This window comes from Trichomycterus rosablanca, chromosome 18 (genome assembly GCF_030014385.1).
Source record: "Trichomycterus rosablanca isolate fTriRos1 chromosome 18, fTriRos1.hap1, whole genome shotgun sequence".
Taxonomy (NCBI): domain Eukaryota; kingdom Metazoa; phylum Chordata; class Actinopteri; order Siluriformes; family Trichomycteridae; genus Trichomycterus; species Trichomycterus rosablanca.
Genome location: NC_086005.1, coordinates 17,818,443 through 17,962,621, shown reverse-complemented (window position 1 = coordinate 17,962,621; position 144,179 = coordinate 17,818,443). Strand labels below are relative to the sequence as shown.

The 144,179-nt window shown below is 40.4% G+C and overlaps 1 protein-coding gene and 1 long non-coding RNA gene across 2 annotated transcripts in view; both read right to left on the bottom strand.

Moving 5' to 3' along the window:
• Window positions 1-617, bottom strand: part of LOC134332637 (uncharacterized) — an 8,486-nt gene extending 7,869 nt beyond the window's left edge. The window contains exon 1 of the long non-coding RNA XR_010015271.1: window positions 274-617. This is a non-coding gene — a long non-coding RNA (uncharacterized LOC134332637). The remainder of the gene's footprint in view (window positions 1-273) is intronic.
• Window positions 618-53,167: 52,550 nt separating this feature from the next.
• Window positions 53,168-142,662, bottom strand: xrcc4 (X-ray repair complementing defective repair in Chinese hamster cells 4). The gene is made up of 7 exons (XM_063014604.1): window positions 142,488-142,662; window positions 142,208-142,398; window positions 117,002-117,168; window positions 101,522-101,668; window positions 92,251-92,390; window positions 60,111-60,249; window positions 53,168-53,437 (listed from the first exon to the last, which is right to left on the bottom strand). Exons 1-7 carry the CDS (start codon window positions 142,627-142,629, stop codon window positions 53,332-53,334), a joined length of 1,032 nt encoding a protein of 343 aa, XP_062870674.1. The 5' UTR covers window positions 142,630-142,662; the 3' UTR covers window positions 53,168-53,331.
• Between the last annotated feature and the right edge of the window lie 1,517 nt (window positions 142,663-144,179).

Here is a 144,179-nt window from a genome sequence, read left to right as displayed (position 1 = left end):
TCTATTTCTTTTTTTTTTTTTCTTTTTTTTTTATCAGACAATTTCATCACCTGTTGGATATTAGCTGACTATGGAGTGTGTTGGATAATTTTAAAAGATGCAAGTGCTGGTACGTTTGTTTACTGCAGCTCTATCTTCATAATACTTTTTTTTTTATTAAGCTTTTTGGGTGAACGCTGGCGCGTGTGGCTGCCCTGCTATCCTCTACCGCCACTACTACTAGATTGAGATATTCACTGGATGAATTATACCGGCTCCGGACACACTGCGCACCTCTGCAAGAACTTCAGTTCCATGAAGATGTTCCTCTCCGGCGTCCAAAGTACATTCACCGTGGATCTCGTCGTAATCTCAGGTTTAGTGGCGGTGATACTGGGACTATCTCTACTTTCTGGTCTGCAGGTTCACGGGGCTCAAAGAGCTCCGTCAGATGTGTAGACCACAGTGTGCTAATTCCACTGGCTAAATTCCATGTAAACATGCACACGTCTTCTCACAAATTTGGTCTTTTCAACATCAGATCCATTACTAACAAGGCTTCTATGGTTAATGACTTCATCATAGATCATAAACTGGATTTTTTTATGTCTTACGGAAACTTGGCAGCCACAGAAGGACTTTCTACACCTAAACTCCGCAGTTCCACCAGGATTTGTTTACATATGCAAATCGCGTTCCTCCGGTAAGTGCGGTGGTCTCGCGCTGATTTATCGCGAGGGTATAAAACTAACGCCACTCTCGTTACCTGATCAGACGTCATTTGAACTGTTGGCTGTAAAGCTCTGTGGATCCACACCCACCATCATTGCTGTTCTGTACAGACCCCCCAAGTCATCATCAAGTAGTTTCATTAATGAACTATCAACACTTTTAAGCACTCTTAGTGCAATGTCTCCTAATATCATTTTAATGGGAGACTTTAATGTTCATTTTGATAACTCTGAAAACATGTTCACAAAAGATTTTAAAGCAGTATTAGACTGCTTTGATCTTTCCCAAAGTGTGAATTTTGTAACACACAGTAAGGGCCATATCCTTGATTTAGTTTGCTGCTCTGGCAAATGATATTTCCTTATGAAATACCTTATGATATTTCTTCAGTTGAGTTACCCATCTCAGATCATAAAGCTGTGTTATTTAATGCTAATTTACAACTTGGTAAATCAAAGGTGCATCGTATGATGTCATATCGAAACATTAGACATGTTAATCCAGAGGATTTTGCCAGGTTAATCACGTCTAGTCCGATCTCAGCCTCAGTTTCCTCTTCCATGGATCTGGTCGAATATTACAATAATAATTTATCCTCAGCGCTTGATTCCTTGGCCCCACTAAAAATACGCGCTGTCTCATTTGCCCATACTGCCCCCTGGTATACACCTGAATTACGCGAACTTAAGGTGGTTGGCCGGCGCTTGGAGCGGCTCTACACTAGGACTGGACTGACTGTGCATAAACAAATGTACCTTGATCATATGCTGCACTATAAAGATGTCCTCTCAGCAGTGAAAACTTCTCACTATGCAAATATCATCAATGCTGGTGAAGGGAATACTAAGTGTCTCTTTTCAACAGTGAAAAGACTACTCCAGCCACCTGCACACGACATGAACAGTAGCAGCACTAAGGAACAATGCTCAGCTTTTTTAAAGTTTTTCAATTCCAAAATTTGCACAATTAATGAGCAGCTGTCCTCTGAAATAACTGTGCAGTCTGACTCACTGTCAGCAAGCATCACAGATCTGTTCTCACCCTCTGTTTTTAGTGACTTTAGTCTTCCAACTGAAAGTCATATTTTTGAACTCGTTTCCAAGTCCAGTACATCTACTTGTTTTTTGGACCCAATTCCTACATCCCTACTAAAATTGTGTTTCCCTTCGATCATTTCCATCATATGTAGAATTATTAACTCTTCCTTGACCACTGGTGTAGTTCCCTCTTCACTAAAAGTTGCCATAATCCGACCAACTCTGAAGAAACCTGGTTTAGACCCCTCTGATTTAAATAACTATCGGCCAATTTCAAATTTACCATTTACCAAGGTGGTTGCAGCTCAACTTCAGCTTCACCTTCATAATAATAATCTTTTTGAAAGATTCCAATCCGGTTTCCGCCCTAAACACAGCACAGAAACTGCACTGGTTAAGTTGACTAATGACCTCCTTAGAGCAGCTGATTCTGGCTTACTTTCTATTCTTATTCTCCTTGACCTCAGTGCTGCCTTTGACACCATATCCCATCAGCTCCTCATGGATCGCCTGGCTAGCATTGGGGTCTGTGGCACTGTGAATCAGTGGTTTGCCTCCTACCTCGCTGACAGAACACAGTTTGTACAGATCCAGAATCACAGGTCAGAGTGTCTCACCGTCTGTAATGGAGTTCCATAGGGTTCAGTGCTGGGACCGCTCCTGTTCAGCATTTATCTCCTTCCGCTTGGCAATATTTTTCGGCATTATGGCATTCATTTTCATTTATGTATCCACTAAGCCAACTTCTACTACTCCTCCGATTACTCTTACTGCTTGTCTCCGTGATGTACATACATGGATGACAAACAACTATTTAAAACTAAATAGTAGTAAAACCGAGATACTTCTTATTGGATCTAAGGCCGCACTTTCGAAAAATAATATTAGTTCATTTTCCATTGCTGAGGATATCATACCTGTGTCCACCCATGTTAAGAGCCTTGGTGTTATCTTGGATAGTACCCTTTCTTTTTCAGCTCACATAAATAATGTTTCCCGGATTGCTTTTTTCCACCTGCGAAATATCTCAAGACTGAGGCCTGTCTTATCACAGCACTCCACGGAAGTCTTAGTCAATGCATTAGTCACATCACGGATTGACTACTGCAATGCAATCCTGGCTGGCATTCCCAAAAAACGTATTCAAAGACTTCAACATATCCAGAACTCAGTAGCACGAATAATTACATGCACCAAGTCCACTGAGCGTGTCACACCACTGCTGATCCAACTGCATTGGCTCCCAGTATCACAACGGATCAATTTTAAAATTTTATTACTGACATTCAAGGCACTTCATAATTTATCCCCTGCATATCTCACAGACCTTCTACAGTTTTACACTCCTTCCCGCTCGTTGCGATCTTCCTCAGCAGGCTTTTTGGCAGAACCAGCCATTAACCTTAGTACAATGGGTGCCAGGGCTTTCTCCTATGTTGCACCTAAACTCTGGAACACACTCCCCACCCATATTCGAACATTGCAATCCATCGCAGAATTCAAAACGGCTCTTAAAACTCATCTTTTTAAACTGGCTTATTCACTTTAACATATCTTGTACTTTTTGTTTTATGCTTGTGTGTTGTGATAATTTGTTTGTTGTAGTTGTAATAACTTATTGTATGTTTTAATTATTGTTTTAGTTAATGTAAGGTGACCTTGAGTGTCATGAAAGGTGCCAACAAATAAAATGTATTATTATTATTATTATTAGTATTACCACAATAACAGAACGCCCTTCAGGGATAGCCTTCACACTTGCAGTAAAGGGTACAATTTGTCAATCAGTATGGCTGCCCCTCTAGCCCTTGAGCAGAATTTAGAATGTTATTAAAATATCTGTCCTGTCCAGATTCTAATCGGAAATGGTCTGCTGCACGCAGATGCGTCTCCTTATGAAATGCAATATCTACATTAAGATTTTTTAGATGCATGCGCTTTAATGGGTGATTAAGCGATTTAACATTCTAACCAACTTAAAAAATTAACGAGCAGCCCTCACACCCTCTATATAATGCCTATATGAACAAGAACAGAGTTACCATGGTACCTATCCAAAACAAATCCAATATTTTGTGCTTATAATAACAAACTTAGCACCCCTCCCCCCACCACCACCAATCCTCCTGAAAGAGAATATCAACTAGTGCATTATAAAATAATAATATATATCTTAGAGTTCAACTGCACAATTAAATAACACAGGACAGGTCAAAGCAATATAAAGAGTGACACTTCCACTTAAACTACCTTTTAAAAAACATGTGGACTTGTGCTTACATTTATACACACGTGCATACACACGTACACACACACCAACATGGGAACACACACAGGACTTGAGGCTGTGCCGGGCCTAGCACCAGTTGGCCCAGTGTATTTATATTTGCGTAGATTTGTCGCCATTAACTTACATATAAATTATCATCTTATTTTAAAAAATTTTCAACAGTGGATTGCAAAGCACTAGTTTTTTTTATTAAATTAGAGGCTCGGCGGGAGCTTTAACTAAACACATCCTACGTCATTGTGAGTTCTGAACTGCCAGAACTGGATAGGCTGGTACTGCTTTCAGTTGTAGTGCTTTCAGAAACCACTGGTACTGATGTACTTTCTTCTGTGGCATTCCTGTTCATCATTGTGGAAATCATTTAAGGAAAACAACAAAGAAAACTAATTTTAGGTAAAACATTTTATTTTATGAATAATATGTTTTTTCTCATTTAATGTACTCGCATGTTATGGCATTATCTCAGCAGCAAACTGCTCTCCACATATTGGACAGGTATCCTGGATTGGGAAATGTACAGAATTATGTCAACTATATATTAGACCAGTGGTTCTCAACCCTGGACCTGAAGGACACCCTTGCCTTGCACATTTTAGTGTTTCCCCTGCTCTCAACACCTGATACAACTAATCAGCCCATTGACAAGCCTTTCACAACTTAAAGTGGGTGTGTTAGAGCACAAATACTATAATGTACAGGACAGTGGGTACTCCAAGATAAAAGACTGGGAACCTGTGAAATTACCCACAGCCATAGTTCTAGTTTAACAAACTAAAAACCTGTATTTGTTGGAATTTTTTTTATAAAAGTGTAGTGCAGCAAATAAATGAATAGGGCAAGATGTTCTGGAATCATGATACAGACAGAAGATCAAGCTGCATCTGATTGCACACAGTGATATTAACACAAGCACTCAAATTTAGATAGATAGATATATAGATAGAGAGAGAGAGAGAGACTTTTTTTTTTTTACTTTTAACAATCCTTTATTATGTCTCAGTCAGTTTTGCATTTTATTAACTTTCATAATAGTTCAATAAAAAAAAAAAAAAAAAATGAGAATAAAAGCAAGTAGGCCAGCCACTGTAGTCCTTTAAAATAAAGTCATACTTCTCATATAAACTCAGGTGCGAAAAAGAGTTCACCTTCCTCCACCGAGCACACCACATCTCCATCACACCACACCATCCGGAAAGAGTCCAGGTCATGCATACTTTTGTGAAAGAAAAATCTTCACCCTCGCTTTGACCAGTTTGGAGAAGATTACAGTAACCTCTTGGTTTGTATTGTGTGTTATTTTATTCCTTCTGCTTATGTAAATCGCCATTTTTGCTTGGCCAAGAATAAAATTGACCAGCTGACACTTAAACCTTTGGCTTCTGACATATTTAAAACCAAGGATAAAAACCTGAGGTGTAAAAGGAACATTACAATTTGTAAAAACATTCTGTAAAAGGTCAAAAAGAGGGCGTAATCTAAAACAGTGCATAAAAGCATGAAACACTGTCTCTCTTTGAAAACAGAATGGACACTCGTGTGAAACCTCAGGATTTAAAACGGAAATAAAAGAATTCACAGAGACAATGCCATGAAGGATTCGCCACTGCAGATCAGCAACCTTTTTGGTTAACGGTGGTTTGTATAAGGCCCTCCACTCTGGCTTAGTGTCAACCATCCCTAGCTCCCTCCGCCAAGGAGTGTCCACCCTCCTGTCCAGCTTCTTCTTATTGAGGACCTTAACACAGGCCTTGTACAATATCTTACCGCTAGCTGAGCTCACCTCCATTTCAGATTCTCCATTACATTCCAGCAGCACGCCCTCACAGTCTGCCATGACCGGGGAGATGGTACAATTAGGAAAAGGGTCACCCTCAACAGGCTCAATAGCTCCTGCAGCATGGTCCTTCAGGAGCAACAGCTCCTCAAGTGTGAGTGCAGATCTCCACCTGTGCAGGAACTGGAGCACTACGCGAAGGGACCTCATTCCCAGACGTGCTGCCAGGTTCTGAGCATTACTAAGCTCAGGACCAACAAGTCCAACCAGCTGCCGAAGCTTTGTGATTCCCACTGATATCATAGCCCTGGACAACGCGTTAGAGTCTGGACCAGTGATATCTAAGCGAGCGCCAAGGACTAAAGGTTCCTCTAGAACCCAGTAAAGAGAGGAGCAGCTCTCTCTGTGCACAGTAAAAAGGTTCCATATTTTAAAAAGACCCCTATAAAACACTGGCAGTCCAGCAGTGTCCAGTTTCCTAATATCCACTAAAAACAAGGCTCTGTCCAGTCCTAGTCCCCCCACTGTTTGCAACATTCTATATGCTATTCTTTTTAATAGTTTTTATACTTAGATCACGACAGAAATGTGAAGTCCTAGATCCTAAAACTTGTAAAGTTTTCAGTTTCCTGATTGCATGTAAATCTGTCCTGTTTCTGTCTAATTTTAAGAAATTGTTCTATATTTGTTGTTCTCTCTCATAATTTAGCTAATTTTTAATGAACTGTCTTATGCTGCTCTCTTTGTTTTTATCTTAATTATTCTTGATGTTGATGTACTATTTTGATTTTGTACTATGATTTGTATGGTGTATGTACGTATTTGTTTTGATTATTTGTCTTATGTAAAGCGTCTTTGAGTATCTTGAAAAGCGCTATATAAATAAAATGTATTATTATTATTATTATTATTTACCACTGTCCTCCATACAGTGTCCTCAGGGCCAGTAAGGAACCTCTAAATGAACTGTAGCCGAAAGGCCGCAGTTCTGCTAGCCAGGTGGACTAGGCCTTGCCCACCCTCCTCTTTGGGCAGATACAGAACTGCTTGTGGAACCCAGTGTAGTTGATCCCAGAAAAAATTCACCAGAATTGCTTGGATGTTTGCAAGCAGATTCGGTGGGGGGTCAGCACATGCCAGTTTATGCCATAATGAAGAGGCAGCCAGGTTATTTACAACTAGAGCTCGACCCCTGTAGGACATTTTGGGAACTAACCATTTCCATTTCAGTAACCTGCCTTTCACCTTTTCTAAAACACCCTCCCAGTTCTTCATCATAAAATCATTATCCCCCAGATACACTCCCAGATACTTAAAACCTCCTAGTTTCCACACTAACCCATCCGGAAGTTTGGGTTCCTCACCAGCCCACTCCCCAACTAAAATTGCCTCGCTTTTGATCCAGTTAACTTTGGCCGATGATAAAATGTTAAAATCCTTTAAAACTTTAATTAAACCATCAACATCTGCCTGTGAGTTGACCATGACTACCAGATCGTCAGCATAAGCTGACATACAGAAAGTATTGCTGCAGTTAGGGATTCTAAACCCAGTAATCACGTCTCTGAGTTTACATAACAGCGGCTCTATTGCAATGGAGTAAAGAAAACCAGACAAAGAACATCCCTGCCTAATGCCCCTAGACACCTTAAATGGGGCACACAAACCACCGTTAACCTTCAGCACACTCTCAATGTCATTGTACAACACCCTGATCATAGCCATAAAACCAGAGTTGAACACAAAGTTTTCCATAACTTTCCACAGGTATCTATGTTCAACTCGGTCAAAGGCTTTTTCCTGATCCAAAAATAACAGACCAGTCTTCAGTCCCAATAGCTTGGCGACGTCCAAAATACCCCAAATTAGATGAATATTGTCAAATATTGACCTGCCAGGCACACAGTACGTCTGGTCAATATGAATGATCTGCTCCATCACCTCTTTCATTCTTGCAGCTAATGCTTTTGAGAGCAATTTGCAGTCAGTGCACAACAGGGACACAGGACGCCAGTTCTTCAGTTCAGTGAGGTCTCCCTTCTTAGGAAGAAGAGTGAGGACAGCTCGTCGGCAGCTCAAAGGAAGCTTCCCTTCAGTCACGCTACTTCTGAGCATATCCAGTACATCCTCCCCCAAAACTGACCAGAACGACTTATAAAACTCAACAGGCAAACCATCAATGCCAGGAGCCCTTCCGTTGTCCATGCCCTGGAGAGCCGTGTGCAGTTCCTCCAGCGTAAGTTCCCTGTCCAACAGGGTTGCAACCTGTTGAGTCATTTTCGGCAAGTGATGGATAAAACTTTCCTCCACCTGTTGTGCATCTGCTTGCTCACTACAGTTTAGAGAAAAAACTGACTGTCTGCTTACGAACTTCAGCAGGCTCCGAGAGGAGATCCCCCGAGTCTGTTCGCACAGCATGCATAAACCTTTTCTGTCCATTCTTCTGCTCAAGACCAAAAAAGAACTTAGACGGAGCATCCATTTCAGTCACATCCCTAAAGCGTGAGCGGACCAGCGCCCCCTGCACTGTAGCACCCAGCAGGTCAGCTAGTGTGGCTTTTTTTCTTTTAATAGCTTCAATATGCTCTCCAACTCCTGTGGAGGCTTCTAAACTCTGCATCTCCACTATTTCGGCCTCCAGAGCTGTAAGTGATCTGGTGACATCCCTAGTGACATTGAGAGTGTACTGTTGGCAAAATACCTTAATCTGTATTTTAGCAATGTCCCACCACTGTTGTATAGAATTAAAAAAAGATTTCTGCATTTTAAAAGTATTCCAAAAAAAGGTAAAAGATTCTCTAAAATTAGCATCATCTAAAAGTGAATTAAAATGCCAATAGGCACTCCGAGGCTTCACACGAGATTTTCTTACATTGCACTGAACCATAAAATGATCTGTAAAACCAACAGGGGTAATGCAACAACGTGTAAAAACATTCAGATGATGCTTAAAGACATAAAAACGATCCAGCCTGGCCAAAGAGAGCATGTTATCTTTCACATGAGTCCAAGTGTACTGCCTCTGTGTTTTATGAAAAGTCCTCCAGACATCACACAGTTCATGAGTCTCCACTATCTCGCACAGACGTTTGCGAGAAGCCACATGTGGTTCCACATGGTTTCTGTCCATATTGTCAGCAGTACAGTTAAAATCCCCACCCACAATTAAAAACTAATTTGAGTTACATTGTACGAGCACCTCATTTAAATTATCTAAAAAAACCATCCTCTCCACACCCACAGTCGGTGCATAAACACAAATAAAAACAAACACATCATTCTCAAAAAACGCTCTCACTTTTAAAAGCCTTCCACTGACTATTTCCTCCACCTCATAGGAGTGAGGAATAAAACCCGGTGAGAACAGAATAGCAACACCAGAACTCAGACTGTTCTTATGGCTCATAATAATGAGTCCATCGTACTCTTTTATCCAATCTACCCCATTTCCAGCATCACTGTGTGTTTCCTGGAGAAACGTCACATCCAGCTGTTTTTGTTTAAGTAATTCAAATAGTTTAGCTCTCTTTTCACTGTCCCTCGCACCATTCACATTTAAAGTGGCAATCTTAAAACCATCCATTAAATGATAGTTAAAAGAAAAACAAGCCCCAAACGAGACCAAGATTAGTAAAAACAACCTAAACCACAACACTGCCATCATCATCATTACATTCTTTTTTCAGTTTGGTCAGTAATTTGTTTAACCGGTACAGCTCTACTTCAGTAAAAGCCCCTTCTCTTCTGAAATATTTTACATCATGAATAAACTGGAGACTATCTGGAAAAAACTTTGTCAGCTGGACATTCCTGTGCCCTTTAGTACGCTGTAAGAACACTCGGATGTCCCCAGCTGAGTATACCGGGGGGGAGGGGTCTTCCTGTGAACCTACTGACCAACCTGAATCAGAGTGACCATCATCACTATCAGAGGCATCATTGTCTACAGCCAGCACATTCTTTTTTATCTTACTTACAGTACTTTGGGCTCTCTTCTTCCTTTTGGCAGGGGTTTTAAACACAGGGTCCAAATCCATGTCAGCCCCCTCCTCCTGCTCTAGTGTTCCCACAGGTGTTAAGTCAAGGTTACCACCCTGTACCTCTTGGCTGTGATTATCTTGCTTGGGTTGTACCAGCACTGCATCAGTCTGTGCATCCTCCATGGGTATCTCAGCCTGTAAGATTGTCACCTCCACCACAGCACTGGGTTCCTCCTGGTTTAGGTCCACTGTAGGTTGTCTTCCTCCATCAGATCTAGCCTCCATCAGCTCACCTCGCTCCAGGTCTGCTTCCACGACCGGGGCCGGTGTCCTGGTAGCCGGCACACCCTCTGGATCCGCCTCGGCTGCAGGGGTGCCAGTTTCAGCGGTTGGGGGCGCGTCAGGTTCCAGTCTTCCGGCTCCGTCACTCACGTTGGCCTCTGACCTTTTCTCAGGACAGGCACGGACGAGGTGACCAGTCTGCCCGCACCCAAAACACTTCATTTCAGCATCCGATGATGCGAAGATCATGTATTCAAACCCCTCCACCCTGAGCTTCAAAGCCAGGTCCAGGTGCTCAGCTCCGTCCCTCAGCACCATGTACACCAGCCTCCGAAAAGATACCAGGTGTTTCACTAGGGGGGACTTACACCCCAGGGGGATCTTCCTAATAGATGATACCAGTTTACCAAATCGGGAGAGTTCTTGAATTAATTGTTCATCAGTAATAAACGGGGGGACATTGGACAAGATTATCTTTTTTGCTGGGGTAGCAAGGGGGTACACAGGTGTAAACTGGTCATGTAATACGATCCCAGTTTGTATCAGTTCATGAGCTCTTTCCACAGTGTTTAGGAAGAGTACAATGGCATTGTTCATACGTGATGCTGAAACAATGTTGCTATGTCCGATGACATTCCCGGCAGCCAAACAGCAGTCTTCCACGTTGCTCCTGCTCGCCACCTTCACTCCATGTCGGCGTGTCAAACTTTCAAACACGCCTCTGTTTGAAGCCGCCATTATATCGGCAGCTCCTCTCCTCCAGGGTCGGAGAGACCCGCAGCGCCGCCGCGCCGCGCTCACACCCGGGGAATAAAATAAATAAATCCGTAGATGTTAAAACGGAACAAAACAAAATAGCGCAACCACAAAACTTTTGGCAAAACGCCAAAAAGTCGCTCCCACGCTCACGCGTTCCTCCGCTCGCTTCAGTCGCTCACGCACTCACTTCCGCTCACAGAGAGAGAGAGAGAGAGAGAGAGAGAGAGAGAGAGAGAGAGAAAGAAACTCTCAGAGACCTAGCCTGGAACACTGACCTATGCTCAGGTTGTCAGCAGAGGGGCAAATCCTAATGTGTCTGAACTCAGAGACATACAGCAGATTCTCAGTCACATCTGCACACGTCTGATGGAACATGGTCTGTGATGAGGTAGAGAATCATACAGCCAATGTACATAGATTGACAGATATATTGCCAATGAAGTATGATGAAGGGAAAAAAAAAAAAAAAAAGTGCATAACTACTAATTGTATATAACATATATATAATGATTAATCATTTCAAGATTTCTCTCATTTCCAGATTTAAATGACATACATTTTAGTTCAAACAGAATGGCATCATTTCGCATTTCACTTTGGAAAATTCAAGGTTTAAACTCTTCTCTGTTTAGTTTAAAAAGCAAAAACCCTGAATTTGTTAATCATATTAGAGATATTGACATTTTAATATTACAAGAGACATGGTGTAAAGGAGAAGAGCCCACTGGTTGCCCCCCACACTACAGAGAATTGGTGGTCCCTTCTACCAAGTTAAAAGGAGTGACTCAGGGTAGGAACTCAGGGGGGATCCTCATATGGTTTAAATCAGAACTATCACATTTTATTGAAGTAGTAAAAAAAGGAGAAAACAGACAATTTCAACACCTCAGGACTTATTTATTTGTGCAGTATATATTCCCCCAACAGAATCCCCTTATTTCAAGGAAGAAACCTTCCCAAATTTACAAAAAGAAACTAGTCATTTTCAAACACAAGGCCATGTAATGATCTGCGGGGACCTAAACGCTAGAACGGGAGACCAACCAGACGTCATCAGCACACAGGGTGATCATTTCATAACAGGAGATGATGTTCATTTTCCCACTTACTCCCCCAGGGAAAACTGTGATAACTCAATAAATGCACATGGAAGAAATCTACTGCAGCTCTGTCGAAGCCTGGGTCTGTCCATTGTGAACGGACGGACGCGAGGGGACTCCTTTGGTAAGTTCACATGCAGCTCAGCTCTTGGCAACAGTACAGTAGACTACATCATAACAGACTTGGACCTGACCTTCCTGAGAGCCTTCACAGTCAAGCCACTAACTCCCCTCTCTGACCACAGCCAAATTACAGTATACCTGAACAAACCAACTGTAAATACTAATTGGCAAAAACCCAGCAAACTATATACATTTAAACAACCCCCCAGGTGGGCTCAGGACAGCACTGAAAAATATCTTCACGCAATTAGTAGTCAGCAAATTCAAACACTTCTCGACTTTTTTCTGTCAGACACCTATCCCCAAAATACAGAAGGAGTTGACATGGCTGTGGAAAATTTAAACAGTATTTTTGACCATGCCACTCAAATATCAAAGTTGACAATTAGTAAAAGCAAACCCAAGAACACCCAAGAAAACAAATGGTTTGATCAGGACTGCAAAAACAAGAGAAAAGAGCTAAATTAATGTCTAAACCACCGGCAACAAAAGTGAGTACACCCCTAAGAGACTACACCCCTAAATGTCCAAATTGAGCACTGCTTGTCATTTTCCCTCCAAAATGTCATGTGATTTGTTAGTGTTACTAGGTCTCAGGTGTGCATAGGGAGCAGGTGTGTTCAATTTAGTAGTACAGCTCTCACACTCTCTCATACTGGTCACTGAAAGTTCCAACATGGCACCTCATGGCAAAGAACTCTCTGAGGATCTTAAAAGACGAATTGTTGCGCTACATGAAGATGGCCAAGGCTACAAGAAGATTGCAAACACCCTGAAACTGAGCTGCAGCACAGTGGCCAAGATCATCCAGCGTTTTAAAAGAGCAGGGTCCACTCAGAACAGACCTCGCGTTGGTCGTCCAAAGAAGCTGAGTGCACGTGCTCAGCGTCACATCCAACTGCTGTCTTTGAAAGATAGGCGCAGGAGTGCTGTCAGCATTGCTGCAGAGATTGAAAAGGTGGGGGGTCAGCCTGTCAGTGCTCAGACCATACGCCGCACACTACATCAAATTGGTCTGCATGGCTGTCACCCCAGAAGGAAGCCTCTTCTGAAGTCTCTACACAAGAAAGCCCGCAAACAGTTTTCTGAAGACATGTCAACAAAGGACATGGATTACTGGAACCATGTCCTATGGTCTGATGAGACCAAGATTAATTTGTTTGGTTCAGATGGTCTCAAGCATGTGTGGCGGCAATCAGGTGAGGAGTACAAAGATAAGTGTGTCATGCCTACAGTCAAGCATGGTGGTGGGAATGCCATGGTCTGGGGCTGCATGAGTGCAGCAGGTGTTGGGGAGTTACATTTCATTGAGGGACACATGAACTCCAATATGTACTGTGAAATACTGAAGCAGAGCAAGATCCCCTCCCTCCGGAAACTGGGTCGCAGGGCAGTGTTCCAGCATGATAATGACCCCAAAGACACCTCTAAGACGACCACTGCTTTATTGAAGAGGCTGAGGGTAAAGGTGATGTACTGGCCAAGCATGTCTCCAGACCTAAACCCAATAGAACATCTTTGGGGCATCCTCAAGCGGAAGGTGGAGGAGCGCAAAGTCTCGAATATCCGCCAGCTCCGTGATGTCGTCATGGAGGAGTGGAAAAGCATTCCAGTGGCAACCTGTGAAGCTCTGGTAAACTCCATGCCCAGGAGAGTTAAGGCAGTTCTGGGAAATAATGGTGGCCACACAAAATATTGACACTTCAGGAACTTTCACTAAGGGGTGTACTCACTTTTGTTGCCGGTGGTTTAGACATTAATGGCTGTATATTGAGTTATTTTGAGGGAAGAATAAATTTACACTGTTATATAAGCTGCACACAGACTACTTTTCATTGTGTCAAAGTGTAATTTTGTCAGTGTTGTCCCATAAAAAGATATACTTAAATATCTGCAGAAATGTGAGGGGTGTACTCACTTTTGTGATACACTGTATATCCAATAAGAAACATAGGGAACCACATAATCAGGAACTGCGCACAAAATACTGTGAGGCACTTAAAGAATATAAACACATACTTAAAATAAAAAAATACAAATATATACAAAGTCAAATAAATGACCTGGAGGAATCCATTAACTCCAATTCATTCTGGAACCACTGGAAATCACTAAAAAGAACACAAAAGGACGATTTAACAATTATTAATGGAGATTCATGGAAAACCCATTTTGAAAAATTATACAGTAATCCATCAATGAATGTGAAACAATTTAATATATCTGAAAAACTACAAACATTTGAAACAATAATTAAGAATTACCAAAACCCCCTGGACTTTCCAATTACAGAAGAAGATTTAGAGGACAAACTAAAAAAGCTGCAATCCAGGAAAGCCTGTGGCGCAGATGGTATTTTAAATGAAATGTTACAAAACACAAGCTATAAATTCAAATTGGCTATTCTAAAACTATTCAATTTTATTTTAAATGTTGGTCACTTCCCAAGAGTCTGGAATGAAGGACTCATAACTCCTATTTTTAAATCTGGCGACAAATTTGATCCAAACAATTACAGAGGAATCTGTGTAAGCAGTAACCTGGGGAAGGTGTTCTGCAGTATCCTGAACACCAGAGTTACGCAATTTCTAACAGATCATCATGTTCTAAACAAAACTCAGATTGGCTTTTTACAAAATCACAGAACATCAGACCACATTTTCACTCTCCACACACTCATTAATAAATATGTAAACCAAAATAAGAGCAAAATCTTTACCTGCTTTGTGGATTTTCATAAAGCTTTTGATTCAATTTGGCATAATGGATTATTTTATAAACTTATTGAGAATGGTGTGGGGGGTAAAATGTATGACGTCATAAAATCAATGTATTCACAGAGCAAATGTGCAGTAAAAATCGGAATGCTTAGAACTGATTTCTTTCACCAGTCACGAAGAGTAAGACAAGGCTGTAGCCTGAGCCCCACTCTGTTTAATTTATATATTAATTAATTTGCTGAAAAACTGGATCAATCCAGTAACATACCTGGTCTCACTTTAGGTGACACCAGCATTAAATGTCTCCTCTATGCAGATGACCTCGTCTTACTGTCACCTACAAGAGATGGACTAAAACTCTGGAACTGTTGGAGAACTTCTGTGAGACATGGGCTTTGAAAATAAACCACCAAAAAACCAAAATTATGGTCTTCCAAAAAAGGTGTAAAAGTCAGGGGAATTATATTTTTACAATTAATAACACACAAATAGAACATACAAAAGCATACACTTATTTGGGCATAACAATAAGCTCCACTGGAAGTTTTGGCTTGGCTGTGAAGGAACTTAAAGAAAAAGCAAGGAGAGCTCTTTTTGCCATTAAGAAATCAATTCAGTTTGAAATACCCATTACAATTTGGCTTAAAATATTTAAATCTGTAATCGAACCTATTGCACTGTATGGTAGTGAGGTGTGGGGGCCCCTAACCCAAAATGATTTTTCTAACTGGGACAAGCACCCAATTGAAACTCTGCACACAGAGTTCTGCAGAAATCTTCTCAGTGTGCAGAGGAAGACCCCCAACACGGCCTGCAGGGCAGAATTGGGACAATACCCACTAATATTCTGCATTCAGAAAAGAGCTCTAAACTTCTGGTAACATATTAAATCCAGTGACCCCCACTCACTCCATTATAAAGCGCTGACATCCCAAGAGCTGAACATGGAAAGGAGTCCCCTAACCCAGCTGGTCCTGAGTCTCAGTGACCTAAAACACACTAACATCACACACACCAATCAGCCTCACCACACACTCGCCCAAAACATTAGACCCAACCAAATTATAACCAAACAAAAAGAAAATTACATTAAATACTGGACTGAGACAATTCAACAACAACACAGACTCCAGTGCTACTCAGCCCTGAACCGAGATTACTCTCTGGCGGCTTACCTGACAGAAATTAAAGAGAAAAAACTGAGGAATGTTTTGACGATGTACAGACTCAGTGAGCACAGCCTGGCCATCGAAACCGGGCGGCGCAGACAGAGCTGGACACCCAGAGAGGCCAGGCTGTGCTTTCACTGTGAGCTGGCAGTGGTGGAGACAGAGCTGCACTTCCTAACAGAGTGCCCAAGTACAGCTCTATCAGGAGTGTGTACTATGGGAAGATCAGCAGCATCTCCCCTGAGTTCCTACACTGCAGTAACACACACAAACTGCCCTACATACTGGGAGAGAAGAGAGGACTGATCAGACACGCTGCACAATTTGTAGCAGCGTGTCACAATCTGAGGGACAACCAGTGATTTTTCTTTGACCACCTTTATTGATCACTAATAATCCTGTAAATAACTTTAATTCTAGAGTTGTATTTTTAATCTGTTTTATTAGTTATTTTTTTATTATTATTGTTTTTATATACAGTGTATCACAAAAGTGAGTACACCCCTCACATTTCTGCAGATATTTAAGTATATCTTTTCATGGGACAACACTGACAAAATGACACTTTGACACAATGAAAAGTACTCTGTGTGCAGCTTATATAACAGTGTAAATTTATTCTTCCCTCAAAATAACTCAATATACAGCCATTAATGTCTAAACCACCGGCAACAAAAGTGAGTACACCCCTAAGAGACTACACCCCTAAATGTCCAAATTGAGCACTGCTTGTCATTTTCCCTCCAAAATGTCATGTGATTTGTTAGTGTTACTAGGTCTCAGGTGTGCATAGGGAGCAGGTGTGTTCAATTTAGTAGTACAGCTCTCACACTCTCTCATACTGGTCACTGAAAGTTCCAACATGGCACCTCATGGCAAAGAACTCTCTGAGGATCTTAAAAGACGAATTGTTGCGCTACATGAAGATGGCCAAGGCTACAAGAAGATTGCCAACACCCTGAAACTGAGCTGCAGCACAGTGGCCAAGATCATCCAGCGTTTTAAAAGAGCAGGGTCCACTCAGAACAGACCTCGCGTTGGTCGTCCAAAGAAGCTGAGTGCACGTGCTCAGCGTCACATCCAACTGCTGTCTTTGAAAGATAGGCGCAGGAGTGCTGTCAGCATTGCTGCAGAGATTGAAAAGGTGGGTGGTCATCCTGTCAGTGCTCAGACCATACGCCGCACACTACATCAAATTGGTCTGCATGGCTGTCACCCCAGAAGGAAGCCTCTTCTGAAGTCTCTACACAAGAAAGCCCGCAAAGAGTTTGCTGAAGACGTCAACAAAGGACATGGATTACTGGAACCATGTCCTATGGTCTGATGAGACCAAGATTAATTTGTTTGGTTCAGATGGTCTCAAGCATGTGTGGCGGCAATCAGGTGAGGAGTACAAAGATAAGTGTGTCATGCCTACAGTCAAGCATGGTGGTGGGAATGCCATGGTCTGGGGCTGCATGAGTGCAGCAGGTGTTGGGGAGTTACATTTCATTGAGGGACACATGAACTCCAATATGTACTGTGAAATACTGAAGCAGAGCATGATCCCCTCCCTCCGGAAACTGGGTCGCAGGGCAGTGTTCCAGCATGATAATGACCCCAAACACACCTCTAAGACGACCACTGCTTTATTGAAGAGGCTGAGGGTAAAGGTGATGGACTGGCCAAGCATGTCTCCAGACCTAAACCCAATAGAACATCTTTGGGGCATCCTCAAGCGGAAGGTGGAGGAGCGCAAAGTCTCGAATATCCGCCAGCTCCGTGATGTCGTCATGGAGGAGTGGAAAAGCATTCCAGTGGCAACCTGTGAAGCTCTGGTAAACTCCATGCCCAGGAGAGTTAAGGCAGTTCTGGGAAATAATGGTGGCCACACAAAATATTGACACTTCAGGAACTTTCACTAAGGGGTGTACTCACTTTTGTTGCCGGTGGTTTAGACATTAATGGCTGTATATTGAGTTATTTTGAGGGAAGAATAAATTTACACTGTTATATAAGCTGCACACAGACTACTTTTCATTGTGTCAAAGTGTCATTTTGTCAGTGTTGTCCCATGAAAAGATATACTTAAATATCTGCAGAAATGTTAGGGGTGTACTCACTTTTGTGATACACTGTATATGTATCTTATTTTCTAATTTCTATTTACTGTTTATTGTTTACCGCTTTGGCAATATTATATCTAATTACATTCATGCCAATAAAGCACCACTGAACTGAACTGAACTGAACTGAACGAGAGAGAGAGAGAGAGAGAGAGAGAGAGAGAGAGAGAGAGAGAGAGAGAGAGAGAGATAGAGAGATAGATAGATAGATAGATAGATAGATAGATAGATAGATAGATAGATAGATAGATAGATAGATAGATAGATTAGATAGATTAGATAGATAGATAGATAGATAGATAGATAGATAGATAGATAGATAGATAGATAGATAGATAGATAGATAGATAGATAGATAGATAGATAGATAGATAGATAGATAGATTTGATTGTTGCCATGGTCATTTGTTGCCTTGGTCATTTGGGTCTCATAATTTTGTCTTCATCAGAGTTAACATGCTCATACCCAGTGGTGTGTAATGTAGTAATAATACTTTGTTACAGTACTTAAGTAGTTTTTTGGAGTATCTGTACTTTACTGGAGTTTCGGCAACTTTTACTCCACTACATTTTCTAAAGAAAATGTGTACTTTTACTCCGATACATTTGCTCTATGCAAATTTGTTACATGTTACTACAAAATAAAACCACAAGATTTTTTTAGCTAAATGATGTAAGATGTGTGACAGACTGCACACAGGTTTGGTGAATCTGCGAAAGTGTAAACAGGTTCTCTAAAAGCAATCGGAGTGAAGCGCGCCAAACACTCTGATGTAAGTTGAGCATGATTAACAAAGTAAATCTGCCGCATCATTGTTTTTATTTCTTATTATTGGCTTTAACATTGTTCAGATATCTAGCTAACATTTTTGATTACATTCAAACCACAAATATACTGTTTTACTAAATTTGTTTGGAATTAATTCAGTGCAAAACTCATAAAGACATGTACTGTACATTATTTACAGAAACTCACCTACCAACAAATATTTCTTCAGGTTACTTCTGAATTACACCGGCAGAGAAAACATGTTGAGGGAAATACACGTCTTTAATTTAATTTAATTTAACACTTTAATGGTCTCAACAAGAAATTTATGTTTAAAAATTATTTCTCTGCCTGTCCTAGTTTTTAACTTTTCCAACTTTTCATGGATGATTTTTCAGCTGCTGGCTTCAAATTCACATGTAAGTGAGAAATGACTGTTTTCTTAAAATCAGAATACCAATATTTTGCCAATCAGGGAATAGATCTGGCCCAAAAAGCTTATTTTTAACAGAATATTTCGATTTAAACTAATGGTTGAGCATGAGCAAACCATTAAAGGGCTAAAAGTGCCACACATTTTGTTAAACTCTCCTGAGTTTTGCTTCAAATTAATTCTGCCAAATTAATTAATTCAGTGGTTATAGGTTGTTGAGATATATCTATGACTTGAATGTACAACCCAAATAAAAAAATTGGGACAGTATAGAAAATACAAATAAAATAGATGCAGTGTCTCTTACATTTACAGTGACTCTTATGTCATCTTATTTTCTTCTTTATTTGGAGACTAAACGTGGTGTTCCGTATTGAACTGATACAGGACGCGCTTTGTTCCGTATTTTTATCAATGGGAGACAGGGTGATGTGTATGAAACAGAAGGAAACTGCTGCTACCGTGGGAATTAGAAAGCGTTTGGTTATTATATTAAGTAGTATTCACTTTTATTCTTAGTAACGGTGTGTGTGCACTGGTTAAACAGCATAACCTGTTTAATACACCGCTGTATGAGTAGCACAGTGGGCAGAGTGCGATGTTTTGCCTAAAATATGGTTCTGACTTATTATAATAAAGAATACAAATAATAAATGTTAAACACCCTAAATAAAACATTTTGATAATGTTCTCATGACAGTGTAATGACCTGTTATATTTTTTATAAGTGCAGTTTTATAATTCCCATCACAAATTATGTTCACTTCACCACCGAGAAACAGTTTGAGTGACAGCAGGTAAGCAACACGCACTTCCGGTGTATTGTCCCTACCCTTTCCGTCAGATCTGCCTGTTTGTAAATTTGTTTCGGCATATGTAAAAGTGTTTCACCTCTTGTAAATTTGTTTCGGCATTTGTAAAAGTGTTTCACCTATTGTAAATTTGTTTTTGCTTTCGTTGTAAATTTGTTTTAGTTTTTTGTGTTAATTTGTTTTTGTTTTTTTTGTCATTTTGTTTTCTAAAATGTTAATTTGTTTTGAACTTCTCGGCCACCGTAATTATCACACCAGATTTTACAATAACATATACGTATGCAGTTACATTCACACATCTTGACACTCAGTAGTCTGTGTTTGTCCCTTTTACAAACTCTTACTATTGTCTCATACGTTATATAACGAAAATACTCACTTGCCATAATACAAGGCTTTGATGTGATGGTAAATTAACACAAGCTTATGACTAACTAATTTCTGGTTAAACATTGTCATAGATACAGAGAAATATATTAAAGGGTAACAATAATGTTTTACTTTAAATTCTACGCAGAAACAGTAACCGTACAAAATGGCTTGCTTTTAACATCACCAACTAACATTAAAAAGATGTAGTTAGTAGTTAGTTGAACAGTGGCTAGCCGTGTATTTCACAGCTAGGCCTTCAGTGGCGTATTGCTTGAATAAATCCACCTCTTAATAACATCATTATGGCTATAGAAACCATCAATATTATGCAGAAATGTAGTATAACGAGCCAGAATAATGCCATTACTAAAGCAACAAACCCACGTAGCACAATTCAGCAAGTGTCCTTCCACTGCAGCCACAGCCACACATCAAAACACATCAATAACAACACAATAAAATGACAATACTTTTTTTAAAAAGACAATAAAATGCAATTTACTCACCAAAACAATTTACAACCCCAAATCAGAAAAAGCTGGGACAGTATGGAAAATGCAAATAAAATAAAAATGCAGTGTTCCTTACATTTACTTTGACTTTTATTTGATTGCAGACAGGATGAACCTGAGATATTTCAGGTTTTATCTCCTCAACTTAATTTCATCTGTTAATAAACATCCATTCCTGCATTTCAGGTCTGCAACACATTCCAAAAAAAGTTGGGACAGGGGCAATTTAGAGGTGAAATGAGGTGAAAAAACTATATAATGATGTGATTCCAAACAGGTGATGTCAACAGGTGATTATAATCATGGTTTGGTATAAAAGCAGCATCCAGGAAAGTCTTTGATGAGTAAAGATGGCCAGAGGATCTCCAGTTTGTCAACAAATGTGTGAGAAAATTATTGAAATGTTTAAAAACAATTTACCTCAAAGAAAGATTGGAAGAGATTTGCACATTCCTCTCTCTACAGTGCATAATATCATTAAACAATTCAAGGAATCAGGAGGAATTTCAGTACCTAAAGGCCAAGGGCGCAAGCTTAAGCTGAACGCCTGTGATCTTCCATCCCTCAGATGGCACTACATCAAGAACCGCCACTCAACAATAGCTGATATAACCACATGGGCAATGGATTACTTTGGCAAACCTTTGTCAAGCACTACAATAGAAAGTTACATGCACAAATGCCACTTAAACCTTTACTGTGCAAAAAAGAAGCCTTATGTTAACTACATCCAGAAGCGGCATCAACTTCTTTGGGCTCAGAGGCATCTAGGATGGACCATCCCACAGTGGAAATGTGTACTGTGGTCAGATGAATCCGCATTCCAGGTCTTTTTTGGAAAAAATGGACGCCGTGTGCTCCAGACCAAAGACAAAAAGGACCATCCAGATTGTTATCAGCAACAAGTCTAAAAGCCAGGGTCTGTCATGGTATGGGGCTGTATCAGTGCCCTTGGCAAAGGTCATTTACACTGTGATGGCAGCATTAATGCAGAAAAGTGCATTGTGATCTTAAAGCAACATCTGCTGCCTTCAAGATGTCATCTTTTCCAGGGACGTCTATGCATTTTTCAACAAGACAATGCAAAACCACATGCTGCACACATTACAAGGCATGGCTACGGAAGAAGAGGGTGCAGGTACTGGACTGGCCTGCCTGCAATTCTGACCTGTCCCCAATAGAAAATTTTGAAAGGAAAAATGTGACAATGACGACCCCGTACTGTTGCACATCTTGAGACAAAATAAAAGTTGAAACATTAAATCACTTGGTATCCTTGGTGCCAAAATGTCTTTTAAGTAAGGTGAAAAGGAATGGCAACATTACAAAGTGGTAAATGCTTTACCGTCCCAACTTATTTTGGAATGTGTGGCAGATCTAAAATGCAGGAATGGATGTTTATTAATAAATGAAATGAAGTTGAGCAGATAAAACATGAAATATCTCAGGTTAATCCTGTCTGCAATCAAATAAAAGTCAAATTAAATGTAAGAAACTCTGTGTTTTTTTATTATTTGCATTTTCCATGCTGTCCCAACTTTTTCTGATTTGGGGTTGTACTATTACTACTACTTAACCTAATAGGTCACAGGTTTGTTATACAGAGAAAGGACAGAGACGTGGCTCCAGTAAAACATAGCAAAAGTTTATTACACAAAAGTAAACCAGCACAGCAAACAATAAATTCAACCAAAAATACAATTCTTCTTACACTGGTCTATTCAGCCAACAAAGATGAACAACTGAAATCAACCAAAATAACCTGTTAACTCAGCTGAGAACTTACCAGTAGGAAGGCAGACTCACCAATCCAATGAAGCAATGATGTCAAAAGGACACATACACACGTGCTCCACACTCACACATAGACTGGAGAAGTGATAACCAGTTAATCAACAGATATGTGAAAACCATCACGCAACACACCTAGACATCTACAGCTAAAAGGCGGCAAACCTCCCCACCGTATGCCCTCAGCCTACATGAAATATAGGCCTTTTAAGGCCTTGTCGACAGTAGAAACAAAACCGAAACAAAACAGTTGAAACAAAACAGCAGGAAACAAATAGACATTAAAATCGGGATAAAACATTTAGCGATTAAAATGAGCAAACTAAAGGGAATTCCTACCGTCTGTCCACAGCAGAGAAGAAAAGGCACAAACTGAAATCAACGCTAACACTGCAACTTCGCTTAGCAATGCAAATAATGCCAATCACGCACCTAGAAGCAGTCAGGAGTAGACAGCATAGACGCCAATCCTGAAATCGCCCACTAGGCCACAAATCAGCTGTAGGCTCAGACATCCACCCCAATGTGCGTACCAGCGGTTTCCGGTGGTACGCACGTTGAGACTGTAGCCTAGTTGTTTGTTTGTTTGTAGCCATTAGCTAAATAACTTTTTATATACGTATGTTTTAAACGTTAATCTTTCGCGTGTAGTTGATATAGAGTGTTATTTTGTCTATCGTAAAAAAGCGCTTGTGTTTACGCTTGTTTACTAACGTAAATCCGTGCTTGTGAAAACTTCTGCTACCGGCATCCGAACGAAGCCGGTTTTAGTTTGTTTTGTAATTCAGCACATAAACATATTATTCATCCAGAATTAAAACCGCTTTCTGTCCGCACGAAGCACGTTTGTGTTTGTTTTTGTATTTTAGCGCTTAAACATATTTACTTTGTGGGGAGTTAAAGCCGTTTTCTGTTCGTAGGAAGCACGTTCTGGTTTTTTTGTTTTGTACACCAGCACATAAACACCGTTTTCCTTTAGAATTACAGCCGGTTTTGTCGGAAACAAAGCGCGTTTGTGTTTGTTTGTTTTTGTAGTTCAGCGCTTAAACATCTTTGTTTTGTGGAGAGTTAAAGCCGTTTTCTGTTCGTAGGAAGCGCGTTCTGTTTATTTGTTTTGTACACCAGCACATAAACACCGTTTTCCTTTAGAATTACAGCCGGTTTTGTCGGAAACAAAGCGCGTTTGTGTTTGGCTGTTTTTGTAGTTCAGCGCTTAAACATCTTTGTTTTGTGGGGAGTTAAAACCGTTTTCTGTCTGTAGGAACCGCGTTTTGTTTATTTGTTTTGTACATGAGCGCATAAACACGTTTTCCTTTAGAATTACAGCCGTTTTATCCGAACGAAGCGCGTTTGTGTTGTTTGGTTGTTGGTTTTTGTATTCCAGCTCATCATCGCCTGTTTCGTCCGGAATTAAAGCCGGTTTTCTGTGACTACCAGCAGAAGCGCCGGTGAAACCAACATAAACATCAACTCATCAACTTCAACTCATCTTCTAAAGCTAAGTACATTTCTCTGTTAATATGGCCCCAGCAGGAGCTTTATATCCATGTTCCGAGTGCAACATGTTCAGTTATTCCTTCTCCGTGTTTAGTGATAACTTTATATGTGATAAGTGTAGATTAGTTGTTAGTCTGACGGAGAAGATCTCAGTGTTAGAAGGGCGCATTCGGGCTTTAGAACAGACTACTACTAGTGAGGGCTTAGATTCAGCTGTAGCAGTCCCGAATGCCAGCAGTTCAGGTATAGAACCCCAGACTCTGGCATTAGAGCCCTCACAGCGGGGCGACTGGGTGACATCTCGGCGACATAGTCGTAGGGCAAAGCACCGACCATCTCAGTTGCACGTGTCCAACAGGTTTTCCCCACTCAGTGAGCCACCCGCTGAGAAGCCTGTTAATGTAAGTGCTCTGGTTATAGGAGATTCTCAGCTCCGACACGTGCATATTGCAACCCCCATAGAGACACCAGCAACCATAGTCACTTGTATTCCGGGGGCCAGGGCGCCTGACAGAGCAAATCTAAAAGTGCTGGCTAATGCTAATCGTAGATTTTCGAAGATTGTTATCCACGTCGGCACTAATGATGTTCGTTTACGGCAGTCTGAGGTTACTAAGAGTAATGTTAAAGAGGTGTGTGAGTTAGCTAGGTCGATGTCTGAGGCAGTAGTGTGCTCTGGCCCCTTACCGATTCGACCCAGTGGCGAAACCTACAGCAGGTTGTTGTCGCTGAACCGCTGGATGTCTAAATGGTGCTCAGAAAACTACATTGATTTTGTAGATAACTGGTCCACCTTTGAGGGAAGGCCTGGTCTTTTGAAGCGGGATGGTGTCCACCCCACGTGGGAGGGTGCTGCTCGCATTTCTTGCAGCATAGGTGACAGGCTTTACCACCGCGTTAGTGTAGCGGCAGATAGTGTTAAATGACTATCCAGAGCCAAGACCAGGCAGCAGACAAACAGGCCTAACCGACTGTCTGCGAGTCGCCATCGGACGTCACCCGGAATCCTTAGGTCACAAACCATTGAGACTGTGTCTGTTTACCGTGGCAGGTGTAAGTCAAAACAAAATCAAAAAGTATGTCATAATAACTTAATTAAAATTAATCTAAATGAGCATCATGAAAACCATAGTAAGGCTAAACTAAAGTTAGGACTTCTAAACATCAGGTCACTTGCATGCAAAACAGTAATTGTAAATAAAATAATTACAGATAATAGTCTTAGTGCACTTTGTTTAACCGAGACCTGGGCTAGACCTGATGAGTATCTAAGTTTAAATGAAGCATCTCCTCCGGGTTACAGTTATGAACATAAGCCACGTCTTAGCGGTCGTGGTGGAGGAATAGCCACAATTTATGATAAAGACATAGGTCTTACTGTAAAATCATCTCCCATAACAAACTCGTTTGAAGTTCTTATCTCTGACATAACCAATAAATGTTTATCTGATAAAACTAGTATGTTTAAACTGGTTACTGTTTATCGACCTCCTGGTCCTTACTCAGAATTTCTTAACGAATTTGCCGATTTTCTTTCTAGACTAGTCATATCAACTAAGAAAGCTTTAATTGTTGGTGACTTTAATATTCATTATGAGGATAAGTGTAATCCACTCAAAATTGCGTTTGATTCTATTTTAGAGTCCTTAGGCATCACCCAAAATGTAACAGGACCCACTCACCGCTGTAAACATACCTTAGATTTAATACTTACTTATGGTATAAACATAGACAACCTGGAAATTGTACCACAGAATGACTTAATTTCTGATCACTCCCTACTAATATATGAAGTGTCCCTGTCCAATAATATACAGCAACCACATCGTTTTAAATGTAAGCGCACTATTACATCTGCAACTGCAGCAGCGTTCATAAACTGCCTACCAGAATTACCAAATATACCAGCATCAGAACCTAAAGAACTAGATCAGGCAACTCAAAACCTAGAAACCGTACTGCGCACAACCTTAGATAACGTAGCCCCACTCAAAACTAAACTGATTAGGGAGAAAAAACTTGCTCCTTGGTACAATGACCACACATGCGCACCTAAACAAGCAGCACGGAAATTAGAACGCATGTGGCGTCACACCACACTGGAGGTGTATAAGATTGCTTGGAAAGATGCTCTAACTGAGTATAAACATGCACTTATAAAAGCTAAATCTTTATATTATTCGTCCCTAATAGAGAAAAATAAAAACAATCCCAGATTCCTTTTCGAGACAGTGTCCAAATTAACTAAAAACGTCAATGAAACTGAATCTAATATACCGCCTGACTGTACCAGCGATGATTTTTTAAAATTCTTTAATGACAAGATAGAAAAAATACGACTTCAGAGTCAGAGTGTGTCACTTGCCAATGTTAAGTATGGACTCACTCCGAGCAGCATTGGTGATAATAGTAACGAGTTAATCCAACTAAATTCCTTTAATCCAATCTCCCAAAATGAACTAACTATGTTGATTAAATCATCGAAGTCATCATCGTGTATACTCGATCCTGTTCCAACTCGTTTACTTAAAGATTTACTCCCAGCTATTGTAGAGCCCCTGCTTACATTAATCAATGCATCCCTTAGCCTTGGGTACATACCTAAATTGTTTAAAAGTGCCGTTATTAAACCCCTGATTAAAAAACCTAATCTTGATCCACATGTACTAGCTAATTATAGGCCAATTTCAAACCTTCCTTTTGTCTCTAAAATATTAGAAAAAGTCGTTTCCAAACAGTTATGCTCTTATTTGAATGAAAATTGTATTCATGAAAAATTTCAATCAGGATTTAGACCCAATCATAGTACCGAAACCGCATTAATTAGAGTAGTTAACGAGTTGTTAATGTCTTCTGATAATGGATGTGTCTCTTTTCTTGTTCTATTAGATCTTAGCGCAGCGTTTGATACGGTCGATCATAACATTTTACTGGAGAGGCTAGAAAATACAGTAGGTGGTAAAGGACTCGCACTCTCTTGGTTTCAATCATTTCTGACTGACCGCTCGCAATTTGTTTATGTAAATAATAAATGCTCGGAAACTACAAAAGTAAAGTGTGGTGTTCCACAGGGGTCAGTACTTGGACCGCTATTATTTACACTCTATATGCTTCCACTAGGTGAAATTATTCATAAACATGGAATAAAATTTCACTGCTATGCAGATGACACACAGCTGTATATATCAGCCAAACCAAATGATACTGACACAATCAGTAAGATAGAAGATTGTGTAAACGACATAAAAAACTGGATGTCGTGTAATTTTCTTTTACTTAATTCAGATAAAACTGAGGTTTTACTTGTTGGCTCTAAAGCTGCAAGAGACAAGTTGTCTAACCTGGTGCTAAACCTAAACACTTTCTCTGTTACTCCCAGCCCAGATGTAAAAAACTTAGGTGTCACAATAGATTCAGATCTTTCCTTTGATACACACATTAATAATATTACTAGAGTTGCTTTCTATCATTTGCGTAATATCTCTAAAATAAGAAATATACTATCTGTGAATGACGCTGAAAAATTGATCCATGCGTTTATAACTTCTCGGTTAGATTATTGTAATGCTCTTCTAACTGGATGCTCTGATAGATCCATAAACAAACTCCAGTTGCAGCAGCTCGAGTGCTAACTAGAACTAAAAAATTTGATCATATCAGTCCTGTTTATCTCTACACTGGCTGCCAGTTAAATTCCGCATTGATTACAAAATACTTTTACTAACCTATAAAGCGCTACATGGTCTGGCTCCACAGTATCTGAGTGAACTTATTAATCACTACAATCCAGCGCGTCCACTTCGTTCACAAGATGCAGGGTTACTTATAGTTCCTAAAATTAAAAAGACCACAGCTGGTGGAAGAGCATTTTCTTACAAAGCTCCACAACTCTGGAATAATCTTCCTGCCTCTATTCGGGATTCGGACACAGTCTCAATGTTTAAGTCTAGACTGAAAACACATTTATTTTCTCAGGCTTTTGATTAGTATAGACAAAGGCGCAGAGCTTGGGGGTTCTTGGTCATAGAAACTTGTGGTGATCAGGGATGTTGGGTTGCTGTCGTTCTGCCTCTCTTGTCCAATCACTCCGGTTTGGGTTGGAGAGGTGGGCGCTGATGTCCTGTGAAAGCCTTAATGACCTTGTTACCTGCTCGCTCTCCCTTTTAGATATGCGGTAATAATTAGGGCTGCCGGAGTCTAAAGCTCTCTGTAAAACTGTTTTACTCAACTAGCATTGTACATTATTAACTACATTCTTTGTTGTTTTACTCCAAAGGCGTTCTGATGGAAACCTGTTCACCCGCCGAGGTTAAGGATTAAAGTCGAGACTGCCGTGACAACTATGCTGCTCCTGCCGGATGTGACTGGTCTGGAGTAATTGCACCAAGAATGACAAGAAATCACTACAGACATTATTGAAGACTACAGAGAAGAACAACTCTATTATTATTTATCTATTTATTACCAGTTATAACTTTTAGATCATTTAATTCTGTGTTCGTATGCTCTGTGTAAATCGTGTATTTATTTAAAGTATCCTCCTGGCCACCCAAGAAGGATGGGCCCTGCTGAGTCTGGTTCCTCTCAAGGTTTCTTCCTGTAATTTTCAGGGAGTTTTTCCTTGCCACAGTCGCCCTCGGCTTGCTCAACAGGGGTTTTTTGTATCTGTTGGTCCTGGATTTTGTAAAGTTGCTTTGAGACAATGTCTCTTTTTTGTAAAAAGCGCTATATAAATAAAGTTGACTTGACTTGACTTGACCAATGTCGTGACCCCAAAACCACTAGAACAGAAGATGGACCAGAAACAGCAACCAGAAGCAATAACCCAGACAGCGAGTTCCCTAACGGCATTAGGTCAATCCTATTTATAACCACTAGGAATGCACTAATTGGATCCCAAGCAGCAATATTAAACAGGTGGAAACAATATACTTAATTGGGATGGAGAAGCCATACTGCTACAGGTATTGTTTAGGTGGTGGATGATTCTCAGCACTGCAGTGACACTAACGTGTTTGTGGTGTGTTAGTGTGTGTTGTGCTGGTATGAGTGGATAAGACACAGCAGTGCTGAGTTTTTAAACACCTCACTGTCCCTGCTGGACTGGGAATAGTCCACCAACCAAAAATATCTAGCCAACAGTGTCCCGTGGGCAGCGTCCTGTGACCACTGATGAAGGTCTAGAAGATGACCAACTCAAACAGCAGCAATAGATCGTCTCTAACTTTACATCTACATTGTGGGCCAACTAGGTAGAAGTGTCTAATAGAGTGGACAGTGAGTGGACACGGTTTTTAAAAACTGCACCACCACCTGTCATTGTCACTGGAGTGCTGAGAATCATCCACCACCTAAACAACATCTGCTCTGTGATGTTCCTGACCATTGAAGAACAGGGCAAAAGCAGACTACAAAAGGTATGTAGAGAAACAGATGGACTACAGTCAGTAAGCTGACTTTGCTCTTATTCATTTCTTGCAAAAAAAACCCAACTTTGGTTCAAACAGGTTTTAGCAGATTCGTGTTCTTAAACTGTTGTCTACTTAAACTAGTGTACTTCTGTAAGTCGCTCTGGAAAGAGCATCTGCTAAATGCCGAAAATGTAAATGTAGTAAATGTAAAACTACAAAGTGCTTCTATATGGTGTATATATAAGTGGAGCTGCTAAAAAAATGGACAGTGAGTGTAGAAACAAGGAGATGGTTTTAATGTTATGGCTGATCGGTATATATATTGGGATAGAAAAGCCGTGCTGCTACACACACACACACACACACACACACACACACACACACATATATACTGTATATATATATATATATATATATATATATATATATACAGTGTATCACAAAAGTGAGTACACCCCTCACATTTCTGCAGATATTTAAGTATATCTTTTCATGGGACAACACTGACAAAATGACACTTTGACACAATGAAAAGTAGTCTGTGTGCAGCTTATATAACAGTGTAAATTTATTCTTCCCTCAAAATAACTCAATATACAGCCATTAATGTCTAAACCACCGGCAACAAAAGTGAGTACACCCCTTAGTGAAAGTTCCTGAAGTGTCAATATTTTGTGTGGCCACCATTATTTCCCAGAACTGCCTTAACTCTCCTGGGCATGGAGTTTACCAGAGCTTCACAGGTTGCCACTGGAATGCTTTTCCACTCCTCCATGACGACATCACGGAGCTGGCGGATATTCGAGACTTTGCGCTCCTCCACCTTCCGCTTGAGGATGCCCCAAAGATGTTCTATTGGGTTTAGGTCTGGAGACATGCTTGGCCAGTACATCACCTTTACCCTCAGCCTCTTCAATAAAGCAGTGGTCGTCTTAGAGGTGTCTTTGGGGTCATTATCATGCTGGAACACTGCCCTGCGACCCAGTATCCGGAGGAAGGGGATCATGCTCTGCTTCAGTATTTCACAGTACATATTGGAGTTCATGTGTCCCTCAATGAAATGTAACTCCCCAACACTTGCTGCACCCATGCAGCCCCAGACCATGGCATTCCCACCACCATGCTTGACTGTAGGCATGACACACTTATCTTTGTACTCCTCACCTGATTGCCGCCACACATGCTTGAGACCATCTGAACCAAACAAATTAATCTTGGTCTCATCAGACCATAGGACATGGTTCCAGTAATCCATGTCCTTTGTTGACATGTCTTCAGAAAACTGTTTGCGGACTTTCTTGTGTAGAGACTTCAGAAGAGGCTTCCTTCTGGGGTGACAGCCATGCAGACCAATTTGATGTAGTGTGCGGCGTATGGTCTGAGCACTGACAGGCTGACCCCCCACCTTTTCAATCTCTGCAGCAATGCTGACAGCACTCCTGCGCCTATCTTTCAAAGACAGCAGTTGGATGTGACGCTGAGCACGTGCACTCAGCTTCTTTGGACGACCAACGCGAGGTCTGTTCTGAGTGGACCCTGCTCTTTTAAAACGCTGGATGATCTTGGCCACTGTGCTGCAGCTCAGTTTCAGGGTGTTGGCAATCTTCTTGTAGCCTTGGCCATCTTCATGTAGCGCAACAATTCATCTTTTAAGATCCTCAGAGAGTTCTTTGCCATGAGGTGCCATGTTGGAACTTTCAGTGACCAGTATGAGAGAGTGTGAGAGCTGTACTACTAAATTGAACACACCTGCTCCCTATGCACACCTGAGACCTAGTAACACTAACAAATCACATGACATTTTGGAGGGAAAATGACAAGCAGTGCTCAATTTGGACATTTAGGGGTGTAGTCTCTTAGGGGTGTACTCACTTTTGTTGCCGGTGGTTTAGACATTAATGGCTGTATATTGAGTTATTTTGAGGGAAGAATAAATTTACACTGTTATATAAGCTGCACACAGACTACTTTTCATTGTGTCAAAGTGTCATTTTGTCAGTGTTGTCCCATGAAAAGATATACTTAAATATCTGCAGAAATGTGAGGGGTGTACTTACTTTTGTGATACACTGTATATACAGTGGGGAAAATAAGTATTTGATCCCCTGTTGATTTTGTAAGTTTACCCCCTTACAAAGACTTGAACAGTCTATGATTTTTATGGAAGGTTTATTTTAAGAGAGAGACAGAATATCAACAAAAAATCCAGAAAAAAAACATTAAATAAAGTTTATGAATTAATTTGTATTTAATTAAGGGAAATAAATATTTGATCCCCTACCAACCAGCAAGAATTCTGACCCCCACAGACCGGTTATGTGCCCATGAGGCACACAAATTAGTCCTGTCCCTGTATAAAAGACACCTGTCACAGAATCAGTTTCTTCCATTCAAATCTCTCAACCACCATGGGCAAGACCAAAGAGCTATCAAAGGACATCAGGGACAAGATCAGTCCTCTGCTCCCAGCTCCCTTGAGATCATTGACAAGCTCCTCCCGTGTAATTCTGGGCTGACCTCACCTTTCTCAGAATCATTCTTACCCCACGAGGTGAGATCTTGCATGGAGCTCCAGAGCGAGGGCGATTGACTGTGATCTTGTATTTCTTCCATTTTCGAATTATCGCACCAACAGTGGTCTCTTTCTCACCAAGCTTCTTGCTGATGGTCTTGTAGCCCATTCCAGCCTTGTGCAGGTCTACAATCTTGTCCCTGACGTCCTTTGATAGCTCTTTGGTCTTGCCCATGGTGGTTGAGAGATTGAACAGGACTAATTTGTGTGCCTCATGGGCACATAACCGGTCTGTGGGGGTCAGAATTCTTGCTGGTTGGTAGGGGATCAAATACTTATTTCCCTTAATGAAATACAAATTAATTTATAACCTTTATTAAATGTTTTTTTTTTCTGGATTTTTTGTTGATATTCTGTCTCTCTCTGTTAAAATAAACCTTCCATAAAAATTATAGACTGTTCAAGTCTTTGTAAGGGGGTAAACTTACAAAATCAGCAGGGGATCAAATACTTACGGTATTTTCCCCACTGTAGCTACTGTGATTCTGAAGTATTGGGCAGTCTGACCATCAGAGCTCTCACAAGGCAACTTTTTAATTCATCAAACTCCTCAAGAGCTTTTGGAGTTCAACAAAACCTACATAAAATTTGGTCACCTAAAATGATCAGGGACACCATGATAACTAAAATGACAGGTACAAATTTTATAAAGCCCAAAAAGCACTGGACCAGCCGGACACAGGTGGGGCAAGGGCATTCTGTATTGGTCTTGTTCCTGGCTGGATCCATCTGTAAGTAGCCGTATATATGAGGTCCAATTTTGTGAAAATGAAGATTTAACAATTCAAAAACCGACGGGGCGGGTGAGGAGATATTTTTTCATTGTGGTTACCCAGTTGCAGAGTGCATAGGCCAGGTAACCACTTAGGATGCTAACTGAGGCTAACTTGTAAGCTTAAGTAAGTGAGTGCTAGGATTTCACTAAAGTAACAGTTGTAACCAGTGTTATAAGGTGTTTTTGTTATTTAACTACTTCAGCATTCACATGTAGGAGCTTCCAACCTTTTTAAGGCTTACATTGAAAAAGTTGTTCACAGAAGGAAAGAATAGGTTAAAAAAGGTTTAATAGGTTAAAAGATAGGTAGTCCATTTACCAGATAAACAGTAGACAGTCAGTTATAGTTAAATTTAGGAAATATTAAAAGTAAGCAATTTTATTTATGTGTAATTTAAGTATTCCTAATCTGATTAAAACTTCATATAATTTTATATTCAAATGTGTACTAATTACTGGGGATTTTTTTGTTTGTTTGTTTGCTTGTTGATGGGACTATTTTTTAGAATTGGGGCTAGAGGCCAAAGTGTCCCCACAGCAAGCCCGAAAAAAGTGGGACAACCTTTAAAAGAAATATGAGATAAGTTTCAAATAGAACTATTTAGAACTAAATAGAATAATTAAGGAAGTGCTGATTAGCCTATATGTTCAAATGTTGTCGGTTGAAAAAGAACCAGGGCTGTCCTCTGCTGTTACTTTCTAGCCACCTGAGGAGAGAAGAAGAAAAAGGCAGTAAGGTTTATTTGAACTCCTTGAAAAGGACATGGAGAAGGAGAGAGAGAAATAAGACAGGTGAGAACAAGCAGAACAGGAGCGATCTGAACGACTTATTAATTAAATAAATTAGATTTGTTATTAATATATATATATTTGGTTTTGTTTATTTACAGGAAGTGCTTATTCTTTTATGGGTGTAGGGAGCTCTGGGTAGAGGTAGTACCTTTGTTGTCTGGCAGCAGCTCTCTCTGTAGAGCGGACAGACATCACTGGTCCTCATCCATCTCCTAAATCTCTCACGTGCTGGCTCCAAGCGCCAAAGCTAATAGAGATACAGCAGTCATGGTTTTCGTCCTGAGGCAGCTACAAGAGAAATGTCACCAACAGAACAAGGGCATGTACATGACTTTTGTTGACCTGACGAAGGCCTTCGACACTGTGAGTAGGCGAGAACTATGGCAGATTTTGGAAAGGCTTGGCTGTCCACCAAGATTTCTAAAGATGGTCATACAGCTTCATGAAAACCAAAGCGGCCAAGTGTGCCACAACGGTGATCTCTCTGAGCCCTTTCCCATCCTAAACGGCATGAAACAGGGCTGTGTCCTAGCACCCACACTCTTTTCCATCTTCTTCAGCATGATGCTGTGACAGGCCATGAATGAGAACGATGGCATTTACATTCGTTATCGAACCGATGGCAGTCTTTTCAACTTGAGGTGTCTTCATGCACACACGAAGACTCTAGAACAGCTAGTTAGGGAACTGCTGTTCGTCGATGATGCTGCACTCGTTGCCCACACTGAGCTAGCCATGCAGCACATAGTGACCTGCTTTGCGGATGCAGCCCAGCAGTTTGGTCTGGAAGTTAGCATCAAGAAGACAGAGGTCCTATACCAGCCTGCACCCAATGAGCAGTACCATCCACCTCACATTAAACGTCCGGCAGTTCACCTACCTTGGCTGCACAATCTCCTTTGATGCCAAGATTGATAAGGAGATAGACAATCGACTGGCAAAAGCAAACAGCTCTTTTGGTAAGCTGTACAAACGGGTCTGGGGCAATAAAACCTAAGGAAGGACACCAAGGTCAGCATCTATCAGGCTGCTGTGCTGATGACACTCCTGTATGGGTCTGAGTCGTGGTTCACCTACCAGCGACACCTGCGTCTCCTAGAGCGATTCCACCAGTGCTGTCTCCGTTTGATTCTCAATATCCATCGAAGTGACTACGTTACGAATGCCAAGGTCCTCCAGTAAGCAGACATTACAAGCATAGAGGCCATGCTCCTGAGGATAAGGCTCTGCTGGGTTGGCCAAGTCGCCAGAATGGACGACCACCGCCTTCCCAAGATTGTTCTATATGGGGAGCTGTCCTCTGGCCACCGCAACAGAGGGGCCCCACTGAAAAGATACAAGGATCTGCTGAAAGCCTTCTCGAGGACAAGAGGAGCAGGAGGAAAAACAGGCCATGTGCAGCTTCCAACTTCAGTCACGCACACATTTGAAACCACTGCGGCTGAGTCTGCATGTCTCAAATCGGCCTGTTTAGTCACCAGTGAGCCTGTAGTCGACGTGGACAACATCCTTCATAATAATATCTTTATTCGCAAAGTCAAGCCAAGAAGAAGGATTCTTTTATTTTTGAATCACTAAAAATAAGGTATAAATTTAATCCTCTGGTATAAATTTTATCATGCCCCCAAGAATGCTTCATGCTATACATTTAATGAATCTAAATTCAAACTGTGCAATAATACAGGTCAGTTTTCTAGTTTTAAGTATCTTACAAATAGCTGTATGGCATTTCCTTTGATGAAAGCCAATCTTGTCTTTAAAGTCATTTATTCAAAATAATTTTAATTAGCTTTTAAATATCACTACAGTAACAATACGTTGTGATTAGTTATATAAAATCAAAACTATCACAAAGCTCTTGAAAAAGTGTGAAATATATATGCTTATATAATTATATGTATATATAATACATTACAGTATATATAATATATTTAATATATGCAATTTATTTAGACTCCTGGACCATCCGTAAATGGCAACAATGGTGGCACAAAGTTGCTCCCTTAGCTGATGACCAATGGCTGCTTCTGTTATTATAAAACATGCTTTTGTGTGATGCCTGTTGAAAGCTACATGCTCTTCGCCTCCTACAGGCTTTTTAAAAGGTGTTATGAGGGAAATGGGTTGAGTTGAATATGGCTTAAATGACCAAAGTGACCGGCTGGTGAGCACTGAGGGAGCCATCACAACACTACAAAATGAAAATGCTCAGTTGAAAGAAAAGTTAGACGACCTTGAGAATAGGTCAAGGAGATCTAATCTGAGAGTGGTTGGCATCCTGTTTTTTTGAAGAAGTGCTGGGATCAGACTTTTTCCCCAGGACCTTTTCCATGAACACTAAACACACAAGACCAAGGTCCTTTTCCGCTACTTTCAGGACAAACATCACTTTACCAGTAGACAGAAGCGGGATTCTGTGTACATCGGGTGTTCTTTCATGAAGAATTTAGCGTTTAAGGAGATAAAATCTCTGTTCTATGGGAAGGGAGTCAGGCTTGGCCTCCTGTATCCCACTCGACTCCAGGTGTCCCATGAAGGTAAAAGACACCTTTTTGACACTCCAGAAGCGGCCAAAGAATTTTACTACTCATGCTGGGGACACAGTGAGTAAGAAGAGTAATGACTTTTAGTTTAGTTGCTCATGCAACAGCTAATTAGCTTTCAGCAGAACCTTTCCTGTGGAACTTGTGTTTAATGGTTGCACTGTTGATCTTCATTAACAGTGTCTTACAATGATACAGCAATATGCTATTGCTTAGTGTTTGCACTCTTTTTATTCTTGGTTTGTGCATTCTAGCCTCTATCCTTAAAAAAGATAAACATACATGTATAGAACGGGTATAGTTGTCATAAAGCTGGGAGCCACCCACATTTATGTTAGATGTTGTAGTTGTAGGGAAATGCTTTGGAAGTTTTACTGTTTTGTAATACCTGCAATCATCCTCTGTTGGGGACATAGATCTAGGTTTTTGGGGTTAATTGTTTTCTTTGGTTCTTATCAGGGGATGGGAGATTTATCAGGAAATAATCATGGCAGCTACTTTTTCTTTATTGTTTCTTTTGGTCTATGCCCTTTTTTAAATTATGTGTTCTTATATGCAGCTTGTACACATGCACTGTTTATAAGTCTTCTCATATGGTTATTATAGGTGCAGCGGATGGAGGCCATCTGTGAGATTTTTGTCCTGGAATGTAAGAGGGTTTGATGGCCCAGTTAAAATAAAAAAATTGTTCTCATTTAAAACAACTAAAACCGCCCAGGTGGCGCAGCGGGATATTCCGCTTGCACACCAGCACCAAGTTTCTGAACTCCCTGGTTCGAAACTCGGTGTTGCCACCGGTCGGCTGGGCGCCATCTAGCGGGCATAATTGGCCGCCGTATCTGCAGGATGTGTAGGTGGGTGGGTCTTCATACGCTGTGTAAGGACCCTGATTGGCGGAAGAGACGCCTGTGCAGAATGCATGGGCAACAGAGGAGGGCTGTGCACGTGTCGAAAGAGGCGTGTACAGCGACGTGCTCTCCTCGGATGCAGTCTGGCATCTCTGGTAGCAGCGGAAGACAAAAATTGAGTGCGCTAAATCGGGAGGAAAATGGGGAGAAAGATGCATAAAAAAAATAAAAATAAATAAATAAATAAAAGCAGATATACTAATTTTACAAGAGACACACCTAAAATTGGAAGATCATAACAGGCTCTGTAAATCATGGATTAATCAGATTTTTCATTCCAGATTCAACAGTAGGTCTAGAGGTGTGGCAATACTAATATCTAAAAGTCAAGTCAACTTTATTTATATAGCGCTTTGTACAATATACATTGTCTCAAAGCAACTTTACAAAATCCAGGACCAACAGATACAAAAACCCCTGTTGAGCAAGCCGAGGGCGACTGTGGCAAGGAAAAACTCCCTGAAAATTACAGGAAGAAACCTTGAGAGGAACCAGACTCAGCAGGGCCCATCCTTCTTGGGTGGCCTGGAGGATACTTTAAATAAATACACGATTTACACAAATCATACAAACACAGAATTAAATGATCTAAAAGTCATAACTGGTAATAAATAGATAAATAAACAATTAAATAATAATAGAGTTGTTATCTGCTCTAGTCTTCAATAAAGTCTGTAGTGATTTCTTGTCGTTGCAATTACTCCAGACCCGTCACATCTGACAGGAGCAGCATCGTTGTCCCGGCAGTCTCGACTTTAATCCTTAACCTCGGCGGGTAAACAGGTTTCCATCAGAATGCCCTCGGGGTAAAACAACAGAGAATGTAGTTAATAATGTACAATGCTAGTTGACAAACAGTTTTACAGAGAGTTTTAGACTCCGGCAGCCCTAATTATTACAGCATAACTAAAAGGGAGAGCGAGCAGGTAACAAGGTCATGAAGGCTTTCACAGGACATCAGCGCCCATCTCCCCACCGTCATCAAACCTGAGTGATCGGACAAGAGAGGCAGGACGACAGCAACCCAACATCCCTGATCACCACAAGTTTCTATGACCAAGAACCCCCAAGCTCTGCGCCTTTGTCTATACTAATCAAAAGCCTGAGAAAATAAATATGTTTTCAGTCTAGACTTAAACATTGAGACTGTGTCCGAATCCCGAACAGAGGCAGGAAGATTATTCCAAAGTTGTGGAGCTTTGTAAGAAAACGCTCTTCCACCAGCCGTGATCTTTTTAATTCTAGGAACTATAAGTAACCCTGCATCTTGTGAACGAAGTGGACGTGCTGGGTTGTAGTAATTAATAAACTCACTCAGATACTGTGGAGCCAGACCATGTAGCGCTTTATAAGTTAGTAAAAGTATTTTGTAATCAATGCGAAATTTAACTGGCAGCCAGTGTAGAGACGATAGAACAGGAGTAATATGGTAATATTTTTTAGTTCTAGTTAGCACTCGAGCTGCTGCATTTTGAACTAACTGGAGTTTGTTTAAGGATCTACCAGAGCATCCTGTTAGAAGAGCATTACAATAATCTAACCGAGAAGTTATAAACGCATGGATCAGTTTTTCGGCGTCATTAACAGATAGTATATTTCTTATTTTAGAAATGTTACGCAAATGATAGAAAGCAACTCTAGTAATATTATTAACGTGTGTATCAAATGAGAGATCTGAATCTATTGTGACACCTAAGTTTTTTACATCTGGGCTGGGAGTAACAGAGAACGTGTTTAAGTTTAGCACCAGGTTAGACAACTTGTCTCTTGCAGCTTTAGAGCCATTAAGTAAAACCTCAGTTTTATCTGAATTAAGTAAAAGAGAATTACACGACATCCAGTTTTTTATGTCGTTTACACGATCTTCTATCTTACTGATTGTGTCAGTATCATTTGGTTTGGCTGATATATACAGCTGTGTGTCATCTGCATAGCAGTGAAAGTTTATGCCATGTTTATGAATAATTTCTCCTAGTGGAAGCATATAGAGTGTAAATAATAGCGGTCCCAGTACCGACCCCTGTGGAACACCACACTTTACTTTTGTAGTTTCCGAGCATTTATTATTTACATAAACGAATTGAGAGCGGTCAGTCAAATATGATTTGAACCAAGAGAGTGCGAGTCCTTTAACACCTACTGTATTTTCTAGCCTCTCCAGTAAAATGTTATGATCGACCGTATCAAACGCTGCACTAAGATCTAATAGAACAAGAAAAGAGACACATCCATTATCAGAAGACATTAACAACTCGTTAACTACTCTAATTAATGCGGTTTCGGTACTATGGTTGGGTCTAAATCCTGATTGAAATTTTTCATGAATACAATTTTCATTCAAATAAGAACATAGCTGTTTGGAAACGACTTTTTCTAATATTTTAGAGACAAAAGGAAGGTTTGAAATTGGCCTATAATTAGATAAAACATGTGGATCAAGATTAGGTTTTTAATCAGGGGTTTAATAACAGCACTTTTAAACAATTTAGGTACATATCCAAGGCTAAGGGATGCATTGATTAATGTAAGCAGGGGCTCTACAATAGCTGGGAGTAAATCTTTAAGTAAACGAGTTGGAACAGGATCGAGTATACACGATGATGACTTCGATGATTTAATCAACACAGTTAGTTCATTTTGGGAGATTGGATTAAAGGAATTTAGTTGGATTAACTCGTTACTGTTATCATCACTGTTATCACCAATGCTGCTCAGAGTGAGTCCATACTTAACATTGGCAGGTGACACACTCTGACTCTGAAGTCGTATTTGTTCTATCGTCATTAAAGAATTTTAAAAAATCATCGCTGGTACAGTCAGGCGGTATATTAGATTCAGTCTTATTGGCGTTTTTAGTTAATTTGGACACTGTCTCAAAAAGGAATCTGGGATTGTTTTTATTTTTCTCTATTAGGGACGAATAATATAAAGATTTAGCTTTTATAAGTGCATGTTTATACTCAGTTAGAGCATCTTTCCAAGCAATCTTATACACTTCCAGTGTAGTGTGACGCCACTTGCGTTCTAATTTCCGTGCTGCTTGTTTAAGTGCGCATGTGTGGTCATTGTACCAAGGAGCAAGTTTTTTCTCCCTAATCAGTTTAGTTTTAAGTGGGGCTACGTTATCTAAGGTTGCGCGTAATACAGTCTCTAGGTTTTGAGTTGCCTGATCTAGTTCTTTAGGTTCCGATGCTGATATATTTGGTAATTCTGGTAGGCAGTTTATGAACGCTGCTGCAGTTGCAGATGTAATAGTGCGCTTATATTTAAAACGATTTGGTTGCTGTACCTTATTGGACAGGGACACTTCATAAATTAGTAGAGAGTAATCAGAGATTAAGTCATTCTGTGGTACAATTTCCAGGTTGTCTATGTTTATACCATAAGTAAGTATTAAATCTAAGGTATGTTTACAGCGGTGAGTGGGTCCTGTTACATTTTGGGTGATGCCTAAAGATTCTAAAATAGAGTCAAACGCAGTTTTGAGTGGATTACATTTATCCTCATAATGGATATTAAAGTCACCAACAATTAAAGCTTTCTTAGTTGATCAAACTAATTTAGAAAGAAAATCGGCAAATTTGTTAAGAAATTCTGAGTAAGGACCAGGGGGTCGATAAACAGTAACCAGTTTAAACATACAAGTTTTATCAGATGAACATTTATTGGCTATATCAGAGATAAGAACTTCAAACGAGTTTGTTATGGGAGTTGATTTGACAGTGAGACCTATGTCCTTGTCATAAATTGCGGCTATTCCTCCACCACGACCACTAAGACGTGGCTTATGTTCATAACTGTTACCCGGAGGAGATGCTTCATTTAAACCTAGATACTCATCAGGTCTAGCCCAGGTCTCAGTTAAACAAAGTGCACTAAGACTATTATCTGTAATTATTTCATTTACAATTACTGTTTTGCATGCAAGTGACCTGATGTTTAGAAGTCCTAACTTTAGTTTAGCTTTACTATGGTTTTCATGATGCTCATTTAGATTAATTTTAATTAAGTTATTATGACATACTTTTTGATTTTGTTTTGGCTTACACCTGCCACGGTAAACAGACACAGTCTCAATGGTTTGTGACCTAAGGATTCCGGGTGACGTCCGATGGCGACTCGCAGACAGTTGGTTAGGCCTGTTAGTCTGCTGCCTGGTCTTGGCTCTGGATAGTCATTTAACACTATCTGCCGCTACACTAACGCGGTGGTAAAGCCTGTCACCTATGCTGCAAGAAATGCGAGCAGCACCCTCCCACGTGGGGTGGACACCATCCCGCTTCAAAAGACCAGGCCTTCCCTCAAAGGTGGACCAGTTATCTACAAAATCAATGCAGTTTTCTGAGCACCATTTAGACATCCAGCGGTTCAGCGACAACAACCTGCTGTAGGTTTCGCCACTGGGTCGAATCGGTAAGGGGCCAGAGCACACTACTGCCTCAGACATCGACCTAGCTAACTCGCACACCTCTTTAACATTACTCTTAGTAACCTCAGACTGCCGTAAACGAACATCATTAGTGCCGACGTGGATAACAATCTTCGAAAATCTACGATTAGCATTAGCCAGCACTTTCAGGTTTGCTCTGATGTCAGGCGCCCTGGCCCCCGGAATACAAGTGACTATGGTTGCTGGTGTCTCTATGGGGGTTGCAATACGCACGTGTCGGAGCTGAGAATCTCCTATAACCAGAGCACTTACATTAACAGGCTGCTCAGCGGGTGGCTCACTGAGTGGGGAAAACCTGTTGGACACGTGCAACTGAGATGGTCGGTGCTTTGCCCTATGACTATGTCGCCGAGACGTCACCCAGTCGCCCCGCTGTGAGGGCTCTAATGCCGGAGTCTGGGGTTCTACACCTGAACTGCTGGCATTCGGGACTGCTACAGATGAATCTAAACACTCACTAGTAGTAGTCTGTTCTAATGCCCGAATGCGCCCTTCTAACACTGAGATCTTCACCGTCAGACTAACAACTAATCTACACTTATCACATGTAAAGTTATCACTAAACACGGAGAAGGAATAACTGAACATATTACACTCGGAACATGGATACAGCGCTCCTACTGGGGCCATAATAACAAAGAAATATACTTAGCTTTACAAGATGAGTTGGAGATGATGTTTATGTTGGATTCACCGGTGCTTCTGCTGGTAGTCACAGAAGAACGGCTTTAATTCCGGATGAAACAGGCGATGATGAGCTGGAATACAAAAACCACCAACCAAGCCAACACAAACGCGCTTCGTTCGGACAAAAGCGGCTGTAATTCTAAAGGAGAACGGTGTTATGCGCTGGTGTACAAAACAAATAAACGCGCTTCCTACGAACAGAAATGGTTATAACTCCCCACAAAACAGAGGTGTTTTAAGAGCTGAAATACAGAACACAACCAAACACAACCAAGCCAACACAAACGCGCTTCGTTCGGACAAAAGCGGCTGTAATTCTAAAGGAGAACGGTGTTATGCGCTGGTGTACAAAACAAATAAACGCGCTTCCTACGAACAGAAACGGTTATAACTCCCCACAAAACAGAGGTGTTTTAAGAGCTGAAATACAGAACACAACCAAACACAAGCAACCAAACACAAACGCGCTTCGTTCGGACAAAAGCGGCCGTAATTCTAAAGGAGAACGGTGTTATGCGCTGGTGTACAAAACAAATAAACGCGCTTCCTACGAACAGAAACGGTTATAACTCCCCACAAAACAAAGGTGTTTTAAGAGCTGAAATACAGAACACAACCAAACACAAACGCGCTTCGTGCGGACCGAAAACGGTTATAATTCTGGATAATTAAGATGTTTATGCGCTGAAGTACAAAAACAAACAAAACCGGCTTCGGGCGGATGACGGTAGCAGAACGTCGTAAAAGAATACAGTTCACTCTATTTGATATAATTAGTGACCCTAATGGCTGCTTTATTATTGTTTCCGGATCTCTTTTTCAGAAACCAGTTGTTTTAGTAAATGTCTATGCCCCAAATTGGGAGGACGTTCTGTCATTAATACCCCATTTAAATACACATCAACTGATCTTCTCTCGCGATTTGAACTGTGTTATTGATCCGCTACTTGATAGATCTAGTCCGAAAGCGCTACCTTCTGGTATGGCAAAGGCCTTTTCATTGTTCATGCAACAAAATGGTTGTGTGGATCCAGTGGCTAAACAGTTCTCCTTTTTTTCTCATACCCGTCATACTTTTTCTACATTTGATTATTTCTTTATAGATAGTCTGCTTATTCCAATGATTAGGCAGTTATGTTTCGTATCTCCTGACCGCCAGGGCGGTGCCTAGTAGTGGATAATCCCGCGCGTGCGCGCTTCAGACCGAGATATTTTATACCAAATTAGTCACACGTGACCCCTGCAGTGATGTCACTTACTGTATAATACACCTGTGACTCACGCAGTCTTCCTCTTTTCTCGTCTCGCCTTCAAGACCGTAGCTCAGCCCGGTGACAGTGTCGGAGCTACGAATTTTATTCGTCCTCTACGGGCTGTGAGTAATCCAGCGGGATCTGGCAACCAAATCCACCTAGAGCGCGCTCGCTGTGAGAATGAGCCAGAGAAGCTGTGTTTGTTTGTTACTGGATTTTCTTCATTTCCCACCCGGAGATTACACGGTGTGGAGTAAGCTGAACTGATACTGTACGTGGAACATCAGGTAAGTAACGCTTATGTACTACAGGAGTTAGTTCGCGCTAACCTAGAATAACATTCGTTTTTATGTGGAACGCACTGCTCGAAAAGTTACAACCCCGAGCACTAGCAGCGCATTTCTCTTCACCTAAAGTTTATACTCGGTGTTAAGTGAAGCCAACACTCATTCGCTGTATCGAGTAGATTACTCGTAATAATTTAGCGCTTTCATCTAGAGTTCTGTACTCGGTGTTAAGTGACATTGCTTCTGCGTTCGAGTTATGGAAAAGATTGCTTTTACATTAGCAACACAGCCTTGTCACCTAGAGTTTCATACTCGGTGATAACTGGAAAGATTACCTGGCTTCAGTGTTTCACCTAGTTTCATACTCGGTGATAACTGGAAAGATTACCTGGCTTCAGTGTTTCACCTAGAGTTTTCATACTTGGTGATAACTGGAAAGATTACCTGGCGTTCAGTGGTTCACCTAGAGTTTTCATACTCGATGTTTTGTGAGCTGACAGCTCGTGTATTATAACGACAGCATTGCTCAGCGTGTGTACCGTGGTCACGCCGTTTTCACCTGGAGTTTGTACTCGGTGCAGTTTTTTACTCCTTTTTAGTACTACTCAGTACTAGGAGTGAAACAGCGATATCAACAACGCAGAACCGTCGTGTGTTGAACGGTTTAACCAGTGCCTCGCTGCCTTGGAGACTTACGATGGGCATGAGTTATGCCCTTCATATCTTTGGTTGGATCACCTTCGTGAAGCCTTGGTGAACCTGTGTACTGATTGTGCGATTATTGCATTAGACCGCCACCGAGAAAGGCTAGCGAGGCTAGAGATTGGGTGCGAGGCTGTGTTACCAGCACCTCAGCGCGGCACGAGCAACACTGCAAAGCGGCCCTCGGAGGGACCAGGGCCTATGCAGAGGAAAAGAGATGGTCCATGGCGCTGTCGGAACGCATGGGCTCGTTCTCCGATGAGTTGTCACAGTTAAAGTCGTTATTTATGTTTAGTGACAAACTAGCAGATGATGCACTTTCTATAGCAGCATCAAATGCCGGATTCTTCAGGTCTTTTTCTACTGCCGGGTGGTTCCCCGCCGGCTGTTTCAGCACGGTCGGGGTCTCTCTCTGCTTTGCACTCGCGGAACTCCGAAGCCAGTGCTCCGACAGCCACCCCTGCGCACTCTGCTCAAGTGCACAGCGCCTTAAAGTTGGCCTTGGCCAAACTAGGACTTGATGCCCCAACTCCAACAGCCCCAAAAAACTAGTAAGTTCTTTATGCGGGCTGTCCCACCCGATAACTTCTCTATTCCTGCCGGAGAAGACCTTACTGCCGAATTCACAGCTGGGTTCCACACGTGTAACCAGCGTTCGTGGGCAAGTGCAGCAGAGCTGGCACTAGCATCCATGGTGGATGCTGCTTCCATGGGACTGAGCCAGATGCCTATGGTGGATGCTTGTGTGGTGTCTAAGGTGGTGTCTGCTGATGAAGCTTTACACCCAGACCCACGTTGTCCCAGTGCTGAGTGTAGACGCACTGATGGGTTATTATATAAGGCACATGACACTGCCACTAGGATGGCGAAAGTAGTCGGCTCTCTCTCTCTTCTACTCTGGCCTTGCCGTCTTCTCTACAAGGTACTGATAGTAGTGGACCTGTGGGTGAGTTCTTAAATACAGCCCTACAGTCAGTTGGCTACTTGGCCCAGAGCCATGGGAAGCTGATAGGGACACGATTCATGGGCACCGTCAAGTGTGGTTGGCCCAATCATCGCTTTCTGAGGCCTGTAGAGCATCACTCAGGCCACTGCCCCTGGTGCCAGGGTGTTTTTGGCCTTCTAATCAAAGAAGCCCTTGAACGCTTCTCAGCTTTTTTGGAGGCCTCCAGAACTGAAGCTTCTCGAGGTTGTCACCGCTTTTGTCACTCAGAAGTATCAATCTGCCCTTCACCACGCACGTACTTGCGGGGCTCAGAGCCACAGTCAAGACCTATGGCATAGAATGTGCCATGCCAGACAATATCATCTGTTTGTGGGACTAGGTCAATGCCGCGCCACCCCTACCCTAAGGGGAGCGCCGCCCATAACCGTCGCTGATGAGCTTCAGCCGGTGGAGGATCCGCTGAAGACCCAGTGCATGACATGTTGGGAAAGTATGGCTACAGATCAGTGGGTTCTCAAAGCCATGTCATCAGGTCACAAACTGTAGTCCGCCATCGGCCACCCCATCAGTTCCTTGCCAAGGGTAACTTCAATGACAAACAAGTTCATGCTTCCACTCTCTCTCAGGAAGTTTGTTCCCTCCTGAGGAGAGGAGCAATAGAGGTGGCAGATCCTCATGTTCAACCAGAGGGCTTCTATTTATCATTCTGTTGTTCCAGAAAGGACGGAGGCTTCCGGCCAATTCTGGACCTCCGTCGGTTGAATTCTTACCCGCAGGCTCTTCCCTTCGAATGCTCCAGCAGGCAGCTCTGGCACCCCTCATGGATTAAAAATCCTTCCTTATCTAGATGACTGGCTTGTGTGTGCCCCCCTCACGAGCAAGGGCACTTGTGGACACATAGTGGCCGCTGTTTTGCATCCAAGTGCTTGGCTTAGCAATAAACTTGTAGTAGAGCATCCTCCTCCCTGTCCAGAAGATCCAGTTTATTTGCCGGCTGCTAGACTTGTCTATGCCAGCCTCGCTTCCCGGGACCCACACACAAACAATCCTGTCTCGTGTGTGCCGCCTGAAACTCAACATGGGAGTTCTGTTCTTAAGGCTACTGCATCTCCAGGGCCTCCTTACGGTGGCTGCACAGGTTGTTACGTTGGGGAAACTCCATGAAACCTTTTCAGATATGGTTCACTTCTCTCAATCTGGATCCTGTATGCCACAGGCATATGTAGGTCCGCGAAGAGTGTCTGCCAGCTCTCAAACCATGGTGCTCTCCAAAAGTTCATCTTGTCAGGGGTGAACATGGGGCAAATACCCACACGCAGGGAAGTGGTGACGACAGATGCGTCAGCTTCCGGCAGCTTACGGAACAGGTGGTTCAGGGCACTTGGTGTATGAGCCAAGCTCGAGAACACATCAATATCAAGAAGTATGTGCCGTAAAACTTGCCTTGGAATTCTTTTTCCCAAAGTTTGCAGGGCAGGCATGTGTTGGTACACACAGACAACCTGAGCATGGTTTATCATATAAACCATTGCGGTGGCACCAGGTCCTGAGCGCTCTTGTATTTGGCAAGGAGCTGTGGACACGAGTACATCCGGAGTTCCTCTCTCTGCAGGCTGTTCACCTGGCAGGGATGACCAATGGGACAATTGGACGCTCTCTCGAGGCTCTGAGCCCCAGTCATTGGAGACTTCACCCGGATGTGGCTAATATGGGAGAAGCTTGGCCAGTCACGGATGGATCTGCTCGCTTCACCGGACACAACTCATTGTCCGCTATGGTTTTCGGAACTCCAGCAGGACAGCCCACTCGGTCAGGATGCATTACCCCACAACTGGCCGAGAGATTTGCTGTTTGCATTCCCTCTGCTCCCTCTCCTGCCAGCACTGCTGGGCAGGGTTCAGGAGGAGGGCCACAAGGTTCTTCTGGTAGCGCCTTGATGGCCAAGACAACCATGGTTTTCCCTGGTTACTGTCTTACTTCGGGTACTTCGTGGAGGCTCCCCCTAAGAAAGGACCTCCTCTCACAACTGAAGGTTCAAGTGTGGCATCCACGACCAGAATTTTTTCTAGCTTTGGCTGTTGCCATTAGGGCTGACAATGAATTCTCCTCATGTCTTCCAGGAAGGTGAAACACTATCCTAAATGCCAGAACAGCATCTACTCGAGCTTTGTATGGTGGTAGATGGCAGTCATTGTGAACTGGTGCATGGAACAGTTGGTTGATCTTCCTTCCTGTTCTGTGGAAACAATACTTTCCTTCTTACAAGTGTTGCTGGACTCTAGGAGGTTTTCACCCACTCTGAGGTTCTACGTGGCCGCTCTATCGAGCCAATTGACCTTGAATAACAGTTCATCTCTGGGCTCACACAAGCTTGTTGTGGCCTTCTTAAAAGGTGCGAGGAGGCTTAGACCCCCCCGTGTGATTCGTCCGCCACCATGGGACCTCTCCTTGGTGCTGGAACATGTTTGCAGTGCTCAGTTGAGCCTCTAGACCAGGTTGGTCTCAAGTGGTTGTCCCTTAAATCAGCATGTAGCTGGCTATTGTTATGGCGAAGCGTGTTTGCGGGTTGCATGCGCTTTCGGTTAGCCAGAGTGTCTCAGGTGGGGCCTGGATGGGGCATCTGTTAAATTGAGACAAAACCCAGCTCTTCTTCCGAAAGTTCTCGGGACAGAATTTATTAACCAGTCTATTAGTCTGGTGGTATATAACGATCAGTCTGACCCCAGGCATCAGCTCTTGGACCCTGTCAGAGTGTTGAGATGCTATGTATCTGCTATTGCGTCTGTGCAAAAGACAGATCAGCTCTTGTTTGTTTCTCGGAAGCTAAGCGTGGTCATTGCTTTTCTAAGCAGCGAGTCTCTCGCTGGCTGACGGTGGTCATTGGAATGGCCTACACGGCATACAACCGTCCTTTACCCGCATTGTCATCTGGTCACTCTGTCAGAAGAGTTTCCACATCTTGGACCGCTTTAAGAGGGGTCCCCATTGCGGAGGTTTGTGTGTTTATCTTTGCCATGTACGTTTTTCACGCTTTTACAACGTGAATGTTGCAGCATAGTCTGGCTTTGCACCGGCTGTCCTGTCCCTTACCACGAGTGGGAGTTGAAGCACTCCTCGTGACGGCGTGGGCATAAATCATCCACTACTAGGCACCACCCTGGCGGTCAGGAGATACGAAACATAACGCTAGTTACGAATGTAACTGTGGTTATGTGAGTAGTGGATGACCGCCACTCGGAGTGTGCGAGACGTTCCAGGTTCCTGAGGAAGACTGCGTGAGTCACAGGTGTATTATACAGTAAGTGACATCACTGCAGGGGTCACGTGTGACTAATTTGGTATAAAATATCTCGGTCTGAAGCGCGCACGCGCGGGATTATCCACTACTAGGCACCACCCTGGCGGTCATCCACTACTCACATAACCACAGTTACATTCGTAACTAGCGATTACATACACTGCTATAGTTATATCACATTATTCACCAGTCATACTGGACCTGTGTTTTCCTTTAAACATCAGAGAACTTCCTGAGTTATGGGCCAAGAAAAGATTAATGATGCCATTATTGCAACACATAGTGGTAAGACTTCGGGTCCTGATGGTTACTTAATAGAATTTTATAAAAAATTTAAAGATAAGCTTAATCCACTCCTTTCAGAAGTATTTATGGAGTATCTGGAAAAGGGCTCTTTGCCACCGACTCTATCACAAGCATCTGTTTCACTTCTTCTTAAAAAAGACAAGGACCCTACCCAGTGTGGATCATACTGTCCCATATCCCTTTTGAATGTAGACATGAAAATTTTAGCTAAGGTTCTAGCATCCCATTTGGAACACTGTCTTCCCAATATAATATCAGAAGACCAAACAGGCCAAAGAAACAGCACTCATTTTCCAATATCCATCGGTTGGCTAATGTGGTTTTCTCACCTAGCACTACTGTGAGCCCAGAGGTCATTATCTCCCTAGATGCTGAGAAGGCTTTTGATCAGGTGGAGTGGGTGTATTTACTCAGAGCCTTACAGAAATTTGGATTTGGTAGCACGTTTGTAGCATGGGTGAAGTTATTATACCATTCCACTTCAGCATGTTTACAAACAAACCACTGTCGTTCAGATTATTTTCTGCTCATGCGTGGCACTCGCCCAGGCTGTCCACTATCACCACTTCTTTTTGCAATAGCTATTGAACCTCTTTCTATTGCACTTAGATCAACTACACTGTAGGCATTAGGAGAGGAGACATGGAGCACCGTGTTTCCCTATATGCCGATGACCTTTTGCTTTATGTTACTGATCCTGTTAGTTGTTCTGCAATTGTCTCTTTACTAGCCCAATTCGTTACTTTTTTCTGGATATAAACTAAATATTCAAAAAAGTGAATGCTTTCCCGTTAATAATTTTGTATTAACTTTCCTCTTTCCTTCGGGATCAATAAAGTATCTATCTATCTTATCTATCTTATCTATCTTATCTATCTAATCTATCTATCTAATCTATCTATCTAATCTATCTATCTATCTATCTATCTATCTATCTATCTATCTATCTATCTATCTATCTTATCTATCTTATCTATCTATCTATCTATCTATCTATCTATCTATCTATCTATCCCTACAAATTCAACAGTAATCTTTGCCTTTTCCCGTATGTCAACATAGTTTCACATATCTAGGACTACACATCACCCGCTCTTTCTGATCTTTGTGTGAAGCTAACTATACCTCTCAACTTAACCAAATGAAAGCTGATTTTGATAGATGGCTTAGCCTCCCTCTTACTATAGCTGGGAAAATACAATCAGTGAAGATGACAATATTGCCCAGGTTTCTTTATCTGTTTCAATGTCTGCCAGTTTTCATACCTAAATTGTTATTCAGATTAGTTAATAAATCTGTATCCTCTTTTGTCTGGAAAGGTAAAGTCCCAAGGGTTAATAAGCATGTTCTCCAGAGAGGTAGGTGGGCTGGGCCTCCCTAGCTTCATTCACTACTATTGGGCATCCAATATCCAAAAAATACTATTTTGGCTTCACAAATCAGATGCGAATTGGTGTCAGTTTGAGATACAGTCTTGCCATTCATCTCTCCCAGCCTTAGTTTATTCCTCCCTGCCGCTGAAGCCTTCTTAGTTTACTTCCAATCCTGTGGTGCTTTCCACGCTCAACATTTTCTATCAATTTCATCACCATTATAAGATTACTATGGCCTTGGTCCAGGGCCCTACATATAAAAAATCACCTGTCCCCTCCCTCTATTCTTGATTCAACTTTTAGACAGTGGGGTTTGAGTGGTCTCACATGTATTAAAGACCTATACACAGATAATATATTTGACAGTTTTGATAATCTGCATAGAAAACACAGCCTCCCAAATAATTTTTAAAATACTTACAGATGTCAAAAAAATGAAAAAATGTTTCAATCTTTTCCAAATCTTTCACTGGTTACAGTGGGAAAAGCTCACTCTCATCTTTGAAACTAAAGGGCTTATCTCTGACTTATACTCTCGCCTGATGTCATTAGAAAACCAGAACCTAAAAAAAAAAAACATATGGGAAGAAGAACTTGGTATAGATCTGTCTAAAGAAAATTGGAAAAAAGCATTAGACAGGGTCCATTCCTCATTATCATGTGCTAGATTAGGACTCATACAATTTAAAGTTCTACATAGGATCCACTTAAGCAAAGCCAGGCTTGCTGCCATCTATCCTGGGCTTGATGCAAGCTGTGATAGGTGTTCCTTTTCTCCAGCCAACTTGGTCCATGCTTTTTGGTCTTGCCCTGGACTTGTTAAGTACTGGGCAACAGTTTTTAAAACTATAAGTGAAATTTTTGAGGTGATACTGACACCTTGCCCACTTATGGCCATATTTGGTGTGGCTGATGGAATCCTGAATTTAAATAAAAGTCTCATTATTGCATTCACAACCCTTTTAGCCAACAGGAGACTTTTACTGACCTGGAAATCTTCTAACGGTCCATCTGCTGCTGCCTGGCTGAAGGATGTGATGCTATACCTCAAACTTGAAAAGATCAAGTTCACATTGAGGAGATCTGTGAAAAAGTTCTACCTGAAATGGGGACCTTTTTTTTAATCTTATTTCAAGAATCTTAAGATGCTACCTTAAAGAGTTAGGATGTAGACAATTGACTGTAATTAAATGTATTTTAAGATGTGCTTGTGTGTAAGTAGGTATGTTTATACTTGTATATGTGTGTGTACTCTGATCTGCCTGACAAGCTGAGTATGAGTAGACCTGTGACCTTAAAACACTGGGTATAGATGTTAAAATGTACATGTTGTATTTGTATTGAATGTTGTAACACAATAGCTGCCTGTATATGTTTGTATGTATGAAAATAATAATATTGGAAGAAAATGTAATGTCACACAACTTGAACTGTATTATTCTTTCAATAAAAAAAGAGTACTTATGAACTGACCCAGGAAAGCCAAAAAAACATACACACAAGTGAACAGCTTGTAAGTGAACAGATGGCTAGAACCTCCGGTTCCTGTAACACTGCGCATAAGGTTTTCCTGGCGCTTTTATTCTAACATGACACCTGTCTGTGGCACCAGCTATGCAACACAAATCTGTGTAATTCCCCAGTCACACAAAGCCTTCAGTGATTCTCTAAAAAGTGTCTTTTTTTGGATGGTGAAAGGCTCTGGAGAGAATTAGCTCTGGAGAGATTTCTTTAACCGCCCGGTGAATCACCATGTAGCACGGGGCATTAAAAATGCACTGGAAATGTCACGATATGATATGCCACATGCCAGCCAAAATGATAAAATAAACAAATGTCAGTAAATGACCTCCAGCCATGAGTGCTCTTGTGATCGACCAGCTGGAAGAGCACTTTTAGGGTTTCCGTGTTGAGGTGAAAATCAAGTTTGGTATCTTGTGTGTCATCAGAAAAGAGCTTTAGCAGAGGCAAGTTCACAGCCAGACTGCAGTATTTATTTGGTCTTTCTCCCTGTCAGAAAATAGAAATTGTACATGGGTATGGCAATAACCATATATTTATGTACATTAATTTCATATAAATAAATTACTTGTGTATAAAATTTATTGTCTGCCATCAAATGCAATTACTGATTTATTTGTGAATGATTGTATTTGTTTACATAGTATGTTTATAGCTGTATAGTTTAAAATGTTATTTGTATCTACTGTAGTCGTGTTTATTGAGGTTAGCAGTAGTTGTGTCTTTGGGATTTATGATAATGAATAACTTGTATAAATACTTTTTTGTGTAACATCTTACATAAATCCATAAAATGAAATTAATTACTAATAAATTACTATTAATTATTTATCAACTTTTAAAAATTTAAATCAGTTAAAGAAAGTTATGTAGAAAGTGTTAACAGTTTGTAACTGTTAAGTGTGTTTTTCAACTAACAGAGTTTGTAGGGAAGTTTCCCTCAGCAATCCTGTGTGAAAATCTTACCTGTTTAAGAGCAGCAATTGGAGCCCATCTTCTTAAATTCCTCTGTCTGACAGCATCGGAAAGTTTCTTATGAAAAGTGGTAAGTGCAGTGACCATGGGGCTAAAATGCTAAAAGTGCTAAAAAAAACTCTGAGGACTCACTGAGGTAAAACTGACTATTTAGTAAACATACAATACATACACAGAAAAAATTGCTCTTTGTTTATCATCTATGCTATTTATTTTATTGAAAATAATAATCAGATGTCATCAAAGATTTTTTTTCTGTATTACAAACAGTAAAATAAGTCAACCATGAAGGAAAGTTAGATGTCATCAAACAGGTGATCAGGGTCTGGACTAACTTGTGCAGGCTTTTGAACTGTAGCATTACTAATTTCTGCTTTCTCTTCTTTAGGCAGCTTATTCTCACTGTTAAAATACACATACATATCTTTGGTCAAATTATATAATCAACAAAAAGGTAAATTCTGAGAGAATTCTAATAGGTTATAAAATACATATATTTATGATCACCATGAGCAAATCAAATGAGTCAAGAATATCCATTCATAATTTCTTTTTGTCATTTGTAACTACCACAATTTAAAACAGACTTGTACTACAACAGATGTACATGACACAATGCCATGTGTGTGACAAACACACTTAAATTTAATGCTCTAACACTTTAAACTTCATCATCTAACAGACTATCAGCAATGCCATTTCCCTAATACCCCCTTTTACATAATGAATGAAAAGTACCAGTTATTTTATTGCCTTGGCATTATGGTAGAAAAAATAGCTTGACATGCAGTGACTACAGTGATGGGGTTTAACTTTAAGATGACTTAACCCATTATCATACTGGAAGCAGCCAATAAAATATATCATGTGGCCTTAAAGGGATGCACATACAGCAAATAAACAAAAAAATGATGTAGTATTTAGTAATAGGATATTTTGTTAATACCACCATATCACAATCTTAAAAGCTACTGCTGGTCTTTATGACCTTACAACATGAGAGCCCAATAAAAAACCTTAATTTGCTTCAGCTTGGATGTGTTATATAAACAGCACCCAGAAATGTGTTCAATGTGCATTTTAACCATGCTAAAAACGAAGGAGTCGTCAGAAAAATTGAGAAAGGAAATAATTCGACAAAAAGATGTCCATAGTTATGTCCAAAAGTCTCAGCAGCAGCAGTAGCAGCGAATCTGCTTTGATGTAGGACAAAACCCAACATTTTATTCAGAGGTCTTAACAATCTCATCAGGACAACAAAAAAGCCAGTATTACAGCATTAAAAAGGTACAAGGTGACTTAATAAATACTAAGACCAAAGTGTCTGTGGCAACCATAAAATTATGGAATTCATGGCTGGACACCACGATGCACATCACTTTTAACCAGGAAGCACAGGAAGGATCGACTGGTATATGCCAGAAAGAATTTGGATAGGCCTACAGACACCTGGAAGACACCGTTCCTGTTGTGTTTCTGTTTCCTGTTGTTCTGTGGTGAAATTGATCCCTAGTGATAATAAAATGTTCCAGCAACACAATGATTCCAAGCAAACTTCCAAGTCAATGGTTAAAAGTCAGTCATGGAATATCCTGGTCTCTGATAAAGCAATAAGCCACGAGAGATCGTGCGTTACTGCGATTTTATCACGGGGAAGGTTGTTTTGGAAGCCTAAAACGTCTTTCCCCTTGATAAAATCATAGCAGTAACGCACGGTCTCGAGTGGCTTATTGCTTTTATAAAACGGCGGTCAACATAAAATATAATAAAATACAACAATGGTCAATTTATAAATGTTTTAATTTACAAAAACACTTACAAAAAGCATTCTTCCACGACCCCAGGTAGTTCGTTAATAGTGTTGCTAGGCAACATGAGGCGAACATAACATTCACTTTTTCTTTTCAGTGGCGTATTAATATGGAATGATGTGAGGTGGTCATAGGTGTGCGTTTATCGGGGATTATAAAACGGATAGTTCCGGTCCTAAAATCTGATTGGCTGAGCCGCGTTCGAAGCCGTTGTAAAATCCCCGATAAACGCACACCTAGGACCACCTCACATCATTCCATATTAATACGCCACTGAATCGAAAAAGTTAATGTTATTTTCGCCCTCATGTTGCCTAGCAACACTGTTAATCAAACTATTTTGCGTCGCGGAAGAATGCTTTATTGTAAGTTTATACACGATAAATACATTTATGAATTAAACATTGTTGTATTTATTATATTTTTTGTTGACCGCCATTTTATATAGAATGGTACGGGTACAAGAAGAGGATACGGGTACTGGACTGGCCTGCCTGCAGTCCTGACCTATGTCAGAAATTTTTTTTTAAGTGAGGTGAAAAGGAATAGCAACATTACAAAGTGGTAAATGATTTACCGTCCCAACTTTTTTTGGAATGTATTGCAGGTCTGAAATGCAGGAATGGATGTTTATTAATAAATGAAATGAAGTTGAGCAGATAAAACATGAGATATCTCAGGTTCATCCTGTCTGCAATCAAATAAAAGTCAAAGGAAATGTAAGAAACATTTTCCATGCCATCTTAACTTTTTCTGATTTGGGGTTGTAGTAAACCTAAACCTAACCTAAAAAAAGCAGCAGTTGAGGGTACAGACCTAATGTCGATGGGTACACTGTTCCACAGTCTCTGTGCCACAACTGCAAAGACTCTGTCACCTTTGAGCTCCAGCTGAGCGCATGGCCATCCAAGACCAACAGATCTAATGACCTCAAAGACCTGCAATAGGATAGAGTTTGAGCAAGTCTTCTATGTAAGATGGCATAAATCCATTTAAGGACTTAAACAGGATCATTTCACTCACAGGGGGCCATTCGAGGGATGCCAAGACTGAAGTGATGTCTCTTTTTTGTATATGTAGGCAGGTGTGCCACTGCATTTTAAACTTACTGTAAACAAGCTAATGAGGACTTTTTATACCCATGTACAAGCTGTCACATTTGGGGAAAATAAAAATAAGGTCATGTATAACCTACTCCAATCTTGGAGACAGAAATCATTTAATTTTGACAGTTGACGTAAGTTGGTAAAAGCTACTCCTAAATAAGTTAATTCCTTTATCAAATCTAAGTTCAAGATCAAATATTACGGAATTCTTTACCCGATGTTTTAAATATACCTTTCAAAAAAAGGTCAGTATACTGCCTAAAAGGTGCAGTTTATAGACATTATGTGTGCAATTGTATGCTGTGCAAATAAAACAGTGCCATGTGCAAATTTGCATATCAAATAGTACCATTTGCAATATTGATTGTCTTTTATGGGTACTATAGGCTCTGCTTCTTTCTCGTGCACCAGTCAGAGTCATTCTAGATTACTACTGCGGTGGGCAGAAATGACTTCTTGTAGCACTTTTTCTTGCAGCGGAGTTGGCGGACCTTTCCCAGTGAAAGCACTTTGCTGTTTGATCAGCAGGCCATGCAACGGGTGTGTGGTATTGTCCATTATACTGAGAAGCTTGTGCAAGATTCTTTGCTCAACAACTAGCTTTAGGTGTTCCAAAGCAAAACCCAGCACAGAGCCAGCCTTCCTTATAAGCTTGTTTAGCTTCTTGGAGTCTTTGGCTCTGCATCCCCAGGAGACAGCTGCATAGAAAATTGCACTTTCAACAACCAATTAAAAATATGTAGCATCTTGCTGCATACGTTGAAGGACCTGTTCTGACCCTTTCTGTAGACAGTCTCTGTGTTACGCTTCCAGTCCAGTCTGTCGTCAAGATAAACACCAAGGTATTTGTAGCCCTCCACCACCTCCACCTCTTCTCCCAGGAAAAAAATGGGTTTCCTGTGGTCTTCCTGAAGTCCAAGATCCAATATCTCTTTCATGTTGGCCACATTTAAGAGAAAAGAACATCTGGACATCTCAAGAAAATTAAGAGACCTTACAAAAAAAACTCTTGTGTGTTTTTATGGCTGTATGCCTGAAGTACTTGTAATGTTTAAAGAGTTTGTGTGCACTCTGTATAAGGTCATCTTACGGTGCATGTCCCTGCACTTGTCTGTATTTACAGTGGGGGAAATAAGTATTTGATCCCCTGCTGATTTTGTAAGTTTACCCCCTTACAAAGACTTGAACAGTCTATAATTTTTATGGAAGGTTTATTTTAACAGAGAGAGACAGAATATCAACAAAAAATCCAGAAGAAAAACATTAAATAAAAGTTATAAATTAATTTGTATTTAATTAAGGGAAATAAGTATTTGATCCCCTACCAACCAGCAAGAATTCTGACCCCCACAGACTGGTTATGTGCCCATGAGGCACACAAATTAGTCCTGTCCCTGTATAAAAGACTCCTGTCACAGATCAAATCACAGATCAAATCGTTCAAATCTCTCGACCACCATGGGCAAGACCAAAGAGCTATCAAAGGACGTCAGGGACAAGATTGTAGCCCTGCACAAGGCTGGAATGGGCTACAAGACCATCAGCAAGAAGCTTGGTGAGAAAGAGACCACTGTTGGTGCGATAATTCGAAAATGGAAGAAATACACAAATACACAAATATCACAGTCAATCGCCCTCACTCTGGAGCTCCATGCAAGATCTCACCTGGTGGGGTAAGAATGATTCTGAGAAAGGTGAGGTCAGTCCAGAATTACACGGGAGGAGCTTGTCAATGATCTCAAGGGAGCTGGGAGCACAGTCACCAAGAAAACCATTAGTAACACACTTCGCCGTAATGGATTGAGATCCTGCAGTGCCCGCAAAGTCCCTTTGCTCAAGAAGGCTCATGTACAGGCCCGTCTGAAGTTTGCCAATGAGCACCTGAATGATTCAGAGAAAGCTTGGGAGAATGTGATATGGTCAGATGAGACAAAAATTTAGCTCTTTGGCATCAACTCCACTCGCCGTGTTGGAGGCAAAGAAATGCCCGGTGGGGATGGTGTTCTTGGGGTCATATCCAGCATTTCTCTGCTCCCAGCTCCCTTGAGATCATTGACAAGCTCCTCCCGTGTAATTCTGGACTGACCTCACCTTTCTCAGAATCATTCTTACCCCACCAGGTGAGATCTTGCATGGAGCTCCAGAGTGAGGGTGATTGACTGTGATCTTGTATTTCTTCCATTTTTGAATTATCGCACCAACAGTGGTCTCTTTCTCACCAAGCTTCTTGCTGATGGTCTTGTTGCCCATTCCAGCCTTGTGCAGGTCTACAATCTTGTCCCTGACGTCCTTTGATAGCTCTTTGGTCTTGCCCATGGTGGTCGAGAGATTTGAACGGAAGAAAATGATTCTGTGACAGGAGTCTTTTATACAGGGACAGGACTAATTTGTGTGCCTCATGGGCACATAACCGGTCTGTGGGGGTCAGAATTCTTGCTGGTTGGTAGGGGATCAAATACTTATTTCCCTTAATTAAACACAAATTAATTTATAACTTTTATTTAATGTTTTTTTTCTGGATTTTTTGTTGATATTCTGTCTCTCTCTGTTAAAATAAACCTTCCATAAAAATTATAGACTGTTCAAGTCTTTGTAAGGGGGTAAACTTACAAAATCAGCAGGGGATCAAATACTTATTTCCCCCACTGTATTTTTCTCTCAGTTTTTACCCATATAATTTTGCTATTACTATCTTTCACCGTAGGGATGGTATTAGCCAGGTGATGTAAAGTGCAGTGATGTGAAGTGTTTTCAAAGGACAAAGTGCTTGCTGTTCTGCCCAAAGCACTGCAGAAATGGCTGTCCGTCAGAAGGATTATCCCATCTCCGCACAGGACTTTTGGATTTATTTTAAGCGACCGTTGAGTTCTTACTTGACTTCCAGATGAAAATTATTTTAGATTTAAGAAGGTTCAAGACTTCTTGAGGTGTCAAGCTTCTTTCATTTCAAATTATTTGAAACCAATGAGCTGTAACTATCGCCCTGCCACAATTTGATAAAGACCCACCGACAGGATTTAATGGCTTATTTAATGTCTTATTTTTGCGAAAAAGCAATGTAAATTGTAAATTATAAAGTGTAAATTGTGTCTTTCCAAACCATGCACAATCATTTCAAGTGCAATATTCTAGACATATCTAAGACATATTTAAAGCAAACAGGATGCACCTGTTCACAACTTGGAAAGCAAAGGTTCTGATTACTTAAAATAAGATTTTTTAGTTTATGTTTTTTAATGACAATTTTATAATAAAAAAGTAAAGAAGTGAATTATTAGGTTACACATACCTGTTTTTTATAAGTGATTAGCTCCTTAACCAGTAAGAGCTTGATGACACAAAATGTATCATGCTTGTACAGGTGCTTTCAAAAAAGCTCCAGTATAAAATTGTAGAACGGCATACATTAGGAGAAGGATACAAAAATATTTTTTTTAAATGATGCTGCCATGTATGAAAACATTTGACCCTCAGCTAGACAATATATAACACACAAAAACACAAACAAAAAAAGTCTAAGCATAGAAAGTTGAATGACCTTGATTGTCAAAGCCTTTACCTAAAACTGATGATAATCTGTGAATGGACTTTTCATGCAGTTATAATGTTCCTCACCCAGGTATTTGACTTAACACATGCATAGCTGTTAGAGACAATTACAAACAGACTGATGGCTCTAATACAGCAATAGGAGGCTCTACAAAGTAATAATTTAGGGAACCTATTATGTTTTTAAACCTGTTATTAGTTTTTTTTATTTTTCGATCATTTTTAAAACAAGTGCCTTTTTATTGCTATTTAAATGTTACAAGGTAAAATTAGTAAATACAGCTAAAAAGAGTTCAGGCTTTAAAACAGCAATTTTTAAGAAGTATGAGGTTTTCCTATAGACACTGCACACCCAAAAGCATTGTTGCTTTGTTGTAAGTTAATGCTGCATAAGGCTAGTTTCTTTTGTATAAAAATACTGGCAAAGGAAAAAATATCTTGTTAAAGTAGGAAGCCAACAGAACAAAATAATTCAGTACTACATGAATGTTTACATAGTAAAAAAGACAAAGTACAATGAACTGAATTTCTTCCCATAGTATGGTATGACCACCTTTAAACATTTTAGTGCATATGCTTTATGCTAAGCTAAATGTATAAAATTCTCACCTTACAGTCTGCCTCTGCTCCAGAGCTTGTCTCTTGCTCTGAGGTTCTAAGTGCTGAAGATGTCGCTGACGCCGTTTGCGGCTGGGTGCAACATCTGCAATATCACTTAGACTTTCGTCCACTGGATTGCTGGCCAACTCTTACAAAAAGAAAAGTATAAAAAAAAATTAATTTTGCTGTTTTTAACCTTACAAGTAAAACTTTATAGATTACAGAGGTAGAAAGTAACGAATTACATTTACTCGCGTTACTGTAATTGAGTAGTTTTTTTTGTGTACTTGTACTTTTTAAAGTAGATTTTACAACCTGTAATTTTACTTTTACTTAAGTATGTTTTGTATTACAGTTTTTCTGAGTTGCTAAAACACATTTTCTGAATTGTCCTCTCCTTTTCTCAAAACAGTAAACACAAAACCCAAAATGTAAGCTACTTTCACAAAACCTCTAACTTGTCTTACAATCAATTTAAAACTATTTTATCTTTGCTCAAAACCAAACACTGCCGTCAAAATACACACAAATCCAGCCAATGCATGAACACTACACAGCAGTCATTACACACTACATAAAACAATACAAAACACTGTGCTTTTGACATAGCAAAACCCAAAAGTCTTTATTCAGGAATTCTAAAATGTTTTTTGTTTACATAAAAACATATTTACTGAAGTGTTTACATATTTAAATACTAGATAACAAACAAAGAAATACAGTATATGAACTGCAATGTATTTATTTATTGTATTTACAATTTGCAAAGTCAATCATTTTTCTGCCTCAGGATCATGTCTCTGGGCTCGGTCAGGCCACAGGACTTCATCTACATCACAGGCAATATTCTCCCTAACTAGAAAATGCAAAAAAAATCCATTCAGAATCCATGCTTGAGAAGAATCTACTCTAATGTCATCACATGGCATCCATTGACTGGAGCAGATTTTTCTGGGTACGCTGAGTAGAATTCCTCAAATGATTTTAGGAAGAGAGAGTATGGTTGAAGGCTTAGATCTATGAAACAGAGGTTATTGATAAACCACTAACATACGTTTTGACTAAGGTGAAAGCTCACATTGGTCAAGCGACAACGTACACAGGGTGGTGCTCTCTCAGCTCAGGATCCCCCACTGAAGTCCAATCAAAGCATCTTGTAGACCATCCAGAAATGTTAGTAGTACCCCACTGCTGTTGATGGCCGCACATACATTTAACATTTTCAGCAATATGCAGACACTTTTATCCAGACAACTTATACAGTATACAGTCTAAGCAACTGAGGGTTACGGGTCATGCTCAAAGGTCCAACAGTGGCAACCTTGCAGTGGGTTTACTAGTCCAGTACCTTAACTGCTAGGCTACATGGTCACATTGCCACTATGATGGACAGGCATTTCTATAATTGCAGGTTGATCAGTTATGTTGGGACCTCTTCTCCACCTCTTTGTGAGAATAAATCCAGCTTTGTTCAAACGTAAACATTCATGGGGCCTCTCCGGGGTTTTAGTTTAAATGTGACACATCATGACAGACCTCATGTTGTTGTATACATGTGCTGCTTTACACAGAATACAGTATTTGACATAACTGCTCTTGTTCTTGGTCATCCTCATCTTCCTTCTCGTCCACCACCTCTGACACCCCTTCTCTTCTTCTTCTGTTGTTGCCCTTCATTGCTAAAGTCACAATACAGCTCAGAAATGCCACATGCATCTGAAATGACTTTTATTCTGTTTACCTAATCATTTTAACCCTTTTTACCAATATGACACGTGTGAACAGTTTTTACCTGCAGTGTGTTAACGATGACAATAGTGCATTTGTTGTATTTAATATTTGTGGCCTGTGTGTGCCATTTTGCATCAAAGTGCACTACAATGAGAAAAATATATAATAATGTAAAAAAGAAAATATAAAACGTTGTGTTGTTAAAAGAAAGACAGACGCACCGAAACAGAAGTTTGATTTGTTGAGCTAACAGGTGTGGCTTGCTAGCTAGCGGAATGGAGAAGTTGAGTAAAACAGTGACAAAAAGAAAGAAGAATGCTATGGACTCGTTATCGGATCATTCATATTCAAACGAATTGAATTCTGACGAAAACATGCAAAATGGCATTTTAGAAGGCGACACGGACCTACAAAATTATTTGGAGGAGATGCCACCATCACCTGCAGACACTCCCACTAAAGAGTCCTGCGTCTAAAAAGAATAAAGGGGATCCATCACTTCGTGAGCTCCAAACCAACATCACTGAATTAACAGCAAAAATCAGCGAAAGGTCAGACAATCTTGAACGGATGATTCAGGCAAACTCAGTCGATATAGCAGAAATCAAAACCTCTGAATTTTGCTTTTGAAGAAATTCAAGAGCTGAAAAAAGACAACACTACGCTAAAAGAAAAGTGCAAAAAGCTAGAACAAATTGTTTCAACGTTTGATGAAAGGCTTTTAGAGGCAGAACGTTACAAGAGAAGATGGTGTCTGCGGCTGTATGGTTTGCCTGAACAGGAAAGCGAGGATGTTAAAAGTAAAGTGTTGGATGTCTGCACGCAGCTGGCTCCGGAGCTGAAAGATTACGATAAAATGGTCATCGATGTTGCACATAGACAGGGCCGACGTGAAGGTAACCGAGAACAAGCTTTGCATTTGCATTTCGCTGGGTGAGGGATCTTATTTGGTTGAAGGCCAAAAGCAGTGTCTATCTTAAGGAGCGTAAACTGCGCTTTGGGGAGGACCTAACAACGATGGAGAAACAGATGAGGTCTCTGCTCTGGCCGCAAGTCGAGCAAGCCCGCAAGGATGGTAAAAGAGCTTTTTTCTGTGGCGTGCAGGCCTTTGTAGATGGACGGGAGATTAAATGCGTTGGAATGTAATGTACACGGCTGTTACTTCCCCTATTAGGGGTCGAACTTTATAACTCTATAGTTGATACTTATAGTTGCAGCCTTTATTATTCTGTGGGACATTTTGTTGTGAGAGTTATGACGAACAAGGTTCAGGTAATTTTATTACATTGAATAATTTAGAATTACTTATTGTTTCATTGAATACCAGAGGGTTACGGGATTCCTTAAAAAGAAAAGCAATTTTTTTGGTATGTAAAGAAAGTAAAGCTAATTTAATTTTTTTTACAAGAATCTCACTCACCTCCTACTGATGTATCTTTTTGGAAAGCACAATGGGGCAACAAAATTTGGTTTTCTCATGGATCAAATCACTCGGGCGGGGTAGCAGTCCTTAGGGGTGGAAATGAGGGGAAAGTGTTGCATTCACAGTGTAATTTAAATGGTCATTGGTTAATTTTAGTGATTGAATATGATGAACACCAATCAGGGCTCTAGAGTGCGACCAATTTGGTCGCACATGCGACCTAATTTCTCAATGGTGCGACTAAAAAAAATCTGAGGTCCGCGACTCTGAAAGTCTCCCTGCGGTTCAACAACAGACACACATTAGGCCAATATCATGGTCTAAACCAATCAGAGACAGTGAAGGGCGGGACAATATTGCAGCGGCGATATGTGAGCGACATTCAGCTCAGCCAATCAGAATGCAGCACCCGGTTTATACATGTGCGTTCGGACGTTCTGCAGTAAGTTTAGTTTTGTATATGAGACGGATGGCCGCAGAATTGAAGTTCGGGTTCTGGAGCTAGGCAGTCTAAAGTGTTGTAACACTCATTGAAGTCCTGACTAAACAGTTCAAGTGACTCTACCTTGTCGCGTGCTTTTATCCCCACACCCTTACCACCGCACGCAGCAAAAGACCCGTAACATCCCCACCGGACAGCAGCTAGGTGAGACGACCCTCTAGTAGCAAGTGGCTCATGCTAGCGGTAAAGTGCGGCGATAGCGAAAGTAAAAACACGAAAATATTTTTGTTAAGTAAAATATAAAAATAATTAAAGGACCATGAAATATTAGAATTCATGTAATCACAATACACAGTGAGTGCACCGCAAGCGATTTTGGGAATCTGTGTAAAAGATACAGTAAAGCCGATAATATAATGCACTGCATTTAAGATTACACTCTACAGCCCCATACACACACACACACAAATATACAGTATTATATACAGGTCCTTCTCAAAAAATTAGCATATTGTGATAAAGTTCATTATTTTCCATAATGTAATGATAAAAATTAAACTTTCATATATTTTAGATTCATTGCACACCAACTGAAATATTTCAGGTCTTTTATTGTTTTAATACTGATGATTTTGGCATACAGCTCATGAAAACCCAAAATTCCTATCTCAAAAAATTAGCATATTTCATCCGACCAATAAAAGAAAAGTGTTTTTAATACAAAAAAAGTCAACCTTCAAATAATTATGTTCAGTTATGCACTCAATACTTGGTCGGGAATCCTTTTGCAGAAATGACTGCTTCAATGCGGCGTGGCATGGAGGCAATCAGCCTGTGGCACTGCTGAGGTGTTATGGAGGCCCAGGATGCTTCGATAGCGGCCTTAAGCTCATCCAGAGTGTTGGGTCTTGTGTCTCTCAACTTTCTCTTCACAATATCCCACAGATTCTCTATGGGGTTCAGGTCAGGAGAGTTGGCAGGCCAATTGAGCACAGTAATACCATGGTCAGTAAACCATTCACCAGTGGTTTTGGCACTGTGAGCAGGTGCCAGGTCGTGCTGAAAAATGAAATCTTCATCTCCATAAAGCTTTTCAGCAGATGGAAGCATGAAGTGCTCCAAAATCTCCTGATAGCTAGCTGCATTGACCCTGCCCTTGATAAAACACAGTGGACCAACACCAGCAGCTGACATGGCACCCCAGACCATCACTGACTGTGGGTACTTGACACTGGACTTCAGGCATTTTGGCATTTCCTTCTCCCCAGTCTTCCTCCAGACTCTGGCACCTTGATTTCCGAAAACAGTACTTTGGACCACTGAGCAACAGTCCAGTGCTGCTTCTCTGTAGCCCAGGTCAGGCGCTTCTGCCGCTGTTTCTGGTTCAAAAGTGGCTTGACCTGGGGAATGCGGCACCTGTAGCCCATTTCCTGCACACGCCTGTGCACGGTGGCTCTGGATGTTTCTACTCCAGACTCAGTCCACTGCTTCCGCAGGTCCCCCAAGGTCTGGAATCGGCCCTTCTCCACAATCTTCCTCAGGGTCCGGTCACCTCTTCTCGTTGTGCAGCGTTTTCTGCCACACTTTTTTCCTTCCCACAGACTTCCCACTGAGGTGCCTTGATACAGCACTCTGGGAACAGCCTATTTGTTCAGAAATTTCTTTCTGTGTCTTACCCTCTTGCTTGAGGGTGTCAATGATGGCCTTCTGGACAGCAGTCAGGTCGGCAGTCTTACCCATGATTGCAGTTTTGAGTAATGAACCAGGCTGGGAGTTTTTAAAAGCCTCAGGAATCTTTTGCAGGTGTTTAGAGTTAATTCGTTGATTCAGATGATTAGGTTAATAGCTCGTTTAGAGAACCATTTCATGATATGCTAATTTTTTGAGATTTTTGGGTTTTCATGAGCTGTATGCCAAAATCATCAGTATTAAAACAATAAAAGACCTGAAATATTTCAGTTGGTGTGCAATGAATCTAAAATATATGAAAGTTTAATTTTTATCATTACATTATGGAAAATAATGAACTTTATCACAATATGCTAATTTTTTGAGAAGGACCTGTATATATATATATATATATATATATATATATATATATATATATATATATATACAGTGTATCACAAAAGTGAGTACACCCCTCACATTTCTGCAAATATTTTATTATATCTTTTCATGGGACAACACTATAGACATGTAACTTGGATATAACTTAGAGTAGTCAGTGTACAACTTGTATAGCAGTGTAGATTTACTGTCTTCTGAAAATAACTCAACACACAGCCATTAATGTCTAAATGGCTGGCAACATAAGTGAGTACACCCCACAGTGAACATGTCCAAATTGTGCCCAAAGTGTCAATATTTTGTGTGACCACCATTATTATCCAGCACTGCCTTAACCCTCCTGGGCATGGAATTCACCAGAGCTGCACAGGTTGCTACTGGAATCCTCTTCCACTTCTCCATGATGACATCACGGAGCTGGTGGATGTTAGACACCTTGAACTCCTCCACCTTCCACTTGAGGATGCGCCACAGGTGCTCAATTGGGTTTAGTCCATCACCTTTACCTTCAGCTTCCTCAGCAAGGCAGTTGTCATCTTGGAGGTTGTGTTTGGGGTCGTTATCCTGTTGGAAAACTGCCATGAGGCCCAGTTTTCGAAGGGAGGGGATCATGCTCTGTTTCAGAATGTCACAGTACATGTTGGAATTCATGTTTCCCTCAATGAACTGCAGCTCCCCAGTGCCAGCAACACTCATGCAGCCCAAGACCATGATGCTACCACCACCATGCTTGACTGTAGGCAAGATACAGTTGTCTTGGTACTTCTCACTAGGGCGCCGCCACACATGCTGGACACCATCTGAGCCAAACAAGTTTATCTTGGTCTCGTCAGACCACAGGGCATTCCAGTAATCCATGTTCTTGGACTGCTTGTTTTCAGCAAACTGTTTGCTGCCTTTCTTGTGCGTCAGCTTCCTTCTGGGATGACGACCATGCAGACCGAGTTGATGCAGTGAGCGGCGTATGGTCTGAGCACTGACAGGCTGACCTCCCACGTCTTCAACCTCTGCAGCAATGCTGGCAGCACTCATGTGTCTATTTTTTAAAGCCAAGCTCTGGATATGACGCCGAACACGTGGACTCAACTTCTTTGGTTGACCCTGGCAAAGCCTGTTCCGAGTGGAACCTGTCCTGGAAAACCGCTGTATGACCTTGGCCACCATGCTGTAGCTCAGTTTCAGGGTGTTAGCAATCTTCTTATAGCCCAGGCCATCTTTGTGGAGGGCAACAATTCTATTTCTCACATCCTCAGAGAGTTCTTTGCCATGAGGTGCCATGTTGAATATCCAGTGGCCAGTATGAGAGAATTGTACCCAAAACACCAAATTTAACAGCCCCGCTCCCCATTTACACCTGGGACCTTGACACATGACACCAGGGAGGGACAACGACACATTTGGGCACAATTTGGACATGTTCACTGTGGGGTGTACTCACTTATGTTGCCAGCTATTTAGACATTAATGGCTGTGTGTTGAGTTATTTTCAGAAGACAGTAAATCTACACTGCTATACAAGCTGTACACTGACTACTCTAAGTTATATCCAAGTTTCATGTCTATAGTGTTGTCCCATGAAAAGATATAATGAAATATCTGCAGAAATGTGAGGGGTGTACTCACTTTTGTGATACACTGTATATACATGGTGGGCCATTTATATGGATACACCTAAATAAAATGGGAATGGTTGGTGATATTAACTTCCTGTTTGTGGCACATTAGTATATGGGAGGGGGAAACTTTTCAAGATGGGTGGTGACCATGGCGGCCATTTTGAAGTCGGCCCATTTTGGATCCAACTTTAGTTTTTTCAATGGGAAGAGGGTCATGTGACACATCAAACTTATTGAGAATTTCACAAGAAAAACAATGGTGTGCTTGGTTTTAACGTAACTTTATTCTTTCATGAGTTATTTACAAGTTTCTGACCACTTATAAAATGTGTTCAAAGTGCTGCCCATTGTGTTGGATTGTCAATGCAACCCTCTTCTCCCACTCTTCACACACTGATAGCAACACCGCAGAAGAAATGCTAGCACAGGCTTCCAGTATCCGTAGTTTCAGGTGCTGCACATCTCATATCTTCACAGCATAGACAATTGCCTTCAGATGACCCCAAAGATAAAAGTCTAAGGGGGTCAGATCGGGAGACCTTGGGGGCCATTCAACTGGCCCACGACGACCAATCCACTTTCCAGGAAACTGTTCATCTAGGAATGCTCGGACCTGACACCCATAATGTGGTGGTGCACCATCTTGCTGGAAAAACTCAGGGAACGTGCCAGCTTCAGTGCATAAAGAGGGAAACACATCATCATGTAGCAATTTCAAATATCCAGTGGCCTTGAGGTTTCCATTGATGAAGAATGGCCCCACTATCTTTGTACCCCATATACCACACCATACCATAAATTTTTGTGTTCCAACAGTCTTGGAGGGATTTATCCAATGTGGGTTAGTGTCAGACCAATAGCGGTGGTTTTGTTTGTTAACTTCACCATTCACATAAAAGTTTGCCTCATCACTGACTGATCTGTCCTTGACGCTCGCTCTGGCTGCACGCTTTCTGTCTGCTCTCCGCTTGCTTTTAGTTTTTAGTTATTTTAGTTACTTTTTATCTTTTATTTCTAAAATATAGAGCTCAATCAGCAAACACTGACAATAGATCGACAAAAAAGGCACAGAATTACAGAACTACATTAAACTAGACGCTTAGTTAACAGAGTTTTCCACCAGCCGTCAGACTGAACTCGGGCACAGTTATCAGGACTACCATGGCTCCTATCACTACAGCGGGTTCTTCGTGCTGCTCCAACTGCTACAGACTCCTACGGAAAATCGCTTTACTGGAGACAAAAATGCTCACAATCCTACCTGGAATGGATAGGAGAAATGGTTCCAGATCACTCGAGGGTGAGTCAAAATCTAATACAGAACAACCAGCTAAGCTAAGACTAGAAAGCTTAACAGATTTCCCGAAGCTTGACAGAATTCAGTCAAAACAGGGGAACAGAAATGAGCCATGTGAGAGAACAAGTCGGTGGCACAAACTTGGAGCAAAACCAAAACAAAAAGCACAAAAGCAGCAGGTGGCTGTTTTAATGTCTTCCACACCAGACTGTTCATCATGGGCTCGGAAAGCTAAGATTACTCCAAAAGCTAGCAAAATTGCACCCCGTGGGAAAATAGCAGAGTCGCAACAAAAACCGATCCCTTTGCTGAATCGTTTTGAACCACTCAGAAATTTCATCGAGGTTACCCCCAGTGGTAATGGTAATGAAACAAAACCAGTGAAGATGACTTTAAAAGGGGACTCAAAGCGGGCTAGCAAAAACAGGAGGCTGAACAAGCAGAGGCCCTTGCCTGATGCAGAGACCACTACGAAAACCCTGATAGTCGGTGACTCGGCCATCAAGAATATGGGCAGCAGATCAATCCTAACATGCTGTCTCCCGAACGTGACCGTCTCAGAATTAAATGAGGAACTTCCCAACATTCTCTCCCAGCATGGAGTGATCGACCGAATTATTCTGCATGTGGGCAGAAATGACATTCGCAAAGAGGAGTCAGAAATCTTAAAGAACAACTTCACTGAACTGTTCAATACACTTGAGAAGCTGAATGCTCAGAAGTTCATCAGTGGGCCTCTCCCAGCCCGAGGATCTAATATGTTTTCTCGGCTACTCAGCCTCAACACATGGCTAAGCAGAACCTGCTGTTTGAAAGGTATGGATTATATTGACAATTTTAATCTATTCTGGGGGCGCAGAGAATTCTTTTACCCAGATGGCACCCACCTAAGCAGGACTGGAGTAAAGGCACTAAAGGACAACCTCCATTTTGCTCTTCGACACCCATCTGCTCCTTGGACTGACTCGGTACAATACATGCCTCCTCAACCTCCCTCACCTGCTTTGAACCATGAAGGACCATCAAACATACAATCCCCATCACTAGAAAACACAGCTCAGGCTGAGTTTCTGACTCTTGATGAAAGCTATTACGACCTTCATCATCAGACAGTGACACAGCAGTCAGCAGCAGCGACATCACAGTCATCCTCCAACTTCTCTATCTCATCAACATCACCCCCACATATGGATTTCACAGAGAAAATGGAGAAACTGGTGTGTGCTGGGACTAAATTCTCACACTCCATCTCAGCCAGTCCACAGGTTTTACCCAAAAAGCGCAGGGCACCCCTTCCCCCCTGTCCACAGCCCCCTACCCGTTCTCTGAGGCCACTTCAACACCGTCAGCAGCAGCCTTGTACTTCATCTACTCTGGCTGTACAGAGTTCAGAATGTTCAGCGAGTGCTACTGATAGCGGCTGCAGAATACAAAACAATGATAACACGTTGTGATGTGTTCAGGGTCCTTGCTATAGCAGATATGATACTGACAACAGTTCGGAGAGTAAGCTTGGACCCAGTATGTCTGAAATGTTTTCTATTCCTGTGTTGATTAGAAATAGAAAGAATAGAACGCATTCAGCATATCAAGTCAACCAGTCTAACCTCTTACCTGTACCACGACAACCTCGGGCTGCCCCAGGGGCTCCTGTGGTTTCTTTAAAACTAGCTCTGCTTAATATTAGATCGCTAGCCAACAAATCATTTTTAGTGAATGACATAATTCTATCATACGGTTTAGATTTTCTGTTTCTAACTGAAACATGGTTAGCAGAAGGCAGCAGTGCTACTGTTCTTAATGAAACTGCACCAGCAAACTTCAGTTCTATGAATGTGTGTCGAAGTGGTAGGAAAGGTGGAGGAGTAGCTGCCTTATTTAAAGATGTATTCCAGTGCAAAAAGACTGAACTTGGCCATTTTAAGTCGTTTGAATACCTCTGTTTTATTTTAAAGGGTACTCCCAACATTTTATTTTTAACCATTTATAAACCTCCAAGATACTCTGCACATTTTATAGATGAATTTGCTGAACTACTGTCACTTATCTCCACTGAGTACAGCTTCTTCATCATAACTGGGGATTTTAACATCCACTTAGATAATAACAAGGACAACAACACCAAAGAACTTTTTGGACTTTTTGACACATTTGGTCTATTGCAACATGTGAAAGGGCCTACACATACTCGAGGGCACACTCTGGATCTAGTTATTTCTAAAGGTCTTAACATTTCCTCTGTTTTGGTCAAGGACTTGGCCCTCTCTGATCATTTTTGTGTCTTCTTTGAAATGCTGATCACTCCAGATGCTCAAACTAGCTCTGTTTCTGTTAAGAAAAGGAATATAAATGAAAGTACTAGTTCTCGGTTTATGGAGGCCATAGCTATATCACCAACTTTAATTGCAGAGTCAGTTGATGAACTCCTGGATAACTTTAACGTGAAAATATTGACTGTCATGGACGTGGTTGCTCCGGTAAAAGTCATGAAAACATTGAGCAAACAGAAAGCACCATGGCGTAACACAATGATGGTAATGGCTATGAAAAAAGAATGCAGGAGAGCTGAACGTAAGTGGAGGAAAACTAAACTTCAAATCCACAATGATCTCTATAAGCAAAGCCTTTGTAGTTTTAACTCAGAGTTAGGCAGGGCTAGACAGCTGCACTTCTCTAAGATCATTAACAGGAACATCAACAACACCCGCACTCTATTCAACGTGGTCGACAAGCTTACAAATCCTCCAAAACAGATCACGCCAGAACTTCTGTCCACAGAGAAATGTAATGAGTTTGCTCATTTCTTCTGTGAAAAAATCAAAACTATTAGACTGACCATTAACTCCACTCAGTCAAACAATAAAACCATGCTGCCCCTACAGACACCTAAAAATAACATGACTATTATGTCACAATTTAATACAATAGACCAAAAAACTCTGGAGAAAACAGTTCAGCATCTTAAATCATCGACATGTTGTCTCGACATGCTGCCATCTGAATTTTTTAAAACTATTTTTAACTCTGTAAAAACTGATTTGCAACAAATAGTTAATGGCTCACTATCATCAGGCGTTTTCCCAAAGTCACTGAAAACAGCTGCCATTAAACCACTCCTAAAAAAGAGAACTCTGGATGCGTCTGTGTTAAACAACTACAGGCCGATCTCAAATCTTCCTTTCACAGCTAAGATCATTGAGAAAGTTGTCTACAATCAAGTCAGCAGTTTTTTTAATTACAGTGGTTCTTTTGACAAATTTCAGTCAGGCTTTCGAGCTCACTACAGCACTGAAACGGCTCTCATAAAAGTGGTAAATGATCTACGGCTGAATAGTGACTCAGGTAAAATATCAGTTCTGGTTTTACTGGATCTTAGTGCAGCCTTCGACACTGTAGATCACAGAATACTGCTGGACAGGTTGGAAAACTGGGTTGGACTTTCCGGAACAGTCCTTAATTGGTTCAGGTCTTACTTAAAAGACTGCAGTTACTTTGTCACTATTGGCAGCTATGAATCTGACAGAGTGGCTATGACATGTGGAATCCCCCAGGGATCAGTTCTCGGACCTCTCCTGTTCAATCTTTATATGCTGCCATTAGGCCAAATGCTACAGGCTAACAACATTGATTACCATAGTTATGCAGATGACACACAGATATATCTGGCTCTCTCACCAGATGATTACAGCCCAATAGATTCACTGTGTCAGTGTTTAGAGGACATCAATAAATGGATGAGCCAGAATTTTTTACAGTTAAATAAGGACAAAACAGAGATTGTCGTGTTTGGCAACAAAGAAAAGAGGTCTAGTGTCATTGAACACCTCAGTTCCCGGGCTCTAAAAACCAAAGACCAAGTCCGAAATCTTGGCGTTCTAATAGACTCAGATCTTACATTCACCAGCCATATTAAAACCATCACCAAAACAGCCTTCTACCATCTTAGAAATATAGCCAAAATCAAGGGTCTAGTGTGCCAACAAGACCTAGAGAAGCTGATCCATGCTTTTATCTCCAGTAGGGTGGACTATTGTAATGGTCTCTTAACTGGACTTCCCAAAAAGACCATTAAACAGTTACAGCTCATTCAGAACGCTGCTGCAAGAGTTTTAACCAAGACAAAGAGAACTGAGCACATCACTCCAGTTCTAAAATCTCTACACTGGCTTCCGGTTAGTTACAGAATAGAATTTAAAGTGCTGCTACTGGTCTATAAATCACTGAATGGGTTCGGCCCAGAATACATCTCAGAAATGTTTAGAGAATATAAACCCAGTAGATCTCTTAGATCCATGGACTCAGGTCAGCTAGTAGAGCCCAGAGTCCAAACTAAACATGGTGAAGCAGCATTTAGTTGTTGGGCTGCATATAACTGGAACAGACTGCCAGGAGATATTAGATGTTCCTCAAACATAGAAATCTTTAAATCCAGGTTAAAAACTTTTATTTTTTCTTGTGCCTATGATTGAGCTCGATATTTTTACTATTACCCTCATTTTACCATATTTCTTTTAGTCTTGTTTTAATTCCATATTCTCTAAACTGTAAGGTATATTTTACTATATTTTCTTTTAGTTTTTATGTTTTATTTGCTTATTTCTCTTGTTTTAATTTCGTATTTACCAAATTGTAGGGTATATTTTACAATATTTTCTTTTAATTTTTCAAGTTCTTAATTTTTATCTCTCTTGTTTGAATTTCATGTTTTTAATTGTAACTAAATGTTTGCAAGAAGTCTTTCTGAGGTTCTAGATCTCAGGAATGTTTTAATGCTTTTAATTTTTAATTTTTCCTTATGTAAAGCACTTTGAATTGCCACTGTGTATGAAAGGTGCTATACAAATAAACTTGCCTTGCCTTGCCTTGCCTTGCCTTGAACAAAATGTTCTGTGTAAACTGAGGGTCCTGTTCCAATTTTTGTTTTGCCCATTCTGCAAATTCAGTGCGCCGATCTGGGTCATCCTCGTTGAGATGCTGCAGCAGCTGGAGTTTGTAAGGGTGCCATTTGTGAGTAGCTAATATCCGCTGAAGGGATGTTCGACTGATGCCACTCTCCAGTGACATGCGGCGAGTGCTACGCTGTGGGCTCTTGCTGAATGAAGCAAGGACAGCCACTGATGTTTCTTCATTAGTGACAGTTTTCATGCGTCCACATTTTGGCAAATCCAACACTGAACCAGTTTCACGAAACTTGGCAAGCAGTTTGCTAACTGTAGCATGGGAGATGGGTGGTCTCGTAGGGTGTCTTGCATTGAAATCTGCTGCAATGACCCGGGTACTGCGTTCACCAGACATCAACACAATTTCTATCCGCTCCTCACGTGTTAACCTCTGCGACATGTCAATGGCTGTAAACAAAGAGAAGCTTGTAAATAACTCATGAAAGAATAAAGTTACGTTTAAACCAAGCACACCATTGTTTTTCTTGTGAAATTCTCAATAAGTTTGATGTCACATGACCCTCTTCCCATTGAAAAAACTAAAGTTGGATCCAAAATGGCCGACTTCAAAATGGCCGCCATGGTCACCACCCATCTTGAAAAGTTTCCCCCCTCCCATATACTAATGTGCCACAAACAGGAAGTTAATATCACCAACCATTCCCATTTTATTTAGGTGTATCCATATAAATGGCCCACCCTGTATATATATATATATATATATAATTTTAAATATACACAGATATATAAATAGATATCCACACATACATACACACATTTACTCTATTATTATTTTTATAATTTTTATAATAGTGTGGGAAGACCATGGCCGGCAATAGTGTATTTGTGACTAGTTCTAATACATTTCGAATTGAAAGGCTGAAAAAGCACAATGCATCTGTAAAACATGCCACATTACATGCCGCGATAAATGCACTGTCCAAGTGTCCCCTCTCCCCACTGCCTTTCAGCGGCAGGCAGCAGCAAACAGATTATCAGACGAGGCCATGTTCACCAGATTGTTAGTTAATCATTTACATGTCAATATTGCCTATATGGACAGCGATTAAAAAAAAAAAAGAGAACCTGTAAAACCTGTAAAACCTGTGTTAAATGCGATGTGGTTGAAAATTTGGGTGCACCTAATTTTATGCTGGTGCACCTAAGAAAAAAAGTTAGGTGCACAAGTGCAACCAGTGCAAAAAGTTAGTCTAGAGCCCTGCCAATTCATACTTTGCAATGTTTATGGAAATAACAGTACTAGGGCTAACGTTAAATTGTTTGGGGATATTGAAAAATACATAGGTCACTTCCTTGGATTGTATCCAAAGTCTAATGTTGTAATAGGTGGAGATTTTAACATGGTTATGGACAATGTAAAGGATAGATGGCCAGCCAAACCTCCTTGTCACACTAACTGCCTACATTCATTCTGTCTTAATTTAGATTTATTAGATATTTGGAGGGTTAAAAATGTTGATTCAAAGCAGTTTACCTGGAACAATAAGGATTTAAGTCTCCAATCTAGAATTGATATGTGGCTTATATCAAGGGACTTAGAAAGCAAAATTAGAACTGTTGAAATTAGTCCTGCTATACTATCAGATCACAAAATGATACGAATTAATTTAGTTTTGGAAGACAAGCCCTCTACATCTCATTATAGAACATACTGGAAATTTAATAATCAGTTATTAAATAATGATGATTTGGTCAGAAATATATATCCTCTTATTGATAAATACTGGAAGTTAGCCTGCAACTCTAAGGAATTTGGGAAGAATTGGGAGTTGCTAAAACATGACATTAGATGCTTAGCAATAAATAAAGGGAAGGAGCTCGCTGTTAAAAAAAGATTAAGAATACAAAACATAATACGGAAATTCAGATATTTACAACAACCAAGGAAAGAATTTAACCGATAATACAGATCTTGTATGTTTGCAATCGGAGTTAGATGATATTTATAAGGAGAAAGCTAGAGGCGCTTTTATACATTCTAGACAGAGGTGGATAGAGGAAGGTGAAAAGAATAATAGATACTATTTTGGCCTTGAGAAAAGGAAGGTGCAAAATGGTTTGATAAGAAGACTAAAAATTGAGGATACAATATGCACTGATATAAATAAACTATCTGATTTTGTTACTAATTTTTATAAAAGCTTATATAAGGAAACACATCACTTTGATAGTTTACAATTGTTTAATTCACTTAGGGACCCTATAATCGCTGATACATAATTTCAAATGATTTGTTCAGGGAAAATAACTTTGGATGAAATTAAAAATAGTATTTTAAGATTAAAAAATAATAAAGCGCCAGGTAATGATGGGTTGACTTATGACATTTTTAAACACTTCATTGATAATATCTCTGTTTTCCTTCTTGCAGTTTATGAGGAATCTTTCACTAAGGGAGAGTTACCCACTAGTTTGAAACAAGGGATTATTACCCTAATTCCAAAACCTAATAAGGATATTTTGTTAATTGATAATTGGCGTCCTATACTCTCCTTAATAATGATTACAAAATAATTGCGTCTGTTTTGGCTACACGTCTTAAGTCAGGTTTAGACACCATTATAAGTCAAAATCAATCTGGTTTCATGAAAGGTCGTCATATTTCAAACAACATTCGTTTGGTTCTGGACCTAATTGATTATAGTGAAATCTTAAAAGACAACCCTTTTATTTTATTTTTTGATTTTCATAAAGCATTTGATACAACCAGTCACAAATTTATATTTGATACTTTGTTCTTTTTTTATTTGAGGCATCCATTTGTTAATATGGTTAAAACTTTATATACAGTGCCTTGCAAAAGTATTCAGCCCCCTTGAACTTTTCAACCTTTTGCCACATTTCAGGCTTCAAACATAACGATATGAAATTGTAATTTTTTGTGAAGAATCAACAACAAGTGGGACACAATCGTGAAGTGGAACGAAATTTATTGGATATTTTAAACTTTTTTTAGAAATAAAAAACTAAAAAGTGGGGCGTGCAATATTATTCAGCCCCTTTACTTTCAGTGCAGCAAACTCACTCCAGAAGTTCAGTGAGGATCTCTGAATGATCCAATGTTGACCTAAATGACTGATGGTGATAAATAGAATCCACCTGTGTGTAATCAAGTCTCCGTATAAATGCACCTGCTCTGTGACAGTCTCAGAGTTCTGTTTAAAGCGCAGAGAGCATCATGAAGACCAAGGAACACACCAGGCAGGTCCGAGATACTGTTGTGGAGAAGTTTAAAGCCGGATTTGGATACAAAAAGATTTCCCAAGCTTTAAACATCTCAAGGAGCACTGTGCAAGCGATCATATTGAAATGGAAGGAGTATCAGACCACTGCAAATCTACCAAGACCCGGCCGTCCCTCTAAACTTTCAGCTCAAACAAGGAGAAGACTGATCAGAGATGCAGCCAAGAGGCCCATGATCACTCTGAATGAACTGCAGAGATCTACAGCTGAGGTGGGAGACTCTGTCCATAGGACACAATCAGTCGTACACTGCACAAATCTGGCCTTTATGGAAGAGTGGCAAGAAGAAAGCCATTTCTCAAAGATATCTATAAAAAGTCACCTGGGAGACACACCAAACATGTGGAAGAAGGTGCTCTGGTCAGATGAAACCAAAATCGAACTTTTTGGCCACAATGCAAAACGTTATGTTTGGCGTAAAAGCAACACAGCTCATCACCCTGAACACACCATCCCCACTGTCAAACATGGTGGTGGCAGCATCATGGTTTGGGCCTGCTTTTCTTCAGCAGGGACAGGGAAGATGGTTAAAATTGATGGGAAGATGGATGGAGCCAAATACAGGACCATTCTGGAAGAAAACCTGTTGCAGTCTGCAAAAGACCTGAGACTGGGACGGAGATTTATCTTCCAACAAGACAATGATCCAAAACATAAAGCAAAATCTACAATGGAATGGTTCACAAATAAACGTATCCAGGTGTTAGAATGGCCAAGTCAAAGTCCAGACCTGAATCCCATCGAGAATCTGTGGAAAGAGCTGAAAACTGCTGTTCACAAACGCTCTCCATCCAACCTCACTGAGCTCGAGCTGTTTTGCAAGGAAGAATGGGCAAAAATTTCTGTCTCTCGATGTGCAAAACTGATAGAGACATGCCCCAAGCGACTTGCAGCTGTAATCGCAGCAAAAGGTGGCGCTACAAAGTATTAACGCAAGGGGGCTGAATAATATTGCACGCCCCACTTTTCAGTTTTTTATTTCTAAAAAAAGTTTAAAATATCCAATAAATTTCGTTCCACTTCACGATTGTGTCCCACTTGTTGTTGATTCTTCACAAAAAATTACAATTTCATATCGTTATGTTTGAAGCCTGAAATGTGGCAAAAGGTTGAAAAGTTCAAGGGGGCTGAATACTTTTGCAAGGCACTGTAATGGAATAAATAGCTCAGTTAAATTGCTTATGGAATGTCACCTAGGTTTTCTGTTAAAAGAGGCATACGCCAGGGATGCCCGCTTAGTCCCCTACTTTTCCTCCTGTCCACACAAATTATTTGCTTGTTAATTGAACAATATCCTTTTAAAGGCATTAGTATTGGGGAAACAGAAATAAAAATCTCACAATTAGCTGATGACACTTCATTATTTCTTGAAAATGAACATGAAATTTCTAAAGCTCTTGGTGTAGTACAATCTTTTTCAAATTTCTCGGGTCTAAATCTTAAAAAATGTGAGCTCCTTCCCTTAAATAAATGTGATATTAACTCTATATGTAATGTTCCAGTTAAAGATATTGTCACTTACCTTGGTATTAAAATTACTAAAAATGTTAAAAATATGAATGATTTGAATTATATCCCTATAGCTAACAATATACAAAAGAGATTTAATATTTGGTTGGCCAGAGACTTGTCCATCCAAGGTCGTGTTCTATTAAGCAAGGCAGAAGGGCTCTCCAGAGCTGCTTATATATTCTCTTCTTTAGAAGCACCAAAAGATGCCATTAGGCAACTACGTAGATAAAATGTTGTATAACTTCATTTGGAGAAACAAACCCCATAAAGTTCGAAAGAGTGTATTGAAAAATAGAATAGTAAATGGTGGTCTTAATGTTTTGGACTTCTCACTTAACCAAACTATTAAAATTAGATGGATTAAAAATCTCCATAAAAACCCTGCAAGTATGTGGAATCTTATACCTAATTATGTTTTCAAGAAAGTTGGTGGATTAAAATTTTTACTAATGTGCCCCTACAAAATTAATAGACTACCCATAAAACTATCTGCTTTTTACAGACAAGCCTTGTTAAATTGGTTATTGATCTACAAACATAATTATTCACCCCATCAGTCTTTACTTTGGAACAATGAATACATCACATATAAGGGAAAATCACTGTTTTTACATTTATGATTTAATAACGATATTTTGTTCATTCACCAGTTACTTGATGATTGTTTTAATTTTATTTCCTACTCTGATTTCTGTAACAAATTTGGTTGTTTTAGTTCCAATACTGAATATAAGAAGGTTTGTGACTCTATTTCTGATGGTCTTCTCTCTTTACTTAAAAGTAACTATAAGGCAACAACAGACTTTTCTTTAACTAACTATGTTATAGCTTTGAATGGGGTTGATATAATAGATAAGAAATGTAATAATAATTTTATAAGGCAGCTCTTTTCCGTTAAATCCACTCCATTAACAACTTTCCAGTGGTCAGCTCAACAAAGGAAAAACAGCAGATTTATACAATTTTACACAAATACTACCCTGTAAATGCAATTCTGAGTAAATTTTATGATGTGAGTGATGCGTGTGTTTTTTGTAAAAGGGCTACTGAAACCATTGAACACTTATTTTTTGATTGTGTATTTTCCTATTCTTTCTGGGTTGATCTCTTCCTAGACTTTAAAAGAAGATGTGGTAAGGAAATTCCTCTGAAAGGCCAATATGTTTTATTTATTTTCAATGACCCTTTATTTAACCGTGAAGAGCACTTTGTAATTAACCTGATTATAATTTTAGCCAAATTTTATATACATAAAATGAAATTTGCCAGGAAAATACCAACACATATGACCTTTGTTAGAACAGATTTGTATAACTATAGAGATACATTGGTAAAATTCAGACAGAAGCAAAATAAGAAATGTGTTAAATCTATTTCATTGTTAAAGCTTTTCAATTTTATCTGAATCCTAAATGGTATTATTTTTTGTTTGATTCTTGTTTTTCTTTTCCTTTATTTTCTTCTCTTTCTCTGATGAATGATAAATATTGAACAAAAAAAAAAAAGAGGTGTTGCTGTGTGACTGATCTGGGTTCTGAGTTCTGCTGTTTACGGTTGGCTGTCATTTTGCAACGATAGCAAAGCATTATGAAATATTGTGATTTTTTATGTTCATTATTTTTGAGTATTTATTTAAGTAAAACGGACAGCATAAATGTGATTGTGAGATTCTGCTGGTTTGTTTTTGATCATGTTCCTATGACGGTGTAAGACCCGTCTATAAACCTATATTTTTTATAGGTGCAACCCTAACCGCCTAACCCTTTTATTGAGGATAAACAGAAATAATGCTATTTGGAATTGACAAAATAGCATTATGCAGTTGCAGTCTGTTAGGTGTGTAGAGTGGTGAAATCCACACATGAACTGCTAATATGCTGCATGGCTGGTGAGCTGTGTGTAGTTTGCTGTATCATTCATCTATCAACTTCTGTTGGAAAATGATGTCCCTCCTTCTGTTAAAAAAGTAATGAAGTAACGTTTACTCTGAGTACTTTTTACTTGAGTAGATTTTTAGACTAGTAATTTTACTCGTACTTAAGTAAAAAATCATTAAAGTAATAGTACTTTTACTTGAGTACAACATTTTAGTACTCTTTCCACCTCTGATAGATTACACGAACAGGTTATACTTACACAGGTTTACAGCTAAAATTGCATATAGAAATACACTAAATAAACAGTAAATCATAAATTATGGCTTTGGTATTTTAGCCTGTGATGGATAGTGGTTTAATTAAAAAAGTTATTAAATAATGTAATTCCAGAGTGACATGATATGTTTTACACAACTAACTAATATTGCTGCATCATTTTACAGAATACAAGCAGCATTCTAGACTAAGATTTAACTTAAGGCAGAAATCCAGTGTTTATTACTGTCATGTTTAATATAGCTATAATCTCATCCGTGATTTACCACTAAAAATAAAAATGTAATGTAATAAAACACTTTTTGTATTTATTTCTATATTTATGTATGTATTTTATTTATGTATTTATTTATATATGTAAATATTGTATTTATTTATGTAAACAGGACATTTTGCAATAAAACAAAGAATCTGCTATTTGTTAATTCTCTGTATTTCATGATCTACACATTAATATTGTAAAAACATTCTGGGAATGCAGAATAATCTCAGCCTGTGTAGGGCAAGACCAAAAACCACTGCTGAAAGTGTGTGACCTTCAGATGACGTTGCATGAGAAACTATCATGCTACTGTGATAAAAAATGGGCATGGTCACATGGGCATGACAGTACTTCAGAAAAATGTTACTTAACACAGTCCACTGCATCAAGAAATGCAACTTGAAACTCTATTACACAGTTTGTTTGCTTATAAGAATTTAACATCATGTTTTACACTTTGGTTAAATTCATGTAAGTACAGGTAGGTAGGTAAAACGTGATTCATCAATTTAAGTTCAATGTCAAACACAATCACGGGCAATTCTGTATCTCCATAACCTAGCAGACATAGGAAGAATATGCAAATTCCACACAGAAATGACCCAGAACCGCTCCACCTGGAAATGAAACCTTCTTGCTTTAAGGTGACAGTGCAACCCATTGAGCCATGGTGCTGCCTATTATACAATGAGAAAATCATACAGAAATTCTATACAGAAATGCCACTGAATTGTCTGCATATGCCGGCTTAATTAAATCCTCCGATGGCACACTGCGCCCTTGGGACGTTAATTCGGAAGGGTCGTTACTATCACCATAGGGCAGCGGAATAAGTGTGTGTCTTTGCCACCCGCAGTCCCGGTTCGAATCCGCTCTCCGATTAACGTGCATTTTTTGTTTTGTGCTCCACAGATCAGCTCCTTCCCAGCGTCAGCAACGTGCGGCTGGTGACATAGCCATCTGATTCCCCGGACTGCGCCTACGCAAGTTTGGTTTCTCTTTATTGTGCTCTATAGATCGGTTCCTCCCCAGCGGCGGCGAAGTGCGGCTGGTGACATGGCCATCTGATTCCCCGGACTGCGCTTATGCGAGTTTGTTTTCTCTTTATTGTGCTCCACAGATCGGCTCCTTCCCAGCGTCAGCAACGTGCGGCTGGTGACATGGCCATCTGATTCCCCGGACTGCGCTTAGGCGAGTTCGTTTTCTCTTTATTGTGCTCCACAGATTGGCTCCTTCCCAGCGTCAGCAACGTGCGGCTGGTGACATGGCCATCTGATTCCCCGGACTGCGCTTATGCGAGTTTGTTTTCTCTTTATTGTGCTCCACAGATCGGCTCCTTCCCAGCGTCAGCAACGTGCGGCTGGTGACATGGCCATCTGATTCCCCGGACTGCGCTTATGCGAGTTTGTTTTCTCTTTATTGTGCTCCACAGATCGGCTCCTTCCCAGCGTCAGCAACGTGCGGCTGGTGACATGGCCATCTGATTCCCCGGACTGCGCTTAGGCGAGTTCGTTTTCTCTTTATTGTGCTCCACAGATCGGCTCCTTCCCAGCGTCAGCAAAGTGCGGCTGGTGACATGGCCATCTGATTCCCCGGACTGCATTTACGCCAGTTCGGTTTCTTTTTCGTGCGCTCTACGGATCGACTTCTTCCCAGTCCAGCAACCCACGGCTGGTGATATGGCCATCTGATGACCCAAACTGCGCTTACGCATGTCCGGGCCCATTTCCCTGAACTTTGTAGTTCAGTTCGTGCAGCTTCGGCACCTTCATGGCGCACGGCCTTCGGGCTAAATCCGCTCCTAAATGCCACAGCATGAGCGTGACCCCCTCGCAAGCCAGCGATCAGGGTTCGCGGCAGGGTCTTTTTGAATTTTTGTGTTTCAGTGTTCCAGTGGCCAGCATTTTGATCGAGGTTCGCCCAAGTTACTTTTTATTTCTTCTTGTCACCTTTTGTAATTATTATGTTCTGTTAATACAATTATTTTTGTTCATTTAATCTCTGCATCTTGGGTCCTGTATCTCCCCACGTAACAGTATCATAAATAGAAGAACAGCAACTTCAGACTGTTAAGCAGCTAAAGTCTCATATCAAGCAAAAATGGAGAAGAAATTCCACTTGTAAGACTGCAACAATTTAAAAAGTCTCATTAATAGGAGAAGTGATGGAACATGCTAAACATGCCTCTGTCCCAAACATTTTTGGAGTGTATTGCAGGCATCAAATTGTAAATTTATTTATATGTACAAAATTAGGTTAGTTGGTGAAAACATTTGAAATCTTTTCGTTGTACTTTTGTCAGTTAAATAAAGATTCAAGAAAATTAGCAAATCACAGTCTTTTTGCTGCATTTTACAAAATATCCCTGTTTTCCTTGTCCTTGGCCCTCGTTATAGTCAGACACATACTTACACTTGCCCATTTTGTCTAAAAATGACTGTCCTGAAGAACTGTAAGAAGACTCTCGCAAAATTAGATCAGTGAGTCTAGAAATGCAAAACATTTACATTAACATTTTCGGCATTTAGCAGACGCTTTTATTCAGAGCAACTTACTCTAGTTTAAGTAGACAACAGTCCAAGAATACAAATCTGCTGAAAACCCAGTTAGAACCAAAGTTTTTTTAATGCAATAAATAAGAGCATTAGTAAGTACATGTCAGCTTAAGTGCTTAGTAAAGAGATGGGTTTTTAATCGTCTTTTGAAGACAGCGAGACAGATGTTCAAACAGACAAGGGAAGCTCGTTCCAGGTAAGAGGCCATCCATTGCCATGCCAAACCAGTTACTCCAAGGTTGGAGAGAGTGGACAAGAGAGTCTGTAGTTGTTAATGTTTGTGGTGTCTAGTGTAGGTTTCTTAAGAAGGGGGTGACCTGTGCCGTCTTGAAAGCTGTAGGGACAACACCTGATGTCGAGGAGTTGTTGATGATTGGTATGATAAAGGGGGTTAGGTCCTGTGAAATTTCTTTGAGGATAGTAGATGGTATAGGGTCAAGTGTGCATGTAGTAAGATTGCTGGGCGACCCCATCTGAAGCTGGTGAGTGTGTTAGGGGGTAAGGGTCAGTTGGAATAGTGTCAGTCGGAGAAAAGGATTGATTGATTTTGTCAATCACCAAGTTTCAAGAAGAACTTAATTTTTTTTTAAGAAAAAATGTTGCTGTCCAAAAAGAACATTGCGGACAGACTCAACTTTCGGCACTTTATGTCCAGCTTGATTCTCAGTAATGTGAGTATGTTCTCTGAATTGATGGGGCATGCTTTAAGCTGGGCACTGATGCTCCAGAATGCTGTCTTTGTAAGACAAGTAAAAAAATCAACCCAGAATCTCTATCAATATAAATAAGCTACAGAGATTTTGGAATTCTATTCTAAAAAGCAATGAAACAAAACTGAAACTTTTCAGGTCTATGGATTATCATGTATGAAGGAGCATCATGGTTTGGGGGTGCCTTAGTGCTTGGAGACCATGTGATCATTGAGAAATGAATGAAGGTGTATCAAAACATTTTACAAAAGAATGTATCTGCAGCAATTCATGACCTCAAGCTGAAGAGAAGTGACACTGAGTGACGCAACAGGACAATGACCCAAAGCACAAAAGTAAATTAACTAAAGAATAGTTTTTAAAAAATTACTTCTTTTTGTAATAACCAAGTCCTAACCTTAACCCTATTATGATGCCGTGCATGAAGAAGAATGGTTGACTGGAATATGCCAGAAAGAAAGAGTTCTGTAACATAGTTCTATGGAGTAAAATGGAACTGTTTGAACTTATGGATTTGTACAAGTTTGTCTGGCAGAAACAAGGTGAGGCTTATAACCACAGGAGTATTCAGTGATGATGTGAGGATATTTATCACAAATTCATAAAAATACAAATGCATTTTAATTTTTTGCATTTTTCCCAATTTTCCTTCCAATCTAGTCAGATCCAATTACCCGATTGCATTATGCTTCCTATCTACTGATGTTGATCTCCTGGTTGAGAAGAACCGAGACTCCCCTTCTGACATGTGTGCAGTAGCCAAATGCATCTTTTCACCTGCACAAGGTGAGCTCATATGCGCATTAGCTTTGTGTACGGAGAGCCTGATCAGCGCATTATCCCTCATCTCTGTGCAGGAGCAATCAATTAGCCAGCAGAGGTCATAATTGCATCAGTTACGAGGCACCCCCCTTGCCAATCGTTGTTAGTGTAGACTCCCAGTCTGTCGGATGGCAGAGCTGAGTTTCAAACCGACGAGTTTGAAATGTCAGCTCTGGTGTGCTAGCGTGTTTTACCACTGCTCCATCTGAGCGTTAATACAAATGCATATTGAGAAGGGAAGTTATGCCTTCAGGGGTGAAATTAGTCCTTGGTGATAATTAGACCTCCCAGCAAGACAATAAAGCTTGTTAAAGATTGATTTAGTAATAAGTGCTGTAATATAATAATGCAATCGGGTAAGTGCTCTTCTCAGTCTCAAAATTTTAATGTGGCAATATGGGTTCACCAGTTATGGTAAGGAATTTGTAACTGGAAGGCTGCTGGTTGAAGCCACACGACAAACAAGTTGCCATTGTTGGGCCCCTGAGCAAGGTACGAATCTACGTGCAGCGGCAAAAGTTGAGAGTTCCTCAGAATATGTAGTCATAAATGTACATTATTTAGAAACAGAGGCTACTTAGACTGTGCTCTTACAATAAACAAATGTGACAGCAACATGCTTACTGTCACAACTGAATGTGGATAATGCCAAACATATTTACAGACAACTGCAGTCTTACCCGCAATGCATGTGACATCCTTTATAGGCTAATTAATAAAATATTTTAAAAAGTTGGCTGAAATAATCTTGTTTAGATGGTTTTGTCAGAACAATTTGCTGTAGACCTCTTCCAGAATTTATGCAATTGGAAACAGGGTTACTACAAATATTCACAAATATTATGCTAAAGGCTGGACAACAAACATTCTATGGAAATTAATGACACACTGGTCAAACCCAAGTTGAGCTTATAACCAAACTATTTTACTAAAAAGATGTGGCATCTAGCAATCTTTATGTGTGAGTAGCAGCATTTTTCTTTTAAAAACTTGGCGGCCTTTTGACTGCAAAGGCATGCTTAAAGTAGTAGGTAGGTTCATAGTAGGTAGTCAAAAAAATTACTGTCATTTTCCACTTTTAGTTATAAGCAGGTTAAGCCGTTTCAAAAGCTTCTTGTGTTAAGTGATGTTAAGATTCAACAGCTCTTTCAGCAACAATGCCTGGGTGTGGCTAGTAAGAGAAATTATCTCCCTCTTTTCTTACATTTTGTATATTGAGTGGGCCCTACTGTTTGATCCCCCATCCTGCATTACCCCCACTCCCTGAATCCTACACACACACCCAATCCTGTCTACCCACACCTAATTGTGTCATAAAGCCCAAAACCCTTTTGTTCACCCTTGTCCTATATCTCCTGTATCACCCACCATAAAACCAACACCTTTCCAGTACCCTCCTCTGATCATCCTTCTCTTTGATCATTGTCTCCCATATTACCCACTGTAAAACCAACACCCTTTTATCACACTACCCCAACCTTTGGTCACCTTTTGTAGTCCCCCTCTGCATTGTCATTTCCTTGCCCCTTAACCTCCTCCTCTTTCTTCTTCTAATTCCTGCCCCCATTTTGAGTGTAGATAAAGTCTGCCCAAAATATGACTCTACTCATGAAGACTGACAGTCTCCTGGCTCCTGAATTTTGCTGAATTTCTAACAGTTGGTGCCGTGACCCGGATGGCAGACTGAAACCTACCCGGTGAGTAAACGCCATTTCGAACCTAAGAGAAATTTTGGCTAAAAAGTTAAAAGGAGTCAGTAAATGTTATCCTCTTCGACAAGGGGAAGATTTTAATGCATTGTGTTACTGGTGGTAACTGTAAGCCTCCTTGTAAAAGGGTAGATTGTAACTGATTGTAGCAGGTATTTTCTCTGAAAAAAAAGAAAGTTTGATTGTTACTGCATCTGAACGTAATCTGTGTTTGCTGTTGGTTACTGTTAGTGTAATCTGTTTTACAGCTGTTTAAGAATTCTGTTGATTACTTTTGTCGTAATCTGTGTTTGCTGTTGGTTACTGTTAGTGTAATCTGTTTTACAGCTGTTTAAGAATTCTGTTGATTACTTTTGTCATAATCTGTATTTGCTGTTGGTTACTGTTAGTGTAATCTGTTTTACAGCTGTTTCTGTTGGTTACTGGTGCTTATAACTATCACCTTCCTTAAAAGAGTGAAATCTTTGTTACTGCTGTAGTGCCTTTGTTCTGCTGCAATCCCGGTCAGTAGGGAAAGTTTTGTTTTGTTTGTTTGTTTTTCTGCTTCCTCATCATGTTTAGTAAAGGTCAAATTGCCCAGGATATTGGTAAAGACTTCTGGAAGCCTCTTAACTATAAATCCAGCACCTTAGTTAAGGGAGGGACTGAAATGCCTGAGTGGACTGATTTAGATTTTGAAAAGTTAATTAATGACGTAGTGAAGAACCACATTAATGAACAAAAGAGACATCAGTACTTTTCATCCAAGGGTTTCACTGTTAATAAACCATGGACTCCTGCTGAGTGCAAAACAGTTTTAGGCTTCGACCTTAAGTATGACTCAGTGAAGGAATGTCTATTTGTTTATAAGCAATATTGGGAATACAAGTTGAAATCAATGGATGAAAGGTTAAAAGAAGCTGAGGCAAAGGTTGTAGAACTAACCAGTGAGTGTAAAAAGCAAAAATCAGCTGCTATTAATGCCCAGAGAACATGTGTGAAACTTAGGAATTCACTAATAGATCTCGAGCAGCAACATGCTAATTGCACATCTAAGCCAAAAAGTCAGTGCCATCCCCCACCTGTAGCCCCCCTGCCAGGTCAGCCATGCTACACAGAGGATGAAAAGCCTCGTGCACCAAATAGGCTATATCCAGAACTAGCTGTGATTTCCTTGAATAATGAAACTGACCATACTAGTGATCAAGTGTCTTTTTCAAGGCACATTCAAATGCAACATGCGACAGTTGTATCATCAGAGGTACATAATAGGGGAGGTGAAATCAAGGAAACTCGACCAATTTGCCCAGCTTTTTCAGCCCTTTTGTGTGCTATCAGTGACGTGTCTGAGAAACGCGTTGATGTTCAAATCAGAGAACAGAATGTTTCGTTTCTTGTAGACACAGGGGCTCAAGTCACAACTCTGTCAGAAACAGTTTGCATATCCTTAGGATTACCTTTAACAGACAAACACGTCACAGCTGAGGGAAAGGGTAATGTTGGTATTCCCTTAACTTTATCTTTACCCATATCTGTTAATCTAGGGCCTAAAACCATTTCATGGCAATTTTGGGTAGGAAAAGTTGAAAATATTTTTGGCATGGATTTTCTGAGGGAGCTGAACTGCTCTTTGTTCATTTCTGCTGATTCTTGTGTTTGGAACATTGGTGTTGATAATGTTCTTTTGAGTAGTGAGAATAAGGAAACACATGACACAGATATGAGGGCATTTCCTGATCTTTTGGCTAGCAAAGAACACAAGGCCTTGCATGACGAAGCACAGTTATGTTGTGCTGGTGTTCAGTATTTGTGACAATGGGTTACCCAGGGTTCTAGATCAATTATGCCTGCTAGAAGCTCTGCAATTAATGCAATGTCACTGCCAACTACAATGCACGAATTGCGAGCTTTATTAGGTCTATGTACTGGAGACCCTGGATAAATTCTTATGCTGCAATTTCACAACCACTATTCGATCTGCTTAAAAGTAACCCTGGACAACACGTCATGAACACTAGAACAACTAGTAGTAGTCAAAGGTCCTCATTCTGTGTCAGCACTACTCAATAATGGTCGTGTCTTGTCAGTAACAGCCTCCAGGTGGGGTAACTGGCTTGCAGTTTTGACAGCTCCTAATGTGGTAATTTAGAATGCACACATGAACAATCCTTCCTCTCTTATGGTGTCTTCACTGACTGATGCCACTGAGGAAGGAGACGACCATGATTGCATTGAATTATCTAAATGTTTTTAAAGATGCCCCTATTGCCCTCTTGATAACCCTGATTTGATTCTTTTTACCGACGGTTCAACCCATAGTGATGGTCAGCGTAAATCTGGATGGGCAGTAACTGACAGCTACCAAACTTTAGCCAGCGGTAGTCGTCCTCCTTCTTACTCAGCACAGCAGGCTGAGTTGGTGGCCCTAACTGAAGCATGTAAACTTGCATCAGGCAAGAGGGCTACGGTTTATACAGATTCTTGTTGTGCATTTGGGGTGGTCCATGATTTTGGACATTGCGGAAACATAGAGGTTTCCTGACGGCTGCAGGTACCCCTGTTAAAAAATGCTGATTTGGTACAGAATCTTTTGGAGGCAGTTAACTTTCCTACAGATTTAGCTATTGTTAAAGTCAAATCACACACTGGGGGCATTTCATTTGAAGCACAAGGCAACAGATTTGCTGATGAAGTAGCAAGTTTTTACCACCAGTAAGAATTGCATCACTTACTAACACTGAGTGTAACAGTAATAACATATTTCATTTCTTTAAAGTCAAAGTCTGATTCTCCAAGCTGAGAACTGTGGACATTTAGAAAACAGTCTTAGAACCTGATGGGATGGCCCATATCAGTTTCTGCTAATTACTGACTCGACAGTGAAGTTTAAGGGAAAGAAAACATGGATTCATGTTTCTCACTGTAAGGTTGTGTCTGCTCCTCTGAATTGAGTGTTAGGGTCAGAAAGAGGAGGGGTGGGTAATATACAGAGCCACAAGAGAAGAACTATAGTGTCTAGAACTATGGGAGCCAAACTCTGTGGTGAAGACTTTTCCACACACTGTATATTACCATAGCAGCCCCTTCTAAGGAACAGATAGTGAGGAGCAGCAATAATTGACTGCCATTGTGGAAACCAACTGGAACAATATGCTCACCTCACCTATTCAAACGCTGTGTCTGATCGTAGCAATGGGCTGTGGTGTCAACGCATGGGATTGCACATGGATGAACAATGGAAGTGTGACATATCGCCATGCAATCAACCATCCAAGCTCCTGGACTGCATCCATCGTGGACACACCTGAAGACACCACATGTTTCTGGCACTCTTCGACTGAGAAAATACATCTCTCTAAGGACATATCCAACATCTTTGTCAACTTACATCCAAGTAACAGCCATAAACAGCTCCAGAACTTGGCTGTGTGAACTTCTTGGACAATCTCTGCATAACTTTACAGAAATAGGCATTGTTTGTTTTTGTCTTTCTCTCATTGTCTGTATGTTTTGTATTTGTATTTTGGTTTTGTGATTCTCCATTAGGGAGAATCAGAGGGAGGATTAAGAGAAATTATCTCCCTCTTTTCTTACATTTTGTATATTGAGTGGGCCCTACTGTTTGATCCCCCATCCTGCATTACCCCCACTCCCTGAATCCTACACACACACCCAATCCTGTCTACCCACACCTAATTGTGTCATAAAGCCCAAAACCCTTTTGTTCACCCTTGTCCTATATCTCCCGTATTACCCACTGTAAAACCAACACCCTTTTATCATTTACAGTTACATTTACATTTTCAGCATTTAGCAGACGCCTTTATCACACTACCCCAACCTTTGGTCACCTTTTGTAGTCCCCCCTGCATTGTCATTTCCTTTCCCCTTAACCTCCTCCTCTTTCTTCTTCTAATTCCTGCCCCCATTTTGAGTGTAGATAAAGTCTGCCCAAAATATGTGTAGTTAGATTTCTGTCGGTCTTCCAAGCTGTGCCCATACATCTATCTGTATGTGTTGATAAACGACTCTACTCCTGAAGACTGATGGTCTCCTGGCTCCTGAATTTTGCTGAATTTCTAACACTAGTGACATTGAACCAAATTGCATTTGGTTAACTGGTCAATTTGCTAGCAAAGAGGCAAATACTTTTTCACATGGGGCCAGGTGAGAAATTAACAGCACTTTTTCTTCAATAAATGAAATGATGATCTAAAACAAAAAGTATGACAAGTATGAAAAAATAGAAGAAATTAGAAAGGGGGCACATGTGTGACACTGTTCTGTTCCAGCGTCTGTCCAAGTCAAAAAGTCAAGTCAAATTTAATTTGTATAGCGCTTTTTACGATAGACGTAGCAATTTTACAGCATCCAAGACCAACAGTCTGTTGTATTAACACAGGCACTACTTATTAGGGTACTGACTAAATGATTACCTAAGCCAAATATAATTTAACAATAAAAAGTATTAAAAAACACTGCTTTGGTTATCACCAACCTCTTCCAATATGACCAGCTGGGTGGCAAAAATATTGGTTATAGTACATACATTTTGACCATGCCAAAAGAGTGGAAAAGAAAAGTTATGAGTGAGCAAAAAGGGGTTTAGTTTTGGCTTTACTGGCAGAGGGATACAGTGAGCATCAGGTTGCTTCCATTCATTCAATTTCAAAGACAGTTATTTATAAAGACATCTTCAAACAGCAGACATTGCGACCAAATAAATCACAAAACATCAGATGGATGATCACCAACTCCTTCAAATATCACTTAAACACTGTAAGATTACCTACAAAAGAATGAGAAACAGCAGCTGGGAAAGTTCACAGTAAGGAACATTTAAAACAAGTTTCTAAGGGTAGCACTAGTTATGCAAAAAACTAAACCCTTTCCCTGATAAGTTTTGACATATTACAAAATTAAAATGCAACAGCAATTAAATATAACAATTATAATCTAACTTTTAAACATTTTTAAAGGCTTAGTTTTTGCAAGCAATGATGGGTTGTTGTTTATTACATTCTGTCAAACTTCATGACAATTGCAAATCAGTTCAAAAAGAACTTATAATGTAGGTCACTTATCACCTATTTTACATAATGTTGTAAAAAGATTTTGGGAATCCGGAAACCTCTACGGAAGATCCTGGGACTCTCAAAACAATGTCCGGAAACCACTGTTGAATATGTATGAACTGTATGAATGTAGAAGACATTGCATGAGATGTGGTCAGATTAATTAATGGTCATCGCAAAGGAGAAGCCACAATTTATGACATAGGCATTAACTACATAAAAACTATTTGAAATACTTTAATGGCAGACTGGCAAGAAAGAAGCCATGTTGGAATCTTTGTAATAGACACATAAATCAAGCAAGCCTTGTACAAGATTATCCTAAGAATACACTTTGCCCATGTTCCTTAACTATTGAGGATTGTTTTTTTACACAACAGAACGATAGTCCATGCCACACAGCCAGGTCATTCAATGTGTGGATGGAGGTCCAATAAATCAAGACATTGTCACAGCCAGCCCAATATCTAGACATGAACCCCATTAAAAACCTGGGAACTTTTAAATCTTGGGATGTACACATTTTACAATGTATAAATTACATGTGACAAATATATACATTTTACATTTAAATAATATGTCACACTACCTTCGTTGGCAGAATTTTGAGAAGGAGGTTTTGGACCCATCTTCTCATCCTCATCTGTGGTGTTTCCATAGTCACTCTCTTCCTCTCCTTCTTCAAATGCATTTTCACCTTTTTGATTGGTAGTCCCTGCTGTTTTCCATCTGTAAAAAGGTAAACAAGTCATAGAGCCTTTCGAATCAGAGCTGAGATGCTATTGGTGATAACACACTCCCTTAAATTTCTGTCTGTTTAGGGCAAGGCCAGAAACCCCTTATGGCATTGCATAAGAATCCATCATGCTACTGTGATACATATGTCCATCTTTTTATTCTATGCAGAAGTACATCTACAGTGCCTTGCAAAAGTATTCAGCCCCCTTGAACTTTTCAACCTTTTGCCACATTTCAGGCTTCAAACATAACGATATGAAATTGTAATTTTTTGTGAAGAATCAACAACAAGTGGGACACAATCGTGAAGTGGAACGAAATTTATTGGATATTTTAAACTTTTTTTAGAAATAAAAAACTGAAAAGTGGGGCGTGCAATATTATTCAGCCCCCTTGCGTTAATACTTTGTAGCGCCACCTTTTGCTGCGATTACAGCTGCAAGTCGCTTGGGGTATGTCTCTATCAGTTTTGCACATCGAGAGACAGAAATTTTTGCCCATTCTTCCTTGCAAAACAGCTCGAGCTCAGTGAGGTTGGATGGAGAGCGTTTGTGAACAGCAGTTTTCAGCTCTTTCCACAGATTCTCGATGGGATTCAGGTCTGGACTTTGACTTGGCCATTCTAACACCTGGATACGTTTATTTGTGAACCATTCCATTGTAGATTTTGCTTTATGTTTTGGATCATTGTCTTGTTGGAAGATAAATCTCCGTCCCAGTCTCAGGTCTTTTGCAGACTGCAACAGGTTTTCTTCCAGAATGGTCCTGTATTTGGCTCCATCCATCTTCCCATCAATTTTAACCATCTTCCCTGTCCCTGCTGAAGAAAAGCAGGCCCAAACCATGATGCTGCCACCACCATGTTTGACAGTGGGGATGGTGTGTTCAGGGTGATGAGCTGTGTTGCTTTTACGCCAAACATAACGTTTTGCATTGTGGCCAAAAAGTTCGATTTTGGTTTCATCTGACCAGAGCACCTTCTTCCACATGTTTGGTGTGTCTCCCAGGTGACTTTTTATAGATATCTTTGAGAAATGGCTTTCTTCTTGCCACTCTTCCATAAAGGCCAGATTTGTGCAGTGTACGACTGATTGTGTCCTATGGACAGAGTCTCCCACCTCAGCTGTAGATCTCTGCAGTTCATTCAGAGTGATCATGGGCCTCTTGGCTGCATCTCTGATCAGTCTTCTCCTTGTTTGAGCTGAAAGTTTAGAGGGACGGCCGGGTCTTGGTAGATTTGCAGTGGTCTGATACTCCTTCCATTTCAATATGATCGCTTGCACAGTGCTCCTTGAGATGTTTAAAGCTTGGGAAATCTTTTTGTATCCAAATCCGGCTTTAAACTTCTCCACAACAGTATCTCGGACCTGCCTGGTGTGTTCCTTGGTCTTCATGATGCTCTCTGCGCTTTAAACAGAACTCTGAGACTGTCACAGAGCAGGTGCATTTATACGGAGACTTGATTACACACAGGTGGATTCTATTTATCACCATCAGTCATTTAGGTCAACATTGGATCATTCAGAGATCCTCACTGAACTTCTGGAGTGAGTTTGCTGCACTGAAAGTAAAGGGGCTGAATAATATTGCACGCCCCACTTTTTAGTTTTTTATTTCTAAAAAAAGTTTAAAATATCCAATAAATTTCGTTCCACTTCACGATTGTGTCCCACTTGTTGTTGATTCTTCACAAAAAATTACAATTTCATATCGTTATGTTTGAAGCCTGAAATGTGGCAAAAGGTTGAAAAGTTCAAGGGGGCTGAATACTTTTGCAAGGCACTGTATGCAAAAGTACATCAGGCTCTTCAGAATGTCCATGCAACGCAAAGAGAGTTTGCGGAGAGACTGGACGCTATGGCGGAGAATGCTGTTGAACAGAATGTACGGCTGTCCGAGCTCGAATTAAAACTAAGTCAGACTGAAAAGCTAAATGAGTCCCTGAGGCTTAAAGTCGAGGATTTGGAAAACAGATCTCGCCGAAATAATATTCGGATTATCGGCGTCCCTGAAGGAGCTGAAAAAGGAAGGCCGACAGAATTTGTAACGGAATTGTTACTGCAGGTGCTGGGTAAAGATAACTTTGAATCACCCATTGTTATTGATAGGGCTCACAGGAGCTTGCGACCTCGACCGGCAGATGGTGCTAGACCACGCCCTATCATCGCCTGTGTTCATCTTTACCAGGTAAAGGAGAAAATTCTGCGCCTGAGAAGACAGAATTCCAACCTCAGCTTTCAGGGATGTAAAATTCTGATTTTCCCGGATTATTCGGAGGCTGTTATACGGAAGCGTTTACGCTCAAGAACGGTTATAAAAGAGCTAAGAACCTACCTCGATTATACTCTTATTTCCTCTCTCGGACTAATGTTGGGACATTGTCTCATGGTCTATTTTGCTTGGGTAAATAGGAGAAATAACAGTATTGTTACTCTACACACGGATTTGTATGCACGAATCTGCGTGCGTGGGCGCGCATGCGCGCGCGTAAATACACCCGAAAAGTGTGTTTGTACGGTAGGCTGCTTTACCTATAACTAATAAGGTTCTTTAAACTTTTATCTGCGTAGGTTCGTTATATTAGTAGTGTACTAATGGTCAGGGTTTTTGTTTGTATGTAGTTAACTTCAATTGCGGAGCGGACGGAATGGTTGGTTTGGTTCTGTTTCTCTTTCTTTTCTTTTTCTCAGTGATGTCACTTCACGACTGTACTGTTCGATCGTTCAGAAATGGTGCTTCGTTAGGGAGGCGTGCCAGTTACGAGGGGGTAGGAGGGGTGGTATGTTTGGTGGGTTTACATGATAGTTCACTTTCAACTCTTCTTTTCTTTCTTTCTTTCTTTATTTTATTATTATTTATTTTTATTTTTTATTTATTTATTTTTATTTTTATTTTTTTGGCCTCTTGTACTCCTGGATAATATTATTGCCTTAGCAAATAATGAATGATTCTGTTGTTAATGGCATCTCAATAGCTTCCTGGAATGTGAATGTTACACAATTTCTTCTGTAAGGTATTTGACCTAATTCCAGTTGCATTCTCTAATGTGATTTTGGGTGGTGACTTTAACTGCTGTTTGGATCCATATGTGGATAGACTCTCTTCAAAACCCCCGCCTACATTAGCAGCAGTACAGGTCCTTAACAACTTAATAAAAACTAGAAATATGGTGGATATATGGAGATTACATCATCCAACGGATAGAGAATACTCTTACTATTCGCATGTTCATAAATCCTACACCCGGATTGACAACTTTTTGATCTCATCAGAACTAGTCTCTAAGATCACCAATACAAAATATCACAATATATTAATTTCAGATCACAGCCCAGTGTCACTCCATCTCTCAGACATCCTTTCGAGACAGAGTTATAGCTGGCGTTTTAACCCGAGCCTGCTTAAAGATCCTACATTTATAATGTATGTAAATACAAAGCTTGACGATTTTATAGGGTTTAATGATACTGGTGATGTATCAGATTCCATATTATGGGAGATGCTAAAAGTCGTTCTTAGGGGTCATATATTGTCATTTGAAGCTTCCAAAAAGCGAGAATTGAATGCCAGATTAAAGGAGATAGAAAAATCGCTCGAACTACTTGAAAAAGCCTATAGAGTTTCACTCTCACAGTCAGACTATAATAAAATTCTGTGTTTAAAATATGAGTATAACTCAATCATTGGTAAAAGAGTAGAGTCTCTCCTGCTGAAGTTAAAACAAAAACATTTTGAGCTTGGTGATAAGCCTGAGCGGATTTTAGCAAGGCAGTTGAAGGGGGTCTCGGCTAAACAGGCGATCTATAAAATAACATCAAGTACGGGCGAGCTTATTACAAACCCCAAAGAGATAAACAACCGTTTTAAAGAGTTCTATTCTGACCTTTACTCCTCCAAATACCCAGACACTGAGGATGCCCTTGACAATTTTTTTTACACTATAGATCTTCCAAATCTCTCCGAAACAGCCAAAACGGAATTGGATTTACCATTTACTGAGGCAGATGTTCTCAGAGCCATACAGTCTTTTCCATCTGGTAAGGCTGCTGGCCCTGATGGGTTTGGCTGTGAATTTTATAAAGCTTTTTCTTCCAAACTTGTGCCACTGATCCTAAGAATGCTAAAGGATTCTGATAAAAATGGTAAACTTCCTAAATCTTTATATGAGGCAAATGTGTGCCTGATAGGGCTGGGCGATATGGATCAAAAGTAATATCTCGATATATTTTAGCTGAATGGCGATATACGATATACGATATATATATCGATATTTTTTCATCCCATAAGGTAATAACAAAAAGACACTTCTGAGACAAAGCTACATGTTCCAAATTTTTTACAGGCAATTTTATTCATATTCATGCTGGGGAAGCTTCACACAAGAACTATTTTTCCTAAAAAAAAAAAAAAAGAACTATTCTAAAAAAATTTTTGTTGTTTTCTAGTCTCGCCTGTCGTGTAATGTGAATTACAAATATATTGTCTGGCCCTTTAAGAATGTTAAGTGCACTATAGGGCGTAGGGAGCGAGTGTGTAGGGAAGAGATCAGAATTTATCATCTCCCGCTGTGCGTTCTCGTTAACACCCCCGCCCCCCACCCCCCACCCCCCCCCCCCACACACACACACACTTGTATTTTATACATTATTTTACATCAGTCGCCACAACATTAACATTTACATTAATATATTTTTTTTACCGTATAGAACTCAGTTCTGTAATACAGGCAGAACTAATCGTTCATGTTACTGTGTAACTATTACAACATTTAATGCATTTTATTCAGCGTTCTGCTTTATGCACTTTATTATTATTTAACAGCTTTATTTGTTGTTTAATTGCTGTTTGCTCCTTCTTTACTGCAGAGTTAGTTCATGCAATTTTATTAATTTTTGGTTGTTTATTGGCTAAGAACAAGAAATACTATAATACATGATAAATAAATAAATGACGTGTCGGACGTCGGGCGATCATCCAGTATAAACGTTTATATATGAAGTAAATACGTGCATGTCAGCGCGAGCATGTGCTTGTATGTATTTCCGTTTTCCAATATTGTTTTTTGAAACGAATAACGACTCGTTTTCTTGTTTTTCAACTTTGGGATTTGAAGTGAAAAACGAATGAAGGTACACGGAGCTGGAACCTTTTATCTGGACTTGTTTTCGGCATTCTCTACTGAATACATTATTCTGCTGCTCACCTGACACTTCTCCACCACTGAATCCGAACCATCTCCAAATAATTGAGCCATTATTATTCTATTTACTAACCAGCTCCTCCACCATCTCCACGCTATCATGGGAGTTTTACTTACAGAAATGAAAGGGATTGGTGGGGGGGAGGGGCGAGTTGTGTTCAGTGAGGGAGAGGGGCGGGGCAGGTGAACATGTGCAGAGACAAACTGGGAGAAGAGAAAGACGAACTGTCGGATCTAACTGGAACGCAACATCTACTGTATATCGATATATGCGATATTGTCTTATCCTATATCGCGTATGAAAATATATCGATATATTATAAAATCTCGATATATCGCCCAGCCCTAGTGCCTGATACTAAAAAAGGGTAAAGATCCTACCGATCCTGCTTCTTTAGGCCCATTTCCTTGCTAAATTTTGACCAGAAGATCTTTTCCAAAATATTAGCACTCAGATTGGCAACATATGCAGCTGAAATACTGTAGTACACCCTGATCAGACTGGATTTATACCGAATAGATTTTTGTTTTCTAATGTGCGTCTACTTCTTAATGTTTTATATACGGAGTATGAGGCTGGGTCTCCTGGTGCAATTATTTCACTTGATGCACAGAAGGCATTTGATCAAATAGAGTGGCCATATATGTTTAACACTTTAAACAAGTTTGGATTTGGTGACTTTTTTATTAATTGTGTTAAGATGCTGTACTTGTGCCCAACCTCAGCGGTATTGACGAATGGTGATCGCTCAGAACCTATTGATCTTCACAGAGGCGTAAGACAGGGGGACCCTCTCTCTCCCCTACTTTTCGACATTGCCCTGGAGCCACTAGTTGTTGGGATAAGGAGTCACCCACAAATCAGGGGCATAAAGTTTGGGGATGCAGACTGTTTAGTAAGCATGTATGCTGATGACTTACTTTTGTATATTTCCGACCCGGTTTCTTCAGTTCCCAGCTTGTTAAACTATATTGATATATTTGGTAAATTTTCAGGATATACAATTAACTGGTCCTCACTTTCTTAGCACATTACCTTTCAAATTAGTAGATGAATATTTTACATATCTTGGCCTTAAAATCCCCAGGAACCCTAGATTGCTATTTAAGCTGAATTTTTTAGGCTCTCTGGACAAACTCAAGGAGAATATTGAACAATGGAAATTACTTCCGCTATCCTTGATAGGCCGCATCAATGCTATTAAAATGGTCACATTACCAAAGTTTTTGTACCTTTTTCAAAATCTTCCCATATATCTACCAGCTACATTCTTTAGGAAACTTGATTCAACAATTTTATCGTTTGTCTGGGCAAACAAAATAGCTCGGATCTCAAGGATTCATCTTCAGAAACCATTAAAGAAGGGAGGCCTGGGCTTACCTCAGTTTAAATTTTTTCACTGGGCAGCAAATGCTAGGGCTCTTACTTTCTGGAATTGGGCCTTTCCTCACAAAGCCACATCCCTTGAGCTACCACGATGGGTCAGTTTAGAAGAGAGGTCAATTGCAAAATCCTCTCTTCCTGCTCTGCTTTTCGCTGAGGTGAGGTATGAAAGTTTACAAATCAGTAAAAACTTTGTAGTCAAAAACTCATTAAAAATTCTGAATCAGATCAGAACTTACTGTAAAGTGCCATCTATATCAATTCATAGTCCTATCTTGTGTAACCACTCTTTTCTTCCCTCACTAACAGATAAGACTTTCTCCATATGGGCTGATAAGGGCCTCCGATGTATCGGGGATTTGTATATTGATGATATATTCGCCACATTTGCTCAGTTGAGTGAAAGATTTGATCTGCCAAATACAAATTTTTTCCGCTACCTACAGGTTAGAAGTTATGCCCAAAATCATATCCCAAATTACATTTCCAAACCTGTCATTCACCCAATTTCAGATTTTTTCCTCTCAAGTCCTATCAGGCGTCATTTAATTACTCAGTTTGTGCCACTTAAGAATGGGCCCGGGAAATTGGTACTTCAATAACAGAGCAGGACTGGAGTGAAAGCTTGTCTAGAGTTCCACAATGCTCTATTAATTCAAGATATAGATTAATACAGTTCAAAGTGCTTCACAGATTCCACTTCTCAAAAACCAGATTAAGTAAAATCTATCCTTCTGTTTCTCCTTTGTGTGACAAATGCAAAACTGCAGAGGGCACTCTAGCTCACCTGTTTTGGTTTTGTCCCCTACTCTATAGCTTTTGGACCAATATTTTCTTACTGCTGTCAGACGTATTTAATGTTCGCATTTATCCCAATGTGGCCTTAGCACTCTTTGGATACTCTGACTCAATGACCATTCTTTCACAAGCACAACAGCAGGTTCTTATGACCGGCATGGTTGCAGCTAAGAAAATTATTCTTCTTGACTGGAAATCTTCTCAGGCTCCATGTTTCAAAAGATGGCTATCTGAGATGACCACAGTTGCTCAACTAGAACGGTTGAGGTGGTCTGGTGCAATTGCACTGGGGCGATCTCTTTCTGTTTGGAAGGCATTTTTGGATGTACTTAAGAGGCCATAATTTTATTTTATTTATTTTTTTATTATTATTTTTTTATTTTATTTATTTTTTCCCTTTTTTTCTCTTTTTTTATTTATTTTAATCTAATTCCTGTTTTTATTATTATTATTATTATTTTTTATTAATTTATATATTTTATTTATTTATCTATTTATTTTATTATTATTTTTAACCTTTTTTCCATATAATACATACTTCGTACTTATATACTAAATATTATTTTTTCTAAATGTATTATTTATGTATAGTGTGGATTTTTTTTGTTCATTGTTGATCTTGTCTGAAAATCTAAATAAAATATTTTTTTTTTTAAATTGTTATTTATGAAAGTTGCTAAATGTAGATATTTGTCATGATATGAGGGTGTGTCAGTGACATAGCATGGGTGACTTGAATATGTGTGAATACCACTGATGTGGAGTTACTGAATATATTGGGATTTTAGAAAGATATATGCAGCCATCAAGGCACATTCTGTTTGTGCTACAACAGCATGGCTTTAAAGACACGAGTGTGCACACTTGACTGGCCTGTTTGCAGTCCAGATCTGTCTCCTCAAGAAAAGTGTCAGACAATAGCAACCACGGACTGTTGAGCAACTAAAATCCTGTATTTTTGTTTTAGATCAATACCTGAAAATAATACCAGGAGCAAAACTGCACTAGTATCCCCAGTTCCCAAATGATTAAAAACTGTATTAATAAACGTGCCCTTTGCCTTTTTTCAAGAGAATTAACAAATCACAGATTTTTGTTTTTTAAGAGGTTCAAAAGAATTAACAGATCACAGATTTTTTGTTTTTAATGCATTTTACAAAATGTCCTAACATTTTTGAAAATATGGTTTGCAAAAAGCCCTTCAACAAAGACGGGCAAAAGAGAGCCAGGTTAAGGTTTGAAAAAGACCACAAGGTTTGGACTATAGAGGACTGGAGAAAGGTCATCTTTTCTGATAAGCCCAATTTTCGGCTTGCTCACCTGGGAATTAAACCCAGGACCTTTTTGCTGTGAGGCGGCAGTGCTACTCACTGAGCCATTGTCCCTCCCTGTGTGGATTTGTTTTTGTAAAAGCCATGTACAAGGTTATCCTGATAGGAATATTGCTTCATTTTGCTCTGACAATGCTCCCCAAATAACAAATTATACATTTGGTTATGTTTTTCCGGACAGAGAAAAATATAGTTAAACCTTTCAGATCTTATTCTAAACCATTCCATTAAAATTGTTATAACAAAGTTTTATGTTTCATTCACTATTTTAAGATTGCAGAGTTATTGTTTCAGTGATTTCAACTGTAAAATGCAAATATAAGACTGTAATTTATCTGGCATTTGCTGGCCATTTGCATACAACCTTCTTAATGGTAAAAAAAAAACATGATAATGATGGTTTCAGTACCGCTTTTTTTCTTCTGTGTTGTCCTGTAGCTGTTTGATCTTCTCCTGCAAAGCACGGATTGTAGCCTTCTTTTCATTGAGGACCAGTACAAAGCGTCTGTATAGATCCCCTTCCAAATTGTCCTTTCCCTGGACATACCTTTCCATTCTACAAAAGAGAATATTTTAAAGTGATAACCACATGCACTCCTTTATACGAAATAAGATATAAAAATATTGTCCTGGATATATTTATGTACACAAGGTGCATATTACTGCTCATAGAGGAATAGCCACAATGTTTGACAAATACCTTACAGTAAAATACAACTTTTTTAGCTAAATCATTTCAATTGTTTGTTGGTGATATGGCTACTTTATCTTAAGCATATATATATATATATATATATATATATATATATATATATATATATATATATATATATATATATATACAGGGGTTGGACAAAATAACTGAAACACCTGGTTTTAGACCACAATAATTTATTAGTATGGTGTAGGGCCTCCTTTTGCGGCCAATACAGCGTCAATTCGTCTTGGAAATGACATATACAAGTCCTGCACAGTGGTCAGAGGGATTTTAAGCCATTCTTCTTGCAGGATAGTGGCCAGGTCACTACGTGATGCTGGTGGAGGAAAACGTTTCCTGACTCGCTTCTCCAAAACACCCCAAAGTGGCTCAATAATATTTAGATCTGGTGACTGTGCAGGCCATGGGAGATGTTCAACTTCACTTTCATGTTCATCAAACCAATCTTTCACCAGTCTTGCTGTGTGTATTGGTGCATTGTCATCCTGATACACGGCACCGCCATTGGATGCACATGGTCCTCCAGAATGGTTCGGTAGTCCTTGGCAGTGACGCGCCCATCTAGCACAAGTATTGGGCCAAGGGAATGCCATGATATGGCAGCCCAAACCATCACTGATCCACCCCCATGCTTCACTCTGGGCATGCAACAGTCTGGGTGGTACGCTTCTTTGGGGCTTCTCCACACCGTAACTCTCCCGGATGTGGGGAAAACAGTAAAGGTGGACTCATCAGAGAACAATACATGTTTCACATTGTCCACAGCCCAAGATTTGCGCTCCTTGCACCATTGAAACCGACGTTTGGCATTGGCACGAGTGACCAAAGGTTTGGCTATAGCAGCCCGGCCGTGTATATTGACCCTGTGGAGCTCCCGACGGACAGTTCTGGTGGAAACAGGAGAGTCGAGGTGCACATTTAATTCTGCCGTGATTTGGGCAGCCGTGGTTTTATGTTTTTTGGATACAATCCGGGTTAGCACCCGAACATCCCTTTCAGACAGCTTCCTCTTGCGTCCACAGTTAATCCTGTTGGATGTGGTTTGTCCTTCTTGGTGGTATGCTGACATTACCCTGGATACCGTGGCTCTTGATACATCACAAAGACTTGCTGTCTTGGTCACAGATGCGCCAGCAAGACGTGCACCAACAATTTGTCCTCTTTTGAACTCTGGTATGTCACCCATAATGTTGTGTGCATTGCAATATTTTGAGCAAAACTGTGCTCTTACCCTGCTAATTGAACCTTCACACTCTGCTCTTACTGGTGCAATGTGCAATTAATGAAGATTGGCCACCAGACTGGTCCAATTTAGCCATGAAACCTCCCACACTAAAATGACAGGTGTTTCAGTTATTTTGTCCAACCCCTGTATATATATATATATATATATACTGTATATATACAGTGTATCACAAAAGTGAGTACACCCCTCACATTTCTGCAGATATTTAAGTATATCTTTTCATGGGACAACACTGACAAAATGACACTTTGACACAATGAAAAGTAGTCTGTGTGCAGCTTATATAACAGTGTAAATTTATTATTCCCTCAAAATAACTCAATATACAGCCATTAATGTCTAAACCACCGGCAACAAAAGTGAGTACACCCCTTAGTGAAAGTTCCTGAAGTGTCAATATTTTGTGTGGCCACCATTATTTCCCAGAACTGCCTTAACTCTCCTGGGCATGGAGTTTACCAGAGCTTCACAGGTTGCCACTGGAATGCTTTTCCACTCCTCCATGACGACATCACGGAGCTGGCGGATATTCGAGACTTTGCGCTCCTCCACCTTCCGCTTGAGGCTGCCCCAAAGATGTTCTATTGGGTTTAGGTCTGGAGACATGCTTGGCCAGTCCATCACCTTTACCCTCAGCCTCTTCAATAAAGCAGTGGTCGTCTTAGAGGTGTGTTTGGGGTCATTATCGTGCTGGAACACTGCCCTGCGACCCAGTTTCCGGAGGGAGGGGATCTTGCTCTGCTTCAGTATTTCACAGTACATATTGGAGTTCATGTGTCCCTCAATGAAATGTAACTCCCCAACACCTACTGCACTCATGCAGCCCCAGACCATGGCATTCCCACCACCATGCTTGACTGTAGGCATGACACACTTATCTTTGTACTCCTCACCTGATTGCCGCCACACATGCTTGAGACCATCTGAACCAAACAAATTAATCTTGGTCTCATCAGACCATAGGACATGGTTCCAGTAATCCATGTCCTTTGTTGACATGTCTTCAGCAAACTGTTTGCGGGCTTTCTTGTGTAGAGACTTTAGAAGAGGCTTCCTTCTGGGGTGACAGCCATGCAGACCAATTTTATGTAGTGTGCGGCGTATGGTCTGAGCACTGACAGGCTGACCCCCCACCTTTTCAATCTCTGCAGCAATGCTGACAGCACTCCTGCGCCTATCTTTCAAAGACAGCAGTTGGATGTGACGCTGAGCACGTGCACTCAGCTTCTTTGGACGACCAACGCGAGGTCTGTTCTGAGTGGACCCTGCTCTTTTAAAACGCTGGATGATCTTGGCCACTGTGCTGCAGCTCAGTTTCAGGGTGTTGGCAATCTTCTTGTAGCCTTGGCCATCTTCATGTAGCGCAACAATTCGTCTTTTAAGATCCTCAGAGAGTTCTTTGCCATGAGGTGCCATGTTGGAACTTTCAGTGACCAGTATGAGAGAGTGTGAGAGCTGTACTACTAAATTGAACACACCTGCTCCCTATGCACACCTGAGACCTAGTAACACTAACAAATCACATGACATTTTGGAGGGAAAATGACAAGCAGTGCTCAATTTGGACATTTAGGGGTGTAGTCTCTTAGGGGTGTACTCACTTTTGTTGCCGGTGGTTTAGACATTAATGGCTGTATATTGAGTTATTTTGAGGGAATAATAAATTTACACTGTTATATAAGCTGCACACAGACTACTTTTCATTGTGTCAAAGTGTCATTTTGTCAGTGTTGTCCCATGAAAAGATATACTTAAATATCTGCAGAAATGTGAGGGGTGTACTCACTTTGAGTACACCCCTCACATTTCTGCAAATATTTTATTATATCTTTTCATGGGACAACACTATAGAAATAAAACTTGGATATAACTTAGAGTAGTCAGTGTACAACTTGTATAGCAGTGTAGATTTACTGTCTTCTGAAAATAACTCAACACACAGCCATTAATGTCTAAATGGCTGGCAACATAAGTGAGTACACCCCACAGTGAACATGTCCAAATTGTGCCCAAAGTGTCAATATTTTGTGTGACCACCATTATTATCCAGCACTGTCTTAACCCTCCTGGGCATGGAATTCACCAGAGCTGCACAGGTTGCTACTGGAATCCTCTTCCACTACTCCATGATGACATCACGGAGCTGGTGGATGTTAGACACCTTGAACTCCTCCACCTTCCATTTGAGGATGCGCCACAGGTGCTCAATTGGGTTTAGTCCATCACCTTTACCTTCAGCTTCCTCAGCAAGGCAGTTGTCATCTTGGAGGTTGTGTTTGGGGTCGTTATCCTGTTGGAAAACTGCCATGAGGCCCAGTTTTCGAAGGGAGGGGATCATGCTCTGTTTCAGAATGTCACAGTACATGTTGGAATTCATGTTTCCCTCAATGAACTGCAGCTCCCCAGTGCCAGCAACACTCATGCAGCCCAAGACCATGATGCTACCACCACCATGCTTGACTGTAGGCAAGATACAGTTGTCTTGGTACTTCTCACCAGGGCGCCGCCACACATGCTGGACACCATCTGAGCCAAACAAGTTTATCTTGGTCTCGTCAGACCACAGGGCATTCCAGTAATCCATGTTCTTGGACTGCTTGTCTTCAGCAAACTGTTTGCTGGCTTTCTTGTGCGTCAGCTTCCTTCTGGGATGACGACCATGCAGACCGAGTTGATGCAGTGAGCGGCGTATGGTCTGAGCACTGACAGGCTGACCTCCCACGTCTTCAACCTCTGCAGCAATGCTGGCAGCACTCATGTGTCTATTTTTTAAAGCCAACCTCTGGATATGACGCCGAACACGTGGACTCAACTTCTTTGGTCGACCCTGGCGAAGCCTGTTCCGAGTGGAACCTGTCCTGGAAAACCGCTGTATGACCTTGGCCATCATGCTGTAGCTCAGTTTCAGCGTGTTAGCAATCTTCTTATAGCCCAGGCCATCTTTGTGGAGAGCAACAATTCTATTTCTCACATCCTCAGAGAGTTCTTTGCCATGAGGTGCCATGTTGAATATCCAGTGGCCAGTATGAGAGAATTGTACCCAAAACACCAAATTTAACAGCCCTGCTCCCCATTTACACCTGGGACCTTGACACATGACACCAGGGAGGGACAACAACACATTTGGGCACAATTTGGACATGTTCACTGTGGGGTGTACTCACTTATGTTGCCAGCTATTTAGACATTAATGGCTGTGTGTTGAGTTATTTTCAGAAGACAGTAAATCTACACTGCTATACAAGTTGTACACTGACTACTCTAAGTTATATCCAAGTTTTATTTCTATAGTGTTGTCCCATGAAAAGATATAATAAAATATTTGCAGAAATGTGAGGGGTGTACTCACTTTTGTGATACACTGTATATACAGTATATATACAGTTGTGTTCAAAATAATAGCAGTCCAGCATCACTAACCAGATCAATCACTGTTTTTGGTAGAAATTATATTTATACATGGCAAAAAACTTACTAGTAGGTGTAGTAGAGTAATAAAAAACCAACAGACCCAACCATCATGACATGCTTGCTGCTGATTCTGTGTAATTGAATAAGTAACTAAAAGGGGCGTGTTCAAAATAATAGCAGTGTAAAGTTCAATTAGTGAGGTCAATTATTCTGTGAAAAGATGGGTGTCAAACAGGTGGCCCTTATTAAAGTATAAAAGCAGCAGATGTTGTACATGCTGGTTATGGTGCATTTCTCTCACAGAGTGAAATGGGTCGTTTTAGACATTGTTCAGAAGAACAGCGTACTTTGATTAAAAAGTCGATTGGAGAGGGAAAAACATATAAAGAAGTGCAGAAAATTATAGGCTGCTCAGCTAAAATGATTTTAAATGCTTTAAAATGGCAACCAAAACCAGAAAGACGTGGAAGAAAATGGAAAACTACCATTTGGATGGATTGAAGAATAGCCAAAATGGCAAAGACTCAGCCAATGATCAGCTCCAGGGAGATCAAAGAAGGTCTAAAGTTACCTGTGAGTACTGTGACAGTTAGAAGACGCCTGTGTGAAGCCAAGCTATCGGCAAGAAGCCCCCGCAAAGTCCCATTGTTGCAAAAACAACATGTGCTGAAGAGGTTACAATTTGCCAAAGAACACATTCACTGGCCTAAAGAGAAATGGCGCAACATTTTGTGGACTGATGAAAGCAAGATCGTTCTTTTTGGGTCTAGTGGCCGCAGACGGTTTGTCAGACGACCCCCGAACACTGAATTCAAGCCACAGTACACTGTGAAGACAGTGAAGCATGGTGGCGCAAGCATCATGATATGGGGATGTTTCTCATACTATGGTGTCAGGCCTATTTATCGCATACCAGGGATCATGGATCAGTTTGAATACATCCAAATACTTGAAGAGGTCATGTTGCCTCATGCCAAAGAGGAAATGCCCTTGAAATGGATGTTTCAACAAGACAATGACCCCAAACACACCAGTAAGCGTGCAACATCTTGGTTTCAGACCAACAAGATTAATGTTATGGACTGGCCAGCCCAATCTCCGGACCTTAAACCAATAGAAAACTTGTGGGGTGACATCAAAAATGCTGTTTCTGAGGCAAAACCAAGAAATGCAGAGGCATTGTGGAATGTGGTCCAATCGTCCTGGGCTGGAATACCTGTTCACAGGTGCCAGAAGTTGGTTAACTCCATGAAACAGATGTGAAGCAATTCTCAGAAACAGTGGTTATACAACTGATTATTAGTTTAGTGGTTTACAGGAAAGCTAAATATTGAAGCATTTTTCAGTTTAAACAGTAAATGTTTGAGTTTGTAAAGAAAAATGCAGACACTGCTATTTTTTTGAACAGCCTAATATTCCCTTTTCTTCACCTTCTGTAAAGTAATAACACATTTGATCAATTTTAATTCATGTTTTGATTTGGAAAAGAATGTGCAGTGTTGTCAATGCATTTGTGTGTATTAAAATAAAAGCTGTTATAAGAATTCTGAGCTTTATTCACTTTTTTAAACACACTGCTATTATTTTGAACACAACTGTATATACAGTGGGGCCAAAAAGTATTTAGTCAGCCACTGATTGTGCAGGTTCTCCTACTTAGAAAGATGAGAGAGGTCTGTAATTTTCATCATAGGTACACTTCAACTATGAGAGACAAAATGAGAAAAAAAATCCAGGAAATCACATTGTAGGATTTTTAAAGAATTTATTTGTAAATTATGGTAGAAAATAAGTATTTGGTCAATAACAAAAGTTCAACTCAATACTTTGTAACATAACCTTTGTTGGCAATGACAGAGGTCAAACGTTTCCTGTAAGTCTTCACCAGGTTTGCACACACTGTAGCTGGTATTTTGGCCCATTCCTCCATGCAGATCTCCTCTAGAGCAGTGATGTTTTGGGGCTGTTGCTGGGCAACACGGACTCCACAAATTTTCTCTGGGGTTGAGGTCTGGAGACTGGCTAGGCCACTCCAGGACCTTGAAATGCTTTTTACGGAGCCACTCCTTCGTTGCCCGAGCGGTGTGTTTGGGATCATTGTCATGCTGGAAGACCCAGCCACGTTCCATCTTCAATGCTCTCACTGATGGAAGGAGGTTTTGGCTTAAAATCTCACGATACATGGCCCCGTTCATTCTTCCCTTAACACGGATCAGTCGTCCTGTCCTCTTTGCAGAAAAACAGCCCCAAAGCATGATGTTTCCACCCCCATGCTTCACAGTAGGTATGGTGTTTACTCAGCATTCTTCTTCTTCCAAACACGACGAGTTGAGTTTTTACCAAAAAGTTCCATTTTGGTTTCATCTGACCACATGATATTCTCCCAATCCTCTTCTGGATCATCCATAAGCTCTCTGGCAAACTTCAGACGGGCCTGGACATGTACTGGCTTAAGCAGGGAGACACGCCTCGCACTGCAGGATTTGAGTCCCTCTCGGCGTAGTGTGTTACTGATGGTAGCCTTGTTACTTTGGCCCCAGCTCTCTGCAGGTCATTCATCAGGTCCCTCCATGTAGTTCTGGCATTTTTTCTCACCGTTCTCATGATCATTTTGACCCCACGGGATCGAGGGAGATTATCAATGGTCTTGTATGTCTTCCATTTTCTTACAATTGCTCCCACAGTTGATTTATTCACACCAACCTGCTTGCCTATTGTAGATTCACTCTTCCCAGCCTGGTGCAGCTCTAAAATTTTCTTCCTGGTGTCCTTCGACAGCTCTTTGGTCTAGGCCATGGTTGACTGTTTGAGGCTGTGGACAGGTGTCTTTTATACAGATAACGATGTCAAACCGGTGCCATTAATACAGGTAATGAGTGGAGGACAGAAGAGCTTCTTAAAGAAGAAGTTACAGGTCTGTGAGAGCCAGAAATCTTGCTTGTTTGTTATTGACCAAATACTTATTTTCCACCATAATTTACAAATAAATTCTTTAAAAATCCTACAATGTGATTTCCTGGATTTTTTTTTTCTCATTTTGTCTCTCATAGTTGAAGTGTACCTATGATGAAAATTACAGACCTCTCTCATCTTTCTAAGTAGGAGAACTTGCACAATCAGTGGCTGACTAAATACTTTTTGGCCCCACTGTATATACTGGTGCTGGTCATAAAATTAGAATATCATGAAAAAGTTGATTTATTTCAGTAATTCCATTCAAAAAGTGAAACTTGTATATTATATTAATTCATTACACACAGACTGATATATTTCAAATGTTTATTTCTTTTAATGTTGATGATTATAGCTGACAACTAATGAAAACCCCAAATTCAGTATCTCAGAAAATTAGAATATTACTTAAGACCAATACAAAAAAAGGATTTTTAGAAATGTTGGCCAACTGAAAAGTATGAACATGAAAAGTATGAGCATGTACAGCACTCAATACTTAGTTGGGGCTCCTTTTGCCTGGATTACTGCAGCAATGCGGCGTGGCATGGAGTCCATCAGTCTGTGGCACTGCTCAGGTGTTATGAGAGCCCAGGTTGCTCTGATAGTGGCCTTCAGCTCTTCTGAATTGTTGGGTCTGGCGTATCGCATCTTCCTCTTCACAATACCCCATAGATTTTCTATAAGGTTAAGGTCAGGCGAGTTTGCTGGCCAATTAAAAACAGGGATACCATGGTCCTTAACCCAGGTACTGGTAGCTTTGGCACTGTGTGCAGGTGCCAAGTCCTGTTGGAAAATGAAATCTGCATTTCCATAAAGTTGGTCAGCAGCAGGAAGCATGAAGTGCTCTAAAACGTCCTGGTAGACGGCTGCGTTGACCAGTGGACCAACACCAGCAGATGACATGGCACTCCAAACTTTACACTGGACCTCAAGCAACGTGGATTCTGTGCCACTCCTCTCTTCCTCCAGACTCTGGGACCTTGATTTCCAAAGGTAATGCAAAAATTACTTTCATCAGAGAACATAACTTTGGACCACTCAGCAGTCCTTTTTGTCTTTAGCCCAGGCGAGACGCTTCTGACGCTGTCTCTTGTTCAAGAGTGGCTTGACACAAGGAATGCGACAGCTGAAACCCATGTCTTGCATAAGTCTGTACGTGGTGGTTCTTGAAGCACTGACTCCAGCTGCAGTCCACTCTTTGTGAATCTCCCCCACATTTTTGAATGGGTTTTGTTTCACAATCCTCTCCAGGGTGCGGTTATCCCTATTGCTTGTACACTTTTTTCTACCACATCTTTTCCTTCCCTTTGCCTCTCTATTAATGTGCTTGGACACAGAGCTCTGTGAACAGCCAGCCTCTTTAGCAATGACCTTTTGTGTCTTGCCCTCCTTGTGCAAGGTGTCAATGGTCGTCTTTTGGACAACTGTCAAGTCAGCAGTCTTCCCCATGATTGTGTAGCCTACAGAACTAGACTGAGAGACCATTTAAAGGCCTTTGCAGGTGTTTTGAGTTAATTAGCTGATTAGAGTGTGGCACCAGGTGTCTTCAATATTGTACTTTGTCACAATATTCAAATTTTCTGAGATACTGAATTTGGGGTTTTCATTAGTTGTCAGTTATAATCATCAACATTAAAAGAAATAAACATTTGAAATATATCAGTCTGTGTGTAATGAATGAATATAATATACAAGTTTCACTTTTTGAATGGAATTACTGAAATAAATCAACTTTTTCATGATATTCTATTTTTATGACCAGCACCAGTATATACAGTATATATTATATTTATATAGATGTGCTGCAGAAGACTTTGCGCAGTGGTCCAAATCTCCTATCATCAATACAAGATCTTGGGGAAACATTAATGCAACTCTGGACAGAAATAAATATTGTGACATTGCAGAAGCTTGTGGAAACGATGCCACAACAAATGCGTGCCGTAATCAAAGCTAAAGGCGGTCCAACTAAGGTATTTTGTATTCTTGGTTATTGACATAGACAAGCCTGCTGTTTTACCATAAAAACTTCATCTCAGATCACTAACTCTTAACGTTTGAAAGTTGCTCAACTAATTTGTTTATCACATCAATTTAAGCACACTATCAGACTCATTGAATGTGGCATAATCAGAGCCAAAACAGCTCCAACAGGCATCCCGAAACTTAGAATCCATATTTTGCAATGTTATCCATCTACATTATTTTAATCTAGTACCCTAAATTGAGATACATTTATTGATTAAATCTATAAGGTCTTCAAAGTCTACTTGACCCTAGCCCAACACACTAGAACCGTTGTGTACAATCAATTCTATTATGCAAAAAACACCATGGAGTTATCTGGGCCTAAGCTTATTCCAAGTGCGAAAACAATTGAAATGTACTCTGGTCAGATGAGTCCACAGTTCAGCTTGACTTCTGCAGTAAAATCTGCACTCACAATGTTAAGAACTCACTAACAGAGTTTATTCTCCCACAGACTAAACTGCAGATGAACTCTTCATTCTTTATGCTTGTCGCTTGTTATAACTTTTGTAAAACAATAAAAAAAAATTTGGGGGTGTTTTATCTTGCCACTGTTGCCCTAGGCTTGCTCATTAGGGGTGTTTGGTCATGGAATTTGTTAAAGTTGCTTTAAGACAATGGTCATTGTAAAAAGCGCTATACAATAAATTTGACCCAGAAAAAGACTTTGCCTTGATGGTAGCATATGTCTTTCTAAAATTCCAATATACGCCTTTGTGTCAATGGTACCTTCACATACATGCAAGTCACTTATGCACCCCAATAGCGTAACAGATAGTTTTTGCAGTTTTCGTTAATAACAGTGTGGGTTATCCTTTTCGTCCTACAGTGCATTTTTCTTGAAAACAAGCTGAAATGTTGACTCATCCTACCACAGCACTGTGTTGAGTACAAATGTTTTTCCAAAGTAATCCTGAGCCCATGTCACCATATTTACTGCAGCGGTTTCTCATGCAATGTGTCTGAGAGCTTTAAAGGTCATGCACATTCAAGATTGATTTCTGGCCTGGCCATACACAGACTGAGATTTCTCCAGATTTTCTGAATCATCTCACAATATTATGTATTGCTGGTAAACAATCAAAATTATTTCCAATCTTACATTGAAATGTTCCTTTTTGTAACTTCCCATGTGCTAATCTATTTTTTTTGCCCCTGTCCCAACTTTCTTGAGTGTATCAGAGTATCAAATTCAAAATGTGTTTACGTTTACAAAACAATCAACTTGGAGAAACTTTTCTTTGGACTCTTGCGGGTTAAAAAAATTATCTGTTATCCGATAGTCAGATTATTATTATTATTAGTAGTAGTAGTAGTATTAGACTATTGTTATCTGACAATATTGTCAGATATGTCTTATTATATGTCTTATTATTATTATTATTAGTAGTAGTAGTAGTAGTAGTAGTTTGTTTCCTGAAGGCAATCACACTATTGTTATCCAGTAGTCTTATAATAATAATAATAATTATTATTATTATTATTATTAGTGTGATTGCCTACTGCAATCATACTATTGTTATACAAAATTATTATTAATTATTATTATCACTATTGTTATCCATTATTAGTTAATCTTATTAGTGTGATTGTAGTCGGCAATTACGCTTTTGTTATCCAGTTATTAGTCTTCTTCTTATTATTAATATTATTATTACACTATTATCACACCATTGTTCTACGTTAATCTTATTAACGCTCTCTGTAAGTCTTATTATTATTATTATTATTATTATTAGCGTGATTGCATTAGACAATCACACTATTGTTATCTGTTAGTATGATTGTTATTATTATTAGTGTGACTGCAGTAGGCAATGTTTTTTTTAGATATTGACGGTGAAATGTCTGTCCCATTATTGACACCACGGCTTGTATAAAGCTTTTGGAGACACAAAGTCACCTGCCTGACCAAAAGTATTCACACCCCCATCAACTACATGCTTGCACACACACTCACAGTCACCTGCATGACCAAAAGTATTTGGACAACACACCACCAACTGCATGATCAAAAGTATTCGGATGCCACCAACTGCATGATTGCACAGACACAAACAGTCGCCTGCCTGAGCAAAACTATTCACATCGTCACCAACTACATGCTTCCACACACAGTCACCTTCATGACCAAAAATATTCGGATGGCACCAACTGCATGCTTGCACAGACACACAGACAGTCACGTGCATGACCAAAAGTATTAGGGCACCACCAGCTGCATGACCTAAAGTATTTGGATGCCACCAACTGCATGCTTGCACAGACAAAAACCAAAAGTATTCACACCACCACCAACTACATGCTTAAACACACACACAGTCACCTGTCTGACCAAAAGTATTTACACCCTCATCAACTACATGCTTGCACACACATACAGTCACCTGTATGACCAAAAGTATTCAGACACTCACCTGACTAAGATAAAGTATTCACACCCCCACCAACTACATGCTTGCACACACACAGTCACCTGCATGACTAAAAGTATTTGGACACCACCAAATGCATGCTTGCACAGAAACACACACTCACCTTCCTAAGCACAGGTTTTAATTTGCCAAGCATGATGAAACCCTGTTTGTTCAAAAAGTTTAAATTTTGATCTGTCTTTCCTTATAGAAATTACTTTTTGGCAGGTTTAGGAAGTTTGGTCTCCCACTCAAAATTCTGATAAACTGATAAAACACCATAGAGAGCGCATTGGCAAGCTGCATGACTGTCTGATTTGGCAGCTGCCTTTACCACGATCGCAAAGCCCTCCAGAGAGTCATCAGAGAAGCTGAGCTTATAATTGGTCACAAACTCCCAGCCTTTCAAGACATCTACCACAGGCGATGCCCAAATAAGGCTCTGAAAATTACCACTGACCACACTCACCCTGCATGGACTGTTTGCAAGACTCAGGCAGACAGTACTCAGCATTCAATCCAGGACTAGGGGGATGCAAAAAAGCTGCAGGCCAACAAAATGCTGAACAATGCATAACTCACATTTCTTTTTTTACTCATTCCACCACTACTCACACACAAACACATAGGTCACTCTGGGCATGTGCATAGCATTTTTAATTACAGTTGAACAATATCCTCTTTTTCTGTATTAATCATAATTTTGAATTGTTAATAACTTGTTAATTACACAAATATGCTCCTTAAATCTTGTTAATTGTTTACATTTTGTATATAATAATTTTTTTTTGTTTGCACAGTTTAAAGTTTCCAAGCCTCACAACACACATTTCAATGTACACTAGTACAAATGATAGATTGCTGGGCTAAAGTCAAGCATTTTTGGTTGTTTAATAAAATTCATATTTTTTGGTTATTTTTAATCTATAAAATAAAGTACAAACATAATAAAAATAAATTTTCATGTGCATTCAAAACTGTAGTGCATTTTTATTAGGTTATTGTCATTCATTATTTAAATAATAAAAATGCATAGTTTTTCTGTTCATGTTAGACTTGTGCTCTTTTAAATTCATGAATTTTTACTAGGTTATCATTAACCATGCCTTGGCACAATATAATATACTTTTATAAATTTGGCGGCATGGTGGCTAAGTGGGTAGCACTGTCGCCTCACAGCAAGAAGGTCCTGGGTTTGATCCCCAGGTGGGCGGTCCGTGTCCTTTCTGTGTGGAGTTTGCATGTTCTTCCCATGTCTGCGTGGGTTTACTCCGGGTGCTCTGGTTTCCTCCCACAGTCCAAAGACATGCAAGTGAGGTGAATTAGACATTAAATTGACCATGACTGTGTTCGATATAACCTTGTGAACTGATGAACCTTGTGTAATGACTTCATCACCTCATCACTTCATCACCTCAGAGACTTCATCACCTCATCACTTCCGGACTCTATGGACCCTTTACAGTTTGCATACCGCCACAATCGTTCCACAGACCATGCCATCATCTACCTCCTTCACACCACATTATCACACCTGGACGCTGGGAGGGGTAATTATGTTAAAATGCTGTTTGTTGACTACAGCTCAGCATTTAACACGATTATCCCCTCTAAACTAACCATCAAGTTGGAGAACCTGGGACTTCATCCATCCTTGTGTCACTGGATCTCTAACTTTTTGACGGACAGACCACAAGCTGTGCGAGTAGGAAAACACATCTCACCCACACTCACCCTTAGCACTGGCACCCCCCAGGGCTGTGTCCTGAGCCCCCTGCTGTACTCACTGTACACATATGACCGTGTGGCCACTTCCAGCTCTACCACCATTGTCAAGTGTGCTGACGACACTGTTGTGGTGGGCCTGATCTCTAACAACGATGAGAGGGCCTACCTAGAGGAGATTAAACACCTGGAGGACTGGTGCCAGGACAACAATTTCCTCCTTAACGTCAGCAAGACAAAGGAGCTGATAGTGGACTGCAGCATAAAGCAGGAGAGGAACTACCACCCCGTTATGATCAGTGGCACCGCAGTGGAAAGAGTAGACAATTTCAAGTACCTTGGAGTTCACATCTCTGAGGACCTGTCATGGTCTTGCCACACCACTGCGCTGGCAAAGAAGGCCCGTCAGCGTCTTTATCACCTCAGACGCTTAAGGGACTTCAAACTACCATCCAATGTGCTTCGTAACTTCTACACCTGCACCATTGAATCCATCATAACGGGAAACATCACAACCTGGTTCGGAAACAGCACCAGGCAGGATAGGCAGGCTCTACAGAGGGTGGTGCGTTCAGCTGAGCGCATAATCCGGACTGAGCTTCCTGACCTGCAGTCCATATACAGGAAACGGTGCTGGACAAGGGCCAGGAGGATAGTAAAGGACCCCAGTCATCCCAGTAATGGACGGTTTTCTTTGTTACGGTCTGGGAAGCGTTTTCGTGCTCTAAAAGCCAAAACGGAGAGGATGAGGAGCTTTTTCCCACAAGCTATTCGAGTCCTCAACAAAAATAGCATTTAGGACCAACTTACACAACTTGCACAATCTAATTTATATGTATATGTATGTGTATATATGTGGACATATGTATGTGTATATAAGTATATGCGTGTATACTGTTTTATATGTATATGTATGTATATGTATAGATTAGTATTTGTGTATTTATTATTTATCACATCTGTATAGCATTATGTAGCATTATGTTCTGCACTACTTGTCACTTTACTTTACACACTTGTTCACTTTAATTGCCCTTTGTAATTATATTGTTAATTGTCCTAATGTTTCTAGATTCTTACTTTTAAAAACATTCTATATTTTTTGTATAATATATTTTTTAACTATTTTGTAGTTTTTGTAATTACTGTGGCGGAGCAGTCACTAAAGCATTTCACTGCCAGTTGTACTGTGTATGACCATGTATGTGACATATAAACCTTGATTTGATTTTGATTTAATGAGTAACTACCGTTTCTGTCATGAATGTAACCATGAGTGTAAAACATAAAGTTAAAATCCTAATAAACAAACAAACTTTTATAAATTGAATACATTTATCAAATAAATTATTTAATTAAAAAGTCACATGGCTGAATGATATTACGACATACTCAGCAGTTATGTGTTTCTGCTCATTCTTCAGCCTTTGGTTCTCCTCTTGCAGTTGGTAGTTCTTGGTCTCCAGATATGCTCCACGCTCAAGGCCATAGCAAATAAGATCCTTGATGACCTCAGTGGAATCTGGCACAGATAGAAGTTCCACCATGCCAAACCTGAACTGAAATTTTTTTTTTTTTAAGTTATTAAGTTATTTTTTAATAAGGGCACACTGTTACACTGACAGTTTGTTGCTGTCTGGAGAATAGCATTACATAGTTACACATAAGTCACTAACACAACTGTAAACAAAACTATTCCTATTAATTAAGGGCTAGGAGCTTTTAGGCTTTATTATCATTAACAGTTGACTTCACTTGACTTCCTCATAGCTAGATATGCTTCCTGCAAAAAGCAGTCAATGAATTCTGAAGAGCCATTAAATACTGAGAACTCACCTAATGCACAAATGCATTATATAATAGCAGTATAAAATACAGATAATTCCTGTTAAATTTTTTTGTAATATAATTAGTTATAATTTTTTTAGTCTGAAAGGTTTCAGGAACTTTGTATATGCCAAAAAGTCCAATATGGACTCTGGTTAGAAGGAGGTTGTCGGACATGCATAATGGCACTGTAAAATGTTACTTTATCAACCTCTTTCTAACCAGATAAATGATAAATTCATCATTTCATAAATTGAATTCTGTGCTGGTAGTTAATGCTATAACATTTTAAACCATTTTATTTCAAATTATAGCTCTTTTGATTCCATATAATTTCAGAAAAATTTTAATTACCAGCTACTGTCATTTTTGTAGCATAGCTGGCAAATCACCATAAGGTGTCACTGTCACAACACAACTTCGATTGAGAGTCCTGAAAATTCATATGACAGGAATATTCCTAGTGATTATGACAACCTGAAGGAAGTCTTTTCTCCCCCCCCCCCCCTTTTCTCCCACTTTCTACCCATCAATCATCCTCTCACGAATGCTGAACATCTCATCACCTACACTTGACGAGTGCAGTGCGGTACAGCGCTGTGCACGGAGGGCCACACCCTCTACCGCACTCCTTCCCCATCTCCGTGCAGGCGCCACCAACCAGCCAGCAAAGGTCGTAATCGCAATAGTCCGAGAGAGAGTCCCCATCCGGCTTAGCCCCGCCCCTTATCTGAACAACAGGCCAATCGTTGTTCATGTAGCCACTCAGCCTTAGCCGGCAAGGCAGAGCCGAGATTCGATACGATGTATTCAAGATCTCAGCTCTGGTGAAAAGCGTGTGTTTTACCGCCACCTGAGCATCTGGGAAGTCTTTTCTAATAGCAAAGCGGCACTATTACCGCTACATAGACCTTGGGACTGTGCAATAGACTTGCTACCTGGTACTTCTTCTCCTAGGAGCAAAGTGTACTCATTATCCATTCCTGAAAGTAAAGCCATGGATGAATATATTGAGGAAGCTTTGAAGGCAGGTTATATTCGTCCCTCTACATCTCCTGCAGCAGCTGGATTTTTCTTTGTTGAGAAAAGAGGCGGTGGCCTCCGTCCTTGCATCAATTACAGAGGTTTAAATGCAATAACTGTCAAATACCCTTTTACCACCGGTACAAAAAATACATAGTGAATGAGTGCGAGATGGAGAAATGGTCGAAAAGGCGTAAAGGAGGTGCAGAAAAAGCCCGTGATAAAACACAGAAGAAGCTGCAAGAAGATGCAGAAAAGTGCAGGAAACTGGACAACCTGTTTGGCAGTGAGGAACTACAGTATAGCCAGAGAGCAGAAAGATATACAGTGTATCACAAAAGTGAGTACACCCCTCACATTTCTGCAGATATTTAAGTATATCTTTTCATGGGACAACACTGACAAAATGACACTTTGACACAATGAAAAGTAGTCTGTGTGCAGCTTATATAACAGTGTAAATTTATTCTTCCCTCAAAATAACTCAATATACAGCCATTAATGTCTAAACCACCGGCAACAAAAGTGAGTACACCCCTAAGAGACTACACCCCTAAATGTCCAAATTGAGCACTGCTTGTCATTTTCCTTCCAAAATGTCATGTGATTTGTTAGTGTTACTAGGTCTCAGGTGTGCATAGGGAGCAGGTGTGTTCAATTTAGTAGTACAGCTCTCACACTCTCTCATACTGGTCACTGAAAGTTCCATCATGGCACCTCATGGCAAAGAACTCTCTGAGGATCTTAAAAGACGAATTGTTGCGCTACATGAAGATGGCCAAGGCTACAAGAAGATTGCCAACACCCTGAAACTGAGCTGCAGCACAGTGGCCAAGATCATCCAGCGTTTTAAAAGAGCAGGGTCCACTCAGAACAGACCTCGCGTTGGTCGTCCAAAGAAGCTGAGTGCACGTGCTCAGCGTCACATCCAACTGCTGTCTTTGAAAGATAGGCGCAGGAGTGCTGTCAGCATTGCTGCAGAGATTGAAAAGGTGGGGGATCAGCCTGTCAGTGCTCAGACCATACGCCGCACACTACATCAAATTGGTCTGCATGGCTGTCACCCCAGAAGGAAGCCTCTTCTGAAGTTTCTACACAAGAAAGCCCACAAACAGTTTGCTGAAGACATGTCAACAAAGGACATGGATTACTGGAACCATGTCCTATGGTCTGATGAGACCAAGATTAATTTGTTTGGTTCAGATGGTCTTAAGCATGTGTGGCGGCAATCAGGTGAGGAGTACAAAGATAAGTGTGTCATGCCTACAGTCAAGCATGGTGGTGGGAATGCCATGGTCTGGGGCTGCATGAGTGCAGCAGGTGTTGGGGAGTTACATTTCATTGAGGGACACATGAACTCCAATATGTACTGTGAAATACTGAAGCAGAGCATGATCCCCTCCCTCCGGAAACTGGGTCGCAGGGCAGTGTTCCAGCATGATAATGACCCCAAACACACCTCTAAGACAACCACTGCTTTATTGAAGAGGCTGAGGGTAAAGGTGATGGACTGGCCAAGCATGTCTCCAGACCTAAACCCAATAGAACATCTTTGGGGCATCCTCAAGCGGAAGGTGGAGGAGCGCAAAGTCTCAAATTTCCGCCAGCTCCGTGATGTCATCATGGAGGAGTGGAAAAGCATTCCAGTGGCAACCTGTGAAGCTCTGGTAAACTCCATGCCCAGGAGAGTTAAGGCAGTTCTGGGAAATAATGGTGGCCACACAAAATATTGACACTTCAGGAACTTTCACTAAGGGGTGTACTCACTTTTGTTGCCGGTGGTTTAGACATTAATGGCTGTATATTGAGTTATTTTGAGGGAAGAATAAATTTACACTGTTATATAAGCTGCACACAGACTACTTTTCATTGTGTCAAAGTGTCATTTTGTCAGTGTTGTCCCATGAAAAGATATACTTAAATATCTGCAGAAATGTGAGGGGTGTACTCACTTTTGTGATACACTGTAGTTAGAGTTCAGAGCCTCTGCTTCGTTAGTAACAACGTTTAAGAAGAGACTGTGGGCCCATCTCAAATGTCGTTTATGCCCTACTTAGGGTACTTCCTAACAGTACAAAACATTTCTTTTAACAGGCACTAAATGATTAATAAGTAGTTATCTAAGCTACTGTTGGATACCAGGGGTTTTAAACCAGCCGTGTTAAGGACTATTTTTGTGAAAGTTCTATTATGTCATGTCCCACATAGTGCAGTACATAGGGCGCATGGCTGGATTACTGACCGGGCCAGTGGGGCCAGTGCCCAGGGGCCCTTGAGGTCAGGGGGCCCCGGGGGGGCCCTGGCCCAAAACATTTTGTGATGCTTATCAACATTTATGATACAATATTTTTTTTTTCCGAGGGCCCTCCATTTTAAGGATCCTCTGACTATTAGGGACTTTGACCCCAGGGCCTTTTGGGGCCCCTAGCCATGCTTTTGGGCCCCTTATGAAAATGGATGAGGCGTTGTGGCACTGCTCTGACTTCGACTTCTGGCTATTAGGGGTCCTAGGAAAGAGGGGGGGCATATTTTTAGAGGGCCCTGGTTATGAGAGCCCCTACCAGGGGGCCCTAGAGAAGAGCAGGGCATACCATTAGAGGGCCCTTGATCATGAGGGCCCCTGCTATGGGGCCCTTGACTTCCATAGAAGTCGTTTACCATGGCTCCTCTTTGCCCAGGGGCCCAGACTATCCTTAATCCGTCCTTGATAGGGCGGTGGATATAATTTGAGATGGTACCGTTATTCTCTGCTCCTCATCTTGTCCTCTATAATACAGAACGAAAAATGCAGTTGTTCAGGACATTTTTTAGAGCGATTATGTGCATAGCTCACATGTTTCATTTCCCTTGTCAACATATTAAAGTATTTACACATGCGATTTATTTCTTTGCTCATCGGAGCAATGCACTAATTTGGAACAAACGTGAATCACGTGTGAATAAAAGTGCGAAAAAAGCATATTTACCAGTGTTAAAGGTTTAAAGACTTTATTAAAGATTTAATTTATTGCGGTTTAATGAGACAGGATGGGGAAATCCAATAGAACCATTCAAGAAACTGTAAATACTGTAGAATTTGTAATTGTGGGTGATAGATGGATAGAACTATTAATCCCAAAGGAAAGTGTTGGAAATATATATATACAGTGTATCACAAAAGTGAGTACACCCCTCACATTTCTGCAAATATTTCATTATATCTTTTCATGGGACAACACTATAGACATGAAACTTGGATATAACTTAGAGTAGTCAGTGTACAGCTTGTATAGCAGTGTAGATTTACTGTCTTCTGAAAATAACTCAACACACAGCCATTAATGTCTAAATGGCTGGCAACATAAGTGAGTACACCCCACAGTGAACATGTCCAAATTGTGCCCAAAGTGTCAATATTTTGTGTGACCACCATTATTATCCAGCACTGCCTTAACCCTCCTGGGCATGGAATTCACCAGAGCTGCACAGGTTGCTACTGGAATCCTCTTCCACTCCTCCATGATGACATCACGGAGCTGGTGGATTTTAGACACCTTGAACTCCTCCACCTTCCACTTGAGTATGCGCCACAGGTGCTCAATTGGGTTTAGTCCATCACCTTTACCTTCAGCTTCCTCAGCAAGGCAGTTGTCATCTTGGAGGTTGTGTTTGGGGTCGTTATCCTGTTGGAAAACTGCCATGAGGCCCAGTTTTTGAAGGGAGGGGATCATGCTCTGTTTCAGAATGTCACAGTACATGTTGGAATTCATGTTTCCCTCAATGAACTGCAGCTCCCCAGTGCCAGCAACACTCATGCAGCCCAAGACCATGATGCTACCACCACCATGCTTGACTGTAGGCAAGATACAGTTGTCTTGGTACTTCTCACCAGGGCACCGCCACACATGCTGGACACCATCTGAGCCAAACAAGTTTATCTTGGTCTTGTCAGACCACAGGGCATTCCAGTAATCCCTGTTCTTGGACTGCTTGTCTTCAGCAAACTGTTTGCGGGCTTTCTTGTGCGTCAGCTTCCTTCTGGGATGACGACCATGCAGACCGAGTTGATGCAGTGTGCGGCGTATGGTCTGAGCACTGACAGGCTGACCTCCCACGTCTTCAACCTCTGCAGCAATGCTGGCAGCACTCATGTGTCTATTTTTTAAAGCCAACCTCTGGATATGACGCCGAACACGTGGACTCAACTTCTTTGATCGACCATGGCGAAGCCTGTTCCGAGTGGAACCTGTCCTGGAAAACCGCTGTATGACCTTGGCCACCATGCTGTAGCTCAGTTTCAGGGTGTTAGCAATCTTCTTATAGCCCAGGCCATCTTTGTGGAGAGCAACAATTCCATTTCTCACATCCTCAGAGAGTTCTTTGCCATGAGGTGCCATGTTGAATATCCAGTGGCCAGTATGAGAGAATTGTACCCAAAACACCAAATTTAACAGCCCTGCTCCCCATTTACACCTGGGACCTTGACACATGACACCAGGGAGGGACAATGACACATTTGGGCACAATTTGGACATGTTCACTGTGGGGTGTACTCACTTATGTTGCCAGCTATTTAGACATTAATGGCTGTGTGTTGAGTTATTTTCAGAAGACAGTAAATCTACACTGCTATACAAGCTGTACACTGACTACTCTAAGTTATATCCAAGTTTCATGTCTATAGTGTTGTCCCATGAAAAGATATAATGAAATATTTGCAGAAATGTGAGGGGTGTACTCACTTTTGTGATACACTGTATATGTTTGTAGTTATTTTTTTATTATTTTAATTTTTATTTAGTGAGTTATTAACTTTAGTGGTAAGATAGTTTTTATATATTTGTTTGTAGTTATTTTTTTATTATTTTAATTTTTATTATAGTGAGTTATTAACTTTAGTGGTAAGATAGATGAAAACTATCAATATCAATCATCTAACATTTGATTAGGGGGTAATTTGTGTGCCGCGATGTGCTTGTAGTGGGCTGGTCAAGAAAAAAGTCCAGGGCTGAATTTTGTGCGTATCAGGGAGGGGGACGAATGGAAAACTGCTCTTGTGACCACTAGGGGGCACTATGAGTATTTTGTGATGCCGTACGCCTGGCCATGCCTTTTTGAATGAAATATTTAGGGATTTCCTAGATCACTTTGTAATTGTGTACATTGATATTTTGATTTACTCAGTCTCTGGAAGAACATAAACATCATGTCCGTCAGGTCCCCCAGAGGCTGTTGAGAAACAATTTATATGTGAAAGGTGAAAAACGTGAAATCCACCAGCCTAAGGTCTCCTTCCTAGGTTATGTGTTTGATTCACAGGGGGTTCACATGGATGAAGCTAAGGTGAAGGCAGTAGTTCAATGGCCTAAACCTTAGACAGTCAAGGAATTACAAAGATTCCTGGGGTTCGCAAACTTCTATAGACGTTTCATTCAAGGGTTTGTCAAATAGCTGCCCCACTCACCTCTCTTGCGGCGTGGAAACAGTAAGAAACTACTGTGGACCGAAGCAGCAGTGGGGGCGTTTGAATCTCTAAAGAGTCAGTTTACTTCGGCACCGACGGTCTGCCTGAAGACATAGTTTCTGTTAGATCCTATGTTTGAAAGGCGTTTCTCTCTATGCTTAAAATCAATGTCAGTCAGTCTTACGTCAGGGTACCACCCTCAATCCAATGGGCAGGTGGAGAAACTCAATCAAGAAATAGGGAGGTTCTTAAGGTCTTACTGTAGCCGCTCTCAAGGTGAATGGGCACGTTTCCTTGGTCGGGTGAGCCATCATCGGTGCCCTCTGTTGATGACTGGATTCAGAGGAGTAGTCAAACCTGGGAGGAAGCCCATGTACACCTACAAAGAGCTGTACGTAGGTATACCATTCAAGCTAATCGTCATCGCCGACCAAACCCATCATTCAGAACTGGTATGGCTGTCCACCCGAGACTTAAAGTTGAAGTTACCCAGTGGAAAGTTAAGTCCCAAATTCATAGGCCCAAGATCTTAAAACCGATTACACCTGTTTCTTATCGACTAGACCTACCCCCTTCTTACAGAATCTCTCCTACATTTCATGTGTCTTTGCTTAAACCTGCTTCTCCATCTTCGTCACAGAAGAGGAGTAGCCACAATTATGACAAAGACGTAAGCCTCATTAAAAAAACAACTTGTATAGCTCATTAGTAATGCTTTTTGCTGTGGTAGCTTATCAGTCTTGACGTGGGTGGATAAAGCCATCCATGATGCTCTGAACTCTCGCACTGCTGCCTACAATACAGGGCTCAGTTTTTGCACAGACACACACTCACCTGCATGACCAAAAGTATTTGGATGCCACAAACTGCATGCTTGCACCAACACGCACCTGTCTGAGCAAAAGCATTTACAGCCCTACTCTTACTTGGTAGGACCCATAACGGTTCCGGTGTCCGGTGGTACGCACGCTGAGACGCACGTTGAGACTGTAGTCTAGTTGTTTGTTTGTTTGTAGCCATTAGCTAAATAACTTTTGATATATGTATGTTTTAAACGTTAATCTTTTGCGCGTAGTTGATATAGAGTGTTATTTTGTCTATCGTAAAAAAGCGCTTGTGTTTACTAACGTAAATCCGTGCTTGTGAAAACTTCTGCTACCGGCATCCGAACGAAGCCCGGTTTTAGTTTGTTTTGTAATTCAGCGCATAAACATTTTTTTCATCCAGAATTAAAACCGCTTTCTGTCCGCACGAAGCACGTTTGTGTTTGTTTGTTTTTGTATTTTAGCGCTTAAACACCTTTGTTTTGTGGAGAGTTAAAGCCGTTTTCTGTTCGTATGAAGCGCGTTCTGTTTATTTGTTTTGTACACCAGCACATAAACACCGTTTTCCTTTAGAATTATAGCAGGGTTTTGTCGGAAACAAAGCGCGTTTGTGTGTTTTTGTAGTTCAGCGCTTAAACACCTTTGTTTTGTGGGGAGTTAAAACCGTTTTCTGTCTGTAGGAACCGCGTTCTGTTTATTTATTTTGTACACCAGCGCATAAACACCGTTTTCCTTTAGAATTACAGCCGTTTTATCCGAACGAAGCGCGTTTGTGTTGTTTGGTTGTTGGTTTTTATATTTCAGCTTATCAACGCCTGTTTCGTCCGGAATTAAAGCCGTTCTTCTGTGACTACCAGCAGAAGTGCCGGTGAATCCAACTTAAACATCAACTTCAACTCATCCTCTAAAGCTAAGTACCTTTCTTTGTTATAATGGCCCCTGCAGGAGCTTTATATCCCTGTTCCGAGTGCAACATGTTCAGTTATTCCTTCTCCGTGTTTAGTGATAACTTTATATGTGATAAGTGTAGATTAGTTGTTAGTCTGACGGAGAAGATATCAGTGTGCGCATTCGAAGGGCGCATTCGGGCGTTAGAACAGACTACTACTAGTGAGTGTTTAGATACAGCTGTAGCAGTCCAGAATGCCAGCAGTTCAGGTATAGAACCCCAGACTCCGGCATTAGAGTCCTCACAGCGGGGCGACTGGGTGACGTCTCGGCGACATAGTCGTAGGGCAAAGCACCGACCATCTCAGTTGCACGTGTCGAACAGGTTTTCCCCACTCAGTGACCCACCCGCTGAGAAGCCTGTTAATGTAAGTGCTCTGGTTATAGGAGATTCTCAGCTCCGACACGTGCGTATTGCAACCCCCATAGAGACACCAGCAACCATAGTCACTTGTATTCCGTGGGCCAGGGCGCCTGACATCAGAGCAAATCTGAAAGTGCTGGCTAATGCTAATCGTAGATTTTCGAAGATTGTTATCCACGTCGGCACTAATGATGTTCGTTTACGGCAGTCTGAGGTTACTAAGAATAATGTTAAAGAGGTGTGTGAGTTAGCTAGGTCGATGTCTGAGGCAGTAGTGTGCTCTGGCCCCTTACCGATTCGACCCAGTGGCGAAACCTACAGCAGGTTGTTGTCGCTGAACCGCTGGATGTCTAAATGGTGCTCAGAAAACTGCATTGATTTTGTAGATAACTGGTCCACCTTTGAGGGAAGGCCTGGTCTTTTGAAGCGGGATGGTGTCCACCCCACTTGGGAGGGTGCTGCTCGCATTTCTTGCAGCATAGGTGACAGGCTTTACCACCGCGTTAGTGTAGCGGCAGATAGTGTTAAATGACTATCCAGAGCCAAGACCAGGCAGCAGAGAAACAGGCCTAACCGACTGTCTGCGAGTCGCCATCGGACATCACCTGGAATCCTTAGGTCACAAACCATTGAGACTGTGTCTGTTTACCGTGGCAGGTGTAAGCCAAAACAAAATCAAAAAGTATGTCATAATAACTTAATTAAAATTAATCTAAATGAGCATCATGAAAACCATAGTAAGGCTAAACTAAAGTTAGGACTTCTAAACATCAGGTCACTTGCATGCAAAACAGTAATTGTAAATGAAATAATTACAGATAATTGTCTTAGTGCACTTTGTTTAACCGAGACCTGGGCTAGATCTGATGAGTATCTAGGTTTAAATGAAGCATCTCCTCCGGGTTACAGTTATGAACATAAGCCACGTCTTAGCGGTCGTGGTGGAGGAATAGCCACAATTTATGATAAAGACATAGGTCTTACTGTAAAATCATCTCCCCTAACAAACTCGTTTGAAGTTCTTATCTCTGACATAACCAATAAATGTTCATCTGATAAAACTAGTATGTTTAAGCTGGTTACTGTTTATTGACCCCCTGGTCCTTACTCAGAATTTCTTAACGAATTTGCCGATTTTCTTTCTAAATTAGTTTTATCAACTAAAAAAGCGTTAATTGTTGGTGACTTTAATATTCATTATGAGGATAAGTGTAATCCACTCAAAATTGCGTTTGATTCTATTTTAGAATCTCTAGGCTTTACCCAAAATGTAACAGGACCCACTCACCGCTGTAAACATACCTTAGATTTAATACTTACTTATGGTATAAACATAGACAACCTGGAAATTGTACCACAGAATGACTTAATTTCTGATCACTCCCTACTAATTTATGAAGTGTCCCTGTCCAATAATATACAGCAACCACATCGTTTTAAATGTAAGCGCACTATTACATCTGCAACTGCAGCAGCATTCATAAACTGCCTACCAGAATTACCAAATATACCAGCATCAGAACGTAAAGAACTAGATCAGGCAGCTCAAAACCTAGAAACCGTATTGCGCACAACCTTAGATAACGTAGCCCCACTCAAAACTAAACTGATTAGGGAGAACTTGCTCCTTGGTACAATGACCACACGTGCACTTAAACAAGCAGCACGGAAATTAGAACGCAAGTGGCGTCACACTACACTGGAGGTGTATAAGATTGCTTGGAAAGATGCTCTAACTGAGTATAAACATGCACTTATAAAAGCTAAATCTTTATATTATTCGTCCCTAATAGAGAAAAATAAAAACAATCCTAGATTCCTTTTCGAGACAGTGTCCAAATTAACTAAAAACGTCAATGAAACAGAATCTAATATACCACCTGACTGTACCAGCGATGATTTTTTAAAATTATTTAATGACAAGATAGAAAAAATACGACTTCAGAGTCAAAGTGTGTCACTTGCCAATGTTAAGTATGGACTCACTCCGAGCAGCATTGGTGATAATAGTAACGAGTTAATCCAACTAAATTCCTTTAATCCAATCTCCCAAAATGAACTAACTGTGTTGATTAAATCATCGGAGTCATCATTGTGTATACTCGATCCTGTTCCAACTCGTTTACTTAAAGATTTACTCCCAGCTATTGTAGAGCCCCTGCTTACATTAATCAATGCATCCCTTACCCTTGGGTATGTACCTAAATTGTTTAAAAGTGCCGTTATTAAACCCCTGATTAAAAAACCTAATCTTGATCCACATGTTTTATCTAATTATAGGCCAATTTCAAACCTTCCTTTTGTCTCTAAAATATTAGAAAAAGTCGTTTCCAAACAATTATGTTCTTATTTGAATGAAAATTGTATTCATGAAAAATTTCAATCAGGATTTAGACCCAATCATAGTACCGAAACCGCATTAATTAGAGTAGTTAACGAGTTGTTAATGTCTTCTGATAATGGATGTGTCTCGTTTCTTGTTCTATTAGATCTTAGTGAAGCGTTTGATACGGTCGATCATAACATTTTACTGGAGAGGCTAGAAAATACAGTAGGTGTTAAAGGACTCGCACTCTCTTGGTTTCAATCATATCTGACTGACCGCTCGCAATTTGTTTATGTAAATAATAAATGCTCGGAAACTACAAAAGTAAAGTGTGGTGTTCCACAGGGGTCGGTACTGGGACCACTATTATTTACACTCTATATGCTTCCACTAGGTGAAATTATTCATAAACATGGCATAAAATTTCACTGCTATGCAGATGACACACAGCTGTATATATCAGCCAAACCAAATGATACTGACACAATCAGTAAGATAGAAGATTGTGTAAATGACATAAAAAACTGGATGTCGTGTAATTTTCTTTTACTTAATTCAGATAAAACTGAGGTTTTACTTGTTGGCTCTAAAGCTGCAAGAGACAAGTTGTCTAACCTGGTGCTAAACCTAAACACTTTCTCTGTTATTCCCAGCCCAGATGTAAAAAACTTGGGTGTCACACTAGATTCAGATCTTTCCTTTGATACACACATTAATAATATTACTAGAGTTGCTTTCTATCATTTGCGTAATATCTCTAAAATAAGAAATATACTATCTGTTAATGACGCCGAAAAACCGATCCATGCGTTTATAACTTCTCGGTTAGATTATTGTAATGCTCTTCTAACTGGATGCTCTGGTAGATCCATACACAAACTCCAGTTAGTTCAAAATGCAGCAGCTCGAGTGCTAACTAGAACTAAAAAATTTGATCATATTAGTCCTGTTTTATCATCTCTACACTGGCTGCCAGTTAAATTCCGCATTGATTACAAAATACTTTTACTAACCTATAAAGCGCTACATGGTCTGGCTCCACAGTATCTGAGTGAACTTATTAATCACTACAACCCAGCGCGTCCACTTCGTTCACAAGATGCAGGGTTACTTATAGTTCCTAAAATTAAAAAGACCACAGCTGGTGGAAGAGCATTTTCTTACAAAGCTCCACAACTTTGGAATAATCTTCCTGCCTCTATTCGGGATTCGGACACAGTATCAATGTTTAAGTCTAGACTGAAAACATATTTATTTTCTCAGGCTTTTGATTAGTACAGACAAAGGCGCAGAGCTTGCGGGTTCTTGGTCATAAGGGATGTTGGGTTGCTGTCGTTCTGCCTCTCCTGTCCGATCACTCCGGTTTGGGTAGGAGAGGTGGGCGCTGATGTCCTGTGAAAGTCTTCATGACCTTGTTACCTGCTTGCTCTCCCTTTTAGTTATGCTGTAATAATTAGGGCTGCAGGAGTCTAAAACTCTCTGTAAAACTGTTTTACTCAACTAGCATTGTACATTATTAACTACATTCTTTGTTGTTTTACTCCAAAGGCATTCTGATGGAAACCTGTTTACCCGCCGAGGTTAAGGATTAAAGTCGAGACTGCCGTGACAACTATGCTGCTCCTGCCGGATGTGACGGGTCTGGAGTAATTGCACCAAGAATGACAAGAACTCACTACAGACTTTATTGAAGACTAGAGCGAATAACAACTCTATTATTATTTATTTATCTATTTATTACCAGTTATAACTTTTAGATCATTTAATTCTGTGTTTGTATGCTTTGTGTAAATCGTGTATTTATTTAAAGTATCCTCCAGACCACCCAAGAAGGATGGGCCCTGCTGAGTCTGGTTCCTCTCAAGGTTTCTTCCTGTAATTTTCAGGGAGTTTTTCCTTGCCACAGTCGCCCTCGGCTTGCTCAACAGGGGTTTTTGTATCTGTTGGTCCTGGATTTTGTAAAGTTGCTTTGAGACAATGTCTATTGTAAAAAGCGCTATATAAATAAAGTTGACGACTTGACTTACATGCATACTTGCATACAGCCTAGCAACCAAATGAACACCATAGCAACCACCCAGCAGCACCGTACCAACCACCTGAAACACCTTAGCAACCACCTAGCAGCACCGTGGCAATCAAGTAGCTACTCCTTACAAGCTGTGTCCTATAAAGTTTGCAGGGTGGGGAAAAAGGCGAAGCAAAGCTACAGGAGGAAAATATAATCACAGCTTCAGCAACACTATGGAGAACAATTTTGCGTCTCTGGCAAACGAGTAAATACATTCTACGCTTGCTTTAAGGCTGTAGCCAGCAATGCTAACAGTGTTAGCAAACCTAACAGCACGTGGAGCATGTCAGAATGCAGAGAGCACTCATCATCAATGACAGTGATGTACGAAAGCTTTCTGTACAATAGGGGTGAATACCAGTAAAGCAGCAGAACCACAACGTTGAATCATCAAAGCCTGCACACTGCCTGTGTTCACTGACATTGTTCACTTATCCCTAACCCAGTGCTTCATACCACCATGCTTTAAACAATGCCTCATTGTTCCTGTCCTAAAGAAATCCCAGCCAGCCTGCTTAAATGACTTTCACCCAGTACCCTAACATCAGTTGTGATGTTTTAAAAGGATCATCAAAGACTTAAGACTAAAAACGGCCGTATCTGCTCTACAAATGATATCACCTACCTGCTTCACACAACACTAACACACCAGAACGCAAAGAGGGGTAATTATGTTAAAATGACGTTTGTTGACTAGAGTTCAGCGTTTAACACTACTATTCCCTTTCAATCTCTAACTTTCTTACGGACAGACCACAAGCAGTGTGGGAAGACAAATATGTGTAATCCACCCTCACCCAGCACTGGTGCCCCCCAGGGCTGTGTCCTACTGTACACCTATGACTGCATGGCCAGTTCCAGCTTTACCAACCTTGACAAGTTTGCACTTTTGTGGTGGGCCTGATTTGACCTAGAGGAGATAAAACACCTGCAGGACTGGTGGCAGGATAACAATTTTCTCCTCAAGGTCAGCAAGACAAAGGAGCTGATAGTGGAGTACAGCAGGAAGCAGGAAAGGAACCATCATCCTGTTTGGATAAATGGGACTGCAGAGGAGAGTAGATAGTTTAAAGTCAACATTTCACAAGAGCTGTCATGGCCTTGCCACACCACAACCGTGGCCCGTCAGCACCTATACCACTTTAGAAGCTTAAGGAATTTCAAACTGCCCTCCACGGTGCTGCGCAACGTCTATACCTGCACCACTGAAAACATCATTACATCATTCCTGTCACCCCAACCACCTTTCCTCCCTCACCACATCCATAAATTTCATCTTTGGCCGTTCTCTCCTTCTCCTGCCTGGCAGCTTCATCCCCAGCACTCTTTTCCCGTTATAACTCTCATCCTTCCTCTGTAAATGCCGAAACAATCTCAATTTCTCCTCCCTGTCTCCAAAATATCTTACCTACACTGTCTCTCTTATATCCTTTTTAGCCTCTTTATCTCTGCCACCTCAAGCTCCCTCTCCTGTCGTTTAGTTAGTGCCACTGCCTTCAAGCCATATTACATAGCAGGCCTTACTTCTGTCTGGTAAACTCAATTTCTTTTTACCAGATACTTTTCTATCACAAATGACTTCTGCCACGAATGACCCTCTTTTTGTACTCCTTTCTACTCTCTTCATTTTTCTGGAGATCCCAGTTGTGCTTTTGAAAATAAGCTTTGTTGTGAGCTGGATGCAGCTGGATATAGTTTCATGTCTCTTGTGTGTTGTTTTGTTTTTAGCCCTTATAAACTACATTTTTTGGGTTGCTTTTGGTTTCGATTGTGTATTGTAATGTTAGTTTCAATCTTTTTTGGTCTATTGAGGGTTCTTGTGCATTGATGTATAGGCTTTAGAGGGGAGATGTATGGTATGCTCCTAGAGAGTATCAAGGAGAAGTGGCACCCATATTTTACTGACAAGGGTTTTTTATTTATATCTTAATATGAGGGATGAAGGAAATTTTTGAGCTAATAATAATCCTAGGTATTTTGTGCTTTGTACAGTTTTTACTATCCAGGCAAAGTTCTGGGTTAGGGTGTAGTGTTTTGGTTTGACAAAAGTGAATGCATGTGGTCTTGTTTTTTAGTAGTTTAAAGCCATTGAAATTTTTCCATTTGTGGATTTTATTGGGATCTAAAGGTTTTGTTTTATTTTATAGTTTTATAATTTTTGTATCCTATACATAGGTCATTGACATATAGGCTGCTGAATATGCTCAGTGGTATGCCCTTTGTGGCCCGCTGAGTCAAAACGCAATAACATTTACAAAACAAACAAAAGCTGACAACACAACAACATTAAGGAAAAATGCGAATACAATAAGGACAACACAAAAACATTAAGGGAGAACGCGAATATATTAAGAGACAACGCAAATGCTTTAAGGTGGAACGCAATTACATTAAGGGAGAACACAACGAAATTAAAAAAACATTACAAATCTACAACGGAAATGCTCCCGGTCACTAGAGAGCACCTCTATTATTTTTTATCTGTATAAACATTGCAGCAAAAGAAGCAAGAAGCAGAGCAGCATAGTGCAGAGAATCTGGCTTCAGGTTAACTTTAATGTTCAGGGCTGTAATAAAAGTCAGCTTTTTAGTGTCGGCGGTTTGACTGTATAGTGCTTTTTTGTTTTTTAAACATCAGGCAGCAACTAGCTTGCCAAATTTCTAATATACAGTGCCATCAGAAAGTATTCACACCCCTTCACTTTTTCCACATATTGTTACGTTACAGACATATTTGAAATCCGATTTGAGTATAGTTTTCTTTTAAAAAATCTACACGAAATAGCCCACAATGAATAAGTGAAAACATGTTTTCAGACATTTTTGTAAATCTTTTAAAAATTTAAACATTTAAACATAATAGGTACATAAGTATTCACACCCTTTGCTATGACGCTCAAAATTGAGCTCAGGTGCATCCAATTTACACTGATCATCCTTGAGATGCTTTTACAACTTGATTGGAGACCACCTGTGGTAAATTCAGTTGATTGAACATAATTTGGAATGGCACACACTTGTCTATAAAAGGTCTCACATTTGACAGTGCATATCAGAGCAGAAACCAAGCAATGAAGTCAAAGGAATCGTCTTTAGACCTCCGAGAACGGATTGCGTCAAGGCACAAATCTGGGGCTACAAAAACATTTCGGCAGCATCGAAGGTCCCGAAAAGCACTGTGGTCTCCATTATTCGAAAATGAAGAAGTTTGGAACCACCAGACCCCTTCCTAGATCTGGCTGCCCGGCCAAACTGAGTAATCGGGGAAGAAGGGCCTTGGTCAGAGAGGTGACCAAGAACCCAATCGTCACAAAGGCAGAGCTCCAGTGTTCCCTTGTGGAGATAGGACAACCATCCAGTAGGTCAACCATTGCTAACACACTCCACCAATCAGGCCTTTATGATAGAGTGGCCAGATGGAAGCCCCACCTCACTAAAAGGCACATGGCAGCCCGCTGGAAGTTTGCCAAAAAGCACCTTAAGGATTCTCAGGTCTGATGAAACTAAAATAGAACTTTTTGGCCTGAACTACAAGCGTCATGTCTGGAGAAAAACAGACACTGCTCATCGCCTGTCTAACACCAGCCCTACTGTCAAGCATGGTGGTGGCAGCATCATGCTGTGGGGATGTTTTTCTGTGGCAGGAACTGGGCGACTAGTCCGCATAGAGGGTAAGATGACAGCAGCCAAATATAGAGAGATTCTTCAAGAAAACCTGCTCCAGAGTGCTCTGGAACTCAGTCTAGGGCGACGATTCATCTTCCAACATGACAATGACCCAAAGCACACAGCCAAGATAACAAAGGAGTGGCTTCAGGAGCAGTCTGTGAATGTCCTTGAGTGGCCCAGCCAGAGCCCGGACTTGAATCCAATTGAACATCTCTGGAAAGACCTAAAAATGGCTGTCTACAGACGCTGCCCATCCAACCTTACTGAGCTTGAGAGGATCTGCAGAGAAGAATGGGAGAACATGCCCAAAAACAGGTGTCCCAAGCTTGTACAGACATACCCAAGAAGACTTGAGGCTGTGATTGCTGCCAAAGGTGCTTCAACAAAATATTAAGCCATGGGTGTAAATACTTATGTACATATTATGTTTAAATGTTTACATTTTTAATAAATTTACAAAAATGTAGGAAAACATGTTTTCACTTTGTCATTATGGGCTATTTCATGTATATTTTTTAAAAGAAAACTATACTCAAATTGGATTTCAAATATGTTTGTAACGTAACAAAATGTGGAAAAAGTGAAGGGGTGTGAATACTTTCTGATGGCACTGTAACTGCAAAATCAACCAACTTGAGCTTAAAACAGACTGCCACGCTTTTACAGTTTAACATGTTTTAATGTCATAAACCACTTAACAGTATATTTACAGTGTATTAGTTAGTTATCATTAAGCATTTTAAGCATACATATACTCATGCCCGTTAGTTTAATATTCAACATTCGTTTGACATTCAGCATTCTGGTTTAAATAAGTGTTTGAAAAAACACCTAAGACTTATTTTATGAATTTTTACACATGAAAATAGGCAACATACTTAAAAAGCTATTTCATTTTAAATTTAAGATTATGTCTATTTATTTAAAGAAAACTAATGGAAAAACTGAGAAATGTTCATAACATTTTGTGCATTTTTTTAGTTTACATTAATAAATCTAATCATATCAAATAATTCTACAATGTACAATATATCCGTTATTTGTCATATATACATATACAGATGTACAGTACAATGATCATACATTTTTTTTATGTTAACTATAAATTAAAAAAATATATAATTAAATGTAACTAAAAAAAGTTTGTAGTAAATGGGAAACATTGATGTTTGTACTAATAAATGAAATTATACGAGACCTGCATAATTCATCTCCAATAAAAAATAATCACAGATTTATTGATCTTTATTTAAAATTAATATAAAAAATAGTTTGTAGTAGGTGAGAAACGTTGATGTGTTTGTATAAAAATGGTTTTACATGAATTTATCAAAAGCTGACTTTTATTTAGAATTACAGCCCTGAACATTAAAGTTAACCTGAAGCCAGATTCTCTGCACTACGCTGCTCTGCTTCTTGCTTCTTTTGCTGCAATGTTTATACAGATAAAAAAAAAAAATAGAGGTGCCCTCTAGTGACCGGGAGCATTTCCATTGTAGATTTGTAATGTTCTTTTAATGTCGTTGTGTTCTCCCTTAATGTAATTGCGTTCCACCTTAAAGCATTTGCGTTGTCTCTTAATATATTCGCGTTCTCCCTTAATGTTTTTGTGTTGTCCTTATTGTATTTGCGTTTTTCCTTAATGTTGTTGTGTTGTCAGCTTTTGTTTGTTTTGTAAATGTTATTGTGTTTTGACTCAGTGGGCCACCGTACCTTTGCTGCTGTTTTTAGGTTTAAAAGTGTAACCGATAAGATAATTTTGAGACTCCTGTTTCTTGGTCCTGACTCTAAAGTATTTGTTATTGAGAAAGTTATTTATGAACATTTGGAGATGGTCTCTGAGTTCAGTTTTATATTATACTCTGTATCCAAGTGGAATCTTATGCTTTCTTAATGTTAAAGAAGATAATCACTGCATGTTTTTTTTTTTGTAGGAGAGCTTCTCCTACAGTGGGGCCAAAAAGTATTTAGTCAGCCACTGATTGTGCAAGTTCTCCTACTTAGAAAGATGAGAGAGGTCTGTAATTTTCATCATAGGTACATTTCAACTATGAGAGACAAAATGAGAAAAAAAAAATCCAGGAAATCACATTGTAGGATTTTTAAAGAATTTATTTGTAAATTATGGTGGAAAATAAGTATTTGGTCAATAACAAAAGTTCAACTCAATACTTTGTAACATAACCTTTGTTGGCAATGACAGAGGTCAAACGTTTCCTGTAAGTCTTCACCAGGTTTGCACACACTGTAGCTGGTATTTTGGCCCATTCCTCCATGCAGATCTCCTCTAGAGCAGTGATGTTTTGGGGCTGTCGCTGGGCAACACAGACTCCACAAATTTTCCATGGGGTTGAGGTCTGGAGACTGGCTAGGCCACTCGAGGACCTTGAAATGCTTTTTACGGAGCCACTCCTTCATTGCCCGAGCGGTGAGTTTGGGATCATTGTCATGCTGGAAGACCCAGCCACGTTCCATCTTCAATGCTCTCACTGATGGAAGGAGGTTTTGGCTTAAAATCTCATGATACAAGTTCATTCTTCCCTTAACACGGATCAGTCGTCCTGTCCCCTTTGCAGAAAAACAGCCCCAAAGCATGATGTTTCCACCCCCATGCTTCACAGTAGGTATGGTGTTCTTGGGTTTTTCTTCTTCCTCCAAACACGATGAGTTGAGTTTTTACCAAAAAGTTCCATTTTGGTTTCATCTGACCACATGATATTCTCCCAATCCTCTTCTGGATCATCCATATGCTCTCTGGCAAACTTCAGACGGGCCTGGACATGTACTGGCTTAAGCAGGGGGACACACCTGGCACTGCAGGATTTGAGTCCCTCTCGGCATAGTGTGTATACTGATGGTAGCCTTTGTTACTTTGGTCCCAGCTCTCTGCAGGTCATTCATCAGGTCCACAATGGAAATAAGTCTATGGACTTTTTGTGTTATCCCTGACTGTTTCAGTTTTTTATAGGAGGTATTGTATCTATTTATAAAATATGAAATGGTTCAATAAAATCAAATCAAATCAAATCCCTCCGTGTAGTTCTGGGATTTGTGCTCACCGTTCTCATGATCATTTTGACCCCACGGGATGAGATCTTGACCCCAAGGGAGATTATCAATGGTCTTGTATGTCTTCCATTTTCTTACAATTGCTCCCACAGTTGATTTATTCACACCAACCTGCTTGCCTATTGTAGATTTACACTTCCCAGCCTGGTGCAGGTCTACAATTTTCTTCCTGGTGTCCTTCGACAGCTCTTTGGTCTTGGCCATGGTTGAGTTTGGAGTCTGACTGTTTGAGGCTGTGGACAGGTGTCTTTTATACAGATAACGAGGTCAAACAGGTGCCATTAATACAGGTAACGAGTGGAGGACAGAAGAGCTTCTTAAAGAAGAAGTTACAGGTCTGTGAGAGCCAGAAATCTTGCTTGTTTGTTATTGACCAAATACTTATTTTCCACCATAATTTACGAATAAATTCTTTAAAAATCCTACAATGTGATTTCCTGGATTTTTTTTTCTCATTTTGTCTCTCATAGTTGAAGTGTACCTATGATGAAAATTACAGACCTCTCATCTTTCTAAGTAGGAGAACTTGCACAATCAGTGGCTGACTAAATACTTTTTGACCCCACTGTATATGTGTCTTCAGGCTTATTAGGTTACCAGTGGTGCACCTTTTTTTTTTTTTTTTTTTTGCAAAAGCTGCTTTGTGTTTTGTTTAGGACATTCATTGTTTTGGTTGAATTTTTTCTGCTATTTTGCATGTTTTTTATTGTGTGTTTGCATTTGTTAAACCATGGGTTCAGTTTTTTATTTAGTTTGTTGTGGGTTGTTTGGTATCGTTTCCTCTGCAATTTTTCTTGTAGGTGTAAACCATTTAACTGTGTCTGATTTCTGTGTATGTTCAGTGGATAGTTTTTCTTATGATAGTCTTGTCTCGTGATTGTGATTGTGATTGCTCTCTTCTTGGGGCATTAGCTCTTTGGTTATTTTCTCCTTGTCCATATCCTCTAGTTTGCATCAGGGAATGACTTCTTTTATTGGTATTTGAGGTGAAGAAAGGTCTTTACATTGATTTTTACATAAGCTTTAATGCTTAGGAGATCCTCTGTTTGAGCGTTTTTTCAGGAATTTAACTAGGATTTGTCCTAAACATAGCTTTTTGGCGTCTTTGTGTCTGCTATGCCCATGATGCTTTTTTGTATTGCAAAACAAGATAGTTTGATAAGCATCATGTCAGCTTGTGTTAATTCAACAATTTTGAATCTGGACCATTTCTTAAATGAACCAGAAGACAGAAGAATTTGATACAGTTATAAGATCTAAGCTGTTGGTGTAATCTAGAAATTTTTTTCTTTTCATCATGTTTATTCCCCACCCACCTCTGAGCCCAATTATGGGATCTGCAGAGCCATGGACCTCCAGCAGTTACAACTCCAAATCAGAAAAAGCAGGGACAGTATGAAAAATGCAAATAAAATAAAAATGCAGTGTTCCTTAGATTTACTTTTATTTGACTGCAGACAGTGACCCCAAGATATTTTATGTGCTGCTCAACTTCATTTCATTTGTTAACATACCTCTATTCCTGCATTTCAGGCCTGCAACACATTCCAAAAAAAGTTGGGACGGGGGAAATTTAGGGCTAGTAATGAAGGAAAAAAACTAAATAATAATGTGATTTCAAACAGGTAATGTCAAGCAGCATCCAGGAAAGGCTGAGTCTTTGATTCCCTGGCTCCAACACCGGATTTATGGCTGAGTCTTTGTTTCCCTGGCTCCAACACCGGATTTATGTAATGCATTTCTCAATTTCAGTGATAGTGTCCACTATTTACCAGGAAATACTGAAAGATCAACTATGTAAATCATTGCTCTCTTCTCCCTTCTCTTCTACTTTTTCTTCTCCACACACATTCTCATCTTTTGCATCTGTCAATCCCGTTTCCGTCGCTAGAATTATAACCGGCTCTAAGACCACTTCTTCACTCCTTGATCCTGCACCCACATTTCTTCTCAAGCGAGTTGTTTCTTCACTTTTGCCCTCTATTTGTCACCTTGTCAACCTTTCTCTGTAATCTGGCTGTGTTCCGTTAGCTTTGAAAACTTCTGCTGTTGCTCCTATAATTAAAAACCTGATGGATAGTTCCATATTAAGTAATTACAGACTGATATCTAATCTCCCATTTATTGCAAAAATTCTTGAACGAGTCCTGGGCCTCCTAGCTACTCAACTATATGAATTCTAATAATCTTTTTGATACTTTTTTTCTGGCTTTCATGCCCATCATAGCACAGAGACTGCACTATTGTGCGTACTAAATGACCTTCTCCTTTCCTCTGACAGAGGTTCTGCTTCTATCCTTTTACTTCTTGATCTTACTGCTGCTTTTGACATGTTTTTTTAATATATTTTCTTTATGCATTTTCTCCCCTTTCTCTCCCTTTTTAGCATGTCCAATTGCCCGATTGCATCATTGGTGCTTCCTCTCCACCAATGCCGATCCCTGCTCTGATTGAGGAGAACGAAGCTAACCCACAGCCCCTCCGACACGTGGGCAGCATGCCATATGCATCTTATCACCTACACTTTGACGAGTGCAGTGCAGCTCAGCGTTGTGTACGGAGAGACCTCTGAGAGCACTCTTTTCATATCTCTGTGCAGGCGCCATCAATCAGCCAGCAGAGGTCGTAATTGCACCAGTCATGAGAGAGAGACCCCATCCGGCTTAGTCCTGCCCATATCTGAACAACAGGCCAATCGTTGTTCATGTGGCCACTCAGCCTTAGCCGGCTGGCAGAGATGAGATTTGATGCGATGTATTCGAGATCCCAGCTCTGGTTCCAGCGTGTGTTTTTACCGCTGTGCCACCTGATCGGCGCTTTTGACATGGTTAACCATGTAATTCTTATAACCTGGCTCTCTGATATTGGTTTCTCTGGCACAGTTTTGACCTGGTTTAGTAGGATACTCATCCAATAGGAGTCATTTCATTTGCATGGGTAATCATAAATCTGACATTGCTCCTGTTAAGCAGGGTGTACCCCAGGGCTCTGTGTTGGGACCATTGCTGTTTATTATTTACATCCTGCCCCTTGGTGATATATTCCATCATCATGGGTTGAATCATCGTCGTCTGTTATGCATCATCGTCTGTTATGCAGACGACACCCAGGTTTATTTAAACTTTAAACCATCTGCCCCATTTCCACCCCCCTCCTTCACCGAGTGCATCCATGATCTAAACTCATGGCTGCAAGCAAATTTTCTTCTACTGAATGCCCATAACACTGAGTTTCTCATCATTGGCTCTAAATGTTGTCTCGTCTCTCACTAACACATCCCTCACTATTGCTGGTATCCCTGTTCAGGGGTTCTGTTTGACCCTCTCCTGTCACTTGAGCCACGTATAAGTTCACTGGCGAAGTCTGCCTTCTTCCAGCTTCGAAATGTCGCTCAACTGCGTCCGTTTCTGTCTTTTAAAGCTGCTGAGACCCTGGTACATGCCTTTGTTACTTTTAAACTAGACTACTGCAATTCTCTCCTCTATGGGCGTGCCTCAAAATCCCTCCGACCCCTGCAGATTGTTCAGAATGCTGCTGTCCGAGTTCTGACCCGGTCTAAAAAACATGAGCATATCACCCCGGTATTAGAACTACTCAATTGGCTTCCAGTCAATAAGTGTCTTCAATATAAAATTTTGGTGCTCACTTTTAAGGCAATTCATGGTCTGGCTTCTTTGTATCTGGCTAATCTTTTACACCGCTATGTCCCTTAAGGTCGTCTGATGCTGGTCTCCTGGTTGCTCCTAGGTTAAGGTTGACCACCATGGGTGGTAGATCATTTAGTGTTGCTGCCCCTATGCTGTGGAACTCTCACCGGACCATCACAGATAAATCAGCATTCCAGGTATCTTTTGGAAAAAATGGATGCCGTGTGCTCTTAACCAAAAACAAAAAGGACCATCGAAACTGTTATCAGCAACAAGTCCAAAAGCTGGGGTCTGTCATGGTATGGACTGGGCCTCTCCAACCACCCATCTATGCGAAGTCTGGGCCAAAGTGCTGTGTTTAATGCATGGCAGCCGTAGCCGCCACTTCCCTCAAACACCAGGATCCCTTCCTCCGCAGACACGGGTCATACCTTACTGCAAACGAGGCGCCACATTCACTCCTCTTTTCCAAGCAGCCTGAGGGGGGTTGAGGACCTATTCTACCCCAGGCCCCCAAAGGGATGTTTTAGAAGACAGGTAATTTTACATGCTAAGAGCTTCGCATAGCCAGCCTGTTTTGTGAGTTTGCTTTTGTTGACCTGCTGTTGCCCCTGAATGATTTGATCTTACAATAAAATCACTTACAGTAGATCAAGGCAGATACAGCAGGGCAGAAATGTGTACATATGTACAAGTCACTAAGCTCTTCAGTATGATCCATTCTACTGTTAATGTTTATCTATGGAGACTGCATTAATATCTGCTTGATTTTATACACTTATACACTTGTTATTGAAGTCAATAATTAGGAAGGTGTACACATACTTTTGGTCATATAATGTAGATTATACTAATACATTTCTTTCTTTTTTTTTTTAACTTTTTTAATTTTTAAATAAAAATTTTGCGCGTCCAATTTCATCCCATCAATCATCCTCTCACTAATGCCGCACTAATGCTCCTGGTCAGGGCTGACGAGGCCGTTCCTCCGACACGTGCACAGCCAATCGACCGTCTTATTACCCACACTTGACGAGTGCAGCTCGGCAGAGCACCATGCATGGAGGATCACACACTCCACCGCACCCCCTCCCGTCTCCATGCAGGCGCCACCGACCAGCCAGCAGAGGGCGCAACCGCCCCCGTCCTGAGAGAGTATCCCGCCCGATCTCAAATCCCGCCCCCCCCACCTGAACAACATGCCAATCGTTGTTCATATAGTCACCCAGCCTCGACCGGTGAAGGCAGAGCTGGATTCGAAACGACACACCCTCGAAATCCAGCTCTGGTTGCAGCGCGTCTACTAATACATTTCTAACAGCAAAGATTCTAAATATGAGCACCATAATAGCAAATCATTTACATAGCAAAATAACATTCCACTTACCGACATGTCACACTGTTCCCTCTCATAAGTTAGCCGTAAATTAGGGCCACTAGCTTGATTAGGTTCCAAATGGAAAGTGAAGTTCTGGGATGCCTGACCCTCTCCAGTCAGAGCCAACTGCAAGTCCTTGACATATATTTCTCTTGGCATCTCCAGCTCCTGGGCTTCCCTGGTGACATCCTCCTCTGAAACTAATATCACAAAGTCCCACACACAGCTATTTAAGGTAATTAAATTAATTTGAAACAATAGATGTGACACTGTCAGTTAAACATTTTACCTTCACCACTCCATGCAAAGATACCATCACAGAGCAGAACAACAAAGCCAGCTCCTATATCTTTGGTCCACTCTAACTTGAGATAGAATGTGGACTCGGGTTTAGAAACAATGGATATTTGATGTACAGTGGTCTTCTTCATGGCTAAAGATGCACAAACCTAAACAGTAAATACAACGACATTGACAAGCACAAATCCATTTAACACAAATCATTTCAAAAAGATTGTGGCAGCAAAACATACTTAAAAATAATAGTATTAGTTTTCCTGTCACAACTAACACTTATCACAATTACATTGTTTATTAGAAATTATTTTGTAATGACATGTTAATTTTTGTCCTTTTATTGTTGAGAAATAACTTCATCCAAATGCAATTTTATGAATTATTTTTTAATTATACATTCATTTATTTATTGATATTCCGCTTGCACACCAGCTCTGCGTTTCTAAACTCCCCGGTTCGAAACTCTATATGTTGCTCTAAGATCTCAATGTACTTTTTTGCATTAATGCCGCCAGCACAGAAGTGTAAATGACCTTAGCCAAGGGCACTGACACAGCCCCATACCATGACAGACCCTGGCTTTTGAACTTGTTGCTAATAACAGTCTGGGTGGTCCTTATCGTCTTTGGTGCAGATAATAATAATAATAATAATAAGCTTTATTTATATAGCGATTTTCACAGTCTCAAGATCGCTTTACAGGAGACACGGCGTTCCAGAGCACACGGCAATCATTTGTTCCAAAAAAGACCTTGAATGCTGATTCATCTGACCACAGTACACATTTCCACTGTGTGATTGTCCATCCTAGATGCCTCTGAGCCCAGAGAAGTCGACGCCGCTTCTGGACATGGTTAACAAAAGGCTTCTTTTTTGCACAGTAAAGTTTTAAGTGGCATTTGTGCATGTAACTCTGTATTGTAGTGCTTAAAAAAGGTTTGCCAAAGTAATTCCTTGTCCATATGGTTATATCAATAATTGTTGAGTGGTGGTTCTTGATGCAGTGCCATCTGAGGGATCGAAGATCACAGGCATTCAGCTTAAGCTTGTGCCCTTGGCCTTTACGCACTAAAATTCCTCCTGATTCCTTGAATCGTTTAATGATATTTTGCACTGTAGAGGGAGAAATATGCAAATCTTTTCCAATATTTCTTTGAGGTACATTGTTTTTAAACATTTCAATAATTTTCTCACACATTTGTTGACAAACTGGAGATCCTCTGGCCATCTTTGCTCATTAAAAGCCTTTTCTGGATGCTGCTTTTGTACCAAATCATGATTACAATCATCTGTTTGGAATCACATAATTATTTAGTATTTTCACCTCATTATTAAATTAACCCCATCCCATCTTTTTTGGAATGTGTTGCAGGCCTAAAATGCAGGAATTAAAGTACATAAAGTACATATATGTATATTAACAAATGAAACGAAGCTGAGCCAAAACAAGACAAAACATAAAATAGTTTAGGTTCAAACTGTCTGCAATCAAATAAAAATCAAAGTAAATGTAAGAAACACTGCAATTTATTTTATTTGCATTTTCCATACTGTCCCAACTTTATATTGAATTTGGGATTGTACCTTTCAATAAGACCATGACTTAAAGCACACAGTTAAACTACAGTGAAGTGTCTTTGAGGCAAGTCTCTGAATAGCCTTGAGTGGCCCAGCTAAGGCCAAA

Coding starts and splice junctions, on each gene's coding strand:
- xrcc4 (XM_063014604.1), bottom strand. CDS start 142,629: ATGAAGAAGACCACTGTACATCAAATATCCATTGTTTCTAAACCCGAG. Junction 101,669..117,001: donor CAGAAACACATAACTGCTGA/GTATGTCGTAAT, acceptor TCTCTTTTGTAG/AATGGAAAGGTATGTCCAGG. Junction 60,250..92,250: donor TCAAAATTCTGCCAACGAAG/GTAGTGTGACAT, acceptor TCTTTTTGTAAG/AGTTGGCCAGCAATCCAGTG.